Source organism: Centropristis striata, chromosome 19 (genome assembly GCF_030273125.1).
Source record: "Centropristis striata isolate RG_2023a ecotype Rhode Island chromosome 19, C.striata_1.0, whole genome shotgun sequence".
Taxonomy (NCBI): Eukaryota; Metazoa; Chordata; class Actinopteri; order Perciformes; family Serranidae; genus Centropristis; species Centropristis striata.
The window spans coordinates 9,985,303-10,129,481 of record NC_081535.1 but is presented as its reverse complement, the minus strand read 5'-3'; the positions used below and the strand labels follow the sequence as shown (position 1 = coordinate 10,129,481).

General features: G+C 39.2%; 1 protein-coding gene across 1 annotated transcript; it reads left to right on the top strand.

Annotated features, from left to right (window-relative positions):
• The first annotated feature begins 39,400 nt into the window (after positions 1-39,400).
• On the top strand, positions 39,401-137,833 carry LOC131992836 (matrix metalloproteinase-17-like). The gene is made up of 10 exons (XM_059358530.1): positions 39,401-39,834; positions 94,295-94,427; positions 95,348-95,483; positions 111,540-111,826; positions 121,492-121,668; positions 122,232-122,334; positions 124,397-124,479; positions 125,143-125,295; positions 126,392-126,649; positions 134,995-137,833. Exons 1-10 carry the CDS (start codon positions 39,697-39,699, stop codon positions 135,318-135,320), a joined length of 1,794 nt encoding a protein of 597 aa, XP_059214513.1. The 5' UTR covers positions 39,401-39,696; the 3' UTR covers positions 135,321-137,833.
• The last annotated feature ends 6,346 nt before the right edge of the window (positions 137,834-144,179 follow it).

Sequence of the window (144,179 nt, the reverse complement as noted above, 5' to 3'; positions counted from 1 at the left end):
GACACACACACAAACACTCTGATGCACATGCACACCCTGATACACTTGTATATGAAAGTGCAGCTATGGGCAGTGCTGAGCTTTATCTTCTTTTTTCTCCTTTACCTTCTTTCTATTTTACAGCCAGCTGAGTGCCTTCGAGTGCATGCTTCAATTGTTTCACTCCTCTTAGTGGAGCTCCGCAGCAGGGAGACGTCTTCCCTGGTGATGTTAAAACCACTTACCAAACTTGTGCTCTCTGTACACACCAGTGTAGAACTTGGAGAGCTATCAGTTTTAGTCCTTCACATGTGTTCTTTTCACTCTCATTAGGAACGAAGGTTTTTTTTTTTTTTATCTTATCAAACACAATACTTTTTTGGGGGGGGTTATAAGAGAATGGGGCTCTCGGCACAGACAGGTAAAAGGCCACACCACCTGTTTATCCTCTCTTTTTCGTAATTGTTTTGTCGTTTTCCTTTTGTAGTCGTTACATATTCCTGTGGCATTGTGGTCATTTTCGTGTCACTTTGCAATAGTTTTGTTGTTTCTTTTTAGACATTTTTTTCCATTTGTGGCTGTTTCCCCTCTTTGTAGTCATTTTGAATCTCTTTGTAGTAGCATGACTTTGAAGTTGTTTTGTTCCATTTGCGGTCTTTTTTTTTAATGTCTCTTTGTAGTCATCTGTGCCTTTTTGTAGTTTTTTGTGTCTCTTTGTAGTCATTTTGTGTCTCTTTGTAGTCATTTGTACCTTTTTGTAGTCATTTTGTGCCTCTTTGTAGTTTTTTTGTGCCTCTTTGTATTTTTTGTGTCTCTTTGTAGTCATTTTGTGCCTCTTTCGGATTGTTTTGCCCATTTACACAGTGTCCTTGTGTCTCTGCAGCTTTTTGCATAGCTGTGTAGTTGTTTTGTTCTATTTTTGGTCTTTTTGTGCCTCTTTGTAGACTTTTTCTGTCTCTTTGTATTTGTTTTGTGCCTGTTTGTGGTTGTTTTGCCCATTTCACACAATGATTCTCTTTGTGATCTCTGCAGCTTTTTTGCATCACTTTTTAATTGTTTTGTTCTATTTGTGGTCATTTTGTGACTCTTCCTAGTCATTTTGAGTCTCTTCGTAGTTGCTTTGTGTGTCTTTGTAGTAACCATGTACCTCTTTGTGGTTGTTTTTCCCATTTCACAGTCATTGTGGATCTAATTGTGGTCTCTTTGCAGCTTTTTGCATTGTTTTGTAGTTGTTTTGATCTAATGTGGTCTTTGTCTCTCTTTATAATTGTTTCTTTGTGGTCAGAGTATCCTTTGGGTTGGGACGTGTCAACATTTTGAGTGACATTTTGTTGGTGAAGCCCCCAACAGGCACAGGCCCCTGGGCCTGGTCTGCTTGTTTGGTAATCCATCTATACTTGTCTTCTGTTTTTTTTTCTTCCCTTTTGTCTTTCTGAGTATTTGTCTCTCTGTGGCACTTTGTCTAGCTTTGTATTTCCCTGTTGCCTCTCATCACTCTCTCTGTCTGTGTCTTCACTCTTTTGTATTCTGAAGGAACATGCAGCCAAATCCATTTAAATCTGATTTTGGATAGTCACAGTGTATTTTCTATTTTAACATTCGCAGGTAGATGTGATCTAGCTATGTATCCTATTTTGGGGGGCTTTTGTTGTCTCTTTCCATCTTCTCTGTACATTCCTATACAAGAAAGCCAATCAAACTGTGGGAGAACACAAGAGGAAGGAACACTTGGGTGTTTGCCTGACTGAGGACAGCAGTAGCAGCATCGGTACTGTTCCTGTTTTTAGCCCTCTTCTATCCTCTCCTGGAGTGTGTTGCAGTCTCTTGGCTGGCTCCCACAGACAAACAGCCCTGTTTTTCTGGACCCCACTCAGTGTAGAGCAGCCATTGTCTCCCTAAACTCCTTCATATCCATCCTCTCAGGCTCCAAACTCTGGAACATGGGCAGAGCTGTGCAAACAATGGCCCCTGAATAACCGTGACGCTGGATATGCAGGCAGCTCCACTGTAATTGGAAAAGACCTCTAATGAGTGAGGCTGAATGCCTGACCGTGGGCCACCAAGCCTGAAGCCTGGGAGTTTGCATTGTCTTCCTCCTCTGAAGGCTTTGGATGGGACCATTTTGGCATTGTCTGTGCATGTCTGCTCGCATGTGAGGATTTGCTGTGAGAATATTCATTTGGGAGAGCGGGTCATTCCCACAGTGCACATCCTATCCTTTGGTCTGGCCTGATTTGCATTCACTCTAACAGCTATACTCCTATTCACTGATCTGCTCTCTGGTCTCCTGTGCATCCTAACTACCTTTCTTGGAATGTGCATGCAAATCCTTTTTTTTTTTTTTTTTAAACCATTTTATCAAAGACTTTTTATATTCCTTTTTCTATTTCTCCCCCTCTCTCCATGAATAGACGTGGTTAAGGACAGCTTGCTGAGGTAATGCAGTTTTTTTGATAATGAGCTTCCAGTCAGCGGAACAGCCCAGTCACATCTAATATCTCCTAATAAAAGAAGAGCGGTTGCTTCCCTCTGCAGGGAGTGCTATTCAGCTCAAACTTGTTGGAGTGCTGGTTGAGGAATGCCTCTTAATTAGGGGCATTAAAACTCCACAGGGCACGCTAAGGAACCTAAGGGTGCCATGTGTTATCGACCTCTGATCCTAAATATTGTATCATCCCATAAACTAGCCCTTGGCTGCCAAACTATTAAACTGAAACATCAACCCCCTCTCTCTTCCAGTAACAGAATCTCATCCTCTTATGTTCTGGCTTCTTTCTTTCCCAGCAGAGCAGCAGCAGCAGCAGCAGCAGCAGCAGTGCCCTGCGTGCTGTGATATTACACCCCAGCATCCCCACATTCAACAAAGAGCGAGGTCGCAACCTGTCTGAGCTTCATTGTGACTGGCAGGCATGATGGCCCTGCTGGGTTTCCTCTTAATAGCAGTAACGTGCATTTGATCTGGCTTTTGACCAAACCGGCCATGTGTGCGCCTATAACAGCATAACCTCTACCACCTACGCAGGAGCAAAGCAATAACAGAGCTGTGACACTTAGCCCCTCTCTGCAGAGAGTAAGGATTTTCTGTTTTTCCTTTTTCAATCTGATGACAGCCGTATTGACCTGTTCCCCTGCTGCGCTCACTTTATATTGTTATTGTATAAATACACCCTGTTGTCTATCCTGTTGACAAATCCTCAACGCTGCCGTGTCAGTGACTGAGTGAGGTGAGCTGAAATTAGCGTCCCGCAGCAAGAGAAGGCTTTCTCTGACCAGCTGTGGTCTCTGGCAGACAGGACCACTGAGAGTTTAACAGCCGTGTCAGTGCTTAATTAGAGAGCCAGACCAAAGGAAACAGCTCATGTTCCTTGTTAAACATGCTGAAGGCCATAAGCTCACTGCGCAGACTGTCTGGGGGTCAGCGGGTCAGACTGGGATGATGAAGTTTCCCCGTACGTGCTTCCTGAGTTTGAATGAGGTAAGGGTCTAATTGTAGCATGTGTTATTATTCACTGGCTGAGAATATGTCTATATTGAACTGAGGGAGGGAATCATTAGTTGGTGTTTTGAAATCAGCATTTAGTTTGATCAGAGACCAAGGGGCAAGGCCGTGCCTTTAGGGCCCTGCACGGGACTGTTTTCTTAGTAGATGAGACGGCTGGAGGCTCTCAAAACCAAAATGGGCAAAATGATAATACATTTAGATGAAGTTCTGTGAGAAGTTGATGATGGGGAAATTAGGAATGGGCGTTTGGAAGTAACCTTCCAACTCGAATATCTATAAGGTTAAAGATCAATTAATTGATTAATCGCTATGTTTTTATACATATTCCAGTATGTATAAAAACATGCATACATGGGCAAAATAAAAGATATATATACAGCACTGTCAATCCTGTCAATCATCAAACTAACTCAAGTGAGTTCAATGTTTTATATTTTAGCCCCCGAAGAGGCATGAGGTTAGTTTTCACAGTAATCCTGCATATTTGTGTGTTTTTTTTATTATTATATTTTATTATTATTATTATTATTATTATTATTATTATTTATTATTTTATGTATTATTATTATGTATTTTATGTGTTTTGTGTTTAAATACGTTTTGGATAAAATTAAACCAATAATTCATGCTAGCAATGTTTGATACAGTAAGCTAGTTTTTCCTCAAATAATACTTGTATTTCTGCGTGTTTTATAATTGTTATTGAAACTTTCAGTTTGCAAACTGTAGCTTTATCCAAGTTAATTCTCAGCTCGTTGTTTTATTGATGTACAGCCACAGAACTGAACGATCGGCCGTGTTTCAGTTCAGTGAGTACTGATACGCAGTCATAGATAAAAAATACACAGATCGATTAAAAAATTCCATGTGATCGACCAAATTCTTAACAACCAATAATCGATCATCGATTAATTATTCCCATCCCTAATGGAAACGTTGCTAAAGTTAGAAAGACACCACAGTAACTGTAGAAAGTGTCGTTTTGTGTCAAAGTGGTGTTTTTGAAGATAATGACACTTGGGACATTTTTTCCTTTCTGTCCATTTCCCATTGATGAGAAAGTCGGACCAAAAGTGTTCTTTGGTGGATTATGTGTCAGCTGATGTACAGGAGAAGCTTGGACAAATTTAGAAAAGATAGCAAATCTGGTTTCACATGACATTTGGTCTCGTTGTTATTTTCCTTGTTTTTTGAACAGAGTTCTGCTGATACAGACACCAGCTCAGAGTGGGACAGTGCAGCCAGCGAGGGGTTCATGACCTGCTCTGTGCATGACCACCACCATCTACTGTGGGGAACACACTGACTATGGATAGATACATCATACAAGCCCTTTTCAAAATATCTGAACTGTCCCTTTAACAGTACAGTTCATGGTGAGTTCATCAACTATGGGCAATGACAGAGAAACACATGCTAACAAGCTACTAGCGTGCACATACTTTTTGCTAAACAGTGACCATGCAACACACACACACACACACACACACACACACACACACACACACACACTCGCACTTATTTCCCTCTGTGATACCACTCCTCCGCTGTAGCGCCACGGCCCACAACACAATTGTTGTGTGTAATGACCCGCTGTCCTGTTACTCTTGGCTGATCCCTTTCTACCATCCCCGGGGTGTTTTACTTTGCCAGCCTGATCGAGCCTGTGCAGTCAGTTGGATCTACCAGACGAAGCCAGACAAAGAACCATAAAAGTTTAATCTGGGATGAATTGTCATCTTGGTTCTCTTCCAAAACCAACGTTTTTATAGGCATCTTCCAGTTAGTATGGACGTTATTTAAGTCCTGGTTAATTGCTAAAGAAAGAAAGCCTTTGCAAACGCATATGTCAGATCTATCTCTCTCTATCCATCTATCTATCTACATTCATTTTCTTTTTGGATAATTGATGCCAGTGCCAGTGACATTTTGAACATTATTCCGCCCTCAAACCTGATGTTCCTAATTTGTGTTAAACTCACAGGGGACATTTGGTCTGCCAAAAAAAAACCCTTAATTATTTAATTCCTGACTCACTAATGAGTTGAATGACATTCCTCATAGGATTTACCACAGATACCCTCCAAAAAGGTTTGATGGATTGCTCTTAGCCGTATTAATTCATTTTGGATCCTTGTCCGACAGGTGGGCATTTCAGAGCGAAATTGCTGTCCAGCTGTGCAGATGACTACACACTCCAGACTCATAACCTATACACTTTTATAAATATCTCTCTTTAGCATGCAGATGATAAAGCGATTTAAAATGATTGAAGCAGTGGAATATGTTTAAACTGATAGAATACCTGCTTTTTTAATTAGATTATGAAAGTGGTCTCAATCATAGAACGATAATGTAAGACTTACAGGTTAAATTAAATCTAAAAATATGATTTGATTCAGAAGAAATAGGGAGATATGTGGAACTTTACAAAAAAAAAGCTTACAAGGGAAGATTGGAAGTGACTGTGCTGCTGTGAATAGAGTGAAAAGGTCACTTCTCCATAGGTGAGACAGGAGGAAGAACATTGCAATTCATTGCAGAGACGAGAGAGACAAGTGGCTGATAGTAGCAGAATGCTTGTGTTTATGACTGCACCACAGCCTGGAGGTTTGGGAATGCGTGCCAGCACCCGAGGTCTAAACTTGACACAAGCAGCCAGTGGAGAGAGGATGTAGTGGTAACATGAGAGGGTATAGGATGCTGACATGCTGCAGTGTACTTGAGGAATGGAAGGGGCTGAATGGAGTTCAAGAAGTCAGCTAGGAGGGAGTTCCAATACAAATGGGAGCTCAGTCAATGATTACAGCAAAAGAAAGAGCTGGCCAGTGTCCCCGGAGAGTAAGAGTCTCATTTAATCTGTAGCATAGAGAGCAAATACACAGGAACATATCAGATTGTTGCTGAAATCGGGGGCGGGATTACAGTTTGTAGAATCATAATGAGAAAATGTTTAAAGTCTTGCATAAACTATAGAACTTGATATTGAATTTTGAGCACACACAGATTCAACTGGAGATTTTATAAGACATAATTGTTTTATTGTCAAAAATCCCATGAAAGGACCAAAAGACCAACTATGTTTTTCTAAAGTAGTGTAGAAAAACATAGAATATTTACAGCCTTATCCTTTGACAGAGCAATTCAAGATATGCCCTGTCAGAGTCAGTGGACCGAAATGAAGAGAGAATAGGTTTTTAAGTTATGCGACATAATGACAGATCTTTATTCAGCTGTAAAGTTGGGGTAAGAGTATAAATAAAAAATGTCAGATTGTTCTCAGCCATGATGAACATAGAAAAACGGTATAACAAATGTAGAAAAATATAAAATAACACAGAACTACATTACAGTACTAAATGTCTTTGTATGTACTGTATACAAGACAAAATAAACAAAGCCCACGGTGTTAAGGTTTTGTTAACTTGTTTATTGAACTAAGTTCCATTCAGTAATAACTTGTTTCTCTGTAAGTTTTCATATGTCCCAAGCTCTTGAAGCTCCATAGCCGTTCCGACGATATTGAATGCACCATACCGGTGTGTGAATTGCCGTGCTGTGAATGTTATTTTTCTCTCGATACAGCAGTGGAGAGATTGAGTTATTGCTCCAAGTCATGGCTGACATCTATTTCGCTGCCCTCAGCTCCGCGTTTAGCTCCACATTCGGTCTTTCTGTTTACTTCTCTGATTGGCTTTTGTCACCCACATTTCCGACATGTTTGATTGAGTAAATATGCTCACAGTTGATCACTGTAATCAACCTGAAATTTATTGCGATCACTAATCTGGATCATATATGGCCCCAGGCCTAGTCATGAGTCATTGGGCAATGAATTCTCATGAGTGGGTTTGTACTTTTGCAGCACTGTTTGTATGTCATCATTCAAAATATGACTGATCGCAGAACTCACGACACTGTTTTAAAAATGCTGCTAACATTGTGAAGTAGAACTACTTGCTTATGCTTATGTAAAAGAACTACTTGGTTAAGGTTCGGGGAAAGGAAGTTAAGGTTAGAGTTACTTCTGTAGATAACTGGGCACGACAAGGGCATGGACAGGAACACTGGTCTCCAGGTTGGAAGCCATTGGTTGGTTTGATCCATCCACCACCATTGCCCAAAAGGGATACCTTCAAACTTTTTAGGTATAAGAACATGTTAACATTTGGAGATGCCATGACTCATATTTTTAAAGCTATTATTGGAATCAAAATACTGCCACACTTAATTTATCCGTGTGGTTGGTAGAAGTTTAGTCTTGTGTAAAGAACAATATGCTCATCAAGTCAACTGAGGTCATGTGTCAGTACATTTTGGAGTTTGATTTAGATGCCTCATTTAAGATGTTATTTCCATAAGACTGCATTTCGGCTCACTTTACCTAACTGAACCTGTGTGAAAACGATAACGGAAAGCATCCTTTATCATCACTGAGCACCAGAGATGATGAGCCGTCTCGTTAATATGGTCTGACTGCAACGGCAAGATTGGAAAGGAAGTTGATTTATTAGAAATGCAGAAATTAATACATAATGCATCCAGGATGTCTTATAAAGTCATTGGATTTTTGTCATATTCCGACAGGATACAGGAGATAATCGTTTTATAACTGATGGTTAAAGAACTCACATATTTCTCACAGTGAAACATTAATATATATTGCATTTCTTTCTTAATTTTGAACTCCTTATTATGTCTTCATCCTAAACTGTCTCCTGCTCATTACCCCTTCTGCCCTCATCTCATCTTTTCTTTTATCCTTTCTCCATAGTCCCTGCTCTCTCTGTATCTACAGGGACCTCAGGGGACCCAGATGGAACCTTAACACTCAAAAGCTGGTGTCCCCTTTGGGCTCCCTGATTTCCTCAACCGTTCCAGCCGCTGACTTCCATACTACACGATTATCTCAGTAATTTTAGTCTGTCTGCGACTTCACAAAACTAAGAGTTTTTCAAGGAGAATTTCATGGCGATCCATCCAATAGTTGTTGCGACACATCATGTTGCCTGGAACTACCCCAGATCAGTCTGCTGTGGCTGCTGGCAGGCAAGAGGGTATAATCATTTTCAATTCTAAATGGGAATGTAATCAAAAGATAATGAACGCATCACAAGTCTCTGTATGAATCAATCTGCATTTCAATCCTGTGTTCATGGCGCGCAGGTTTAACAATGCGCTGAGAGTAAAAATGGTGTTTTTGCAATTCAACTTGTTATAAGCTGGTTTGAAACGGTTGGCTTTAAGAAATGTGGCTCAATTAAAGCATTTAAATAATTGTTTCAGGATCTTAAATGAAAAGCCTAGGTTGAAGATGAATACCTTGGTTTGCATGCAGACTGATAAGTGCATCTTTGCACGATTAGCCCTTGGACTGTCCTTGCGTAAGACCAATGAATAGCCCTCTTCTACAATAGCTCTTATCTGTTCTGTGAAACAGGGCCGCGTGCGGAAGTAGGCTTCCCGAGACCCTCCCACAAGAACGGAGGGAAGGCACAAGAGCAGTCAAATCCTCTCCTCTGATCCCATTGATGTCCGAGCTTAACTCTAATTGAGGAGGTGCTCACTTGACAGAGCATGAGTCCCTCCTATATTACTCACTTAAGCAGCTCTCCTTGAGCTGGGAAAAAGATGTCCTTTACTCCCTGGTGTCCTGCAGTCAACTTTTAAAAGATCAATTGTAATTTGGGCTGAATAACCTCAACGACTTCTGATGGATTGCTCACATGGGCTCATGGGGATTAAGGGATCGATGCATTTTAGAAAATGAAATCGGCGAATGAGTGTTCTATGTTTACTGAAATATATACTCCGTTTAGCTAGATCCCCATCGAGGCAGGCATTAGTTTACAGATGAATGAGTTCACTAATAGAGCTGAGGTGTAAAGGCATGGTTGCTTCACGCGAGGCTGTGGGAGTCTGTGCTATTTGTTGAATTTTGAGTTGCTGCATGTTGACATTCATGGTGATTTGGTTAGGTTGTAACAAAGAGCAGCAGAGTGTGTGGAGCTCGCCGCTGTTTGGGATTTACTGATACTTATGGGTTTAGATTTATGATAGACTGATACCCTAGCTCAGACAGAGAGCTGCTTGTCCATGTTAATGGCCTGTGAGAAATGACAATATGACTCCAGGTAGAGTGAACACGTTGAATGTCTCTCTAAGATGTATTTCTGTACGTAATTGCATATACAAGGGTCAAAGGCATAAAAACTACAAGCAAAAACACTACATACTTTACAGCTATCCTTACCAGAAAAACAAGCGCATCTGTTGCTTGCACCAATGCTAAACACAACCTGTGTTTATCCTTCAATGGACATCTTGTGGTTATGGAATAATGATTCTCCTCTCCCAGAATTAAAAGCACAGAATGTAATATCTGCTGCAAGGGGTTGCACAATCAAAACAATAACAAAAGACAGAATTTCATGTTGTTTTTTTATAAAGCTGTGAATCACCAGAGGCCCCTCAACATGATTTTTTCCCGATACTAGAGTCACGATACAATATTATTGGGTATTTAAGCATTTTGCAATATGGTGAGTATTGTGATACAATATATTGCGATTTCTGTTCAACTGAATTTTAATGTCCACAAAATTAAATTCAATCAAGAATTGTTTTGTCAAATAAGAGAAAATTCTCAGTTCTAAATTGGGAGGCAGCCATGTGTGTAAAGAGGAGACTTGTGGGAACCCAGAGAGCCTATTTTCTTTGAGATAGCATGACATCAGAGGTCACATGACCACTTTGAAAATCACCATGAAAAAGGAAAAAAATAGCCTAACTTTGCAGCAGCATTTAGAAAATTTCCCGACATGATATCCTTTAGATTCCTTAGATCTTCTAGTTCCTATGGTACCAGCATCTCCAGTATATTCGTTAAAGTGAGCCCCCTACGGCCTCCGGAACTGCGAAACGGCGGGCCGTCAGAATGCTTAATATCGATACTTGGCAGCCATGAATCGATATATTGTTGCCGCAAAAAAATATTGCGGTACTATGCTGTAACAATTTTTTCCCCCCTACCTCTAGTTTTTAATATACGACACTGAGTCCTGCATCATTAGTTTCTTCTGAGAGAGACTACACTTTCACTAAGTGTAAAACATGCATACTTTTTAAATCATTGTTAGGATGCTTTATTTGCAATTCTACATAGTATGCAACTGTAGACAAATTCTTTACTTAGGAATGTATATTTTAAGAATCAGACTTCACGTCTCGTCTGTCAGAACTTGAGTAAGATGTTGCATCTGTTTTGACAGACTGACCATGAAAGGATGATTCTTGTTATAACTTTAGGAACGTTCAACGGACAAAAATAGATGGCATTGACTGCGACTATGTAAGATCCCTCACTCCTGTATTCCTCATTCTGCTGCATGCGAGGACTGAATCCGAGCTTGTTTGCACTAAATGTGCATTGAACGCCACCTCTCTGCTTCTACGCCTCCTTCATCAAACCACATCAAAAACTTATCATATCAATCATTATCTGTCATTTGGGATTGTGTTTTGGGCCATTAAGTCAAATATAGTGGCACTAGAGGAAAATAGGCCACTTTACCTATTAAGATTTAGGAACATGGCACCACCAATGAAGTTATATTAGGTGTGACAGTGTAATAAACACAAGCTGTCAGGCTGTGAGGCAGGTTATACACAAAACCCCACTACTGGACAAATTATTTTGAAGAGAAAAGGAAGGTCAATACTTACTTTGGTTGGTTGGTTGGTTGGTTGGTTGATTGGAGGAGCCAATCCCATCTACCTTTGGGCGAGAGGCGGGTAGACCCTGGTCAGGTCTTTTACCTGAGTTGTATGGTTGCTGTTTGCAGACCGACTTGTTAGTTGAACTTTGACCTTCTTGCCAACTCAGTTCTTTCATGTTCATTGATGGATTATTACCAAAATTGCAGGTGTGCTCACTTTTAGTTTCACACGCCATATTAAATCGGTTAGATAATCTTGTTGCCCCATTGGAGCCATTTCTAGTGATGCTGCAGCTTCCTGAGAGCTCAGCAATTATCATAACCGATAAAACTGATGGCCGGAGAAATGAAAATTCAATTCACATTGTAATAAACCATCGTTGTCATTAAACCCTTGAGACGGCGGATCAGAAAACACACTGAATAGTGTGTAGTCATAGAGGATATTTAGGTATGAGGACATGGGTGGTTTCTGTGTGATGTTTGTTCACACATATTAACTTTATGGACCGTTCTGGCCCAAATCATGTCACAGAGTCAGGATGAGTCATAAGTCGTTGGGATTTTAATTGAGGTTTTATTAGCCTTAGCTGGCTTGTCATAACGCCACGCCTGCCAAATAAATAAATGAATGAATGAAATGAAATTTTCAAAAGCCACATCAGTGTGATAACATTTGAGAACATTTTGACAACCCTCTCACACATGCTTTGAGAAACGGCACATTTGCCTGTTTGAGCGCTCCTTTGTTCTGCCAATTGAACATGAATATGTGCAGCACAGGAACACCGAATTCCCTAACATGAGTCAGTTATTACAAAGAAATGTCTTTTGCTCCGGAGGTACATCACTAGATTTAGCTTCGTTTAATGACTTCTCACCGGTAAGGGATTTTTATTGTTGCCCTCAGCTGCAAGAAAGAACTCCTGTACACAGTGTACAAAAATCAACTTAATCACAGGGACTAGATCAGTGGAATATGGAGTGACTCTGCGTGCTGCCAGCAGAGCCAGCACAAGGGAATGGGATAAAGGATGATATATTCCTCTTAGAGCCTGTCGGCGAAAGATCCTTCTGAGAGGAAAGATGCAATCATGAGCTTGCTTATTTTCAGATAAAGTCACAGTAATAGGGTACACATGCAGCCAAACGCAAAATGACACATGCTACAAATCAAGTTGCTTGTCCGCCGAACCACACTGCAACTCATCTCAGGATTAAGGGCTTAAAGGATCAGAGGTCATAAGTGTGTATGTGCAAGATAGCTGAACTGAAAATCACCTTAATATCTCAATCTACGGATTCTTTGAGCGTCCGTGGAACCCCGGTGGCTTTTTTTCTTTCTGCTTTTAGTTTCTCAGCAGATGCATCATGGAGTTGTTATTGTATCTCACATCCATTCCACCCATGGCCAGTGATGCTCGACTAGTGGTGGAGCCACCGGCCCAACACATCTATTATTCAAAGAACCATGTGTTAGCAGCTGTTTCCAGGCTCATTAGACAGAGATCATACAAAGACTGAGGATACAAGTTTTGTTGTGATCCGTCTTTCAGTCAGGCAGTGTGGATGCAACAGAACTCTTCAACGCCACCATGTAACACAGACTGAGAGGGGAGGAAATAAACAGATGTAGCCGTTTGCACAGACACTGTCTTGTTTTGTTGCATGCCAGAATAATCTTCTAATGCAAATCTCCAAATCTGAGAGGGATTGTTTGTTAAATTCCTTTGCTGTTGCAGAGACACATTTTAATTTGAAGACATCTGATGAATGGCGAACGATCAATGTGTAGCATTTGCTAATTTAATTTGATTTGGAGGGGAGCAGACACGAGGCTTCTGTTGTAAATCATTTTGTAAATTTGGGAAGAGGACTGTGATATGTCAGATAATCATTTATGTTAGATTTTGTTTGTAATGCTCTGAGCAAAAACACGTGCAGGATGTTACAAGGGGATAGGGCAAGATATTCAGATCATTTATTAATGCCATGTAAATAGAACAAACATGTTTTCAGGCTTTGGTTTGCTTAGCTGCCATTTTATCCTGGCTAACAGGATTAATTAAAATTGTAATGTGAATGATTCTTGGTGTGCACATCTTTATAGAATTGGATTTCTGATTTCCTCATCTGTGTTAAGACCAACAAATGTGTATCATAGGGGACTATGATATCATAAAGAACATCGATGACATAATCTGTAATATTTAGTATATATATTTAATATTAAGGAAAACATGATGGTTTAAATTAGAAATTAAAGGAGACGTATTATGCTCATTTCCAGGTGAGGGTTGTCTGTTAACAGAAATTCATTTTTTTTTCCATTTAACATATTGAATGGGACTTTTTGGGGATTTTTGGTGTGTGTGTGTGTGTGTGTGTGTGTGTTTGGGGGGGGGGGGGGGGGGGGGGGTCATTTTGCTTAATTTTTGAATGGGTTGGGACGGGGCAGACGAGTAACATTTAACTCAACATTCAGGTTTTTGGTGATCAATGAAGGCTTTGATTGAAAAGTTTCTGGAAATTTACTGGAAATTTTCCATTCCTTTTGCAATCCTATCTGTGACATCACAACTATAGAAATCCTAATGGCTTGTTTAAATGTACAGTAAATGAACACAGACTGTGTGTCTTTCTTCATGGATTTAGCATTTACATAGCACTTAGACCTGCTTTATAATAAAAATAATGCATTTGAACAAATGACCAAGATAACACTTCTTCATACATCTCCAGCTGGATCACAAAGACACAACAGAAGCAACCCTGACATCATCATGACCAAATGTTTCCAGGCAGTCTCCAGATCTCTGCCCATGATTACAATTGGCAGTCCAGATGGCAAATCTGCACTGCTGGTTATTACTAAGTCAGCATCCCCACGCAGTGTTTCCAGCACCTTGTTGGATCTACGCCTCCCAGAATTCTGTTGTTAAAGGAAAGGAGGTCTTTCACACTACAAGGAGGTAATTTCTCAGTCTAGTCTGCTCATTAGGAGCTCAAAAGATAGCTTTCATTTCTTGTGAGATATTTATATCTATTGCATGATGTTTCAAATGGCAGTTTTTACTCTTTTGACAAAACGGGAGTAAGTTTAGTCCTGACAGTTGTGCAGAAATAGAAAGCACATGTAGTGTGGAATTGAAACACAGTTATGGGTTCTGCTACAGTGAAACCATAATCAATTTAAGGTGCTGAGGTGGAAGCTCATGCAGAAACTAGTGCTTGGTGAAATTAACTTTTGTAACTCTCATGCACTGATAGAGGACACCCAGATAGCTCTAAATCTCTGAGGCCTGAAGCCTGAGGTGGACAGGGCATGTCCAACCTATTCCTTAAAGGGACATGTGGTTGCAGGTTTTTGTTTTAGCCGATCAAGGGAACTTGTGATTTATCTAATCAGCTGTTTGAAGCCTGAGATTTGTGATATTAGCCCATATGTTAAATGCATGTCTTGACTTAGATCAAAGATTGATGAAGGACCCTTGGGGCTAGGGTTCATCTGACCTGCAGCTGTATGTCTTTGGCACAAAGATAAAGAGAATAGTTAACTGATCACCACCTGGTGGAGAGACGGATGAGAGTCTCCAGAAGGTCATCAGATTCTGCTGTTGGGGCAACTTGACAACTCATTGACTGATGGAAATCAGTGAGGTAGGAGGTCTTTTTTTAAGGCTTGCATGGCCCAGCAGACATGTAAGGCAAGGCAAGTTTATCTGTATAGCACAATTCAACACAAGGTAATTCAAAGTGCTTTACATACACATTAAAACAGCAAGACACAATTGAAAACAGTGAAAACAGTCAATTAAAACAGGGAAATAGAAATTAAAATACAAATAAGATAAAATAAGATACAGCAGGATAAGAAAAGAGATAAAATAATAAAAAGCACAAGTCAAACATTGCGTAGTTAAAAAGTAAGAGCAGTAGAGCACAGCAGATAAGTGTTTAAGTTAAGAGTACGCTGCAGTAAACAATAGTGTTTTTTTTGTCCTGATTTAAAGGAGCTGACCGTTTGGGCAGACCTCAGATCTACAGGTAGTTTGTTCCACAGGTGAGGAGCATAATAACTGAAAGCAGCCTCACCTCGCTTAGTTCTTGTTCTTGGGACACGCAACAAGCCAGTTCCAGATGACCTAAGGGGTCTGGATGCTTCATAGAGAGGTAGCAGATCAAGCATGTAACAGAAGACAAGGAGCGTTGCAGTTTTGGTAGTCACCGAAGCAAACCCAGAGGCACCAGAAGGGTTGCAGCAAGGTCAACTGCACAACCTTGTCTGACTACTCAAGACACAAAGCATTAATGCAGCTGTATGACACTGAACAGGATTTTGTCCAAACTTGCTTTTTTTCTAACAAAAAGACAGCCCTAGTTGCATTGTGGACCGTGCCTACGAACTGGAAAAGTCTGATGGTGCTCTCATTTAAAAAGTCTCGTGGGAGGATGCTGTGGGAGTATGGGGTCGGGGCCATCGCTATCAGCCATTAGATCCTTCTATAATCAGAGAGGAAACTTTGTCTGTATTGTCAGCAGTCATGCAGGTTTTCAGTGGGTGCTGGCTCAGCGAGGATTGTCCGTTATCACTAATGTGGTTTGAGATCTTCATGGAAAGGATCTCAAGCAATCAAGTCAATTGTATGTGTGTAGTGGCTCATGGAAATGCAGAACAGGACAAAGCTAAATGAAGCACAAGGATTTATTCAAAATTATTAGAGCATTCACCACTGAGCTTCTGTTATAAAACCTGACATCATTTACTGTAATTTAATGATTTGTAGACCGAGTTCTAGGATACACATGGAGACGGACGTAGGGTTCAAGAGTCTCTGCAGCACTGAGAGATACAGCAGCTGCAGAAAAGACAGAAATGATTGAGAAACTCTCTGCGTGTGTCTTGATGCGAGTTCGTCAAGGGTTTTATTACTCATGCTCTTTGATGCCCCTCCTGTCTCCTCAGAGTTAGTGTGGTAATTAAGGGAAAAGCCCCAACCCCCCCTACTAGTCCTTTCTGGTACGCTCCGCCCTACCATTTACTTGTATCCAGCTGCTAATTAATGAAGTGCTATGAAAGGGTTACCCAATCAAATCACTGGACACATAAATCAAAGACTTTTTATTTTTCCTATGGGACGTTGGCAATATCATCAGAGCCACTATTCAGCAAAGTAGTTGGTTACTTACATGTGTTTGAATGTTCCTGGAAGGGTGCTTCAGTGGAAGAATGTTTTTATTCGCAAAGTGCTTACACGCGTGTGCATGAGCACAGTCTCTGTGGCACTTGCTCTGCTTGGTTGCGCAGAGGCTGGGCCCATTAACTAGATTCATTTGAGAGATTGGATGAACATGGAAGGATGGATGAAGGGAGAGAGGGGACAGAAACCATGATAGCAAAGGGGGAGGGGGAGGATGAGTCGGGCAAAGAAATTGACAGACAGCTGTGTGGGGCAGTAAAGAGACCCGGGAGGAAGAGAGGAACAGAGAAAGAGAAAAATAAAGAGAGATGAAGAGAAACGGCAAGAGAGGGGGACAGGCTCATGGGAGACAGAGACGAAAAGAGAGAGTGAAAACAGGTAGGCGGCAGAGGAAGATTAAAAAGTGAGACAGTAGCAAGGAAGGGGATATGGATGTGGGATCTTCTGGTGGAGCATAATGGCCCTCCTCTGCTCTCTCCTCTATTGCTCGCTGAAGGGCACATAAGTGTCTGTGGGCAAATATGTATCAGAGTCCGGGCAGCTTAGGCAATTTCATGGAGCTGAAGAAGATGATGATAATCCAGTTAAATTGAAAAATGGGAATGTCTATGGATCGTCGTTCATCCTGTAATTAATCCTTTCTTACATTCATGCAGCCAGATAGTTTATATGATTAGGATTGACTGAGGATAATACTTCCCTCAGTGATGCCCTGCCTGCTGGAACACTACTAGCTGCCTCGTGATGCACAAATGAACATTTATTTCGAGCTGTACATTCAACAAAATAGGCCCTCCGGTGTTTAATGGAACGGTTAAATGGAGTGTCACCGGGCCAGACAGGAGAGCTACTGAGGTTTCACCCTGTCTGTTTGAGTGTGTGTTCGTGTGTGTGTGTGTGTGTGTGTGTGTGTGTTTGTCTTTTTGTATCACATTTAATGGCCCATTTTGGACTCCATACCAGTTGATTGGGGAAAGTGTAACTAAGGACTAAACTGGCACTGTTGGTGTTAGAATAAGGTAAATGTAGCCTAAACAAAATATATCAAGTGTCAGTGGTAAAATGTATTTCAGTAAAACAGTAAAAGTATTCCTGATGAATGGTTCCTTTCAGAGGGTTAGAAGTATGTAAATTAGCAGTATTGGCTTTCGTCTCAAGGGTCAACACCACTCACCAATATGTGTGTTAAATATGAAGCTAGAGCCAGGAGATGCTAAGTTTGACTTGGGTGGGGAAGCTTCTGATGTGTCTTTACTGTTAGACCGAACAGTTTTCTGCCTCTAGTTGTACTTTTTGTTGTGTCTAAGCAGTCCACATAAAATGATATCGGCATATGAATGTAAAATCTAAGGTAACGGGACTAGATCATGGGGGAAAATATTGATACAGCATAGTATCGCAATATTTGGCTAGCAATATTATATCAAGTCTTGGCTGCCAGGTATCGATATTTTGCGCTCTGTTCAATATTTTCACCATTTTTGTTTTTTTTCCAGATCTGTAGCAGGCTCATTTTAGGAATAAACAGGAGATACTGGTATCATATGAAACTAAAAGATCTAAGGAATCTATATGCACCAGGATATGCTATATGCACCATCGTGTCTGGAAGTTGTCGAAATAACACTGCAAAGTTTGGCAATTTTTTGCTGTTTCACTGTGATTTTCAAAGAGGTCATGTAACCTCTGACTTCATGCCATCTCATTGAAAATAGGAGCTCTGGGTTCCCACAAGTCTCCTCTTTACATACTTTTCTGACTCCCAATTCAGAATGCGCAAAGACAATAACACTATCCATTACTTTCTTCCTTTCAAAAGACTTGGGTCCACACATTCATTGATTCATTCTCCTCAATCGCTTATTTGCACTCAGGTGGCGGGTGGCTCGAGCCGATCCCAGCTGACATTGGGTGAGAGGCTTGGTACACCTTGGACAGGTCTCTAGACTATCACAGGGCTGACACATAGAGACAGACAATCACACTCTCATTCACACCTACGGGCAATTTAGAGTCACCAATTAAACCTAAGTGCATGTTTTTGGACTGTGGGAGAAAGCCGGAGTACCGAGAGAACCCACGCTGACACGGAGAGAACATGCAAACTCCACACAGAAGAGCTGCAGGCCGGAGTTGAAGCAGCGACCCTCTTGCTATATATATATATATATATATATATATATATATATATATATGCAAGAGCCAAAATGTCTTCTGGACCCAAAACACCTACACCTTATTTATAAATGTTCATTTTTTTATTTTATTTTACCTTAATTTAACCAGGGAATATCTCATTGAGATTAAGAACCTCTTTTTCAAGGGAGCCCTGGCCAAGAGGCAGCAAACACAAAATACAGTTACATATTTACATAAGACACAGACCTTAAACGTGTTATGAGAAACAAGTGCATGTTGTGGAATTGGCCTCAATAACTCTGTTTGGATTTAAAAGTGCTCAAAGAAACTAAGTCAGTTGGTTTCCAGTCTTTCTGTCGCATATTTCATGCATAAGGTGCAGAGTAAACAAATGCCTTCATATCTGAACAGAAACAATGATTGGCGCACAGAAGAGGAAGTCTTGGCCCGTATCCACATTCAAGATATCTGGTGGCTACACTGGAAGCCCAGAAATATTGGCCACTGCCTGCAGAGGCTAAGTCATAGGACTGATAGCTGTCAGTTTCTTATTTACCATGCAGACAATCTGCTTGTCTTAGTCTTGGAAAGTTTAAATGTAAATGTAACCAACTACATTTTCAGTATAAACATGAAGCTAATGCTCCAGGTGGCTGTCATACAAAATTAACAAGATTACACTTGTAGATAAAAAAAATACAACTTTTAATATTCTCAAGTTTTTCCATTTGCACCAATATATTGAGGCAGACATTGGCTTTCCATTAATTGTGAATGCAAATTTGAAAATGAATGTTCCAGACATAGTCACAGTGGATTAAATGTACAACCTATTTTTGGTAATAATAATTGACTATGTTTACATCCTCACAATATTCATGTTTTTGCCCTTATACTGAAAAAGATAGTATTCCTACTAAGCTGTTTACAGGGCTAATGAAAAATTAATATTCCACTTATATTCCCATATGCAGCCATGCACAATCCAGTTAATGTAAGATTTATCACGTCAAATGGATATTCAAAACCCAAGTCTTTCATAATATTTTAAAGTAAATGTGTCTCCCGGCCTTGTAAACCTTTGGCTTGTTGGTTTGTGTAACCTACCATGTTTGGAAAAACAAATAAATATCTCAATGGAATATGTTGTTTACATGACCCATGTCAAATTTGGAAAATTGTCACATTGGGAATATTAGTGGTATTAGGTGTGCATGTAATAACACAGGCAGTGTTTCACAAAAATGCAGATAAACACCTGGTGCTGTTTTAGAAAATCATTATGAATTCTACCCACAAATTTGCCTAATCGCCATCCAAAGGGGGAAAATACATTTTTTTTAATCCTGTAAATGATCTGGGCAACATTAAAGCCGCTCCTCTTCAGAGGTGTTACCACTAAGCAGCTGAAGCTGATGAGCTGTGTCTCAACAGAACAGAAGCCTTTGCCTTCCTACATATAGTCTCTCTCCGCTCATTTGCGCTTCAAAGAAAGCACGGAGGACATTTTCTAGATTTATGAGGGACAACAACTTCATAGGGAGGCTGCGTAAAGATTGCCAGTGGGTTATGCTTTACTAAATCTAAGAAGTGACATTTTGAAGGTCTGACCCTTCTGAAGGGTACATTTATCTTTCTGAAAGCATCACACGCTCTTGTGGGCCACTGTGCTCTCTATCTCCAGTCAGGTTCTGTAATAATGGAAGCCTCATGAAAATGAAGCTTTTCTAAATGCTTTTAAAGTCTTTTCAACAAAGAATTGGCTATAAAATTTGAGTGACTGCTTTTTTATAGGGAGTGGCCTCAGATACCATTCTCCACACCAGACTCTTTACTTTTTACTCAGTTTGATATGTGTCAGAGTTAATCAAAAAAGCATTCGTAAAAGAAGCCATATTGGGTCAAGTTGATATGCTTTAGAAAGGCAGAATGTAACAAAATAAAAAATCACAATGCCTTGCAGAGCTAAAACATCTTGCAGTACTAAGAATTCTTTTTTGACATCTGACTTGAGGCGGAGATAATCACAAACAAAGGTAATGCAGAAATTGCTAAAAGGTTGTCAGGAGCATACTGAGCTTTATTACTGTGCGTGGAAGCACCAGAACTCTTGCTGCAGCTGGCTGTGTGTCAGACAAGAAGAGTGTTAGTCAGAGAAGATATCAAGACCCCAATGGCCACTCTGAAGCCTCATTTATGCTCCCTTTATGTACCAAAATAGATACGTCCATTTTAAACACATGCACTTTCATATATCAACTACAGAGCAGCTCAGCTCAGGGTCAAACATGGCCACGACAATGGGGGATGTCATTATAATGTACCACTTGAGGCAGCATTGTAGACACCAATGGTCTGTGAGGCTATTAAATACATCCCGACATGTGGACAGGGACTTTTTTTTTTTTTTACTACTATCTCCTTAAAAAGTTGTCCCCATCGTCGTGTCTCGCTTGAATTATTCACTACGCTGCCCCCATGATTTCCAGTGGGATTGTTCCATTTCATCTACATTTGTTTTGACCGTGCACATTTCCTACCGACAGTAGGTCCATCTGTTTCCGTATCTAGTGTTGAGCATAATTGAGCCATAACAGGGCATCTGTGCTGGGCTCTGCACCAATCAAGAGATTACAATAACGTAGTTAGGTTTTGAACCCAATGGCACATGATGGCACAACTGCGATTTGTAAGGCACTTTAGGGCATGGAGTTTGAGAGACATTAACTGGACCTTATGGTGGAAGTACAGACGACCCAAAGTCCCTCAAACCAAAGGAGAACCTGCTCTGAAATGACTAGTAAAGTGCCTGTTAGATCTACAACAATAATTCCGGAGAAGATAAGGGACAAGTCTCTGAATGCTCTCAGGCATGGGTCTCAAACTCGCGGCCCGCAGGCCAATTGCGGCCCTTGTGACGATATTTTGTGGCCCCCACCTTGATATGAAAGTTAAATGTGAGTTTTATATGAATGACACTTTACCGTGTTGTGTGTGGAAGGTCCTTTTGATTGCTTTTTTGGGTAATTTTGTGTCTTTTTTAAAAATAATTTTGTGTCTTTTTTTGGTAATTTTGTGTCTTTTTTTAATAATTTTGTGTCTTTTTTGGTAATTCTGTGTCTTTTTTGGGTCATTTTTTGTCTTTTTTTAACAATGTATATTTTTTGGTAATTCTGTGTATTTTTTGGTCATTTTGTGTCTTTTTTTAAAAGTAATTTAGTGTTTTTTCAGTCATTTTGTGTCTTTTTTTGTAATGTTGTGTCTTTTTTTGGTTATTTTATGTCTTTTTTTATTGTAATTTTGTGTCTTTTTAGGTCATTTTGTGTCTTTTTTAAGTAATTTAGTTTTTTTCTGTCATTTTGTGTTGTTTTTATGTTGTTTTTTTTGGTTAATTTGATACTGCTTCCAGCGGCCCCCAGGTCATTCGAGTTTGAGACCCCTGCTCTAAGGTAATAAAAACTTCCATAGCCACCCACAGCGACAAAATATAGCTGGATGTGGTGAATTCACAAAGCAAGGCCAAAGGATGATTTCTCTCTTGCTACAATCGAGTGAGAGAGGGTGAAGATGGGCTGGAGAATAACATTATTTATTTATCAAGCCAAATGGAATTTCAAAATGAAGAGCTGATTGGATGGCTGGTCAGTGCTCTCAGTGTAAAAATAAATATAAAAAAATCATAAAGTCTAATCAAATGAAGTTGGTTGTTTAAAGCTTAAAAACACCCGGTCACTAAGATGATGGATAAACAGCAGAAAGGCCGGGAACAGAGCCGCGTGCACTCAAGCAGCAAAGAAACGCTGCACTCTGTTTACTTGCACTCTGATGATTCCATTAATGTTAATTTAAGGGAGAAATCAAAAGAGGAAATGGAATATTTTAGAAAGCCCAGAGCAGGGCACATTTATCTGAACTGTGTTCATATGAATAAGTAATCAGGGAAAAGGTTAAGACAGGTTCTTCTTATGTGCATGGGATGAATCTCTAACACCAGACTGACAGTTTCTCAACAATCGACAATCGAATCAGTAATAAGAGCCAATGTTGTCGGTCTTGAGTGCCTTGTATCTCTAATGAGTATCCTCTTTTTTCATAAACATGCGTAATTTTTCTTATCAATAAATAATTAGGACCAAGGTTAAAACATGATTTTAATGTATTCATGGAATGGCTGCAGCAGTCCAGATCGACAGACTGAAAAATGACCTTTGTCCACCTCACTGCTGATGGACAAATCTATGAAAAATATCATGGTGTAGAATTATTTAACGTGATTTGATTAAGAAGTGAGCAGTAATATCATTTTTTAAGTAATAAAGGAGGCGACCTTAAGTACAGGGAACAAGGAATTGACACATTTTTAGACTCAATAACAGCAGGCTGTAATTACAGAATTAATGATGTCTCATTTTCAAAAGGCAAGGTTTTAGCTAGCAAATTAGAACAAAGCTGTCATGGAGAGAAAGTATCACATGCGAATAAAAAGAAGCTTTTTTTATTTGAAACAGCAAAACAATACATTGGGGAAGATGTGATGCAAGCAACTTCTGGTGCCAGATGTGATTGTTTTAATGTTTAAGTAGCAGCTGCATTCACTGTTTTTTATTATTTTTTATTTTTTATGTGCACCACATTGTGTAAAAATTGCAAAGCTATACAAATAAGAACATACATACAGCAAAGAGCCTTGACGGAAAAATGTTGCAGGTTCAGAATATGACATAAAAAACATGAATCCATTGTGTGTCTTGGTATTCTGGACTTCTTAACACCTGCTGAGGATCATTTAAATGCCACAGTCTGCATCAACATTGTACACCTTCATGGTCACTGTTCCTTTTTGCAGTATTCACCATTTCCAGTTTGCCTGAAAAGATGTCAGACCTCAACCAACACAATACCTTGATATGTTAATGGAATCACAAGCAGATTATGATACAGACTTATTTTGATGTTTTGTGGCACTTTGTGGTCATTTTCTGTCTATTTGCAGTTGTTTTGTGTAACATCGAAATTCAGTTCTTTTTTTTTTTTAATCTCACCTGCATTAGATGGGCAGTTTGGTGCAACTTCAGCAGTGATGTAGGCTGCTAGGTTGTACCAGACCGTTGTGGCGAAGAGGACAGATCTAAACTGGATTGCGATGCTTCCGTTTGCAGCCAGTCTACGTTCCCATCCTCACTTATGATCATGATACTTAAAGAATGAGATTGAGCATACAAAAATGAGCGGCCAAAATGAGTTTTCTCCAAAAGAGTAGCTGGGCTCAGCCTGAGAGATTGGGTGAGGAGCTCAGACATCTGTAGGGCGCTGCAAATAAAATCAGTGCTCCTTTACGTAGAAAGGGGCCAGTTGAGGGAGGTGGTTCGGGCATCTGATCAGGATGCCTCCTGGGCGGTTCCCGTTGGAGGTTTTCTGGGCACGACTAACTGGTAAGAGGCTACGAGATGGAGCCAGAACAGGCTGGAGGGATTATATATCTCGTCTGGCCTGGGCACGCCTCGGGGTTCCCCCAGGAAGAGCTGGAAAATGTTGCTGTGGAGACAGACGTCTAGAATATCTTGCTACGGTTGCTGTCCCTGCAACTCGGCCATGGATAAACCAATGAAAACTGGAGATTGAAGATTTTTTTATCTGCCGTTGTTTTGCCCCTTTTGTGATCAATTTCCATCTATCTTTGTTGTCATTTTGAGTCTATTTGTAGTTGTTCCCTGTCTCTTTGTGTCTCTGTGTAGCTGGTTTGTATCTCTAAAGTTATTTTGGTCTTTCTTTAGACTTTTTGTGTCTCTTTATAGTAGTTTATATTTATTTGGGGTCATTTTTAGTCTCTTCTTAGTCTTAGACATTTTGTAGGTGAAGGCCCAGGGAGGCCCATGATTCTTTGGGCTAGGACAAGATGAAAAACGAGCAGAAACTGTATACCAAACTTCAAGTATCAGAATCAGAATCAGATCAATTTTATTTGGCCCAAAGGGGCAATTCAAGTAAGCCAGAGCAGCAGTTTACATGAAAGAACAGAACAGTATAATAAATAATAGAACAATATAATAAACAAACACAATGTATATCCTACACTTACACAAGTAAATTACTGTACATGTTTTAATCTCTGCCTTGAAAATGTAGATTTTTCAAACAGCTATGGGTACCTACTCAGTGCAAGTGGTCGCTGTTCAAGCCCTAATACATGTCATATTTCACTGTCTCCTTCCTGTTCTCTTATACTATGTTATCGAAGCCAAGAGCCAAGAGGTCTTGTCATGCTAATTTGAACTTGTGATTACGACATTGTGAGTCACTGGCTGCCTATCAATTAGTTAGTAATCAGCTGATCTTCAGGTGGGAGCAGGTTTGAGCAGGTTTAATATTCATGTTACAATACTCATTTTCATGAGCATCGTTTCGGAGAATGTAGAAGAGATAAACACATGTTGTACTTCCACTGAATGTCTTTATCTGGTTAAATAATATAACATTACTGTATCTCACACCAGAAATACAAGGGCAGGAACTGAATGGAAGGTTCTGTGCTAACTAATTAATCCCTTTTTTAATAAATACCCAAGGGTACTACCTGTAAGTAATGAATTCATTCATTAAAACAGCATATTACCAATATTTTTATGCACTTACAGTCATGGTGGATTATTTCTGCATGTGTATAAGCTTTCACTACATCAAGAGGACACGTAAGAGCCTTTTCAGCCTACTTTCTTGATGCATTTTATTACATTTAATACCAGTACTGCTATCCTTCAAGGATGTCACTCCTCCATCTCTCATTGATTTGGACAAGGACACATACAGTAGCAAGGAGCTGGCAACCAATGCAGTACAGTGAGAACTTCCTGCTGTCTTTCCCCTTATCAGCATTTGCTAAACTGCCAGAGGACATGTCAAGAGTTTAACACGGCCTGCAAAACTGTCAACGCCAAACCATTTGGCATTGTAAACTCCTCCACGAAAGTAATGGGCAATGCCTTATGGGCACTCTTAAAAACAATCTCGAAAGTATCTCTACCTCATTCTTTTCCTTCTCCCTTTATTATTCCACTCTCTTTTCTCATTGTGTCACATTGTCTCCCCTCTACCTTCAAGAACAAAAATCACTTTCAGGGAGTTATTAAACTATTTAGACAGTTATTTTATATTTTGCCAAATCTGCACCTCCTGTACTCCTGCCAGGATAAGACTTAATAGAATCACAGGTCTTTTTTAACACACCACTGTGCAAACCTGTGCTTTGCAGGAAGCTGCAGGCTGGTAATTAAGCTGGATAACTAAATAGCTATTAACCTCACCGTTTTTACTGTTACTTGCTAATATTAGAGCCTTTAATTGGACTCCTTAGGGTGTTTCCATGGCCTAATTCTGTCTGTTCCATAAGCAGAGAAAAGGCAATTTGGTGTAGAGAGCCATGTAAGAAGCTACCATAATAAATTATAAGCAAGCCTTTTAGGGAACCATGTATTTAGTTTTGTTCTGATAGTAATAATAGACTTACAGGGTGGTGTTTTTCTTTCCATATAATCCGTCCTGTACCTTGAATATCATTTTAAGTGGTTACTCTTGTAGAATGTCACCTAGAGAACTTAATAACAGTTATTCTTGTTAATCTAGGTACTTGTTCTTTTCAGGGCGTCAGCATGCCTTTGGTTTTTGAATAAAGAGTAACCTTGTAGCACTTAGGCACTGCCTCACATACAGAGAGTATGCAAATGTGGTAGGATTGATCTTTTCTTTGAACTGCTCTTCTTGCTAAACACTAGTTGCTGGTGTTTTTTATTGTCGTGCAGGTGAGGAACAGCAGGCCTTCAAAGGCAAGCTGCGTATCCTGACAAATACAAATTATGGGAATCACATGGGCGATGGAAAAGCAGGATGTGATGAAAGGGGAATATTGAGAAGAAAGAGGAGGAGGGCAGGGTGACTAGACCGTTGCTTCCATGATGCATTGCTTTGCCGCATCCCCTATGGTGCAGCTGTTTGTTATCTGTCAGAGACCCAGCACCGTCGAACTGAGGGAAAGCAAGCAATGCTAACTAGCCCTCCCTGTGCTGGCACTTATTAACATTGAAGGATGGAAGCTGAATAGACCACCCAGCAAGTAAATGTTGAAGTGATACTAATAAGCATTTGGGGGAAAGTGGGAGCTGAAATTGGCTCCAAAAAATGATAATGTGTATGAAAGAATGTTGAATTTAGCAGAATTGGGAAAAGGGAATGAGGCAAATTGGGTAAACCAGCAGCAAGTAATACGCCTTACCCCCCTCGCTCATGTTTGTGAAATGTCCCAGTTTGTAAAATCAGACTCTTCACCTAAAAAATGGCTATAATGAGCCGTATTGATGTTTGTAGTAATGCGGCAACTTTTACTGTCCAAAGTTGTGATTGGTGAAAAACAAGAAGTGCAGCGACGGAGCATAAAGACCGTAGGAGTCCGCTCAGGACAGGCTGTCGGGGGATTAAATGGATCAAACAACACTAGACTTTGAACAAGGAGTGATCTATTTCATTCTGAAGAGTCAGCTTTTTCAAAACCAACATGGCTCAGGTCAAAATTTTGTTTCAAAACAAAACTTCTCATCTTTTCTCTGACATGATTTTGACATCAGAGGATTTGCTGGTGTCCTGTTTGAGTCCTATTTGAAACAAAACAGTCAAAGTGTTTTGTTTTTGTTACACGAAGCTAACCAAGTAGTTCTGTTGCCTAAATAAAACCAAGGAGTTAATAGGCCTTTTTTCAAGACTTCTAACAGTAAAAAAAGCACTGGTGTATATTCTACAATCTACAGTGTCATTTAGCAGATACTTTTATCCAAAGCCACGTACAAATCAGAGTTAATACAACACAAGCAAGGATAAAGTCAAGAAGAACAGCAAGAATGAGTGCCGTGGGTTAAGTTTGAGTCCATTGGGACGCAAGTGCAATACAATCAGTGTGATACTTATCGTAGTCATCTGTGTAGATCAAGTATGAAGTTGTTCAGTAAAGAGTTGGGTCTTCAGTCTCTTCTTAAAGATTGAAAAGGACTCAGCAGATTGGATGGAGTTTGGAAGTTGGTTCCACCACCGGGGCACTGCAGAGAAGAGTCTAGTTTGGGACGTAGAGGCCTTTAGCGGAGGAGCCAGACGTCTTTCACTGGAAGAGCGTATTGGCCGGGAAACTAATAATGGTTGAACTCCATTAAGCTGCTTTGATTTTAGGTTCCTGATATTGTGCATGCTTTCTGATTGTCACGTTCACTGGGACATTTGAATGGAAAGCAGCCATCATTAGTGTTATTAATAACATCTGTGCTTTTCCTTCTATGACAAGCCAAAATGTCTGCCATGAAAAAGACTGATAGAAGGCTCATATGTCCTGTCAACAGCATCTTCTGTCATTTACGTATGAGGACGTGTTGTGTTAAATACATAAGGAGATCAACAAGTTTTTAAAGTTCCTTAAAAGTCTTGAATTGCATGTCATTATAAGTTTCTGTAATGGAAAACCAAAGGCCAATCTCCTGAACACATTAGTCTGATGCTAGATACGAGTAGAATGACTTACGGTATGCCATTTGTTCATGTGGGGGCTGAAATCACTATCAAAGATCCTCGGGGTACAAGTGCCTCTCCGAACTACACTAGGCTCTGATTAGCAAGGGAAGATGAGAGATGCATATCTACACATTATAGATCTATAGTGCCTCCTGACTTTGCTCCTTTAAGTATCCCATTCCTGCTGCTGCTCAGCCAGACTCAAGGGAAAAGAGAGGAAGGTAAGATGGAAGATGTTAAACTTTGGCCATTCATCTTTTTTTATAGCGGCAGTGTCTGCGTGCAGCAGCCCTCTCTCAGCCAAGATGTCAGATTTCATTACACTGGGCTGCAGCTGGGCTGTAGCCACAGATTTAATCAAGCATGTAATCATACTATTGCTACTAACAACAAATGGAAATGTGTTCTGTGATCAATATGCATGTCATGAAAGCAAAATACTGTAGGTGCACACAGCATTATGACCACCCTCTCACAGGCCTCTTAAGGCTTGGCCGCTCATCTCTTCATTAAAAAAAAATGCGTACACATGCCCACAGGAGTCGTTTAGTAGTGGAAAGGCTGGCAAGAGGGGTCCACCTGTGCCTAGAGAACTAGAGTTGCACTGCATAACAAATGCTCCATTTCAAAAAAGTCTGCCCCCTCTAATGGAGGCTTAAAAGGGCAAAAACGCATAACTTTCCAGCTGAACTAAATCCCGATATCTAACTGGTCACACATAGCGCATGTTGTTGCCCTGGACTCAAGCAGCTTCTTAGCAAAGGATGAGAGGCCAACAATCTCCAATTCCAAACACAAACCTGACTGTCGCTGTGCGGGAAGTCAGGTGGAACCACCACATCCCACTTATCCCGGCTGCCGAGCAGGAGTCGGTGGACTATCTCGCTGACTCAGAGCTTGTGGGCCTTAGGTTTACCCCTTGTGCTATTTTGAAATGGAAATTAGAACGCACATTTTAGGACCTCATAAAAAATGTATCGCTCAAATTTCACCACCCCTTCAAGAATATTGTGCTCTCCAAGAGGATTCGCTATACGGTTCTTTGTTTACTCATTATGCAATCTGGAAACATCCCAAACATTTCTGTGGCTTACGCCAAAGCAGGATTTTAGTGGATGTAACGGGTGTCACATATCTCTGTTTTCCGGTCGTGTTTCCAGACCTCTTAATCGCCACCCACATCCCAGATCCATTCAGTGACTCAAATAGGCCCTGTGTTGTGCCCACTGACAGCTGCTCCGGCCATTTAAAGAAACAGCTCAGGTGCCAAGGTGATGTCAGTGCATGACAAAGAGTGACAGGAAAATGGCAAGAAGTGTAAATGTGATTTATGCAATTACATAAGTTGTTGTTAGTCTACATACAGAAATAACAGCCATTAAATTGAATATTTAATATAAACAACTGTTGCCACAGCTTCCCTGTCGATTAAAAATGACACTCTCACCTGCTGATTGGTTAGGACAAAACAAAGTACCTCCACCCTGCAGTGAAATCAAATCCCAGATATACTCTTGTTTTGGAACAAGTGTAGTCCACTTGGCTTCTCTCCATGCTGTATTTGCATTTTTTCAGCACTGTGTCTGCCATTTTTGTAGCTCCCTGTCCAAAAGCAAGCAGAGGACAGGGTTCCTACACCCACACACTTTAGTGGGTCATAAGTGATGATAAAGAGGGATTACTATTCTGTAAGTTTATACTACTGCCTGAATCTATCTTGCCTTGTTTGGAAAATCATACATAGTGTTCCCTTCGGCTCTATCTTTTCCTGCAATTCAGCATTTAAAAGAAACATAACATGCATCTAAAAGAAATCATGATGTAAATTTAGAAGATATTAAATAGAAAAAAAGAAATAAGAACCTGTTTTCTTGCATTGTTTTCAGACGGATGCAGAGTTAATTTTAGAGGTGACACGATTGCATGCAAAGTTAATGGAAGATCCTCATTAAATGCAGATTTGCACAGGATGGTGCGGATTTACACAACAATGTTTCAAATTGTACAGGGAAACAAACACATTGGTGTGAGTCCATTACGTGATATTTAACAGCAAATACTTGTATGTACGTTGGCTGTGTGGGGCGAATTAAATCTAATGGTCCTGCAGGGAAATTTGCACAAATAATGCAAAGTGAAGATTCACTTTACATTCAGTCTGAAAACCCTTAAGGGGTGACAGAAGGTCCTGTCTTTTTGCTTCCTCTGACTCTATATAATAGACGTGTGACTCACCAGAGGCCCCACGATATGATTTTAACTCGATACTTGAGTCACGATACGATATTTTTTTGCAATTTCTAGCATTTTGCGATATGGTCAGTATTGCGGTACAATATTTTGTGATTTAACTGTTTAACTGCATTCTGTGTCCACAAAATTAAATTCAATCAAGAATTGTTTTGTCCAATAAGAGGAAATTCTATTCAGTCAAACTGAACTTAACTGATATCAAACATGTATGGACGACAACAACTGCAGCATTTTCTCAAACTTTCCTCAACTTTAAGCTTCACTGCTTGAATTTTTTTTTAATGAAACATAAAAAATAGCCAACTTTGTAGCGTTATCCTGTCATGGTAGCTATAGATTCTTTAGATTTTCTAGTTTCATATGATACCAGTATCTCCAGTATATTCCTAAAAGTGATCCTGCCTCTGGGGGAAAAAAAACTAAATGGGGAAAATAATTATGGCCCGCCGGAATGCTAAATATCGATACTTGGCAGCCATGAATCAACATAATATTGCCACATACAATATTGCGATTCTATGCTGTATCTATTTTCCCCCCACCTCTACTATATAGAGGCATGTTGCCCTACATACCCAGTATTCAGTGAGGTCTGATAAGGATCTTACCAAAAGTCTTATTATCAAAATGTAAAACCCTTTTAATTACACCCTATTAATTACACTTCTCTCAGCCCAATAGTTTACCAGGCGGTGAATATAATGCTAAAAAGATGTTACACATTGTTAGGGAAGCGGTAAGAGAGTGAAGGACTGCTTGTAGTGCCACTGTGGGAAACTGGAGGAGAATTGATAATGTTTGGGTGATGAATGATAGTGCCAACACACCTGCGGATCCTGTTAAGGAGCGAGGAGAGTGCTGTTGATCTAAATCATTGATGGCCCTCACTGATGGCTCACGCTGAGGCCCTACCGATGAGACGAACGGGTTCTTAACACAGAGCACGTTTTCTATTAGAGCAGTCACTGTAACAAGGTGGGAGCAGGTGTGGGGCTCTTTTCGCTGCTTCGACTGTTGTTACACTGACACTAACAGACACCATCTTTAGACGAGGAGGGAAACGTGCTCTGGGAATTCAAGCAATGTTTCGCTTAGAGACACACCTCACATATGTCCTCTTTCCTAGTTTACTTCTTTCTGTCTACTTAATGTCTTGATGACTTCTTTGCAGTGTGACTTATGTGTCATTTAGGTTTTCAGAGAAGTATCTAAAAGAGAAGGGTCAGAAATGTGCTTTCTTGCCAAGAGTTAGATGAAAAGATTGATACTACTCTCATATCTATTGGCAGATATATCTGTCGAATTTGAAGCTGGAGCCAGGACATATTTAGCTTAGCTTAGCATAAATCCTGAAAATGAGGGGAAACAGCTTGTCAGGTTCGGTCCAAAGGTCATAAAATCCACTTACCAGCACCACTAAATCTCACTAAGTAACAATGAGACGATTTGTTAAATTCATACAAAAAATTCGTACAAAGTCTGAGTCAGGAGGAAATTGGGGTGGAGGGATGGGTCAGACAAACACCAGAGACTGCTGTTCCCCTTTTTCACATAACAAACACAAGACTTTGACCCAGGACACCGAAGTTCTTTGTGGAACCAAAAGTCAACATTGAGTTATTTTAAACTTACGTACCTAACTACAATTGAACGGAATTTAACGGAACAACATCATGTACTTTACCTGAAGTTAAGCTACAAATTTCTCTGTAAAATTCAGATTTTTAGACTCATCAGAAGACTTGTCTTATTTTTATACAGTCCTTTATTAACGAATGTTAGATTTTTCTGCATTTATTGCAGTCAGAGGCATTCATTTAAACCCAGTGACAGATGAGACTTCATAGTGATGTTTATTCATACATAGAGACTGAAGTGTAGTGGCAGCAAATTATCTGATGTCAATATCATGTCAAAGAAGAGATGAGAAGTTTTGTTTTGAAACAAAATTTTGAACTGAGCCATGTTGGTTTTGAAAAATCTGACTCCTCAGAATAAAACAGATTTTTTTTTACTATTTCCATTTCACAAAAGTTAATCATGCATTTAATGGCAACTGTTTAGTCATGAGTGTAAAAGTGCAACCATGTGCGACCATTTTTACAATGTTACGATGTAATTTTTCCATTTGTTTTGAGATCCATTGGCTAACGACCCATTCTGTCATTTAAGTGTGACGACGTGTTGGCTTTAGCTGTAGCAGAGCAGAGCTATAGGCTCACTGATGCCCTCTGCTTCCAGTCTTCATGCTAATCCAGGCTAACAGTCACCTGGCTCTGGCTTCCTGTTAACCAGACAGATATGAGAGTGGCATTAATCTTCTCATCAAACTTTTGGCAAAAAAGTTAATGAGAGCATGTTTCAAAATGTTGAACTGTTCCTTTGATTTATTTGAGCTAAATATATTCAATTTAATCATGTAGTTTCCAGAATACTTCAAATAAAGTTTCTATTTCACGAGACAAAGTGATTCAAATCTTGATTCAGGCTTCAATTTGGTCTGTCCTTTATCTCTGGAACAGGAGAACTTATTAATGAAAGTGTTTTTGTTTTAGGGTAATGAGAAAACCCAACAGGTTTGCCCCATATATAATATATGACATAAACTTTATTGATCCCACGAGGGGAAGATTTTTTTTAAATGACCCTCATATAGGACTAGATATACTCTGTTATCTGCAGGGGACAAGGATATAGATGGAGAGATAAATACCCAAACTGATAGCTTTTATGATGGTGTTAAGAATAATGACGATACTTTATTATTATGGTAATGGATGTACAGCAGCTAATGCAGTTATTGTGGGCACGCACACACACCGTTTTCACACACACTCATCAATATAACACATGTAAAACAATCTCATAGTGGAACGCAGCTCTAGAGCGGCTTTTAAAATGAGGCTCTTCTGGTAAGAGGAGTGCAGCACTCCACATACTGAAGTGGCACTTCTCTGGCCTTGCATAAATCTGGCTTTTCCATCTGAATAGAGCAGTTTTTCTGACTACACAAACAAGTACTGACTACTGTAAGTCACACAAATGCATAGCAGCTTATTGGCACAGGCAACAATAGACCTCAACTAATGGATACTGATTTACTGTCTAGTCTTTCGCTGTGTAAAAAGTCTCACTTATCTGTTAATATTGATTTAGAAGTACTTAAAACTAAAAAGAAACATTTCCAATTCAGTCATTTTTTCCAGAAATACATTTGCAGAATTGAAGACTAAGAAAAGTTTTCCACATTCAAACTTCCTTGGGCTGCTGGAAGCTGGATTTGCATTTATGAAAACTGAATTTATCTCGACCAACGGTAGACCCGTGACCTCTCCAGGGTGTTTCTCTGCATTCTGTCCAATGCATGCTGGGATGAACAGATGGATGGTTTATTTTATTTTCGTATGCCCTGTCCCCCTTCTGTAGAGGACAGGGGGAGAAAAAAACTGAATTTTAAACAACTCTCCTTGTATAAGAATAATGTGTATTTTTTTCTATGCTGCTGCACCACAGTGAATGTGCACAGAGCAGTAGGAAGTGCTGCGAACATGACAAAAATGCATAGTCTTCTGTGTGAAAAAAAAAGTTGAAAACAAGTTGACTTGGTCTCTGAGGATCAGTGTGGGAGAAGCCTTTTAATAAATCCTGTCTCCCATCCGCATAAATGAATAAACAAACAAACAAAACGTTTTTTTATGTGCTTTGAACCCGGTGGCACTCATATATGACTGACACTGGCTTTTATGCCAGCAGATCTGAGGTGAGCTGCTACTCGATTGTGGAGCCTCAAACTGGGTGAATGACATGGCTTGAAGGGAGAGATTTTTCATAACACAGTCGAGGAACTCTACCAGGGTGTATGTGCCCGGTATTGTATTGTGCTGTATTCTGAGCAGGATACTTGATGTTTACTTACGGATTCTTAGGTGAGGCTATAGACATATTTGTAAAAGTAAGTCAGACAAAATTGTAAGTCAGTTGGAGTTGTGTTATCATTACAAATAGAAATGAAGCACATTCATGGAGAAAAAAACCCCCTGTAATAAACAGTTGAGGCCACCCCATCTGTGCCTCTGACTGAATGACTTCACAGCCTCAGTAGTTTCCACACAGCTGTGTACATAGCAAGTCAACCAGAAGTCCATTCATTCCTATGTGAACCTCTGTGATTGTTAGACTCCTGCTTCTGATTTTTTTGGTAACACTTTACAATAACCATAATTTATAAATGGTAAACGGAGTTTATTAATGGTTAATTATCATTTATAAACCATAGGCCACAACATAATTTATAAATGGCAAATAGATGGTCTGTTAATGGAAATGTAAAGTTAATTTAGCTACCATTAACAAACAACTAAATTATAATTAATAATTTATGAATAGTTGCACTCATTTTAACATTTTTAACATCATATTAAGTATGTTAATGATTTTGAAATGATTCATAAGCCTTTAAGAAATTGGTTTAAAACATTTTAAAGACAAATATGTCTTACAAATATGTAATACACTTTGTAAATGGTTAATTATTGGTCTATAAACCATCTATAAACATCACTTAGTTGGTTATTGTAAAGTGTTACCTTTTTTTTTTTTGGTCCAGCGTAGATACCTTGACTACATTGAAAATCTAAAATTTTGGAGCAGACCAAATGTACTGTATTCCACATATGAATTATTAATTCCAGTTGCTTGACAATGTTCATAGTCAGTTTGTGTAATTGTATAATTAAAAATGTGGTACTAAAGCTAGTTCACAAATTGTGAATTTAAGTAGCTAGTGCAGTGCCGGTAGGAAGTATGTAGTCGCACACCATCCAGCACATAGACATTGAACATTGATATTCGCTGGAAACTATTCAAATATTATTGGAAAATCGAACTTTGTAGCACACTTTAAAACTCCGAAAGATAGATAGTTATTTATGTCTAACCCTGTTCTTTTTTTCCCCTAACCAAGCAAGTGGTTTTGTCACATAAATTTAACCAAGCAGTTTTTTTAAAACCTAAGTAGTTCTATATTACAAATGTGTACAAATATGTTTTAGGTGACCATTATTTGTCCATGTATGTTGTCATGCAAAATGTGTTTTATAAGTTTTTGTTAGAAAGTTTGTTGAAAAATCCCCTAGTTGTGCTTAGGGGAAACTAAAAATAGTTGCTACAGACTATAAGCTTATCAGTGGTAATCTTTCTTTTTAACAGCTATTAAACTGCTCCAATCACCTCCCAACATGAAGGATGTGCCAATAATGTCTCCTCTCATTTCTCAAAAGGGTGATAGCGCATTTACAGTTTGAGCCTCTAATCTTTGGAACAGTCTGCATATTTTAAAGCCAAATCTGTAATCTTAAATCTAAACCAGTTTTTACTTTTAAATCCTCATTATAAACCTTCCTTTGGGTGCACAGTTGGTACATGGGTAAAGGTCCTATTCACCACCACAGAGGAACAACTTCAGTACACTCAGGTTGGTCGTGCATGTTGGTGCTGATTCAAGCCCTTGTAGCTGCAGTGACTCCTCACGGTGGTCGGTAATGGTACTGCATGACCTTTCCTTAAAAACATGGTATTTATTTTTTAATGTATTTTACTTTTTGTTGACTGAATCTCTTTATGCTACTTTATTGTATGACTTCTTTGTTTATCATTATTATAAAAATGATAATGATTAATATAACCAAAAACACCATTTGCAGAAGGTTAATGAAATGAAACAAGCAAACAAAAATAGGGATTCTAACTTTGATAATGCTCAAAGTTTGTAAGATTATACAGCTTAAAGCAGAACACACGCACATATGCACGCGCACACACACACACACACACACACACACACACACACACAGTAGATAAGACAAAGAGATTAATGAATGCCATGTTGGTTTTAACTCCACAATGCTAACTTGACTAATGGGAATGCACATTAAGTAGAGCTGACAGTGTGAATACAAAATACATTAACTATGAATTATGTTATTAACAATTGCAAACACTGACTCTATAATTAAACTCCCACCAAGCCAAACAAAAACATTGGCATCACTCTTCTGTGATACTACATGACGTGATTTGATGCTAAATAAAGATATTTGACAATATTAATTTATCCTCAGGATTTTAACCTCAGCCGTTCAAGAGGTCTGCAGCCAACTTGGCAAAGAAAGCTACAATTAATATTAAAATGTGTTACAATGGCAGCCAACAAACTCAATTCAGTCCACGTCCACACTGGGCAATGGATTTTCCCATAATTACACAATCTGACCAAAGAAAATTAGTTAAACTTCTCTGGAAAATACTCTTAAGGTGGAGGAATTACTTCAGGTAAAATGCACAGCAAGCTGAAATGAGTAAATTGATGTTTTAACCTTCTGTTAATGCAGCACTGAATGACTGAAGCTTCTTTTTGCCAGCAGACATTCTGTGATACACAATATTCAGAAGCGATAATTATCATAATGCCGTGGCTATACGACAAGTCTAACTGGAACTGGAGGCAGTAAACTTGAAAAGTTTTAAGCCTTCAGCGCTCAGACAGCAGAACTTAATACTGCTGAGCAGAAAACATATTTTTCATGTCTTTCTTCTCTGGACCAGTGATGAACGACTGCTGTAATAGATCTGAATAAGAAATAGAACCAGTCAAGGAAGTATATATATGGTCTTTTGTGGACTTGACTTACTGATCGGCTGATTGATTATAAAATGTTCCTGGATTAGTCAGTGAATGTTGGTAATTATCAAAATTAAATATATAAATAAACTCATTAATCTTTCCTCAGAGGAAGCAAAGAGTGGGCTGACAGAGTTGTTTGGTGCAACCTAACTGCCAGTGTTTTCCTCATGGTAATGTTTTCATGAAATAATATCTGCAGTTCATACATTTTTGTGCTTTTCTGTTATGTTTGCTAAGATATGGTGAATATAGAAGTGTAATGAGGGGTACGAGAGCTTTGCAATTCAGAGAAATGTGCACTTTATTCTCTCCGAGAAGAGAGCTTCTACTTATATACAGATTTAATTGGGTGTCAATTCAGTCCTTAGTGTTTCCCGGGACTCATTCTGGGGCTCCTGGCACAAAAAAGCCACATCATGTTGCACTACTTTTCCAGACTTACCGGTGGAAAATAAGGACATAACCATTAAATATTACATGGAAAACTGTTTGATATTGAAATTGAATATTCCCAACAGTAGATCAACTGGATAAGCCTAATTTGTGTATGTGGGTGCTCGTGCTCATGCACTCATTATGCAATTTCTTTGCAGTCGAGTCATGGCACAGTGCTACAATAAAGGCGAGCTGTGAATCATTAGTGACAGTGCACTAAGGTTAAGGAGACTGCCAGTCAAAGTAGACACAGAATATTTAAGACGCTCGCATGTGGGTGCCTGCATGTGGGTGGGCACCAAGGCGTGTGCGTGCGTCTGCATTAGGATTCAAGATTTAAATAGATGATTCACCTTGATGTTGTGGAGGCAGTTAGCGGCGATTCTCAGCTGTGCCAACAATAATGTTTTACTGTTTAAAATTCCCACTGGAAAATGTTCTTTTGACATGTGCCATCCACAGGGAGGTCTGAGTGCAGTGGTGCAGGGTCGTCTACAGGTCAGCGCTGCTCGAACTAATAAGGATTTTAGAGTCTGGCTTGAGGACATTTCATGAGGGTGGATAATTGCCATATTTGGGCCTCGAACTTGGTTTCCCCTGGTTGAAGGATCTTGTCATTAAGCCACTGTGATGTTCTGTGTTTCAAATTGAGAAAATAAAATGTAATTGCATGTTGTTCAAGTGTTCCCAACTTTAGACTTGTAATTGACAGTGTGCTCCCTTTGACTTCATTTATTTTAAATGAGTATTTTATGATGTTTATTTAACCTTGGGCATGGCAATCATCCTTCCCAGTGAGTCATATTCACTGAACAAAACTGTTTGTCTCTGGGGGGAATAGAAATGGTAATCATTTTATGATAGCAATATTATTAGTCAGCAGTAGCAGCAGTTATCAACCTTTTGAAGTATCTTTTTTCCAGTATCATGTTATATAATATTACAACTGTAGCCTAACTATGTGGACCACCTTTAATTATTTTCTTTGCACTGATTTGTCTTTTTGATGATTAAAGGCCAACGAGATTAAATAAAAGGCGCCTCACGCCTCATTCAAATGCTATCACAGCTGTTTTAATAAAGTTAGTAAAAAAACTCAAAAGAAGCCTTCTGGAAATTGAAAATTGAATTTCAAAATAAAAGTGCCAACTAAAATTGGCGTGTGCGTGTGCTGACCACCTCTAAACAGCAGTCTAACCACACCTGGTTAAAATAATAATAATAATAATAATAATAATTTATTTTATTTAATAGGGCGCCTTTCAAGGCACTCAAGGTCGCCTTACAACATGGAAAAAAACAAAAAACAACAAAAAAATGATTCTCTTGTTAAATCTAATAGAACATTTTAACAGGAAAATAAATCTAATTGAATTAGACTTTGTGGCCTAATTAATGTATTCATTTAGTCTAATTATGTGGAAAGTAGTGCCTATCACAAGTGCTTATATTACAAGAAACCTAATGTATTCAATTTACAGTGATGTCGAATTATAAAAAGCAGCAAATGCCTTATTCTTACTACTGTAATCAGCAAGTATTTGGCATGAATCCAATTCACAAAACAACACTGAAAACTGTTGTTAATTATTATCCATAAACCATTTAGATATATGTTATGACTATAATAACTTTAATACATTTCATACTACAAGCACAGTCATTGCTTGGAAGCTTTATCTGATATATTCTTTAGATTTAGTGACTTAAAATCTGAAAAAAATCAATTTAAAAAAGTGGAATCATGTTTGTGTCATTTATTCCGTTTTTTTATGAATTAAAAAGTCAAGCTGTGAGAATTTTATTTTGGGAAATTTGCCCGGAAGTGTAATAGGTTATTGTGTCTGGCTTGAGGTTGATCTCTGCTGCTCGCGACACAACCGCACGCAGCTGCTTTCATTTCCCAGCGCTCGAGACGCTACGACAGAGAGGGGAGCTCGCGCTTCTTGCTCTAGGGATATTACCTGTGATGGACTTGAGATAAAACCACAATACGCAGTTTCTCTCTAATTATGACCACTTAGGTGTTAGTTACGAGTGCAGTTTTGCGGGGCATAAACTGCTCTAATGGTCTTAAGTGTTTTTTACCAGCACCGGTTTTTAATGTGTTTTATGTGTTTGCGCTCAACAGTGAGGTAGACTTATTCGGGCAAATTTTACAGGAGTGTCGGCGTGTGATTTATCCCGTGGATGCGGCTGTCGGGGTCGGTGTCTGAGCCCTGCAGGAGCAGCCTGTCATAGGGCATGATGATTTCTCTGGTTCTTCACAAGTGGATGAGGAATATTTCACCGGAGATGCTGCTGTTGGTGCAGATATTGTGGTTTTTACCTCTGACTGGAGCGGCTCCTTCTCTAACTACCGAGCAGCTGGACACAGGGGTGGTAAGTTTTCTACCCTTTCTACCCACTTATGGAGAGCTGAGGTCGGAAGTTTTTCTACCTGCTAGCACCGCTGAATGTGTTTTTTGTCTATTATTCCCCACCACAGTGTGGGGACGTGTAGTGGCAGGTTTTTTCCTCTCCTCTCCTACTTGGTGCTACTCTTGAGCGTCCAGGAAAGAGCAAGTGCTGTCTTCTCCTAATACTTGCTCTGAATTTTAACACTGCTCTGCAGTCCAATGCACGAGGCAGAGTGACGGTACACAGTGCATGAAAAATCAAAAATGTGGAGAGGAAGTTTATCCACCTGATCAGAAATTACCCCATTCCAAAGATGCATTAAAATGTGTTTGCCGAACTGCCTGTAAAAAAAAAAAAAAAAATACATGTATGTGAAGGGATCAGCCTTGGCATTTTATCGACCTCTTTTCCAGCATACAGACATGGTACATATCCTGTGCTCAGAAGACAACTGGAGCAGACTAAACCCATGAGACATTATAGGTTATTTTATCAGGGTTTCAGCTGAAGCTAAGTTCAAGCAATGCTGTGTTTAAAATAGAGGATTTCAAAATGTAGTCTGGTGGAGGAATATATGGTGGCAAAGCAAATCCATGAAATAGTCAGCACCGATTGATGAGGATGTTATTCACTTATACCCCCCAAATATTTAATCAACAGAAAGAAAGAATTTGACACTATATCTTATATGTTCATGCATTATGTTTTTGCATGAGCAATGAAGGAAGCCACACAGACTGTAATGGCTATACATCATCATCACCACGTCACACAGTGTGTACAGCATACAATCATGACTAATGTTAAGGGAGCAAGGCAGCTGCACATTCACATATGTGTGTAAATTTATATTGTGCGTATGTGTGTTTCTGTGGTTCAGACTGCCTATGCTGCACATAAAGTATTGCATTATTTCAACTTTCAACCAAAGTTGTAGTTTTTGACTTGCAAAAAGCTGATTATCTTTTTCATAATTTAATCTTCATTGAAGATGCATTGCTCTACAGTTTCACTCCTCGGGGCAACATCAGTTTTTGTTACTGCTCATCCCAACATCTGTCTCGCTTTCTCTCAGCCCTCTAACTCTTCTTTCTGTAACCCACGCTTGGGGATTAAGTTTTCTCAACAAAGACTAGAACAAGAGTACCAAAATAGATCAGTTTCTATTTCTTTACTTGTTTTTGGCTTCAAGTTTTCCCGTCCACTTTGAGGCAGTGTACCTTTCTCATTTTTGGCTCAGTACTTTAGTTGTGAGATTGTGTCATTTTTTTAATCTAGTTTAGACTGTGTGTGGGTGAGACAAAGAGAATTTCAATTTCATCAAATATTATGTAGGCTACCTGAATTTGCACATAATCTTGGAAGCTGTTCTTAAGAGATGACAGCAGACAGAGTACACCCAGTAAGTTTATATTATCCACATTTTCTGTGTGTGTGAAATAACCCAGACTCTTCGCAGAGGTGGATGCCAACAAGCCTGACATCAGGACATGGTCTGTTGCACCTTTGCTCTAAATCAATTTTTTCTTGTTTTCCGAAAGGTCAGTTTGGCCACACCTGGCAGGATTTTCATCACAACCTGTTCACAATTCTAACTTGCTGTGTAGCTTTGGCCGCAAACATTCCCAGCCTAGAAACAGGCTATTACATTAACAGAATAGCCCTGCTTGCCTTGGACTTCTTGTCTTGTTTTGTTTTCCCATTGCTACATAATTCTATACTGCTCACTCTGAGCACCACTTTCCAGCTACTAGTGATCATTTGAGATTTGTAAAGAAAAAAATAGTATGAGAACCAACTTATCATTTTCTATCAATGAAAATAATGCTTCTTTTCTTTTGTGTATTTGTAAGGTTTCTTCTATTTTCTTTCTCTTAGTCATCTCTTTCACTCTGAGGGGATTAGTACAGTATGAAAGCATCAGTACAGTACGAAAGCAGAGGGGGAAAGTCGTGGATTATCATTAACCCATTTGTGCCTGCAACTCAAATTACCTGGACTGTTCTCTGGACTTGCCTATGAGTACAAATGTGAAGACATTTTCCAAATCTGGTCTATGGCACATGGGACTAGTGTTTTTGTAGTAGGCTCCATTATTATATAGGAAAAAAAGTAGTCCAAGGCTGCACAGTGGTGCTGTGGTTAGCACTGACGCCTCACAGCAAGAGGGGTTTCAACTTCTTGCAGTTCTTCTGTGTGGAGTTTGTATTGTCTCCACGTGTCAGTGTCGGTTCTCTCCGGGTCCTCCGGCTTCCTCCCACAGTCCAAAGACATGCAGTTGATTTTATTGGTGACTCTAAATTGACCGTAGGAGTGAATAAGAGCTCTATGTCTATATGCCCTACGATAGTACCTGTCCAGGTTTTTTTTTTTTTTACCACCACCATCAAATATTTGGTGTCTATGAACTCAACAGGTTGAATATCAAATACATACACACTCATGAAGTGTAAAAAACCCAAATCATATGGAAAACATTTAGTAAACCCAACATTGGTCTTTCCCGTAATTTTCTGCTTGTTTTAAAACATCCTGACTGACTTCATGTCATCTAAACATTACAAAGTTGTACAGTTAGACATGTGGCCAAAGTGTGATTGTACTAGTGCATTCATGATATCAGATTTCCACTGTACAATTATCGTGCATGATAACACTATAGCAATCTCTACGAACTTGAAAAAAAGTGTTTGCTGTGCGTTATGTCTCTCTGGCGAACGAATTCCACTCAAAGTTTAGGGGGAGGGAGACAAGGCAAGAATGGACATTAAATGTGGCACTGTGTATATTAGCATGATATCAATATTTCATGTTTTAAATATCACAGTAATCATCATTACTGGTATATCGCAACACTCATAGTCCATACTGAATTTCAAGACTTTAGACCAATCACAATTTTGCATTTTTCCTTATCACAAACAGATTTGTGTCTTTAACTGACAGTTAAAAAATGTGTCTGCCTGTAGTCAGTCGGACCTGTGACGTACAATCTGTTGACGTCAATGTCCTCATAATAATATAATAATAATAATCAGCGACTATTCACTCTTGGCTGCACAGTTATGAAAGTATGTGAATGCACTCTAGTTGACAAAGATATTTTTTACTCTTGTATAAAGTTTTGTATGCCAATTTTTGCACAAACTTTTTATTTCCTTTTCGGAAAAATTGTGTGAACTGTGACACTGCAAAACACAGCGGTATCACCAGAATGAAATGCTTTTATAACAGTGGCTATTTTCCTCCTATTTGCCACAGCAGAAAAAAAAATACTCAAGATGGAAGCTTTCCTACATTTTATAGATAGAGCTGTATGTAACACTCAGTCCAAAGTGGCACTGCAGCCTCCATGCAGCCTGTGATGTGAGGGTCATTAGTCTTGTTGTGATGCCTGTCCCGCTTCATGTGCCAGTAAATGCAAACCAACACGGCTACTCCAGTGATGGATACAGACCAGAAAATGTCCACATTGGTTGTATGGACTTAGAGGCACAAAATATGCTTCTTTGTGGAGGTCACACAGTTGCCTTTTCTCAGATATTGAGTTTTTTCCCCTGCCTATTCCTACTGAGGAAACAACAACATTCATTTTCGCTGTCTTACTTAGACATATATATATTTGTAATCTGCTAAATGCCCCTAAGAATCTTTGGGCCAATGCATGTATCAATATGTCAGGCACACACACACTTTTGGCTTGCATGGTGACTACGATGTGTTTGTAGTTTCTTTCCAGTAGAGGAGCAGCTTTAGTTGGAGGATAATCATTTGTCTAGGTAGAATAAGACATGCATTCCCCAGCTCCACAGCATATTTCTCACTGTGTCCACACACTTTGAAAAATGGGAGCATCTTTGAGAAGTTACTTGCTGTACTCTTAAAGTCCACCCTAAAAGGCAACATACAGGAACTTTCTGTGCCTAGAAACCACAAAGACATAAAAGTGCCTTTTTAAGTTTTTCGTACTGAACTCAGCTTGACCACTTCTTATGAGTAAGCAGGCGGGATGATCTTTATACTATGTCTGCAAGTCCAACACAGGTCTTCATATTTCCAATTTTTCTTTTGGTTGCCTAAGAAATAGCTGGAATGTGGACTCTTTCTTCTGTCCTCAAGAGAAGGCACAGAAATAGGATGTCTTTGTAGACACTCCAAGGGAAGGGTGTCCTCCTTCCTGCGGTGTAGAGGCCACATGTGACTCCTTCACTCTGGAGATCAGGGGCAGTAGAGGGCAAAACTTCATAGTCTTAACTATAGACTGGACAACATGACAGCTCCCCAAAATGAATCCAAAAAAATCTGATAACCCCCTGGTCATTAATCCCAACACCTCCATGTTAGTGGATGGGGAAAAACAAAAAATAAAATAAAATGACACATTGAATACATTTTTCCCAAATATGATTTTTGTGAATTTGGGTAGTTCTCATCACACTGATGTATGTTCAAGTGTTGTAATGTTCTTTCTAATATGTTTGATTTGAATTAGTTATTTGATGCTATAAAATGGGGAGTGTAACATCATGATCATTAGCTGTGATGGCCTCCAGTTGGTAGGGCGGTTGTATGGGCGGGACCTCAATAGTGCAGCTCCAGCAGCTGATCACTTCTCCGTAGACTCCGGTTCCAAATTATGTCAACAGCACAAGATGGCAGCGCATGTACCCTGCATAGTTTGGCTTCATTTTTGTTCAGTGAGAGGAAGTTGAGACGCGTCGTCTATTCTTTACACAATCTGACAAAAGCCCTGTTAGTGCAGAAAGTTTGTGCAAAGTTTAGAAGAGGATAAACCTCATAATGGGCGATTATGTAATTTAGGCATAACATTGTTCTCAATTTAATCAGAGATCATGCTTTATTCAGTATAAAAACAGAAATTCTCATGTTTGATCACTGATGGCAGACAATTTATCTCGATGGTATAATCTAACTACAGCTCCTAGTTCATCATGAAAGACAGAGAGAAAGTATCAGTGTCGACAGCTCCGATGATGATTACTTGGCCAGTGACTGATTTCTTGTCACTGGGGTGCAGCGGGGAGCCAGATGACACACAGAGAGCATCATTCTGCGCTACTGGAAGAGCTGTAAAGCACAGATACGATCAGATGATTGTACGCTTCATTCTTTTTTCCACAGTGGATGTATGCATGTGTGTGTGTGTGTGTGTCAGTATGTGTCTCATCAGAGCTGTTATTCACTCAGGACTTGGAACACCACAAACAATCCTAACCACAAAACAATTCTTTGATCTCTATCTTTGCTCCAATCCAGTTCCATTACACTTCATTGCAGTGATGCTCCATCACTTGGCATTTAGTTGAAAGATTGTGTATGGTGTGTGTCTTCATAACAACCACACACTGAGTCCTTAAGTAACTGAACCTCACACTCAAGCACAGATCAGAGGTATTCATTTTATAGTATTGCTGCTATCCAGGTTGATATATCGCTGCATGGCATCATTTTGCAATTTCAGCACTTGAGGGAACTGAGTCATAACAACTAAAACGTAATACGCTCTGTTTTCTGCTCATCCTATTATGTTCCTCCCGAGGAATATTTTCTTCACTGAAACAGAACCGGCAAACTTCCCAAAGGAACGATTCACCCGAACATTCAGGGCTCCCCTTTCCATAGCGAGAGAGCGAGCTGAACAGATTAGAAGCTGATGAATTACCTAAATTACTGTATAGCCAGCCACCTGTGGAATTATATACATTAAAGAAGCGACCAATGATCCACAAGCCTCAAGACTGTGTCAATGCGTGTGCGCGCCTGGAAGGGCAGCCACATTTCTCACTCTCATTTTGCTGTTTAATTTCTTCAATGAGAACACCATCTGGCATCAATTCCTCTGGAGCGGCAGGCACCCCCCATTCTACCCCCGTCTCACCGCCACTCAGTCTCCCTCCCCACTAGAAATCAAAATGATGAGTTCTTTAAAAAAGGGGGGGGAAAGCAATCAACTATCAAAAACAAACAAATTGTTTTCAGGAATATGTGTGAAGATGGGGTTTTAAGGTGCAGTGTGTAATACCAGGCCACATGCTCCAAACTAATAGGGGGCAGCGTTTCACCTCCTCCCAGCCAGATTGTGTAAAGGTAGAGATGAATAATAAACCTTGCAATGTCCTCAAAAGTGTATAGTGAACTTTTCAGATTTCCATGCATGCCTAATCTCATAACAGTAAGCCTGGGCAATATGGACAAAATCATCTATCCTGATAAAGGTCATGTCATATTTCGATAATAACATTTTTTTTCATTTAACCCCTGTTTCACCAGTTTAGTTCCATTGAGATCACTGATCTTATTTTCAAGGAAGATATTGGCTATAGTTGTGGTATTAACATACATTTCAATAAATAAATTAATCCAGCTTTGGTGTGCAAAGATCAAAACATAAAGCGGCATCCAAAACACATAAATATTGCTGTAACACAGTTGCTGGTTTTCAGACATCCCAATAGAAACAATATAAATTTTAAGTCTTTTTTTTTTTAAACGATATACCACACTTGTTTTCTTCAGTTAATTGTTCATTTTAATGACTGGTACAACTAACGGTAGATTTGTTTGGACAAATATAGTGATAACAACAAAAATAGCTCATAAGAGTTTAATTTAAGAGCTGATATCTAGCAATTTTCCATGGTTTTATTGACAATGATTTTGGTTATTATCAGCTCTTAAATTAAACTCTTATGAGCTATTTTGTTGTTATCATTATATTTGTCCAAACAAATGTACCTTTAGTTGTACCAGGCATTAAAATAAACAAGAAATTGAAGAAAAAGGGTGGTCTTATAAGTTTTTCCATGACTGTATATTGTCCTATTGCCTAGCCCTATATGTAACAGTGTTGTGCTGTGACCCGATTGAGATTTTTTTCAGTCAGTCTACTTCCAGGTCCTTAGAATCTAAAGTTAGAGTCATCAGTTATATATGTAAAAAAAAACAAAAAAACAACAACAACAACAACAACAACCTAAAAAGCCAACTACTAACAGCAGGGCAAGATTATGCCAGACATGACCAAACTGCTGAAAACCACCATATCAAACTGTATATTGACGCCATTTTTCAGTATGGTTTGTGCTGTCAGTTGTTACACTACAGGTAGGCCTACATGTAATTAAATAGACAGTATTAGATGTTACTTACCAGTCATAAAACACTGCAAGTTTACCATTAAACCTCTTCTCTTTATTCTCCAAGAGGTGGAAATCCATGCCAATATTCACTATTGTTTTGCTTCTATTTATATAATTTATTTTCTTTGCTACCAAATGTGGTCTTCTTGCCGACAGCTGGTGGTTGGGGTGGTGAAAACAGTCGCTTGCCAAGAGCTTTAGCCATCTTTGTGTTTACTGTGCCACTAAGCGGGGGGCTGTACCTTTCAACTTGACTTGACAACATGATTGCGATTTCCGCAATGTGTGGTGGCATTTCTGATAAAAAAAATCTGATGCAACTGTCAATCCTTTTAGCCTGGTTAAAAATTGCATGGTTGCTGGAAAGACAATGAAGGAAGGGCTCACTAATACCCATAATATGCTCAGTAATTAGGTCATTGGTGTTCTTAAGAGAACCATAACAATGACTCAAAGATCATTCAGCGGCAAAATAAAACCCTGGTTTCAAACATGCTCTTGGAGAAATATTCACTCACTCTCTGCTGTTTGAATATCGACTCTTCAAGTGCCATTAATCCTCCGTCCTCCGCCCGACAATGGTTCAGAAACCTTTAGTGCAACACAAGATGGAAAATGTTCACTTTAATAATTCATTTTTTGTTCTGAAGGGTATAATAGGGAAATCATTTCATTTCCAAGCCCCATTTCTCTGGCCGCCAACACTACCACAACCATCATTAGCACTGTGTTTGCCTGTAATTTGTGTACATTTCTCAAGCATTAGATCCAGTTCCTTCATTGTCTCAGTCCCTTTCTTTGCATTTTACTCCTGCAATTTACGTAGGAAGCTTTCTTTCTACCAGCACCTCATGGGTGTTTCTGATTACGCCCAGAGGCCCACGGATAGAGGAGACTCAAAAAGAAAATGGGATGCATTGGCAGGGGATTGTTTTTGTGTGACAAACAAGAAAAAAGCATGTGCTAAATGAAGAGTAGGAAGATGCTTCAGCTATGAACATTAGATAGGAAAGGTTTTCAATTTGATTGATGGATATTATACCCGATTGATTGATTGATTGTTAGCAGTCGCTAAGTGGTTGCAGGAATGTTGAACCACAGCAGAAAAACACTGTGGATGCTGATTTCCATGTAAGTCTGTTATTACACTCTTAGCCTGGATCATTAGGATACTTTTAGCACCGCTGTCCCACTTCCATCAAGCTGGGCGACCTTCTATCTGTAGAAATGCATCGTGGGACTCGAATTCAGGGCGAGTAGATTATTTCAGGAACAATGTCATGTGGGAGAGGACCTGTTGGAGAGAATATATTTCTTCATGAAGACGGACAGAGAGCGAATGTTCAACTTGTAATATACAACACATTCTCAGCTTCTCAGGGAGAGGGAAGCTAGTCCGTCATTGGGCTCCTATCCAATATGTCACCTCGGCCTTGTTAAGTGTAAAAGTTCTCCAGAGACATTTCTGAGGAGACTGTCAGCATTACTGAGGAGTTTATGATTTCCTCAGAAACCAATTCAACAAGGGTCTCAAAAGCCCTGACACCTCATTGGCTGCCACTGTAGCATGGCGGTTTGGGACTGATGCGTGGCAGCTGCAGGACTTCTGCGTGAAACACTCAGACAATGACAACACATCGATTCCCAGATAAAGTTTGACAGCGTGAATTCAGATTTATGTAGGCAATCGTCATGTTGACTCATGAGTAGAATAAACTAGGATTGTAAAGCCTTGTGGGATGTTTGGCCACATACTCAACTGCAAATGTGTCGCAGTTTGAGGCATGAAGAACCATCAGCAGTCATGGGGCAAAGGGTTTTTTTTTGGCGGGGGAGCCAGATGCATACATTTTTTGTGTGATATTTGATGACATGGACGGAAATACAATATGAAGCAATCATAAGACGTGTTTCCATCAATGAATTTCTATGCAAATTTTGAAGATTCAAATTAGAAAAGATTGATGGAAACACCAAAATTCAATAAAACCTTTTAAAAAAAGCATATATAAGTTAAAACACTTGCTTGAAGTGTTTTTTGTCTTTTTTGAAAAATTGCACCAAATGGGAGATGGCAACTCTTTCTAAATATGTTCTAACCCATAGAAAAAGCTGGGTCCGCTGTCGACGTCTTCTTCTCTTCACTCATGGGTGGCCAAAGTTGTCCAATTCGCAATCTCTTTTTTGTTGTTGTTTTTTCTCTCTCATGCATTCTCTACTTCTTCGACTGTTTACTGACAAATCAGCCTACAGCAATACATTACACTACCATGTTCTGACCAAACTACGTTCATGCAGCTTTTTTAATCTCTCTAAAACAGTTGATGGAAACGTCACCAATTCACACTTTCTTTAATACAACATTTAAAATTTTTTGCTTCAAATTCGCTTAAACTTTAATGATAACAGGGCTATAGTTTACAGTTACATGTGTGAGGGATTAGGGAATAAATAACATAACGGGCCCAAGTACAAAAATTCTATAGAACAAAATTTTGCAAAAATAATTTGGCCATGATTGTTGTATGATAGCATCAATCTGACATTATTTCAATAATAATGCTACTGCTTCTCACACCAGTATCTGGTACTTAATGAAATTAATTACAAAGAATAAATAGAAAAAAAGCAATGCACAGGATTGATACAATGTCTGCTACTTAAACAAGCAGAATACCAATCTGTGTGGTTATTTAGGAGCAGCCTGGTGTCGTTTGCATGTGGTTCAATCAAAGTAAACAGTCGTGCTTAATGGCAATGCGGCACAATCGAAGGCTGCAAATTTATCACATGTATCAGTCCTGATAGCAGATGGCTGCAGGGACTTAATGAACTGAGGAAGAAGGTTGTTAAGCGGTGTAATACAGCTGAATTGCAGACTGATTTACAAAATTGTTGCTTTAGCTGCAATTAACTTTTTTTGAATGCATATCTGTGTTGAAGATTATTGAATTAAACTAGTTTAATTAGGGACCGAGCACTAACGGTGCGAGGACCCTATTGTAATTGAAGGAATTATTATTATTCATCTCCCAAATGAATCGCCTTTTTGGGGGCCTTATCATATTCAAAAACTCACCATTTTTTAAATATAACTTGATCTCACGTGAAATTTACGTTTTCTAGTATTCGCGGGAATGGGCGTGGGAAAATGACTCACTAGCGCCCCCTAAATTTCACTACCTCACACAGGTTTGTCGTAGACACACGAAATTTGGTACATACATGTATCATGGGAAGACGCACCAAAAAGTCTCAAGAAGCCATGTCCTAAAACGTACAGGAAGTCGGCCATCTTGGATTTTATATGGAATTTTCGCCATTTCCACGTTGCATACTTTAATGAACTCCTCCTACAGATTTCACCCGATTTACATAAAACTTGGTCAGTACCATCACAACGACTTTGGGATCAAAAGTTGTATAAAGCTTTACCGCCGGTCACACTGTGTGGGCGTGGCATGGCGGCAAAATATGGCGTCTCGCCATAAAACACGAGATTGTTATAACTTCTCCATTCTGTGTCTGATCTGATCCAAACTTGTCATGCTTCATCAGAGTCCAGCCCTTAACACTTCCAAAGAACAATATTTCGTAAAGCCCCGCCCCTTATGCTTTATCCACGCCCCCTTTCATAAAATTACCACGTTGCATACTTTACATAACTCCTCCCACAGATTTCACCCCATGGACTTTAAACTTGGTCAGTACCATCACAAGGGCTTTGTGATAAAAAGTCAGAAAAATCTTTACCGCCTGTCACACTATGTGGGCGTGGCATGGCGGCAAAATATGGCGTCTCGCCATAACACACGAGACTCTATAACTTGACCATACATTGTCCAATCTGTCCCAAATTTAACACACGTGATTAGGGCCCAGCCCAGAGCAGAACTATGTATCAATATTGACACACAGTCATAGCGCCCCCTGCTGGCAACAGCAAGTAACATGTTTTACACCTAGCCCGAGCAGTAGGTTTCACGTAGAGACACAAAATTTGGTACACATATGAATCATGTAGAGACGCACCAAAAAGCCTCTTGGACCCATACCTCAAATCCAACAGGAAGTCCGCCATCTTGGTTTGAATATCGCACTTGTCATCGTTTTTGTCCATTTCCAGGTCGCATACTTTAACGAACTCCTCCTACAGATTTTACCCGATTTACTTCAAACTTGGTCAGTAGCATCACAAGGCCTTTGGGATCAAAAGTTGTATAAATCTTTACCGACGGTCACACTATGTGGGCGTGGCATGGTGGCAAAATATGGCTTCTCGCCATCTAACACCAGACAGGATAACTTGACCATACATTGTCCAATCTGTCCCAAATGTCACACACATGATTAGGGTCCAGCCCGGAACACACCCACGTGTCTATATTGACACACAGTCATAGCGCCCCCTGCTGGCTACAGCAACTATCATGTTTTACACCTACTTTGAGCTGAGTAGTAGGAGACACGCGATTTTGTACGCATAGGGACTGGGCCCACAGCGCTGCGCCTGACGTGTCCTCCCGTGACGGCTCCTCCCCCGACGGCTCCACTCTGCGAGGGCCCGTTCAGTACTGCTTGCAGTCCTAGTTATTATTGTTTTTTATTTCTGTGCATTTGCTACAGGTATATTCAACCACAATTCCAAAAAAGGACTGTCTGGCAACAGAAATGGCATGGTTCTGATTGGGGTATTGCGATTTCTACCAAAATAACTGACATTGTGCTGCCTCATTTGAATGAACCATCCATCTGTTCTTGCCTCTCCTCCCACCTGTGCACTGTGCGCTCTGCTCTGGGCACCAAAATACCACACAGACGGGAAAAACTCATTTTAAGGTCAGTAATAGGGCCGCCATGAAAATAGGGTCCTATGGGTGCCAGAACCATACATGAAGATTGGTGTTCTGGTGCTGATTGAGAACTTGGCCAATGCAATTCTGTGAAATTGTGTTTCATCCGGAGCATTTTGTATGCAAACAGTAGATTGAGGGCTTGTACATCCATCTATGGTGAACTGTGAGAGGCTTGTGCATTTATGCCAACTTTCACAATGAGTGAGGTTTATGAAACATGTCTATGCAAATGCAAATGCATGGATTTTCTAAATCAGCAAATCTGTGTATGTATGTCTCTGCTTTTGTGTGTACATGGAGATTTAATCCTGTCCACACAGAATTTGGCACAAGCAAATGTCAGAGTAGGTGAGTTTACAGAAGTAATGAACCTAACAGTGCAAGCAGGAATTGCCGTTTTCCTCAGCTGCATGTGATTCTTTTTCATTCTCCCTCCCGTTGGCTCTTACTGGTTTCATGACTTGCTTTAACTGTGGGTTAGGAGCGAGCTGGCTCTTGTTCAGGCTCCCCATGTAGAAAACCCCAAATCAACTCCATGTGGAAGTCCTATTTTAACGATGGCATCCCGCCCCTTTCTAGTCGTACACCCGATCAAAGTTTTGGTTGCCAAAGCTATTCAAAGGAATGACCAGATCTTGTAATTATGGAGGTCTCTGGAACTGTGCTGCCTGCATGTTAAATTTAAAATAATCTGGAGACCCGGCAGCTAAACTGGAGGAAACCCCAAAGCAACAACATAGCTCCTCTGAAGTTTTCCTTCTGAAAATGGCAGATTTGTAATAAATACAGTATGTATGTGTGTTTGTTTGCGTGCAAGGATTTTTTTTAAAAAAGAGGCTGTTACTTCCCCACTGACATTGGCACAGAAGTGATGGGCACCACTGGCTTTTAGTTTATTTCCGATCAAAGTGAAGGACAGTTTGTGCAAAAAAAGAGGGTAAAGGAAAAGATAAACACTTTTTGAGGACACGCTTGATGTGTGCTTTGGAATTTTGAGCACTGTAGGCTCTTGAAATGAAGGCGCATTTGTCTGTATGTCGAAGTGAAATGAAGAAAGAAAGACAGACAGAGAAAACTGCACAACTGGGAGGCATTGGATGTTTGGCCAATGTCTGTGAGTAATGTGTTTATTAGAATTATGATAAAAGCTTGGATTCAATAAGCATTAAGGCATAAAAATCAGACTTTGCTACCGAGAGCACCACTTTGTCCCACAACACAATACACAGCCCCATTAATTTGGAGAGTGACTGTTACATTCAAGACTGTATCTTGAGGTGGCCATTAACTCAGCAATTATTCATTGCCTAATTAGGTATTTGCAGTGTTTTTTCCCTCTCCAGCCCATGGGAGACAAACAAAAAGAGTTATTTCTCAGTATGCCTCTCCCTAAGTGACAATTAAACTAATTACATATCCTCCACAAAAGAACAAGTTATTTAGTGATCACACTGTTTTCCAAGCACTGTAAACTTTACACAAAAAATGTTGGAATGACATCAAAGTTCAGGATCACGACAGACGGAAGTCAAAAAGAAGTTACTTGGTGCAGGTAACAAGCATCAACACATTGCATGTATGGATAAATGAATGGGCCCAGGAACAGGCCCAGAGGCTCTATAAAGCCACTTTTCCTTACATATGCTCTCGATTCGGTTTCACTCAGCACGTTAGCCCAGAAAGGATTCACGTCTTCATTACAGCTACTGCTTGAATTCTTCCTGCGTTATTTGTAGATTTATTTTAATGCAGAATAGCCACTTACAAAGCTGTTGTAATTCAGGGATAAAACATTTAATTTCCTATATAATCTTCAGAATAAAAGTCCTGAGTCATTTTGATGTTTAAAAGCTTTTGTTTTGAAGCAATAACATTGGGAAATGTTGGGTTTTCATAAGCTGTATCTCAAAATAAGTCCTATACAGCTGAAAGGGAACATGAAAAAAAAAATCAGATTTCTGAAAGTGCAAACACCGAAAGAAACTCACTTCAAACCACAGAGATTCAGTTAGAAGCTGCAAAAATACAGAGACTTTTTAAATTGCTTTTCTCTATGGTCTCCTTTGAGTTGAGTCTTGCAACATACACATGCTTGAGGGGGGGTCGTCACAGGTTGACACCATCACACCTATTCAAGACTGCCAATGGAAAAGTCCTGTATGTGTCAGGGGCCCTTTTGATGTTCACCAACAAAATGTAGATCAAAGATACATGTACCAACCAGAAAGAAACTCAAAATGATCACAGAGAAACATAAATTGACTACAATGATACCAAAAACACTACAAAGATAAGCAAAACAGCTGCCAAGAGACCAAAACAAAAAGTATGACTGTGTCTTAAAAGAGACTCAAAATGACTACAAAGATATACAAATTACCATACGACATAAAACAACCACAAAGAGACAAAGTATCACTAGTCTCGGTTGCATATGTCTCGGATTGGGAAAATAATAGATTCTTCGTTGTTATTCTATTTTGATTGATTGGTGCATCGGTGCAGAAAACTCTTCAGTCTTAATTCAAAGAGCTGCCCATGCATCCGCCGCCGGGTAAACAGCCAACCACTCTCCTCTGCCTGTACATTTATTTTAATACACCATAATGAAGTCACGTTTAACTGATATGATATAATGAATGTAATATTAATTAGGGACCGCCATTGATCTTGTTTAGTTTAATTAACTGATCCTGATAAGTGTTCTATGGCGTTTTCAAGGGCTTTATTCTTTATTATCCTTTCTGACAAAAATATCCCTCAGTGCATAGCTATTATGAATAAAGTCTGAATGATCTTATAATATAAACTATTCAGATAAATGAACACTTTATTGTTATTTCTTTTGTTGTCATTTTATATAGCCGGACCAAAGCTATTCAGTGACTCATCATCCTGCTCCTGTTTCTCACTCTGATGGGTTTCTGACTGAATTCAAATTTAAGCCAACTCCAGAACAGAGTCTACAGCCGTTTCTTTCTGGCTTAGTCTGAGCTGTCATTTTGGATTTTCTTGCAATCCAAGTGGACACATTTTGGATTTTTCAAATTGAAAAGGTGAAGAAAAAAAAGGAGCTGGATAAGAGCCAAACAGAATGCAAACTGGGTCAGAGAACGATCAAATATTTCAGCAATACAACTAACATTCATATTACAAATTTTTACCTGGAGCTGGATGAGTTGTTGATGCCAAGTAAAGAACCCTGGAGCAAGTGTCAAAGCAGCACACAGTTTTAGTTTTTGTCTATCTAAATATTCACTCTGCTGCTGTGTTTTTAAGCACAACACTGCAAAATTAACATAGAAATTCACTTCCTGGCGATATGTACCTCTGTCCACTGTCTTCTCAGTTGAATTCACTGTCTTTTCATAAGAAATGCGAGCATTTAACACAGGCTATGACTGCGTATTGATTTTATTTTTGAAGCTGACATTTATTAAAAGCTTGAAGATGCAAAACAAACCCCTCAGATCAGACAGCCTGTCTTGCTTTGACACTCACATTCATTATTATGGGCAAAGAATTGGAGCTCCACTTAGTGAGTAAATAGTACACCGTGGCCTGTGCAGCTCCGTGTTCAGAGAGAGTGCAGAGCAGAGTGTCTGCAACGAGGCAGTACAAGTGACAAGACCAACAGATTTAAGCATATGGCAGCATATGTACTGTAGGAGTATTGTATCTTGAGAGATATTTTTTAATGATTTTTATGCCTTTACAGCTAGCTCTGTGGATGTGGGATCAGTGAGCTTTACTATACAACAGTTCTTTGATCAAAATAACTAATCAAATTAAATTTGCATTCGAATGACAAGTTCACCAACAAAATGTATTTTTCATCCAATTAGACTGACTGATGTATCCAAAAACATGACTTAGGGTCATTGCAACTCCCAAGAGTCTAAGGTGTTTTTCTACTTATTTAATTTGAATGAAAGATTTGATTTTTTAATGATCTAAGATAAAGATACGAATGCTTTCATCAGAGAGTCCGGAACCTTTAAATTTTGGAGATTTTTTTAATGATAACTATGAAAAAAGTTGATTAATTTTCCCAACTAATTGCTCAATCGGCCAGTCATTTCAAAGACAACTTTATGTTCTTTGTATTCCTGTGTATTCTGGAACCTATTGTCTAAATCAAAGTAAGGTTGCTGGAGTTCATTGCAACCTCTAATGCATTTTTAATACAGGTAAAATTAGAACGAAGGTGCATTTTTACATCACTGCAAAACCAAGCTCTATTGTTTGAAGTCCTGCTGAGGTAAACTAAAACCCCGTAGCTCCACAAACTGACTCATACTTTATAGACTTCTATGTTTCTTCAGACTCCTATCTAGTGGTTTTATCAGATTTTGTCAGCATGATAAAAACATATTCATTATTTTCCAGGACTGTAGGGCTTTCTCTCTCCTTTTATCTGGCTTCCTATATCTTTGTTCCATGAACACAGGCTGAGTCTAAATCTTTATTTTATCCTCTGTGCAATTGTTAAGCAGATTTAACTAGATATGGAACTTGTGCCTAAGGTGACGATAGGAAACTGTTGTCCTACGGTATTTTCGCTACACATACAGTACATGTGTCTGTAGTTTCTTATGCATGTTTGTGGTTGTTGATTGGCAGGATGCTTGTTTGCTTGGGTTAATATGTTGTTGTCAGTGGCATACTTAAGCTCCTGATGACCCGTTTCAAAAGCTTATGGAAGCTCTCCAGGCACTTAACACATAGTGATAGATTGTAGGAAGTTCAGAGTAAGACTGAAGAACATGGTGGTAGATATGGGAGGGGAGGGGAGCATCAAAGGTGTCTTAGACACAGGACACAAACAAGTACAAAGTCAAGCCATAGAGTGTGTAGAATATGGGCATAGTCTCCATGACCTCATCCATAGGTTTCTGAAAAGCTCAAAGAAGTGTTGGCTTCCATTGCTCTGACTGTTGCCATCTTGTGTCAGTGCCTGACTCTCCTTAGTAAGGGGTTAAAGAGGTGGAGCGGGACTGAGCTGAGGTGGGCTGAATGCATCGTGAGCCACTTATAGAGGCAAACGCATGTCATTCAAGGCAGCCCATCCTTAATCATGCCTGAAAAAATGTTGGTCCTCACAGTTGTTTGAGGGGGGAAATTAGAAATAGAGACCAAAATAATTTATTGTACCAGGCTGCAAGCATATTTTTTTTTTTATGAAGTTGGGCATTCTAACATGGGTGTCAATAAGGATTGACTCCCATTTGGAGCCAGCCTCAAGAGGCCAGTCATGGAATTGCAGTTGTTTTGCACTTCAAACGGTTTGGTATGGTATGGTGGCGGTATGGTGGCGGTATGCATGTTTACAAATGTTAGTTTGTTTGTTTAGAGCCACAACACTCTTAATTCAAAATGCTGCTGGTTAAGTGCAACACCTACTGGCAAAAACTGGCATACTGGTCCCGGCCTGTGTTTGACTTAATATCAACCAGTTTGAAAATTTGGACACTGGCCAAACCCTATTTTGTACCATAATTACATTTAAAACATGGTAAGTGGAATGAAAATATTTTTCTATTACGGCTTTTGGTTTAGTTTTAAACCGCCCAAACTTTGATTGCATGTGGATAGGTACTACATAGATACAAAAAGTTCTATCTCTGTTGGTGTGCCACTTCCTGTTTTTTTTCCCATCCTGTGTGCATTACACATAAATGTGTTATTTCAGTGGTGCACTTCTAGTGCTGTCTTACCCTCTACAGACATCGTAAAAAACAACAGTTATTGAACTGGAATATTTTCCCCCGACGGCCACACTGTGTAACATGAGCTCCACTTGGATTTCTCCCCTACTACTGACTAGAATTCTCCTGGTATAGAGTTTCACACTTAGCTATGCAGCTGGACTGTGCTATGCTTGAGAAGCATCTTATTACCATACAGCATCACAGCTCTATCCACAGGAGGTGAGTTAAAAACACACACGCACACAGACCCCACCACTATCCCCTGCTGGCACCCAACGTGGAGAAAGAGATGCATCGGGAATGAAGACATAGAGGAGTAACTGATACGCTAGTTCATACACTTGTCTGTGCATACACACATGGAGAAGCTGCCTGTGTCAGTCTGGAGGTGTGGCTCAACACAACACCCCATTTCATTCCCAGGCCACAAGTACTGCTACAGTTTGAACTTTGACCTCATTTTCAGGCTACAGCTGTGTCAGATAGCAAAGCAAGCAAACTCCCTCTGCACCTCATTTTGTCCAATTAAACTTTCCATTCTTCAGCTTTGAAGTTTGACTTTGTTGTGTTCTGAACTCACTACTGCAAGTTTCAGTGTCTGACTGTGGTGGAATCAGCTGATCCACAGCACGGCTGTCGTTTCTTTGCAGCGGTTTTATTGCTATAGGTCGAGTACACCTCCTCTCAGCTCAACTTATTGGAAAAGTACATATCCAGACAGCTCGTGTCTTTCTGTAGGTGCAGCATACACACACACACACACACACACCAACATCCTACTTTTCTTCTCCTTTTTCTCAGATTACGCTTCAGTGGTGCCACAAAAACTGCCCGTCACCAAACGGTGTGTGTTTTTCACAGCTGGGAGCTGCGTGGGTTTTCAAGTAAAATGCTGAAATCCTTGTTTTTCTTTGTTTGATGACCTTCTTTTGGGGAGAAAAGCTGCAAGATAGCAGGTGATGAAGTTTTTGCATGCTTGAGGGTGACACGGCTTGCGTGTGAAAATATGAACCGACTAAAGTTTGAAGCCTTGTAGGGATGAGAAGTTTGTTTGACAGGCAAGGAGGTGTTTTGTTTTGTCAGAAGCACTTGCATGCATGAGGTATCACATAGAGAGACAGCATACACGCATACAAAATGTTTGGCTGCATTCAGAGTGACAATATCCCTCTCTGAGTGCAGCCTCAAATAAAAATAAAAAACCCTCAAGATCATGTGGCTAGACCTTTAAATCTGCTTCAAATGCTGCTAGTTCCATTAACTGGGCAAATACTTGCAAATGCAAACTCCAGGTAGATTACTGTGACAAATGCCATGTGGCGCTCTATTTGCTCTACTGTTTGCCAGGCAAACTTTGGGACTGATCAGCAAATTGTTGCTGCCATTGTGCAACACTCTCGTATTGTCAAATCCTGCCTCTGGAGAACCCTGCTTTCACACCAAACATCCAAGTCTGACGTTACACACAGCAAGGTCATTGATTGTAATGGAAAGTGAGGCTTTGCTCTTCCGAACAGTTGAGCCAGCAAATCGGTGTCAACTGGCCTAATATTCCACATGGTTTTTTGGCCAAAGTTCAACAAAATATGATAGGAGTCAGAAGTACTTATTTAAACTTTGATTCTGAATAGTTTAACTTCTATGATATGGGTTTCTGGGACTTCAGGAGGAAGATGTCATGACAACAAAAGTTATGGCATCAAATCCAAAAAAGAGAAAACTAGAAGTTAGCTTTGTGTACCTCTGAATTCCCAGAGTTCTATGAGTCTTTTTTTTTGTTGGGACTTCAGAAAGTTCATAGAGACACCAGGTTAGAAGTGTATTATTGTTTGCACTGTTTGCATTCTAATGCAGCCCATAGCATCCTGGTTGTTTTGCAGAATGGCATTGTTTGAAAGGTCCCATATTGTAAAAACAGGTTATTTTTTTTATTAAAAAGCAAGTGTAGGTGCTATACTACTGAGTTGTGAAGACTTCTGAGAGGTTGTGCTGTTACAATGAAAGAGAAAATTGCAGCCAAAGTGCCATTCTAGTCATTCCTCTGCTTCAATGATGGTGCAGAGACGCTGAGAATGCAGATGCTGGTTGGAATAATATATCCCCTTTAAGTTTATAATCCTCTCACACCTACATCTTTAACATTGTGTGTGAAACTAGTGTAAACCACTCGCTCTGCATCTTGGCAGCGAGTAGTACAAACTGAACTTCCTGGTAAGTATTTCACATAACCGAAATTTGGTCGTCAATACCAATACCAGTAAAATTTGACGATTCGTGAAACACAGTTTGATACCTCTGATGGTCAGGACCTCTAGTTACATCCATTTTTTATTTTATTATTTATTTGATCTCCTTTTTACACCTGGTGCAGAGCATAAAGAAAGGTGCAATGATGACTCGGCTGTCCGCTACCTTCTTGCTCTCGCTACCAATATTCACTATTCTGTTTCAACAAAGTTAGGTCGAAAATATATGCATACAGGCTGAAATTCAACTTTTTTGCTCTGTTGGGAATAAAAGGAAACTTGGTTTCCCTGGTCTCCCATTATGCTATAGCACTCAGAGCTCACGTTACCCGACAGACTTTAAGCAGCAGATGAGCAGAAAGGAGCTCCATAGACTGCAGCATGGAGGGACACTGGGCATCCCTGGTTCCTTGCTGTACCTGTCCTACTGTTGACATTTACAGTGGTTTTGTGATATCCCTACTTTCTGCTCTGTATTTTAACTTCTCAACAGTACCCACAGCAATGTGCTTACACCAACAGAGTCGTATCTATTTTGTATGAATTTTTTATAGGTTTTCAGGGGAAAGAAAACTCAGCCAGGGAAGAGGTGTGGATAGTGTGTGTCTTTGTGTTTAAGACCAGTTGCCACCAGTTCTCACTGTGTGTTGTCATGTTCTGGCCCCATAGCTAAACCCCGGGGCCTATAAATTACATACAAGATCCATAAATACACTCGTATATATTCCTGTAGCTGGTTTGAACCTGGGCGCCGACAGAGATACCATCTCTCATAACTTCACACAAATGCAATGCGAGCCAATAAACCTATAAATAAAACTAAATAGAAAAGAAACACATCTGTCTTCATTCACTGGATTTATTTTGACTGTCACACATAAAACTTTTGTGCATACTGAAATCCACTCGCAAATCCACTCTCTCAGGCAAACATTTAAAAGTTTGCTTATAAAAGATTGCTTATGTGACAGCTGATCTGCACGCAATCAAGCACGTGTGTCTCCTTGTATTTGTATGCATATCAGTTTGTGTGTGTGACTTTGCATATTTCTTCTTTATTGTGGCATATGGGATGAATGCCACAGTGGGGACGCTGGGCAGGCGTTATTCAATCCTTGTGTTTGTGGGCTTTGGCTGGGTGCCATGCCACATTACCGCCCACAGAGAGAGGAACTTCAAAGAAGGTTTGGGGGCTTTTTCCCCGAGTGGAGCCACTGAATCTTCTGCCTGTTAAAATAAACTCCAGTTACAGGGGCATGTCCTAATTGGCTCCAAAAGCCATCAGTTTGTTTATCTTTAAACCTAGGCTGACTTATTTTTACTGCGTGCACTCTGTGTGAATCCCCCTCGGAGCTAGCATAAAATATGCCATTTGGTGGATAATTTTATCCAATGTTCCTCAGAAGTCCACAGCACTGACAGCTGCGGAAAGACTGACACCTTTGTAGTGTTAGTGCTGTGCTCTCCACCAAGCATGGTTCAAAAAGCCACATTTATATAAAGTACTTTAATTTCTACCTAATGTTGCATTACAACAAACAGATTCTTTAATCCTGCAATGTAATGTTAGATAAAAAATGTAACCTTTCCAACATGTTAACAGCACTCTTTAGCTTAAGATGAACTCACAGGAATGTAGACCAACTGCTACTTGGTCTTCAAAACAAACACAGATGTAAAAATGTCAAGCAGGGCAATGAGGAACATGCAGCCACATCCTTTTTGGAAGCAGCAGGATTCATGGAAAAGTTGTTTTAGAATTGTATTGTGCAATTAAATGTTTATTGTAAAAGAGGAAGTCCAGACGTCAGGTTTTCCTATATAAACAAGCTAAACTTAAACCGTGCCTCATGGAAACATGTTATGACTCCCCTGCAGTGGTTGGGACTTTATTGCTGTTATTAAAGTGTTGTTTCAGTACACATTTGGTAGACATTTACACTTGGAATCAACACATTTGATACATGGTGTTCCACAAGCTGGATTGGTAATGTTTATAGGATTTAAATTAATAGAAAGTTTTTCTTGTTCTTTTTAATGACTAAAACTAAAAGTGTTGCACATTCTGGCTCCAAATGCATTTTTTTTATTCAGATAACGCCCTTAGGCCTTCTTCAAGATCAACAATCATAGTAAGACCCAGGCACTGATTATATAAGCCAGACCCTTCTTACATTATCTGATGGTGATTGGAAAATCACCATAAGGATGAGGGGGAAACAGCTAAATTTGCCTTCAGCAAATCAGAACTTTAAACAAATGGTGACATGACAATGTTTATAGTATTGCCAAGATTTAAAGCCTGTCTGAGCTTTTCATTCGCTTCTGGCTCTTTTTTTTTCTCAGTCTATTTTTTCTGACAACTTTGAATTGTTCTTGCTAACATCCTCCACACCTTTGTACACTGAACAACTTAAGCTGCATTGACAATCTCATAAAGAAGGGGAAAAGCACCCTTGTTCTTCTTTCCCCTTCCATCGACATCAGAAACATCAATAGAAGATGGTTATAAACTTCTACAGCTGGTTACTGGGGCAGCTGAGGTTCACGCGGTAGATCGAAGTGTCTTAGAGCAAGATGCTGAGCCCCAAATTGTTCCCTAAGAGTAGGGTAGCGTCTTTCATGGTTTTTAATGGAGCCAAATTATGCACAGAGTTCTCTTCCTCTCCCAAAAAAAACGGTTGTTGTAAACCAGTAAGAACGCTGAATAAAGCAGTTAAATGTTAAAAATCAATGCTGTTTGGCTCTACAACAGAGAGGCTACTGGCCAAGCTGCCTCTCGTGTTTGCTCAGCTTGTTGCTCTGATAACTTAAGACCTAAATGTCCGATGAATAAAATCTTCCATCCGTCTCAAATATATAGTTGTAATGTAATGTAATGTAATATAGTTAAAACGATCAATTATTGATATTGATAACATTTTGCTTAGAAGTAAGGCTGGGCGATATGGACCAAAAGTCAAATCCCGATATATTTGGGCTGAATATCGATATACTGTATATATCCTGATGTTTTTATCGCAAAGTGAGAGCAAATGTTCAGTCAAAGTTAAAGCCAAATATGACATGTCACAAGTAGTTTTATTGAAACCATTTATTTAAGTGAACAAAAATACTGTATAACAACAGGAATACCTTTTTAAAAAAATCAAAGCCCCATAAAGTGCACATTTAAATAAAAAAAATCTCAAATACAAATAGCCTATGACATAAAATAGGCCAATCTTTTTCTGAAATAAATATATTTATATGAGAAAAGAATAAGGAACATTAAGAACTAAATATGACAAACCCTAGTAAAGGCAGCATTTATATATAAAGAAAAAACTTTTTTTAAACTATATCGATATATGTGATATTGTCTAATTGAATATCCCGTTTTAAAATATATCAATATATTTTTTATATCGATATATCGCCCAGCCCTACTTAGAACTGGCTAAAAAACAAAATACAGAACCTGAAGCTAGTCATTTTTAGTTATTTTTCTGCAAAAATGTCACATTTTATAAAGTTAAAACCTTTTTAACCACTAGGTCACCCTGCCCTGTGCGCACAGCTCGAGAGTCATTATGCGCGTTAAATTAGATGGGTGTCTCTGTCAGTTACCTCCAGCGCTGCTGCCTTTACCTCCATCACCAGCTCTCCATCAGTGCCTCCCTCTGTCCCTCTTCCACTGCTCCATTTTTAACAGGATTGAACAAAAGGCAGCCTCCATTAACCAGGCATGTCTAGGGCACTTAGTGTCGAAGATCTGGGAGAGAGAGAGAGAGAGGTACCAATTTTAAATCTCTCCACTCCTCTTTCTCTATCCATCTCTCTCTCTCTTTTCTCTCCGTCAGTCAGAAGACAGGGGTTGTGTCTCAACTCTCCGTAGAACCAGCTGTCTCTAAGCCAGGGATTAAATGATTCACTTACCAGCCGTATTTTTAATCCTCGCTGTCACACTCTCACTCCCAGACGCGCATATACTCACACTTTGTTGCTTTTACGTGGGGCCACTAAATTGAATTATATTTGAATTATATCTGAGAGTTAGATATGTGTAATTAAACATTGACATTCGGCTGTGAGTGGAAACCGGGTGTTAAAGCAAGCACATCCAGCAGAACGTATCCTTACAACAAGTCAGCCATGTGTTCCATTATAAGCACATTAGATGGAAGCACTTGTCTAATGAGGTGATTGAGTGCTTCAGCAGGCTGGGGTGTGTGCCATCTGCTTGCAGAATAGTGGCTTTGAATCCAACTGTTGATAATTCTTACATGTCACTCCACTACTGTCAGTCCACTGCATGTACAGTACTGTAGTGCTGAAGTGATTCTGATTATTGATTGATCATTTAGCTAATTCATCAAGAAAATAAATCAAGCATTTGCTTTTTTTTGAGCTTCTCCAACATCACTTTAAGTTTCATATCTTAATGTTTTTGACTCTGGGACATTTTACTGAGTAAAAATAATGCAGACTTGCCCATATGCAATAAAGACAATATAATTAAATGGAAACAACATCATCATCATGCCCTCCTTACTGAATATTTCCTTGGTAAAGAGGAAGATTATCATCCAGATACTGACTCGCGGTTATTTTGGTGCCAACCTTGGCTCCCCACATTTTAGCGCTCCTGCTTATTCAACGTTTCTTTCTGTTTTGGATTTAACTCTATGCCATGTGCTTTTTACTTATTCAATATGAGCTTGAGACCGTGCCAGCTTGCTCTTGTTTTTCTCTGTTGTCCCAAGGATATTATATGACTAAACCCAGCATTTGGTGAAGAGGAATATAAGACAGAAAGGAAGAAGAAAAAGAACGCCGGTTCTCTTCGCTGCTGGAGGAAATACAGATTTCATGTGGTCTTTGTGGCGTCCTGTTCAAATGCCACATAAAGCAGCGGCCAGCTCTGCTGCACCGCAGGACTTCTCCCGCTTCTTCCTGTAAACTACTGATTGTTCTGTATGTCAAGTCTGGTAATGTTTGCTGATGACACAACCCCACCGGCCTTGCAGATGTGAGGTGACCCACTTGGCAAGTTTTGTGGTGTTCTGTTAGAAACTTAAACACTTCATCTGAAGGCTGCCTTCTGTCATATTTCCCTATAAATCAAACACACAGCTGTGAATGTGGTTGACTCATTTCCAGCTCTCTGACATGGGAGGAAACAAAGCCACTATCATCAGTCTTGCTGTGTCTCAGTTCAGATACTTCGATGTAGGACACTATCTACTTTCTTGCTTGAACTTTGAGGCATTGTTGTTTCAAACACTTACCAGAAATGACAGTCACAACATTTGACCGCGTCTAACTTCTTTTTAATGGCAAATTGCATTGGGATGGAGCATTTCTGTCAACATTTGACAGCAATTGTCGCCCGCCAAAATGTCTGCCAGCTTGTTGGCACTCTTGGCAATTGTATTAAAACTCAATAACAATTAATGTGATTTTACTTCTATATCCTTGTGTGTGTTCACCATAGTAACTACAACAGCTGCAGCTTTCTCGGCTGCCATTTCCACCATTTTTTTGTCGTCCCCTCCACTTCGGCTACATTGCCAAGATGGTGACTATTGGGGATGAGAAGTTTCCAAAGTCCAACACTCAACTTTATGCCTGGGGATGGGGCAAGGGGGTGACTGCCTGCCCTTCATGTCCAAAAAATAAAATTGCAACCAAAGTGCCTTCTTGGATGTCTATGGTAGATAAAAAGAGCCCTCTATGGTACCCTTCTCATTGAGAAAACGTGTCAAAGTGCCCACTAGGATCCCCTTAAAGCGAGAAAACATGATGAAGTGCTACATAGGTTGTCCTATGTGCTAGGAAATGCTCTGTCTGGTTGGCTGTTGCCCTCAGACAGCTTGAGTCTATAACTGAGTACACCATCTGCATACTTATAGGGCACTGCCTTTCGCCATATGCGTTCAAAATAGCAAGTGTATGGAGGGACATAAATTGAAACACAGTATGTGGCTTCTCCACCTCTGTGGAAATCCTCCTGCGCACCATAAGTGTGTGTCATAACCTGCACTTGCACCAAGGACAAACAGCATGTACTGCTGTACACAAGGCAAAGAGGCTAAGCAACCACCAACTGCTCTTAACTGAGAATCTGCACCAGGGCAGAGCCAAGAAATAAGAAAGAAAGTGCTCGGCTGACCCTTTCCACCCAGGAAACCATCTGTTTCTGAAGCCCCCCTCAGGAAAATGATACTGTTCTATCTCAGCCAGCCATATTTACCACATCAACAGCTTCTTATCCAATGTGGGCTCTTAGCTCAGCACGCCAACCAAGATTAAATGAAGTCATATCGAGTGAAACAATGTTATGTAAAGATTAGATTCTATTAATTACAACTCCTAGAGTAGAAGGGAGCACACAGAAGTGATATTTAAACCAAATCGTAGATGATATCTAGTCTCATATCACTACATCAATAATTAACATACAGTATGGCCCAGGGTAAGCAAAGTCTTTATTCAGTCGGGTAGTTGCTGGTCTGGTCGTAATGTGGCCCGCACCCCCCCCCCACACAAAGATAATTACATCTCTCCTCCATTTTCCATTTTATTTACTGGAAGGCACAGACGGTGCAGATTCCTGCTGCAGTGTTAGTGATTATTTGCTCTCTGGTGTCCACTTGTAAAGCGACATAAGAGCTTATATGTATCATCTCTGATGTCTACAATTTATTAGATAATGACTGCAATATATCAGATTCAGTGTGGGAGCACTGTGGCTACTTGAAGCACATCAGCGGTTGTTTGTGTGCATGTTCTACTTACAATCAGCTTTCTCTGTACATGCACCCCAGTGTAATGGGGTTCTGCATACTCTCTTTTTGCGTTCCAGCAAACACATTGTCAGGGATTCTGTATTTTAATTCCAGAAGTAATCGGTTGATAGTGTTTGCCTACATGGGGGTGTTGTTTTATTTATTTTATATTTTTCTAGGGGGCTGTGTGATATGTAATTTCATGGTTATGGTCTATATTTTTACGGTTTGATGATCATGCACATTTTTACAGTTAAGAACAGTGGTGTCTACATTTACATACACAGTAAGAAAACTGTGAAAAATAATAAAAACGTGATACCCCACTAAGCAAAACTATGAACTTCCTGTTAACATTTTATGTAAGTGCTGAGTAATTTGTAAATAGCTTCAATAAACGCAGTGGTAAGGCTAAAGAATAGTAGTAAATGTAGATGGCAACAAACTTTGGCACTGAATTTGTCAGAAAGAGCCAAAAAAGTAGACCATTGTCCCTGCAAAAGCATGTAAAAAATAAATACAACTTGCTTCATTAGAGATAGTGATCATGTCATCTAAAGTTTGGATATGGAAGTTTAAGCAGCAGCATTAGAGCTCCAGATAAGCACAAACCATTTTTTAAAAATCCCCTCTCGCTGTTAATGCTGCATCAGCTGGAAACTACACAAAGAAATGAAGTGATGAATAAAGAAATGGTTTCATTTAAAAATTTTATGTGCAAGTCTCGTAGCCAAGATGAGGAGAGGAGAAGGTCAACACAGTAGAAATGGATAAGGGATGGTGTGCATTGGGAGAGGTTTGCATTGATGGGTGTGAACTCCAGTTGCCCCCTGGATTGAATTCATTGCATTACACTACAACTATACTACAAAGTGCTGAAAAAGTTATGAGGAACTTGAAATGATTGTGAGATGCGTACCAAGCTACGAAGCCTTAGAGCGGAATCCAGCTTGCCCACTTGTTTTTCACTTTGCATGCCCTTTTTAAAATGAGTTTATTATTTTTATATTATACTGAAAGGAGATGAGGTTGTGGATGAAATGTACAACATGATTCACACTTGCTGAAGTGTAGTGTAGACTTGAGGAATTATTGATTTTTTTCTCACTTATGAACAAATTGAAAATAAGATAATGTTGATCAATGTTGTTTAAACACTTGCCGTAGGGAGATTAGGGATGGATTTGATTAGAGTTTATTAATATCAATCACATTATCAATAATTCTTAATGGTCCGTTTCTTAAACGATTCCCTTACTGATTCCTGATTAATTTTCTGTGTGGAAAAAAGGAGACACAGGACACAGATTTTCTGCATCAACACAACTGTTTTATAATATAAAAGAGTTTGAACACAGAATATATGAAATTAAGAGAACATTTGTTTTAATTTTGGTTTTCTTAGGGTGCTTTCACAACCTCTTAGTCTGTTTGGTTCGTCCGAATCAGAGTGAAAGTGATACTTTTTCTTACACAGTGCAGAAATGTAAGCAGACCAAATAAATATTGTGTATATGAAGGTGGAGGGCTCGAAATATACTCAAAGTTTTATTTCTTATTGGTTTGAAAGTTGGTGCCGGAACATGTAAACATGGAAATAAACAAAGCAACGTGGAGCCTCCTAACCCTAACCATCTCCTGTATGTGTTCTTCGGCCCAGATGTCAATCAAACATTAGATTTTTTCTTTTTTTTTCTTTTTTTAGTCAGTCCTCTCCCAGTCATGTTGCATCTGTCCCACTGTGTAGATCTCACTTGATGCCCGTGCAGGTAGCCCACAATCTGCTGCGTTTTGGTTCATTTCTTGTAATTGGGTTGGATTACGTTCACAGTGCAATCGAACTGCACTAGGGTTCGTTTGGAACAGACTGAGTGGTCTCGGACTGGTTGTTTTGGTGGTAAGATTGGAGCTTTAACAAGTGACCACACGGACCGTAACAAGGATTTAACTGCACCAGAGTTTGATGAACGAACTATATTTTGGGTTGGGAAAGCGCCCCTAGTCAAAGAAAAGAATCTGCTCAACCTGTCTTTGAGGTGCTAATATTATTACAACGTAGGTTATTTACCCTTGATAAAAGATATGCAGCTTATTTGGGAAGCAGTGGCACTCTTGTGTGAAATGCCAGAACTTGCCATTCCTGGAATTTAATTCCATGTTGTGTAGAAAGAAGTTTCAGCATATTGCTGTGTGTTTCCAGCTGTAATTCAAATTATTTTACAGTTATTTAGAAGCTGTTGTCACCTGTCTTCGTGAAATGTAGAGACATTCTTAGGACCTTTTCTTCCTCTCTGCCTTAAGTCCAACATGTTGCTCCAGCATTAGACTTGGGCTGTATCTATTTTTTCATACCGTCATTCCTTCCTGACCTTTCTTCGGGGTATGTGCTATATAACGTTATTTGTGTTTGTGTGTAAATAAATAAATCCTTAATTCAACAAGTATTATGTAAAAATATGCTGCTCGCTACATGTTGCTCCTGCCCCACTGTCTGTCTCTGCTGTGTCCCGGTAGCCAGCTAATCAGCTGTCTGCTGAACAGCACAGCAGCAGTTCTCTTGTTCTTCAGAGGCCATGCATTACATTTGCAAAATAAAATGACAAAAAAAAATGCCCCAAAACAGCTTGGTCCATGTTGACTGATTGACCCTTATCATCTCGACCTAAACCCTAAATACTCCCAAACAAGGACAGAGACATTTTTCTTTTAATAGTCCTGTAAGTTGCCTTGTTTCTCAGCTCAGCTGCCCCTTCCACCTATAGAGGCTGACCTCTGGTGGCAGGTGCTGTGTACTGCAAATAAAAAAAATGCAACATCTCTCTGTCAGCTTAATAGGCCCTTTTCACTATGACGTCAGAAGCAGTTTATCTAACGCCTCTAGCTCTGGTAGCTGGCTAGCTAACGCCTCTAGCTCCGGTAGCTGGCTAGCTGACGCGGCTGGCTGCAGTAGCTGGCTAGCAACGCTGTTAGTATCAGTATTTATCAAGCTATCATGCAGTTCTGAAATAGGTGAGTGACTGTACATTCATGAATAAAGTAACTGCTTAACACAAAGTGTTAAGTTAAGTTTACACCGGCAGGCAGCAATGTATCTGTTGCTAAAGTTGCTGCTAGCTAGGCTACTTTCCTGTCAAAGGCAGTTAAAATGATAAATTTAAAATTAACAATAACTTTAGCAAGTTACCAACTATTCCAAAGACATAAACATTATTAGTCTCAAATCGACTAATTTAATTTAAATATACCTTTCGAAAGTTCTTAAAGTGATGGTTAAAAAGTACCGCTTTCCACTGGTAAGTCTCCGGTTATGGGGGTAAACCGGAAATAAAGATAAACTGTTTCGAGCCAGAACGGAAGTTGTCTGACATCACGTGATAAGGGCCTATACATAGACTGAAAGAGCAATTCTGTATTTTTGACAGTATTGAAAATCCTACCATCAGGATTTCAAAATAACCCAGTATACCCTGATACCACCCAAGCCTGTCTAGTACCATAGATGCACCGTTTGATGTCTTTGCCATCGCCGAGGAAGATAATCCAAATGCCATCAAATATCTCAGTCTTTGAAACTCCTAATTTGAAAATTGTTCAGCTCTGCATGATGCTCCTTCATGAACTGTGAATCTTATTGGACCTCAGCTGAATTTAATCTTACAATAAAAAGTCAAAAATGTATGAGGTCCAGTCAGTATTAAAACTTCATGTGCTTTGAAAAGTGTGATCATTATCATGCACATTATGAATGGATTTAATATTTATGTGAAAATGAAGATGTTGAAATCAGGCTGGATTTTCAATCCTTTTCTGAATAGCTGCCTGACACCGCAGTCCATTACCCATAATTCCTCCATTGTGTTTGTCCCTTTCAGAGCCAGAAGTGCTTTGCCCTCAATCTGTGGCCCACAGGCTGTGTCACTTCTTTGTATCTCTTCTCCCCCTTCTACTCCACATCAAACTATTTCTTATTTTATTTTATCTACTGTACAGAGCTCTGCCGACACCACGTTCCTGCATATCAAATTCCTCACCATGCTGACTGACTTTTTTCTCAAACACTTTTGAAAAAGGTCTCCCTTTGATAAGCAACTTCAGTTATTTAAACTACAATCTAAGATGTGGAAGTCAGCATGCCTTTTCAAGATCTGCATGTACTTAGCATAATTATATAAAGTGTATTAACCCGAATGCCTGTGCTGTTTTGTAACAGCTATTCGCTACACTGGGTATATGCACAAAATTCAGTGTCCACATATTTTGAATTCCACGCAGGTTTTTGTGTGACACTTTCTTGAAAAACTAAAGTAAGAAGATTTTGAGGAAAAGTTTGGTGAAAGAGAAACAGTCTGTGCTCTTGTCAAATACAAATGCGTCATTTTTTTAAAATAGACTTAAACAAAAGGGCATTGTACATCTGGCTGTTCTAACGGACAGAAGTGGAAGAGTAAAAAACATTAGTGCAACTTTCTGAGAAAGTTTTTCAGATATTGTTTAAGAAGAGTCTTAAATGTTCCATTTTGGAGATACGTTTTTTTTAAAGCTTCTGAAAGTGCAGATTCACTCTATTGTCATCAGCCACCAAAGTGTGCTTTCAAAAGTGTTTCTTATTCTATTTTAATCTACCATCAGTCATGCACCTTTCTAAAAGGCTTCTGTGAGGCATCAAGAGGGAGCAGAAGAATGATGGAAATGTGCAAAAAGACAGACAGTGGTTTAGGCAGGCATTAACACCTTTTTGTTGCCTCCTTCAATTTTGTGTAATGTGTCTCCAAGGCAGCACTCATGTCACCATTTCAGAAAGCAGACAGTAACAATTCTCTCCAATGAGATTTCCATGTTGATGGGTGACATGGATTGACAGAGTGCAGTGCACAAAAAAAGTGTCCCACGCTTTCAAAAATGTTTAAAATTAAAAAGTTTTGACAGAATTAAAGCAGAACTTTTTCTCCGATGGAACTCGCATGTCAATGAAATGTGTACAGATGGCTTCAAAAAGTTTCGCCCACAGCTCAGAAACATTTCTGTGGATATTATGCAAATAAGTTCTGTGTGAACACCACCTATAGCTATTCAACAAATGACACTTTATCAAATACGGCACTCCACTGTGAGGTGTACTGTGTATGATCAAGCTGACCAAGGTATTTGTTTTTTTACGACTAGGAAGGTGGAAACCAGCTCTTACCAGACTATATATATATATATATATATATCATATCTATGGAATTGTGTCTGTTTGTGTCTTGTTTTTCATTGTACACAGCAATACTCGCTACCTTCTGCTCCTTTGATACCTGACAACAGCCATCATTGTATCTGCAACAGTATTGATTTCTGCAAAAAAGGAGCTTTGGCTTAAGTCTTTTTCACATAAATACAAGTTCTATTGTTGATCACTCTTCGCACAAACTGTTAACAAGAAGGCCACTCTAAGCTCACAGACCTCCGCCAAGGCCGTGCCCTATCTCTCAATAGTAACAGTGGTAAAATTGGGATCTGCTCCAAAATGTATTGGATTCTTCTTTAGCACATGCCTCACCCTTCCACCAATTATTATGAAAATTGTGACAGTATTTATTTCATTTTTTTCAGTTTACTTTTTCATAATCCTCTAAACAAACCGAACCAGAAGCATAACCTCCTTGGCGGTGGTAAATCTGTGCAAAAAATAGAAAGAATCAATACTTAATTTGAACCAGCGCAATTAAATCTGACTTTTTACTGTGGAAGCAGTTGTGAATGTGACCTGCAGCAACTTAATGGACAAACAAGTCTGAAAATCTACAGCCATTCCAGCAGTGCTGTCAGTTCAGTTAGATACTCACATCAGCATGCTAACATGTCCATAATGATAGCATGTTGATGTTTAGCAGGCATTATGTTAAGTGTTAGTTCAGCGCATCAGCATGCTAAATCTTTATTTTTAGCACAAATAAAAAAAAAATAGCTGAGGCAGCTGGGAAAGTTTTGCAGGTATTTCATGGTAAACCAAAGGCTTAAATTAAAGTTTGACCAGATATGAGCAATAGATGAAAGGTCAGGTAATCAAAGTTATTACAGTTCACTCTCTGGGGACCATGAATCCGCCCAAATTCCACAGCAACCCATCTGGTAGTTTTTAATATATCACTGCATAAGTGAAAAGTTAGACCAACTGGTGGCGCTAGAGGAAAAGCCATTAGACTAAATCTTCTAGGGATCTTGAATATCTAGTAAATGGCTGTCTTCAAACTTCAATGCTTCTACCATTGCCATGGTAATCGATGTCCAAATCAGTATTTGAGTGCTGCATTTGAAAAATTTAGCTCCTCCTGTCCATGTACAAGGATAGAGAAGTCTCAATAGTTGAAAAAAATGTGACAGAAAGGACAAGAGGACTTTTTCAAAGGCAGGTCGAAAACCTGATCTTGGTTCTCCTAGGTGGTGCAGATAAAATGTGGGCTTGCCAGGGGGTTCTGGCTGCAACATGGTTTTGTTCCGTCCACAGTACAGCTTCCTTCCACACTGGGACCATTTTAGAAGCATTTTGCCTGCCTGATTTTGTTGACCTGCATATTTTGTTAATATGCTCATTTTTACTTGATAATTGGGCTTCTACCACAAGTACGTAAGTAGACTATAGTAGTTATATGGTTTCTGTTTTAATTGTATTTATTTGTAGCTGTGCTTTAGTTGTTAAAAATACATTCTCACATTCAATCTCATACATCCTCATAATTTGAGTGGTCTGGATGAGCTTCAGTGGTCACATACCCTCTGCCGAAGCTTAGTCTTTGTGGGTAATTCTCACTAAAACCGGAAGCCTCCAAAATGGGTTTGGTAAAACTCTACTAGCACATTTCATGGCAATCCATGCAATAGTTGTTGAGATATTTCTCTATCTGAAGCCTAAAAGTCAGCCTCATGGTGGCACCAGAGGAAAAGTGTAATGATCACCAACATCAGAGGAATGTATCCTCTTGGGACAATGACTGACTGAGAGACATTGTCATCCCTAAAGCCATGCCACTAGCATGGCTAGAAACTGAAGAAACTGACTCATAAGAGGAAAGATTGAGTCTTTTTTTCCTCTCTTCACTCTTCTCCCGTCTCCCAATCCTGCTGAAACATTGGCAGTACAGTTGGGGAGCCTTTTGTAGTCTCCTGGAGTCTTTTCTATGAAGCAGATAAAACTGCATTGCCAAAATTCCCATTGGGTCCTGACCAAGGCAGAGAGCTCATCCATCTTGCTCGCCATCTGTCCTGACCTCATGTATGTTCCTCAAGACAATGGGTGGAAGGAAGGGGTTTAATCTTCTAACTCTTCATTTAACTTTCACACCTTTCCCCCGTCCATCTCTCCGTTTACTCCCTCTGAGTCTTAAGACGTGTGGAGCCTCAGGACAGTTACTGGAAGACGACAGAATGTTTGGAAAGCATAAGAAGTGAAATTGAAAGTGATTAAAATAAAGGGAAATGCTGAATGTAAATACCAGTTACATTTGCAGTAATTGATTTTTAGGTCCCTTGGAGGCAGAAAACTTCCACAGCAAGCTGAACACACAAACACAATATCACCAATTTAGAAAGCTGTAGTGTAAGTGTTGGCAATCACATTCATATCACACATCCAGCAGACACAGAGTGACATTCACATTAAATTTGGGTTATGTTTCTGACCACATGATGAATATAAACAAAGTATTCACTCCTTCTGCTCAACATTCTCCTTTCTCTGATTTTGTCTCCACCAACTTCTTCGAAAATATATTTTCGCACTTTGGTTTTAGCGCACCATGATTGGCAGTTAGTTGCTGCAGCCATTGAACTTAATCATTAGTCATCAACCCAATGTTGACATAGATTGATAATTTAAGCTTTACATTTTGGTTGTTGAACAGAAAACTGATCAATAATTGCAGCCAAATAAAAATCACTTCCCGAGAGCCTCAATAATGTCCGTCCAGCAGTTCAAAGATGTGAACAGTCTGTGCAGTAAGGTCCCTCCAACCATCCTCAGTTATTCTCTTTGTACAGCGTCTCTATCCTCTAAAGCACACATACCATTAGATGGAGAGAGAAATGATGCTTCTCTCTCCAAGTTTCCATTCAACTTGTCCTTCTTACCCTCTCTGACATCATACTTGCAAGTGTGAATGTCACGCAGAGGCGCATACTGTAGGAACATTTCGGATTAAGCGTGACCTGGGGGTCAACATATGCTGTTAGTGAAGTGCGCACACAGCACTACTGTTTCAGTCTCCCACTCAACACACTGTATCACACACTGTAACCAGCTACATCCATAAGACATCTGGGTCTAATATATCCATTTATAGCTTAGGCATCCATTTGTTAAAGATACTAATACTTGAAAATGCACACTGAGATGATCAGAACAGAAAAAAACAAGAATGTTTGTACAATAGAATGAAAAAAGATCATTATGGTAGATAAAGGGAAGTATTTTAATGAATAAAAACACTGTCTGTGCAACTGCTGTTCACATCGACACGAGGGCCTTTGTGAGTTGTTGACCTTTACTTTTCCAGACTAAGCAATGAATTAAAACGACCTCCACTCTGAGCAGAGGGATGGGAGTGAGAGAGAAATGGAGAGGAGGGAGTTTAAGTTCAAGTTTAGGCAATTTATTATCATCTGCATAACAATTAAAACAGCACATTTCAAGCCAGTGAAAATCCTGTGCCTTCAATAGTGTCAAGGACAACATACAAGTGATACAAGGTGTTCTGCACAAAACCAGGGACAAATTGAAACATGTGATATTAAATTGGTACATATGGTGCAATGAAATGTGACATGGTGAGAGTAGTGAGTTTGGCAAAATTTGAACTGTGCCAGATGTATTCCATATGCCTAATTAACTCATAGGATCAAATTATAACCTGTAAGTATTATATATATAAAGTCATGGAAAACATTATCAGACCACCCTTGTTTTCTCCTTGCTTTCTTGTTCATTTAATGCCTGGTACAACTAAAGGTACATTTGTTTGGAGAAATATAATGATAACAACAAAAATAGCTCATAAGAGTTTAATATAAGATCTGATATCTAGACATTAGATTTTTGCTTATTATCAACCAGGCATTAAAATGAACAAGAAATTGAAGAAAACAATGGTCTAATAATTTTCTCCATGACTGTATATATGTGTTTTGGTAAAATATTATCTGATTTATGAGATCATGTACAAGGTGCTGGGTGGATTTGGTTCAGAAAAGACCAGAGATATTTAAACTTCCTCGCTTGGGGCAGAAAGTCACTGCCAACCCAGAGGGGGCAATCTACCATTTTCCTAACCAGGTACAGACGAAATGAACTTAGTGGTCTGGAAGCTCTCCGTTCTATTTTGATTCCCAAAGGCTGGGATCAACTGGTGCAGAACAAAATGCCTCTGGATAGACCTAGAACCAAATTAGAGCAACAACATTTAACCCCCCAACCATCCAGAGCAGGGATGGGCAACCTAAATGCTGGAGGGGGCCACAGTTTTTCATGGACACTACCACAGGGCCACATATAGGACCGTGCACTTAACCAGATATGATGAAACTTTTAAATAAGTATTTTTACAGTGCAGTAACTTAACATATCTCATGCTCAAATGCATGTATAACAGTATAAAGAGGAATACAAAAGGTTTGAAGCAAATAAAAAATAACCACTTACTCTGATTTCTTTTCTTTTTTTTAGTGCAAGCAGACCAACATTAATTGCAAGAAGCAATTTTGTGCATTTTTACACTGCACTTTTAAGATTTCATGCTCAAATGCATGTAGTTGTACTGAGGGCCACTTCAAGTGAGGGTGCGAGCCGTATGCGGCCCCCGGGCCTCCAGTTGCCCATCCTTGATCCAGAGCAATGCTGTGTATGATATTGTGCTGAGTGACGTGAGCAAATTGGTCCAGTAGGTGTCTCCAGGACCACATTTTGCCATGATCACACACACACACACACACACACATAGACTCACAAGGTGAAATCAATACCAGCTACACGCTGTCACAGCTGGTAAGAATCCAGTTACCAGGATCTTGTCCTGTGCCCTTGACTGACTGTGTGTAGAAAATTCCTGGCAACCCATCCAACAATTGTGAGATTAAGACATTTCAATAAAGACCACAAATAGAAAATCATTTTTCAATCGACCATCGTGACCAGATGTCTCCTACTCTCATGCAGCTCATTCAACATTCAAACCAACCACTGTGGCCAGCGTTTTCTGCATTTTGTTCATCACAAGCAACAAGAAGAAAACTAAACTCTGCCATTTTTGTTTATAGATGTCTCCTACTAAAAATGACTGGCTGTGTTTGTATAGGTGTCCTTTCTCCATTGGATACTTTGTAAATGGTGGTGTAATTTATTAATGTCTCCCTTGTCATCCACCTTCTTTGTCTTCTCATAAAACTGTTGTGGGCAAAAATTCAGAAATATGTCACTTTACCAAATCTAAATAAAGCTCAAAATGGCATTTCAGTGCACATTTATGATAATGAGGAATGCTACCCACCTCAAACTGCTGCTAATTATGCTGTACGTGTTGCATTTTTGATGACAAATTCTTTTATCAAGCCTTTTTTTCTAAATTTCAGACAAGCGAAGGTAAATTTTGAAGTGGACATTTCGACAGCACATGCAATTTACAATGAGCATCTGCGACTTTGGATTTGCAGACAGTGATGATCTTGTTTCTCATTTTGTCAGCACTAAAAAAAGCATTATCTCTACACCACTGAGACATTCAAGTCCTTCACTTCAGCCTGTAAGCATCCTTGTTGTAGATCAGACCAGTCATCTGCTGGGTTTTAAACCACAGATGTGGACGTGGTCTCATTGGCGAAGGGTCTAGTTTGTCTTTCTTTGAATGGAGAGTTTGGCTTTCACATCCCCGTTTGTTGACAACAGGTGGAAATGCATCACAAAAAACAGATGATACCGAGGCTCGGTTTAGTTCTCACTTTCTACCTCCTGGTAATGTGGCAGCAATTTCTTTTGGTGTGATCAAACATGTTGCTAAGGCTGTGCAACCATCCCCGTATATCACCTCCAATTTCTCTCTCCTGTTTTTGCTTATCCATTTTCTCTCACCTCCTCTGTTTGCACAGGTGAGAGTAAATCCTTCATTTCTTCAGGAAATGCTGTTTGCTTGAGAAGTCTGCCGTTGGTTTCAGTTTTTATGAGCTCCTCAGTCAAACACACAAGCTGTCATTGCTTGCCTGTTATATCATCCCAGCGTAATGCTTTAAGTAAACGATTTCTCAGAATAAGCCGATGATATAAAATGGAAAGCTGCTCCAACTGCTTTGGAGAATGATAGCATCGCTGCAGCTATTGCATACACTCCCTGGGTGTTATGGAGAGAAACGCTTTGGAGAAATCTCCTCGCCTGAGAGCAGAGATTTTGGGTTGATTGATGTGACACAGAAGGGGAAGGAATCTTTATAGACTTTTTGGTGCAGAAGGAGATGTTTTTTGAGCACAACAATCAATCTTTCGTGTGTCAGACTGTGGGTATTTGTTTGGATATACACATATCTTTTGTGTGCACTTTTTGAATATTACCATATCACATACAGTATTCAGCTCTTGGCCTGTATTTATTGAACTGATATACGGGATTTTGAACCCAAGTGAAAGATTAAAAGTATTCATCACATTTCTTTTTAAAAAGAAAACAACTTAAAGAGACCTCCAGAAGTGATTTGTATGCTATAATTGGCAGTAGTTGCGTAGACAGTGGTGAGCACGCACCTGGTGTAACAAGATTTGGAATGACTGCAATCAAAGTATTCATAACGATGAACCAATATAAAGCAATATGTATAATTGAGAACAGTGTAGTTATAACCTACCAGTCACAGCTGTTGTTTTCTTGCAAACTTCTGGCTCTAAATGCACTTCATCCAAATGACAACAATAAAGCTTCACTTTTTTGTCTTCACTTATCACCGTGGTTGCAGATTCACCCTTTTGGTCTTTTTTCTTTTTTATCTTAAAATTTTCCTTCAGTTTTGGTCCGATTAGGTTTTCTTTCTTTTTTTTTCACACTTTGGAAGATGCTGCAGATGTTTTATCAGTCTGTGGTGGTAGTGTGTTGTTTTATGCTGCAGTCTGCTGGGGAGGCAGCATCACACACAGAGATGCAAGGCGGTTGGACAGACTGGTCTAAAGAGCTGGTTCTGTGGTTGGAGCAATGTTGGACACACTGGAGGAGGTGGTGGAGAGATGACCTGTCAACATGTTCCAGGCCATCCTGAAATACCCAGATCATCCGCCACACAAAACTTTTATGGACCAAAAAAACAGCAGTGGACGGCTCCTCTCTCTGTTGCAGGACGGAGAGATACAAAAGACCCTTCGCTCCTACAGACATCAGACTGTCTAGTTCTTCCAGAGATTCTACCAGACTAACTGAATTTCCCCTAAAAAATAATACATAAATAAAGCAATTTTGATTGGATCTGGCCAGTTTTTTGTCCTTTCATCTCATCCCCAACCACCCTGCCTTCAGTCTTAGAGCCCGTTGGTTATCGGTCTGATCAGGATTTAGCTTATGGGGTCAACTGCCAATGTTTTAGGGGTTCCAGTGTGGCCTAGTGGATTCTTCCCTTCAAAGTACTGGTAATTTTGTTACAGTCAGATTAACAACTTTGGACTCAAGAATGGAGTTGGAGTGAAGAGAAGAACCGTGCGAATTGATTGTTTCAGAGAAACCAATTTATTATGGATATAAGAATACATATACTTTTTTAAAGACAAAAGACAAAAAAAGCAATTCAAAAAGCTAAATTGTTGCCAGTCAATAGACAATGGGTTCCTAGATAGCATTTTGGTTGGATGACGCCAGCCTTCATACAACCAAATCTAGCTCACACTTATGGAAGAATTATCCTATCTTTATTCAATAGCGTAGATTTTCAGTTTGAGAGCATGATTTTATTCCTTTTCAGTGACACAGCTCCTTCTCATGCTCAGATTTATTTTCCCCATACTCACACTTTGTGCTCGCACTCAGATTTCTGCTGCTTTGATTGTGATTGTGAAATGTGTGCTTGAATTCAAAAATCACATGCTTGTGCTCACATTTCTTCTCCATGGACACAAACATTTCGCTCACATTCAAATACATCCTGTGCGTGCTCAGATCTAAAGTCTGCGTGCTCAAATCTAATCACGAGAAGGAGCTGTGTCACTGAAAAGGAATAAAATCATGCTCTCAAAATGTACACTCTTGACTAAAGATAGGATAATTCTTCCATACAAACTTGGTTGGTCAATCCTACCCACACTAGAAATATAATCCAGGAGTTTTGATACCAAAATGTTTTCCCGTTGCCTACATATTCTTCATTCATATGCGTCTACTTTTAGACATTACCCTGCTGTTGTTTTCATGCTATCCCACCACTTGACAGTTGATGGCGGTAATGCACAAACCAACATAGAAGTGCACAAATATCAGCAGCGAGGAAGAAGGATGACTGCAAGAAAACACTAATGTTAACAAACCAATATTTACAATACTTCGCCCTTGTGAATGTTTAATGAGGCAGGAAACACTTGTTTGACCTCAAGGATGTCAAAAATATAAACATAGCAGGCGTCCCGGTGGCTCACACTGGTAGAACGTTACCATTAAGGCCGAGTCCTTGCTGCGGCGGAGCCGGGTTCGAATCCGGCCTGTGCTCCCTTTGCCGCTTGTCACCCCCTTTGTCTGTCACTTTCAATAAAAGCATGAAAAAAACAAAAAAATAATCTTTAAAAAAAAAAAAAAATATATATATATATATATATATATATATATATTTTTTTTTAACATTGCTTGAAAACTTCACAGGGCACTTTAAATTGCATGGGAAAGTATTGGTATTTCACACACACACAAAAAAGAATCTCTGAAATGGTGTGAGGAGTTTTAAAAGAAGAAAATGAAATGGAGGTAAAGTAGTTTAGATTTCTATCTGATTGGCTGTTCTGTGAGAAAATGTGATTAATCACTTGTTCACTTGAGAGCGGTTCTGAAAGGTTACTCCTACACGTTGCTGTAAGGAATGAGTCGTTCAATACGTTTCCAAGAGATGGAAACAGTTTCTGGATCTTCAAGTCTTTTCCGTCGAGTGCTGCTGGAGAGGAACTCCTTACTGTGTGCTTTGTATTAGCACTTCACTGATTCATAACCTTTTCAACAGACAGGAAAGTAAAGGTCTGCCTTCGTCCCCGCGGCATTAAAGAACAATGTAAACACTGAGGCGACCACTGCTACTTCATCAGACTTTGACAGACAGTGAGGTCGTGGGGTTAAACGTCTCCCGGAGACTCATTTCTTGTCAATAAGGCCGAGGTTGAAGGGACTCAACAGCTGTTCAGTGGAGAAAAAACAGAGGAAGGTTTTGTCAGTGGCAAGCAGGGAGGATGAAACAGATTGAGCTGTATAAGGAGGCTCAAAGGGATGGCAAGGTGAACTTTGACCTTTTTGGGGAAGAGAGGTCATCCCATCTGACAGGATGTGCTGCTTGATTTTGGAATGACTTTAATCGGAAACAGGAGGATGAGGGAATGTAGTTATATAAAGAATGCTCTGCTCTGTTCAAGGGCCATTTATAGGCAGTTTTTAACGACTTCTCTTCCTTATGTGTCTTTATGTCGCGCAATCTTTTCACTCTTATTTCCATCACAACAGGCCCATATGTATGAAACATTGCTCAAACAGCCAAGGAAAAAGGCTGTGAGTCCATGGAGAGAAGCAGAAGAAGAAAGAAAAGATAAAAGTGATAAAAAAGAATATAGGAAGTGAACGAAGATATGGAGATATAAAACACAACAAGTACTGTAGACATTTACCTGCTGTAGTCGTCACTGTATAACAGGATTACAGTGGCCAGGGCTCACACATTTCAGAGTAAACTAATTTTTATTTCACAGATAATTTAGTATGAAATAGAACAAACAAAACCTCGGATGATTTAATACCCACTTTAATACCATTGACAATTTGTTTGAGTGTGAGACAGACTGAGAATGTGTGCATGAGTATGTGAGAACTATTAAATTACAACAGGACTAAACTGAGAATATTGTATAAATTGATTTTCAACTCCTATTATAAAGAAGTGTGGATGAAATGAACTTCAAACTGGGTTTGTTGTTTGCTGGAGCGGCGTGCTTTTGGAGCTTTATCAAAGACTTTACAATTGTGTTATACACTCTGGTGGTTCACTTGTTGCTTCACATTTTCTAGGATGCTTAAACGGCTGAGACCCGGACTGACAAGTCCATTAGTTCCAGTAATGTTTAAAGTAGAGAACTTAAGTGGCAATATTCTCTAATGCAGTGGTTCCTAACCTTTTTGGCTTTCTACTTTTAAGTAAAACAACGACTAAAAGCCCCCTGTCACAGGTTGCATAGTGTATCGTGAGCTTCTACTCAGATTGTGATCAGGCTGTTCTCACTCACTGTTAGTAATTATACTTACAGGAAGAAATGTCCATAGATAACTTACATTATTCTGAGTCCGGAGGCACAGTTTTTCACAAACTATAAAGGTAATTTGGTGCTAGGTGGCGACCTCTAGTGTTCATAGCATATATGACGGGAGGGAATGAAGTGAGGAAGTAAGGTTACACAATATAAAGACTGAGAAAAGTCCCTTTTTAAGAAGGGCCGGACGGGCGATGGTGGTTGATTCCAACAAACATTGGACTTTGAACCAGGAGACCAGGATTTGTACACCCTGTACAACCCAAAGTAAATGTTGTTATTCTAAATTAACCTGTCAATTAATTCCATACAAATATATGTCACCTACATACAAAAGTAGTTATTTTAACTCAAGCGAGATTATCCAGTAATTCAGAATGAAAGCAAACATCAGTGGCATTTTTCCACTTAGTTCTTACTGAACCTTGATAATCATATAATGACGGCTCATTTAAAAAAGCAACAACCTTTCAGCCCAAAAAAGCAACAAGATCTCCTAACCTAAATGACAGAATAGGCCGTTTGTCAATGACGGAAGTCAAGTAGTTACGAAAGTCACTTGAGCCACGGAAGTAACGTAAAAAACATAACTTACGTAAAGAAGACAAGCCCTGTTCTGGGTGAAAGTCCGCCATTTGTTCAACCGTAATCTTACCTTACCATAACTTTCCAAAACTGATGATTCACATCCACTTTGCGCGTTTCAAGCAGCCAGGGTTCTTTTACAACTTTCTTTTGTCATTCTTTACACAACTGTTTGTGGCACTTTTAATGAGCATGTACAACCAAGTGAAATGTTTTCCAAGAGACACCGTCTGAAATTGTTTGCTGTTCTCCCTGTAAATGATATCAGCTCTCCTCCCTCTCCATGACAACTGTCTGACTTTGTTGGACAACACATTGTAAGAATACTGCTTTTCTACCATAACCCAGCCCTTCGTGAGTGTAGGTGATGTTTTTGAATAATTGCTTATTCATCATATCGAAAAACAGGTATGACAAATAAGCAATTACTTACCCTAACAGGCTAAGGCTCTTGTATATGTATATATTGCTGTGTACCTCCCTGAATTGCTGTAGCGGGGTGTTGTACGCCCAGCTTGTGAAAAGCCGTGTTTAATTAACAGTGTGCCATCTTAGTAAAGCAGTGTACAGTACGCAGAGTGATGGGGAAATATAATGATGTTATATAACCACTATCATTATCAGCGAACACTTTGCTGTATTTTTTCCCATTCCGGATATGTGTCCTGTTGCATAAGAGTCTAATCTGAGCACTAAGTGGTTGGACGAATTGCACATGTTGGCACATAAATGACGATAAATTAGCAAGGAGACATAAAGGAACAGCTATAGTGACACCAGGGGAAAAATATTGTTTACAAGTCCTTATTAAAATGTTATATTGCAATAATTTTCTTTTTTAAATATAAAATGTTTGTCTGATACATTGATGATTCTGTGTGTATCTATGTATTTCACATTCTCCCATCTTTATCCTGCTGTTGCAGAAGTTCCTCCGTACGGCTTCATTTCTAAATTAAAACAACTGTGGGAGATCAAAGTGTCTCATTAAGAGGCAGATACAAATCCCACAAAAAGCAGCAATATGTCAGACAACCACACTTTCAGCGCACAGTGCGCAGGGAATGCAAAGTGAGTATCAGCCAAATTCTTTTCCTGCAAATAAACAACCTCAAGCATAATTCTGTTTTGTTTTTTTCAATAAAGGCCCGTTAATGATATGCTAATTGTGATCTCAAGTCAACCAATTTTTGCATACCTCTTACTGTGCATAGATAAATAGATAGATAGATAGATAGATAGATAGATAGATAGATAGATAGATAGATAGATAGATAGATAGATAGATAGATATCATGCCACATCACACTCATCCCCGCCTCATCTGTCTGACACTCGCTCACCATCTTTGTTCCTTTCTAATATCTACTCTCCCTTTTGTCCATCTAGCTCCTTGACCTGTGAGAGATAGGGTGGACCAGCTGACAAGATCCTCTTTATGTTTCCGTCTGTCAGCTGCTCTCTTCAATCTCCTTCCTTTCTCTTTCCCTCATGCCACCGTTTTATAGGAGACTGATTCAAATCATGTTCACTGACCAACCTCATGTCGAGATGTGCTGGAGTCACACTGTGTCGGATAGGGAGTGAAATACAAAGATGGAGCATCTTTGTCTCTGCAATTCTACTTTTTATCGTATGTGAGTAATAGGACCCAGTCAGTGTCAGGAAGAGACAAAACCAGTGAAAAATTAAATAGATAATAAAATGACATGAACGTGTCAGTTTTGTCGGCTAAAACCAAACAAAGAGGAAAGATTGTTCTCCATCCACTTGATTTCTAAGTATGATTCTGTATAGTGAAGGAGGTTTCCTCTTCTCTGGCCTCTGGGGGCCAGGGCTGATATATCCGGGGCTCCGGTGTATCCAGCGGATATCTGGATAATGACTATCCAGGCCAACACTTCCTCTTCTGCATGCCGGTCATTGTTTACAGTCCAATTATAATTATGCAGAGTTCACACTATACAACTTTAGCCCCGTTATTCCAATCACCGACCAAACTTGCAGATTAGAGGCAAATTGGTGCTCGCTCCCAAAGCGAGCGCTGCTATGTGTAAACTGTTGAAAGACGAGAAGTGAGAGTCTCACCTGTACCACGTTGATACATTCTAGATATTAAACATGCTAAATATTTAGACCTGTTTGGGAGTTTAGCTTTGTATGTGTGTGTGTGTTTGAAAGGACAAAATGAGGTGGAATATGGACTATTGAATGCATCGTTATGTTATAACTTGGATATATATCTATTAGTAGTGTTGAAGATTCCCATGGAAACACCAAAATTCAATAAAACTTTGATAAAATGCTCGTTTAAGTTTTTTTTTTTCTTTTTTCGAAGAAATAGTTTTTCCAAAAATGTTCTATAATTTAAACATTTCACCGACATTACTGATCAGCTGTTTCTGCTCGGTCAAGCTGACAGCTGACATGGCCAAAGTTGTCTGATTAACAACCTCCTTTTTGTCTCTTGTGCAATCTCTACTTCTATTTTTTTTTTTTTTTACTGACAGCTTAACCTACAGCAATACATTACACTACCATCTTCTGACAATAGTATGTTTACGCAGCTTTATTTATTCTCTCTAAACCCCTTGATGGAAATATCCCCAATCAAATTTTTCTTTAATGCAGCATTTTAAAGATTGACTTTAATAGAAACACTTCTTCTTCTTCTTCTTCTTCTTCTTCTTCTTCTTCTTCTTCTTCTTCTTCTTCTTCTTCTTCTTCTTCTTCTTCTTCTTCTTCTTCTTCTTCTTCTTCTTCTTCTTCTTCTCCTTCTTCTTCTTCTTCTTCTTCTTCTTCTTCTTCTTCTTATTGATGACAAAGCATGTATACGACAATCACTGTACAGGAAGAACATTTTTGATTTTTTGTACAACATCCACCCATGACACAACACAAACAACTGCCCGAAACTACAAACAGAAACCACTGCTTCCAACACCAATTTATGGTTCGATTGCCTGATTCTGCATTCATAGGCAGAATCTGTTTATAAAAATGCTAAGAATTGCAGTTTCTGCAATTTTCTCTATGATGACCCCTTCTATCTGCTCCTGTCAAAGAATCCATTCATCACTTGATTAAAAAATCCTGTTAAGTTGATTGGTCCCTCCATGCTACCCAAGACTCTTTTCATTCCCTGTTAATCCAGTCTATATATTCCGCAGTACGTGCACAATGAATTACCAAGCTTTAACATTATTGTCAATACTCCCTATCCTGCTAAGACTTTCATCATTAAACTCTTAAATAGACCCAAATGACTTTTTGTGTTTATCAAACTTCAGAATGAACTATAAAATCACCTTCTTATAAATTGAAATGCTCTCTCGATTTTCAATTATTCCTCTTTAATGATTTCCACATTGGGCTTTTTCACTTTAAGATATGGTTAGACTGCATTTTATTATAAACCCTTAAACCCTCAAACATGACTTTTTATTTCAAATTCTCTCCCTTTGTTGGCTTCAAAAGTGGCTGTTAAAAAGTTGTGTGTTTTTGTCCTCGGCATAAAACAGTAGTTGCGGTCAGCTTGAATTAGGAAACATGGTTTTACACTGGAAAAAAGTAGCAAAGTACCCACAGGAACTTATAAAACCAGTCTGGCAACAGACTCTATACCAACAACACCCCCGCTTTATCGATTCAAGTCTCTGTAAAAGTTGGTATTAAAACAAACAGCATGCAATGCAGCTACCTGTCACACACCGACCCGCTGAAAGACCATACATCCATTTTTAGGAGAGTCAGATGGAATAAGGCCAATAGAAACCATGGGGTGCCCCTTCATGTGTGCTTTTTCTTCGCTTTTTCTTCCTTTTCGGTCGATGTTATTCATGCTGCTCATGCATGATTCACGTTTACACACTCCCTCTCTCTCTCTCTCGTGGTGTGTGAAATCATAGTCAGTGGTTTGGTTTGATGTTTACAAGGCGTTACAACAGAAGGCTCCCTTGAGGATGAGCAGATCTTAAGACTCAGGAAGCCCTGCTCATCAGAGGTCTCCTTCCATCTCCCTCAGTGTCTTTTACCACCTTGCCTTTCTACTGTTCTCCCCCCCACGTCTTCTCACCTTTTTCCTCTGTTCCTCTGTCTCCTCTGAGTGCGGTGTTTTGTGGGGTTAAGTTCTGACTCTGTTTTGCTACCACACACACATACATGCTGACACAAAAACTCACTGTACAGTCACCTTTCTGAGCAGCAGGCAGTCCTGACAGTTAGATAGATGACTGAGTTTGGGATTGTTGACAGCGTCGAACAACGACCTTGCTCTGTGTCCACAAACACACACCACAATGACATTCTGCTTTCTAATAAACAACCCTGTCCACAGACAGAACAGTGCTGCTGGCCGATTGTGTAAAACTCCTGATTATGTTCAATGACAAAGTTTTTTAACATTCAGTGGCAGCCTTTTTAGTCTCTACCTCCACGCTCTTACTTACCTGTTTTGTTAAATCAAGGTCGCACTGCTTCATGCATTGGACGCTGGCACTATGTGTAAATTTTGCACTACAGAAATGTTAAATATAAAGATAACTTCTAGTGGTCTGCTGAGACATTCATGGTTCACAGAGGATGAACTCTTTATTGGTTAAAATAAACTCTTGACCTTGCATCCAACACATTCATGGTCATAACATGGACAATGATTTTTATTGCAATGTCTCAGCTACTATTTGATGGATTGATATCAAATGTGGCATGCGCATTCATTCGGCATGAATTGTAATAACTTTGGTTATTCTCCTTACAGCTTAAAATTTCAGTTTGTTGATTTCTATGATTTATTAAACAAAACTAGTGACATTTCCATTAGACATTTCTCAGCTGTATTTTTTGTTTAGTGCTAATAAACAAAGGTTAGCATGCTAATGTGCTAAGCTAAAAGGGTGAACACAGTAAACATTACTTGCTAAATATCAGCAACATGTCAGTACTGTCGTCATTAGCACGTTAGCACGCTGGCATTAGCATTTAGCTCAAAGCACCTCCAAGCATAGCAGGTACCAAAGTATGTAAAGTCAGTTAGCAATTAACAACTTCAGATGCATAATGATGCATATATTTTATATATATATAAAAGGAGACAATATTACATAGAGATAGCTAAATGTATTTCCCTAAAATTTTCTTTTTATTTTCTTTTGTTTGTTTCTTTTTCTTTTGCTTAATTTAGCGAAAAAATCTATGGGTGGATGGCTGTCATTCTCCATAGGCTATGTTCATTCATTAATTGACCATTTCCTGTTTTATTTTGATATCTCTCATTTCAGATATCTTCACCTGCTGTCTGTTTCTTTCCCGCCTGTTTGATACTTTCGTCTTTTCACTATATTTTACAATGAGATTCATTATTGGTGAACTTGGTGCATTTCATCACCAACCTTAATTTAAAACACTCAGCAACCAATCCACAAATTTAAAGCATTTGCAGATGAAAAGCCAAGTCAATAATCATGGTCAATGATGAATAAGCATGACTGATCAACGTACTTGCCAACCTCCAGGCATCAGAGCCTAAATGATGCTGATTAATCGCCCTGAGTTCACTTAAGAACTTAAAACTGGCCAAGTGTAAAGACAGCCTTAAATTTAGCATCCTGCTGAATGAGTGTCTGGAGAATATTTCCAATCAGAAAAGTTCTTGTTTTTCAGTGAAATATGTCTGCATATAAACTTGCTGAATTATGTATGGCGATTTAGATAATTTAGTTAATGGCTTTGACAGCAACAATAACTTGAACTTTAATGTAGATTTTTCAGCTATCTGTAATGACATTAATGCCACCTAAGCAGAATAAAGCTCCTCATCCTTGCAGCCAAAGACAGCAGGTATCTGTTCCATCTGCCGTCTCTAACCGGAGCGATGTTGTGCACTGTCGAGCCGTAGTTACACATGGTGGATCTGCTGGTTACATTTTGTTCAACCAGCATCAGACTGTTGTGAAATTACTGCAGACCTCCCCTGTGCTTATGTGCAGAATTGTGATTCTTCTGCACATTAACAGGCGTGTTTGAGACTGATACGGTTGACACAGCTCCATAGAAACTGTCAATCATTGTGGGTACAACTCCCTTAGGACTGTCCTTTGTGATCCCGACTCCTGCCTAAGCGCCCTAAAGAAAGTCAGACCATGAAATGACCACAACTGCTAATACTACCACACTTGACTGCGACTGTGGCAAAATAAAAAAGACCCTGTGTTGTCTTCTTGTATGCCCAGAGAAGCAACTTACCATTGACTTGTGAAGTAAAGAGATTAAAATTCTCATTGTAGAAAAAGTACTTTAAGTTTCTGATGGACATGTGTAAGATAATACTGCATTATTATTGTGTTTGAAACACCACACAGTCGGTGGTAATCATCTTGTCTCTATGTTTAAGATAATTTCATCTTTTTCTCTTTTTTTTGATGAAATACCACACAGTGGGTGGTACCCACCTTTTTTATTTTCACCTTCCAGCAGCAACTGAGCTCGTTTCAGGTTTAAATATCCTCGACCATAAGGATCATATTGTTTATCCTGCTGTCAGTAAACATAATTTCCAAGTTTCAGATTTGTCAGCTGTTTATTCTCAACAGAGGTGGAAAAAGTATTCAGAGCCTTTACTTAAGTAAAAATACTAATACCACACTGTGAAATTACTTCACTACAAGTAAAAGTCCTGCATTCAAAACTTACTGAAGTAAAAGTACAAAAGTATCAGGATCAAAATGTACTTAAAGTATCAAAATTAAAAGTCTTCTTAATGCAGAATGGACCCACTTAGATTGTTTTACATATTTCAAATATATTGTTGGATAAATAGTATGATGCATTTATGTAAGCAGCATTTAATTTATCACGACAGGGCTAATTTTAACTACTTTATATACTGTTATGAGGTTTAATAAAAAAAATAAAAAAACAAGTCGAATCACTTTAAATGTATTTTTTATGTTAAATCTCAACCTGAAAAGTAATGTAAAGCTGGCAGCGAAATGTAGTGGAGTAGAAGTATAAAGAAATAAAACAAAATTGTACTTAAGTACAGTACCTCAACATAACTATGCGCATGCTGTCGTGCATACATGTCCAGTTATATAATTTAAATAGGTTGTTAGTCATAAATGTGTTTTTCTCTGTGTGAAAATAGATGTGGGGCGAGAGAGTGTGTGAAACGTGCCAGTTGCGTTGTTGGCAGCCTTTTTAGTTTCACCTGTCCCTCATTATCTTTCCCTCCCTAGTGTATTTAGTCTGTGTGTTTCCTTTGCTCAGTGCCAGTTTGTCTTTGTACCCTGTGTCAAGCATTTCAACAATTTTTCTTTTGTTTAGTGTTCCTGTTTTTTAATCTCTGTTAAAGTTTTCCTGACCTCCTGTCTGCCTTCTCCCTGTAGGATTTGCCTGCTTTTACCTCTGACTAACAGTGCACTGAACCTTCTTTTAAGTATAGACTGATTTTTTTTTTTTTTTTAAACAAGCTTCTCTTTTTAGTTTTGCTTGTGGTTTCTCCAGTCGGCAGTTTTTGTACAAAGTGATAATGTGTCACGGACAATTATCCCTTCATTTACCTCCGCTATTTTCTCATGTAGTCTTCTTGAGAACACAAGAAACTCTTGAGCCAGTTGTTTACGTGTTTGCAGAATCAGCTGTTCTTTAGTTTTGTTCTACAACTCGGACAAGACACTTAAAGAAACTTTCATGCCGACCGCAGCAGAGCAAGCGAAACACGACAGCTTACCACTGTACAAAGAAGAGATTTGATTGTTGAGAAAAAAGAGCTTGCTACAGTGGCAGCAGGCTTTGGCACGGCATGTTTTCTGAAAACATCATTTGAGGTACAAGAATATGGAAATACTGGAGTGTCAGACAAAATTTTGTGCCATCGCTTCCTGTGTCTGCGTGTCTTAATAATGCATGATTAAAGAAGACCGGAGTCTCAGCCAGACTCGTGCTGCAGTTAATCACAAATTGAGAGAGAATAAACTCACGCGGGGCGGCTTGGTTCTTTCATCATATAGAGGCCTTTTCTGTCTCTGCATGAGAGAGAGATGTTTTCCTCTCTCCTCACACCACCTTTCTCTTTTTTTCTTTTTCCTTTTTGAATCCAGTGTAATCAAATGTGGCCTTTGGAGGCATTCATTTTAATACTGAAATTTTTTTTCCCCCAAGAAATCGGAGCATCAGCAGCACCTTACCTGACACTCTACGTGGTCTCCACATGCTTCTGATTGCTGCAGTACATATTGTTCCATTACGTAGGCATACAGTGATAATATATGCCTGTCTAAGAGCCTATTACATATATAAATGCATATCTACAACGACAACACTCAAACTGTATTCCTTTTTGAAAGGCTGTGTTATATTTAATTGAATTTCTACTTACTTTAACTGATTATTCTCCCATTCAGCGTGTCCTTAATGTTCTAATGCATTCCTTATGTAAAGTACCTTGAATTGCCTTTGTGTTTAAGAGGTACAACGCACATTGCCTTGCCTTTTTTGCAGCTTTAAAACCAACAAAGATGGCTCTTTGGATTGATACTTTCATAGCGGTTTTAAACACCAACGTGTGTGCAGAAAATGCTCCATTTCAGTCAAAAGGTCCACTAAGACATACAAGCCTAGTGTGGGTGTATATATATATATATATTTTTTTTTTTCATTTGTGTGAAGCACATAGTCAGTTTTCAATCTATACAGACCCTAGGCGATAAAACATCCATGTTTTTTCTGGTCCACATACGGTTCTTTTTTATTTATCAGTTGCAGGGAGCTGAAGTAAAATCATCCTTCTACTAAAGGGGTTTGGTTCAAGTGTCTGGTCAAGCTGGTCTTTGAGCACGATATTGAATGTGTAGCAGCTGTGGGGGAGTAATTCTGTAGCAGACCCCGAGCTGCGACTGCCCTGCTGATAGGAAGAGACCTGCATAGGAATTTTCCAACATCGATCAATATTGCCTGATATCACCTTTTTTTTTTCTTTACATCCTGCCAAAATGTTCAGTATTCTGGCAAATCCATATGAAAGTCACTGAAAAGTGGGCCGGGTGGCTTTTGAACCTTAAAGTGCTTTGATAGAACCTCAAGCTCAGCATAACCCGCTCCAGAAGCCCAAAGCCTTTGACCCAGATCACACATATATTACACTTCAGCTGGATCAGGCAAAAACAGCTCTGTGTTTATATCTTTTTTTCCTAATTTTCTTATTCATTTCTCATCTTTCTAACCTTTTAAACAACTAGTTGTGTGTAATTTGTCTCAATCATAAACCTGCCCTTGTCCACTTTTTATATCTAAGCAAGGTTCCAAACACCTGGCATTGGATTAGATACTAAAAGCACTTCACGACATAGACAGTTACTTCGGTTTTATTAGTAAATGAAAACAGGCTTGTCTACTTGACATTTATCAGAGCATTAAAACAAAAGCTAGTGTGTATGAACACAGTGAGTAGTTATTTTGCAGACAGATATATCATCCAGTACTCATATGAGTTTACAGTAAACAAGAACTTTACTCTGGTAACAAAGTTAATGGTCTAAGTTGTTATTCAGACACATTCTTTGCCCTCTACTCCCTGTCAAGAATTATTTTTCTTTTCTCGTCATCTTGGATAATTCTCATACTCTGAACTTTCCCTCGTTCTGTTGAGCAAAGCCATGGATGAGGAGGCAAATATCAACTGTCAACAGGCAGCTAAAGTCAATTATTACGTTAATGGAACTTTCCAAGTGTTGTCAATGGAAAGCAGTTGCCTTGCTATCGATCCGCATCACTCAATTGTGATGAGTGCTGATCAAAAAGCCATTAGAAAGCTGATGTGTCAGGCTGGCGATCAGATTATGGAGGGGTGGTGCTGAGAGGGATGGAGGCCAGCGAGACTGCATTCATAATAATTGACTTGACATGAAAATTTAATTGGGTGACGGGGAGAAAACTGATGAATAGGGCCTTTTTTAAAGAAGACATTTCAACATGTCACAGAGGGATCATTAATTAATTAAAATAATGATCTACTGGGACATTTAAATAGAACAGAGCCACCATTAATATTATAAGTAACATCTGTGCCTTTTCTATTATGATAAGTCAAAATATCTGCTCTGAAAAACACCCACAGAGTTCACAAACAGACTGCGAGTTTCTTCCTCAGTGTTTATTTCACAACATTAAATATTCAGTTCACACAAAATACAGAAAATCAATTTGTGAAATTGTGCGTTTTCATTTTACCTTCATACTTGAACAACTGATTAAGTGATCTAATCCAATCTTTGTATTTGTCTCAGCAGTGTGTGATGATTTTGACTGATGTTAATATGTGTATGTGAGTAATTGGAAAGCATAGTGTAAATCATATACAGTATTGGATAACCTTGTAGACATACTTAGAATGGCAGGTGTTTCCTATAATGTTAATTATTGCTGTGCTCTATTTAAGTGTCCCAGTAAGCCGGTTAGCCAACATGTGCAATACCAGATGGAAGTAGAACACCTAAATATAATGCAGCCATTATAGGACTTCACTGGTTCAGTACTATCCTTACCCCTGGGGTATGTTACCCATTGTTAACCAGGAGCTATACAATTAACACTGAACTACTATTAGCTCTGGGTAAAATGTCTAATATGACTAATTCTAGAATTACATTATTCACTTAGCCCCATTGTATACTGGCAAATTTTGACCCTGTGTTTAGTTATTTTTCAGAGGCACAAAGTTGGGGCTCCAAAGCAGCTTTCACACTGGCACAATCTAGGGCTGGGCAATATATCGTTTTAAAAAATATATCAATATATTTTTAAATGTGATATGGAATTAAACCATATTGCATATGTCCATATAGTTCAAAATTTTCTTTCTTTATATATAAATGCTGCCCTTACTAGGGTTTGTCATATTGAGTTATTTATTTTTTAATTTTTTTTAAAAGGTACTCCTGTCGTTATACAGTATTTATGTTCACTTAAATAAACGGTTTCAATAAAACTACTTGTGACATGTCATATTTGGTTTGACTTTGACTAAACATTTGCTCTCACTTTGCGATAAAAATATCGGGATATATATCGTATATCTATATTCAGCCTAAATATATTGGGATATGACTTTTGGTCCATATCACCCAGCCCTAGCACAATCTCAGTAAAATCCAAATTCAGCTTAACTCCATCTTTAGCCAAGGGCTTCTTAGCCCTGCTCCAGACAAGGGCTAGCCTGGAGTTTGTGGGGTCATCACCTGAAAATTGACTAAAAACATGACTAAACGGTAACATCAGTATTGTGTTCCAATAGACATTTAGCCCAAGACAAAGGAAGTGCAGTTCCTATTGAAGTTCTTATGAACCTGGTTAAGGTGAAACAGGACTAACAATATTCACATCTGCAGAAAGCACAACTGTGTTTAAACTTTTCTTTCTATGACAAAAAAAAAGTTTAATGGTTCATTTTGTGCTCAGAAGTTATGCGGTTTAAGATTGAATGTTACTTAATGTTAATATATGCATAGACACACAGTATCCACAGACAGTAAACATGAACAGGTGTCTGAGCTTCTCAGCAGCTTTAGGATACTTGGAGTCCTTGAAATGCCTAGAATGACTCTTGAACTCTGTGTCTTCTGTTTCCCTTCCAGGACTGGCTGAGTAAGTTTGGCTACCTCCCTCCCCCAGACCCAGTGACTGGTCAGCTCCAGACCAAGGAGGCCCTGACCAAGGCCATCAAAGCCATGCAGAAGTACGGAGGACTAAAGGAGACCGGAGTCTTAGGTATGTTGCTGTGTGCGACTGTGGTTAAAGCACACTTTGGATCAACGTATTGTATTTAATGTAAACCTGTACCTGGGAAAGAAAACATAAACCACACAATATAAAGCAACCAAGCAACACAAAACACGGCTTTAGAAACTGCCACGGAGTTGAGTCAATCATTCTGACACGACAACAATTGAACATTAGAAAGGTATTTCAGCTCTTTTGTACTGGATTGCATGGGATTGCACAGTACACGCCTTGAGACACCTTGTAAATATAAATCATACATCTCTGCGCACACACACACACACACACACATATATACAGTAGGATGACAGTACCGCATGCTATGTGATTGATAGTGGTATGAGTAAAACAGTATATTGATTTGTGTACCTTCTGCTGTGCTCTTGTACACATTATTTTGCACCCATACAGTACACATGTCAGCCTCACTCACACACACAACTACACACACAATACAGTTACCCATCTCCATTTCACATAAACAACTGAAGAGGATAAAAGCATGTCTTACTATATGTGAATGGTTGTAAGACAGTGGTGAGTGTGTGTGAGCAAGAATAATTTATGGACAGCAGGGTGTGAGAGAGAGTGGGCATGTTAGAGGGTATCATACAGAGCATGAATGATTTATTATCTCATAACCTCCCATACATGCACATATGTATGCAGTTGTGCACATACAGCTACTGAATCAGTCATTTGTAAACAGATGTTTAACCGCAGTGGTGGATGTGTTCCACTGTGTTTACGTTGAATATAATCTGTATTCAAGCGTGAAGTAACTTAGCATTCCAGCTGTCATAAACTAAAGTAATAAAGTTCTATTTATGGTGTTATATTAATATTAGGTTTAATTAATGTTCCTCCATTAGTCTGTATCATAATTACCTCTCTCCTCTCCCCTTTAGACCAAGCCACACTGGGTCTAATGAAAACACCCAGATGTTCCCTGCCAGATGTTGCCGAGGCGGAGGTGACAATGGGCCGCAGGAAACGAGGCTTGAACCCTCAGAACAAATGGAGTAAGAGGCATCTATCCTGGAGGTAGGGATGAAAGAAATGTCTACTAGACACAATTTACACCTTTAAAAAAAAATTCTGCATTTACATCTGCTGAATGCTGAAGGGTGCTTCATGGAGATCATATCATTGAGTCAATTCATCCTGCCAGGCCGGAGGGAACAAAGGACTAAAATTTAGGATACAATTCACTTTAAGTATGTTATTGTACGAATAAATCCTACAATGTTTCAGTGTTTGTGTGTCAGTGTAGTTCAATCCGTGTCAAATGAGACCAAAGCCTAACGCAATACTGTTCAGTCCAACCCAGTACATCACATTAGTGCAATACATGGAGCTAGAAGTCATAAACCATCACATTTTCACTATATTCTCCTCCATCTGTGCACCCTTTGCTAGATTAGATTAGGTGACTCTTCCTCAAGGCGGAAATCATTTCGTTTCTGGATCAATTTTGGCTTGGAGGAAAAGCATGAAATGCATGGAATGGTTTACGCACACAGACAATAATTGCATCCATGTAGTTCCACTCTGACACAAGATGATACGTATGATTCTCAAAGATAAAAAGGCTTTGTCACAGAGTCATTCCACAGTTTATTCCGTCCGTGATAAAATAATATGGTTACGTTAAGTGCAGCTGGACCATCTGTCAGGGATACAGCTTAGTGTTAGACAGCAGAGGAAGAGGCAGTGAAACATATGGTTGGCCTGTGCTGATTCACACACGCTATCAGGGGTGATTCAACAAGGAGATGATCTAAGCTGGTGTGTTGCCAGTGTGTATGTGTCTACACATGCGGCAAAGGACAACAACCTCACACGTTGTACAAACACACATGCAGAAAAACACACAATACAAATAAACCCACACTGTCCACTTCCATATGAGGTTGGATTCCACATATTCTCTCTTTCTTTCTGCTGTGAGAGGTGTTGCAAAGGGTCATTGCTTCTCAGTCAGTCAGCTCTCAGACACAAGTCCTCACAGTCTCACCACAACTTTTGATAAAATCTCCCCACTGCTGTCTTTGCCCCTTCATAGGCAGTGACCTCTCTCAGATTTCAGCCAACAGTATCGTTTCTGATGAGAGGAGTCAGTCTTAAACTAACTTGTTTTACAGCATGACTGAGCAATTATCTGATTACCGATTCAAACCATACATTATTGGCATTTAGTTTAGAGCAACACTGGGTACAGCAACAAGTTTAGCACAGCTTCACAAGCCGCTAGCGTGGCTGTAGACTCGTCTTGTTGACAACCAAGTGACATTTAACGTGTGATTTGCAGTGCATTTTATCACAAATGTCTGCACGCAGTGACCATTGATTAGTTGCCCAACACCACAGCTGTTTTAGCTTTATTTTGAATATTGATTGCTCAGGCAGTATTGGATGTAAATTTTGGCCTTACAAAGTCTGTAATCAGCATGAAATTAAAATCTGCTAAATATACTGATTACACCACAGGAGAGACAGCTGCAGAATGTATAAAATTAAGTCTCGCTATTAAGATATTTTGTTAAACACATAAAATATAACCTAAAATAATAGGGAACCAAGAGTGAAGTAGATTGTGTGATATATGCATGGCATGACCCATGGTGGATTATGGTTTTGAGGCCTTGTCTGGCCCTATCAACGTTTTTGACAGGAGGACAGGCTGCATCATGCTGTAGTGAAAAAGACTTGAAACTAGTGACTGAGACCATAAACATGTTGTTTACTGAGGTAAACAAATCAAAGCAGAAGTAAACTTTTGCACAATTGGACTTCTTTCTGCAACCAGTGGAGTCGCCCCCTGCTGAGCATTAGAAAGAACGTCTTTTAAGGTGTTTCCTCAGTGGCTTTGCTTTTTAGACCAAGAAATTGCCTCACCAACATTTTATCTTGCTGTACAAAACATAGACGGACTGTACTGTAATCTTTTTCCTCCTGTTTCCTCTCATTAAATGCTGGACTTGAGCCCATTTTCACAAGCATAAGTGTTTAAAATTGCTTTAGTTTAGATGAGGAGCAGGGTGTTTACTGTTGACAGGTCAGCACAACATCTCAGCTCAGTGGGGTGTTGCTTTGCCAGGAGCTGCAGTGTGAACCTGACAGCAGGAACATGCTGAAACAGACAGGTTGGCTGTTGAAAAATCTTGTCTATGCTTTCAGAATATGTGATGCTGAGATATTGTTTTTTTTTGAAGAAAGTAAATTTGGTTTGCAAGTGTATACAGAGTGCAGAAAAGACTTGTGAGAGCAAAGCAAAGATAGCAGTAATCTGTTTGGTGGAAGGGTACTGCTTAAACAAGTATTTATGTGTCTGAGGGAAGTGTTTATTTCAGCCATTGCAGCCCAAGTTAAGGAGAGTGAGCACACAGGCCATATGGGCCAAAGCAACCTGCAGAGGAATGATGACCTGAAGAGGCTAATAGATCTTGAGGAAGAACAGCAAAATGAAGCGAGATGTGGAGGGAAAGCAGGACATCAGGACACTAGAGGATTGAAGAAACAGGTCGATAAGCAGGAGCGATGGGAAGGCTGTAGGAGCACGAGGGAGTGAGGGGGCTGCGGTAGTTACTGCAAAAGCAGGACAGGATAAAGGAAAGAATAAATAACAGCTCGGACTGAGAGAAGATGGTGAAGATGATGAGGCAGCAGGATGAAGATGAGTTGTATAATGTTGAGTTGAGCTTCTTTCTAAGAGAAACAAACTAAAAAAGCATGCATCTCTCTGATTCACTGGACTCAGCAGTGCATTCTTCACTGGTGAAGGCTAGCCTGTTCTTAAGCGTCCCCCTTTTATAACTCTGGTCAGGTGTTTAGGAGGTTGTGTGTGTGAGCATGCATACACCTATAAATGTGTATGTTGTCTCCATTGACTGTATTAAAATAATGGACATAGTCATTGTGACTATTGTAGACTGTAGACATTTGGGTTTTTTTTATAACCAGTGTATAGGTAGAACAAATCAGGAGCCAGAGATACACTAAGAGTTATCAACTAACACTAGTGCTGACTAGCTAGCTTGGTTAGCCACAGGCATCCATCATTCATTCATTATCCTTAACCACTTAACCACACTCAAGTCGCAGGGGGCTGAAGCCAATCCCAGCTGACATTGGGCAAGAGGCTTGGTACACCCAGGACAGGTCACCAGATTATCACAGGGCTGACACATAGAGACAGACATTCACACTCTCATTCACACCTACGGGCAATTTAGAGTCACCAATTAAACCTAAGCTGCATGTTTTTGGACTGTGGGAGTCAAAACGGCAACCTTCTTGCTGTGAGGCAGGAGTGCTAACCACTACACCATTTCATTTTTCATTTATCCTTTATTTATTTTCTCGAGGAATCATTGAGGGCAACCCCTCATTTGAAATGATGTCGAGAGTACAGAAGACCTACACCAGCGTGTAGCCATTCTCAAAACACTGAACTTGACATTTTTGAGTGACCAAATGTAACTTTTATGAAGTGAAAACACGCCAGTGTGGCATGGCTGCAACTTGTCAATGACAAGGTAGCTCTGTCCTAAAGCATGCATTGCTTTATTGTCTATTTTACTCTAAATGGGACCATAATTTACTCAATGAACATCATGCTGTATTGAAAAGACTTGAAATTGATTGAGAACACCTAGTAATTAGGAAAATCCAAGTAAGAAGGTCACTTTCCTATTGACCTATATTCCTATATTCATGCAGATTTAAGCCGCCTCCTCTTTGGCCTCACTTTACAGACCTGAAGGTTGCCTCTTGGTGATAGCAGCCGTTGTGAAATTGCACTTGTTTCCCGCTCCACATTGCTTTGCAGCAGCAGAAGCTACAGATCTGACTGCAGGAGGGGTGAGTTCAGAGGGATGAATCACTTGTCACCGGGGGCAGGATAGCTATGGCTTATTGATAACAAATTACCTGGTGACTTTGTCCCTGTGGCATTGCCTTGTTGAACTAATCCCCGACATCCACCCGTTGGAGGCTTTCAGCCAGAGATACAGACATTTCTTTGGGGTCAGGATGTGATTGCATGGGGGCTCTCAAAGGGTCTCAGCTGACCTGGAAAACCAAGTGGCAGCAATCCAGCATCACACTGCACTGAAACTGCTGTACGGAGTCAACATCTGCTTCAGGGGGAACCAGCATCCACACTGCTGCGAAGACCTGCTGTTTTATGACTGGAACATTTTCCTTTTTCTCATCAGTGGCTCTCTTTTACTCTTCACTTCTCTCCTTCCCACTACTGCCAACCTACTACTGCCCATCATACGATGCCTTAAGCTTGGCCCCTCTCGTCTCTGAAAAAATACGGCAGGCTGTCTTTTCAGTTGAGTAAAGCCGCCCCTCTACTCGTAGCTCTCACATTTGTGTGCAAAGAAGCCAAGTTTTACTGAAAATCGAGATGTACAGTACAGACCTTGTATTTTTCTTTTTACCCTGGAGCCCTTGCCAAGAAACAGATGGTAAATTTATAGCGCTTTTATTATAAACACTTGTGGATTTTTTTGTTCATTTCACATTTAGTCACATTTTGAGAGGTTGCCATATGGTGGGCTCTATCAACGGAGCAACATCGTAAATTACTGATATTCTATACAGAATCGCAGCCCCGGGAGTGTTTGGTGAAGTTTATTGAAAGCATTTTTTTTTACCAAGGTCTGTCATTTAATATGGAAAATGTTTGGTTCCTTGCTTTCATCTTTGTTGTATAAATATTGCTGATTCATAACTTATTCATGACACTCAAACACTCAGAAACATCCACTGTACACTCACACAGGGTCGGACATATTTGGCCTTTTACTGTATCCTGTGCCTTTATTCAACTCCAAGGTCCCTGTCTTGTGGACACCACGCAGACAACATTGATTCATACAGCAGATGAAATTCTGAGGTACTGGATGTGCTGAATTACTTATACGCCAGTTAAACGTTAGTTGAGAGGGAAAACACCAACCTTGACTAATGATAGGTATTCACTTAGGACTGTATAGGTGTTGGTTGAATAGTAATGTTGACCTTAGGTTGTCAGTCAGAACACACAGGAGGCTCAGATACGGTTAAGTCTTCTTTACTGAATTAATCTTAACACAGCAGCACATTATTTGGCTTGTAGGTGTCGAGTTGAAGGCTGCATGGTGTATAACAAGATACAAGAAAATCAATTAACACGGTTCAGAAATGTTTCTATTTTCTTTCCCTAAAAGCTTAACCAATATCACATTTATGATACTCTCTTATTATTATTTACAACTGCTTGCAGACACAATGCTAGAAAAGAAAAGAATATTATACAAAACCTTAAATATAGAATGAAGACTCTACTTTACAATAACACCAGCTCCAAAGATATAGGCACAAAGTCACCTATTAATTTTTCTTCTGTACATTCTATAAAGTAAAGACAACTTGTTTACGTCTAGATGATATGTTGCCGAAAATGCAGCCATTTGACTAAAATGTAGAGTGGTTTGCAGTAAAAGAAAACTGAATTATAAAAAACAATGGATTTTATAATATAGTGGAAAATATTCTCTTTCTTGTAATGCCATCAACTCTTATTTTGAAAGTCCTTGTGCTATATGATTGACTATATGTTGTTTTTGGATGGAATAGCTCAGTGCTTTGAAAGCCCGGTTGGATATAGAGTCGGGTTTGTTGTGTTTACAGAGTTAGGATTTTTTTTTTTGTATTTAGAAATGTTGGAATTTAATGAACAAAATATTGATATTATATTAATATATTAATATAAAATTGTTTCTGCGCTGAAATTTGTGGTATGGAGTTTAGAAAAAGTGTCTTGAATGGTAAACGATTGTTAGCTATAAAAACAAAAAAACTGTGATCCAGTTCCAAAAACGACGACCAACTAAAATATACTGACTGCTCTTTTCATTTGCAATGCCATCAAACTTCCTTTCTCCCTTCACATTTACATACAAGAATGCCAATTTTGTCTAAATCAGCTAAACTTACATTGGCATAAGCACGCTACAGGGCGAGTAAATAAGCATCGGACTCAATAAAATCAGCCAATATGCCATGAAATGCTCAATAAATGTCCTGTTCAGTCAGAAATAACTAGTTTTACTTGCGGTTCGTAGGACGCACACACAACTCGCATTACTTGGATGCAGTGAAGTGCACTTTGAGCCCTGCTCTTTCGACGTGCCTCCTGCTACGCCAGATTATTACTGACTGCACAGCTCCATCCACTCAGTAGCACAGCTATTCAATTTGCCACAAGAGGGCACTTGGACAGCAGTCAAAAAGCCTTTCTACAGTTTCTACAGGTGTATTGAAGCAATATCCCAATATACTGTACACCAGCAACATATTGTGATTGCACTGTTGAGATAATATTCTGTAATGGGCTTTGTAAAGGCAATTCTAATTTCCCTCCTCATTACATATTTATAACATAGTTTGGCTAAAGACTTGCAAGAATGGTTTCATAGACTTTCATCAGATAATAAAACTTTGTATAAGCACACAGTGACTCTAAAATAAGCTGTGGAAAAGAACTCCCTACAGCCATTTTATTTACATGAAATCTAGAAGGTTTATAAGGTTAACTTGCAGTAATATAGTTACACTTGCTCATATTCATGTCATTACATCCGTTATCTTGACTGTTGGGAAATTCATCTCTCTCTATTGGTTTGCAGAAATGCAGCCTAGTGAAAGCTTATATTGCACTGTGGATAAATACTATAATATATCTGAATGCAGGGCTTTATTTGCCATTCTTCCTGCCCCTCCTTGAGCTGTTGCTTCAGCATCATGGCTTTTTGTTGTGAGGGGTAGTAATGGGTTGTGTTATGGTGGACAGACATTCATTTGCCTAAATAATGCATTACACATTAAATGCATTGCAAAACACTATCCTCCTCCTATTGATTAAAGGTAAAAAGATTTGTCTCCAAAACCTGTGTTCACATCCATTTAATAGCTTTCCTTTCCTCGCGATTTGATAAATTGAAGACTTCCTTTTTAGACGAGGGAAAGTGAGAGAGACTAACAAATCCAATTTCTCGGAAACAAGCATACCCTGGTTTAAAACAAGTCAATTGGTTGATTACTCTCAAATGAAAAAAAGCATCATATTATGCACATTCTGATAACCTCTGTTATTTGCAAAACACTGATTTCAATTTAAAAAAAAAGACATATATTGTTATATTTACAGTCATGGAAAAAATTATTAGACCACTATTGTTTTCTCCTTTATGCCTGGTACAACTAAAGGTACATTTGTTTGGACAAATATAATGATAGTAACAAAAATAGCTGATAAAAGTTTAATATAAGAGCTGATATCTAGCCATTTTCCATGGTTTTCTTCATAATGATTTTGGTTATTATCAAGAAAACCATGGAAAATGTCTAGATATCAGCTCTTAAATTAAACTCTTATCAGCTATTTTTGTTGTTTTCATTATATCTGTCCACTTTAGTTGTACCAGGCATTAAAATGAACAAGCAATTGAAAAAAAAGGGTGGTCTAATATTTTTTGTATTTTATGTGTATTAAGTCCAAGATCAATGTTACTACCATGTTGTTTTTTTCTCATTATATTTGACATCTTTTCTACATTTTATACATTCCATCACTCCTTCAATATAACAGCATACAACTCTTGTACAACTAGAATGGCAGTCGGGGAATGCAGACCTCCACCAGGTCAAAAGCCAAGTTAACAAAAGTGAATAATAATTTGTGAAACTGCCCTGTGATTTCCATCCACTGCAAAGTCGAATGTGTTCTTCCTCAGCCCTTACCACCAAGTTTCATTAAATTGGCATCCATAGTTTTTCCATAATCCTGCTGACAAACAGTAAAACAAAGCAAACAAAATGAACCAAACCAGAAGCATAAACTCCTTTGTGCAGGAAACAATTCAACTGTTCCATTGGTTAGGACAATAATAAACCAGGAAGCAGGATTACAAATATAAATTTCAGTTTTCATGCCTCCACCAGAGGCATTTTATTTCCGGGTTGTCCGTCTATCTGTCCCTCCCATTCTCGATAAAAGTGATATCTCAAAATTGGCACAAACATACTAAGACTTGGACTCAAAGAAGAACTGATTTAGGTTTGGCAGTTAACAAAACACATTTTTAACCATAACTTTTATATATTATATCCAAAAAGTCTAAGGTGAACCGCAATGTGACATCATAATGTTCTGCAAAAACACTTATCTGTCCAATTTTTCAATGCAATAACTCAGGAACAGAAGGGAAGATTGTGACCATATTTCACATTTGGTCTGATACTGAATGGGTGATACTAATCTTGCACGTCCATGTTGAAGCTTTGCTGATTGTATGGATCTGCTGTGCTGCCCAGGCTGAAAATATGTGTGTCGCATCCAAGATTTAGAATTTGTAGCTCTACTATCCTGGCTATAACTCTGTGTTCTATCCTCTATTCCTCTGGGAGTCCACCACAGGCTCATTGGTTTTGTTCATATTGAGCTTCAGGTGATTGTTATTACACAATGTAGCAGAGCTCTCTATCATTCCTCAGTCCTCTCTGGTAAAAAAAAATAGTCTGAAAATGAAGACAGCATGTTCCTCACTGGAAATTATTCCCTTTAACCATACATGTCAATATAGTTATAACTTCAATTTCACCAAAAAGTACACATAATACCTTTTATTATTCCTGTCAAAATCGTATATGAGTCTGGACTGCAAGGATATAAACTACAACTTGACTGTTTGAGGCGGTTATTATAGTTTTGACAGTCAAGGGCGTAATTAATAGTCAAGTTTACATTTAATTTGATTTTAATAATGCATAAATAAGTGTCAAATCATCAGGAATACTGTGACATTGACTTGCATATTTCATTTTTTTTCTTGCTCACTCTCATCCCACCTCCGTCGCCATCAACCTGTAACAATGCCCCTTTCTCTTTCTCCCTCATGCTATTTCCTCCTCTTCCATCCTCTGTTTGTCAGTTAAGCACCATAGCGAAAGATTCACAGTCTGTCTAGGACTGCCTGCTCAGTAGTGTCAGGGTGTGCTTTGATGTAAGCAGTTCTTTATGGAGGTATTATATTTGATTGATGTGGAAACGTCTGACAGTACACTCTGTTCTCAGATATTTATTTGTGAGTCAATGATGCACACTCAGAAGCTCTGCTGCTGCTGCTGCTAAACAGCCCTCAGCCACTGAGCCAGTGATGACTCCTGCTTTATGCCGCAGCCAAAAACTCTTACATCTGCACTTTTTTTGCTCCAAACTCTGCTGGCTCGTGTGCTTATCACTCTCTAACTGCTCATCAGTCAAGGTCATGAAATTTGTAAAAAAAACAACAAAAAAAAAAAAAACATTCACGACGTGATCACACAGCCATCAGCTTTGATCAGCCACAAGTTCATTCTTCCAGAGCTGAGCTCAGTAAACCATGCAATGATGTGACCTGACCACAACTTTTGACTTCTGATCAGTCAGGATTTTTGTTTGGACTTGTTCCCTACTAAGATTTAGAGCCCGGTCTGTACTTTTTCCATAATCCTGCAGAAAAACAGACAAACAAACATCAAAACAAGACCACCTCCATTAAGAGAATTATCGCACAATAAGAGCTCAAGAAAACAACTGGATTGTACGTAAGATTTGTCCAATTAAAACATAGTCTTCTTAAATTTCTTCGCTTAAAATGCAAAAATATAATACGGGAAAAAGCAATGCAATGCAAAAACAATACCCCAAAAGGAATTAAACTCACTGGACAAAGTGTTGGGGGAAAAGAATAATCTGGCCTTGGCTCGATTTCCTGCTTAATCTTTATGGTGCTCTGTACACAATGGTTTCCCTGTTGTCTTCAGTTGGACGAGGTACCATAATTAGGAGCTTAATGTGGGTTTTTTTCCACAGGAAGGCTGCTTGGCTCAAACCTTAGTCCTCAATCTCTCCCCATAAACAAAACCAAAATTTCCTCCCCAAATAATTCTCTTCCTGTTTGTTCCCAGTGCCATGCTCCCTTACACCTGAGAGGCACAGAAGACTGCCAGAAGACTTGACTAATTGGAGGCAACTAAATCTTTAACTTGAACTTGGCGGTTAAAGCAGACTTTTTATTGTTAAACTATCTGATGTTAATGCATCTATATTCTTTCCTTCAGATTTGTGGCAGTATCACAAGTTGACAACAGTAAAAAATTGTCATATTTTATTTGTTCATTCAGTCATAATCCATAATCGCTGGGGTCTGGAGCCAATTCCAGCTGACATTGGGCGAGAGGACAGGACCTGGACAGGTCGCCAGACTATAACAGAGCAGACACATAGAGACAGACAAACATCCACACTCTCTTTCACTACAACGGGCAATTTGAGAGTCTTCAATTAAACCTTAGCTGCATGTCTTTGGACTGTGAGAGGAAGCCAGAGGAGCCGGAGAGAACCCATGCTGACCTCAGGAAAACATGCAAATTCCACACCGATGACATGCAATCCAGATCTGAACCTTGGACCCTCTCACTGTGAGGCAAAAGTTGTCATATTTTAGTCATTAAACATTTAATTTAATTGTCAGGTAAAATGCCACATTATGGTTTATACAACAAGATGAATTTAGGCTACAAAACCACCGATCTAGGTTTAGGGCAGAAAACGCCCTGGTAAGGAGTAAATTACAGTTTAAAAGGTAAATAAATGTACAAAAAAATGTGAGGCATGGAAGTTCAGCCATGTTTGGATCACATCGTTTACTTTTGTTTTCACATGGGACACATTAAAATGGGACACGTCTGACGTCTATTCAAGCCATCCACCAACTGTCGTTATTTTGGACTAGAGGGCAAACTTTTTAATAAACATGACATCGTAGTAGAGTTGCCTGCTTAACTAAAACACAGCTAATCAATAAAGCTGATAAAATCAAGGTGTAAGATTGACAAACTGACAAGATCCCAGTCATGCTACGTGTAGTTAACCACATTTAAAGGCCACACCACTGGGATGTGACACCTGGTTCAATTTCTATGCATCTATAGTCTCCTTATGTAAACACAAGAAGTTCCCCAGGGCTCCTCAGTTCATCTGAGATGCAGGGCAGGAATGTTCTGACCTTGGTCGCCCTACCTGCAATTACATTCACACACTCACAAACACTCACACATAATGAATGCACATACATACCTACACAGTGACAAATCTAGGCACTCGGCCCCTCCATCTTTCTCTCTCATCAACATTCACCCAAACACTCACACACACAAATGCACGACATACACAGTTGCCCACCCTCGTTCGTCTGAATTAGGACTAATAAGCAGGTGAATTGTCTGTGGAGGGTGAGCCATTTGCAGTGACCTTGGCTAACTGTGGTTTGCACTGAGGGTTAGACTCTCAGGCAGTGTTGATAAGTGGACTGTGTGGGCACATTTATGTGAACAAATCAATGCAAAAAAACCAAAACATACTTACTGCACAACACAGTTCTCCCCACACAATAGATGATTAGATTTTGAATTTACTTCCTGCACAAATTTTCATCTTAATGAGGTAAAACTCTTTTTCAAGCTACTACCACCTTATTGCTTCAAGCTTATACCACCCATGTGTTTTGTGACAACATGTTGACATAGACATATTTGCTAATTAATGCATTAATTAGGTGCACTAATGAACTCATTTGCATCGCTGGGTGTGTTAAAGACAGTGTGGTAACAGCAGAACAACAGGCAGCTCAAGTGTTGACTGCATTGAAGAGCAGGAGAAAATATCAGCTAATGTAGGCTGAAGCTATGGAGAGAGGTCACTGTTTACTTTTTAGAATAAAAGCCTTATAATAGCCATCTCCATTACTCTTTTTATACATTCATATGCTGAATAATAAGAGTCTTCATAGAACTACTTATCAATGCACCTATGTATGAGTGTTCTGTATAGAAAGTGAGAACCAGACAGTGGTGCTATGGAGTATAGTCTTATAAACCTGAAATAACTATAAATACAACACTGACCATTCCCTCTACTGCACACATTATTATGCCATTGAGATATAATCTATTATTTAAATTAATGTAAATTTCCATATTTAGAATTTTATACTTATGGGTACGTTGCCATATAGCAACTATGCAATAATGGAAATGGTATTTTCCATTTTTTATGCAATGCAACATGAAATTCATACAATATCACACAAGTTTCTTCAATGCATCCATCCATGTATCTTTTAATCCATCATCTATTGATAAGATGCCTTTTCAAAGCGGTTTGATGAAGGAGGAGAAGAAGCGGAGAAGTGGCGTTCAATGCAGTTTTAATGCTCACAACTTCAGATTCAGTTCTCACAAGCAGCAGAGGGAATTACAGAAAACAGGACAGGGAGCTCTTATATTATTATTATTATATGTTTTGATAGTAGAGACATAAAGTCTGTTCCCAAAATACACAAATTCCTAAGTACAGAATTTTTCCACAATTGCATAATATGCAGAATTACAAATGAAGCATCCTAACATCTATCCATCAGTCCATTAATTTATCAATCCTTCTATCTTTTTGTCATCCATTTATCATATGTCCATCCACACATTCATCTATATATCCATCTATCCATTAATCTGTGTATTTCTACAAAGATTTTCGGGCATTAGTAATAAAGGAATCCACTGGCTCCACTGACTTTATAATTCTATTGACAGTGTAGCTGTTAGACATCCCACCTAATTTATTGAATAAAAAGACAGTAATTTAATTGACGCAAGAGTAATATTATAAAAACTGGTCATAATTTTCCAGCTATTCTCTAATGCTGCAGATATTTGAACATTGGAAGAAGCCTTTGTAGATTGGGGTCTCTTCTTTAGGTGACTCAAGGTGATCAACATGGTGAAAAAGACTTGAGGGCATTTAAATGTCATGTGACCACATCTTAGTACATCATTGGTAAAACAGTGCCCCACTTTCTATGGAAAGGGCATTCAGTGTTTCAGGTTGTTTTTTTAAATATCAGGAAGTTTCAAGGAAAGGGTATGACATATGGAAACATCATGCAGAAGATATTATCAAGTTTTAGCACGGTTGACTATGTATATCTAACAGGTGCAGATAAAATTAGCTTTCATTTGGAGTCTTGTTTCTGTCCACCTGTCCAATAGTGACTGGCCTTTTAGCTTTAATTTGTTCTTCACCAACACCTGAAGGGAATATCTGTCTCTTTAGCTGCTAAAGGTTCCCCTGTGTGTCATTTGTTTTGTTTTTTACAGTTGTCTGAAAATGAGGTTGATGAGAGTGACCCAAAAATGTAAAGTTGTAGGCTAGAAACCCAAAACAATTCACTGAAATATGCTGAAATGCTCTCTGGAGCTGACTCACAGTCCATTGTTAATATGAAAGTATTGATTGTAGCCCCTTAAGTAGCCATTAAGGTTAATCTTAAATTCAAGAATAGAAATGTGGTTGTTCTACTGATAAAGTACAGTTTTTTATAACAGAAAAAGGAGAACGAGGAAGCTTCTATAAAGCAAAATGTATTTCAACACTCAATAGGGCTTGGATCTTAGAAAATCAATCATTATGCTGTACACACACATCATACAGCCTCACAAGGTGAAATGTGAGAATGACAATTGACTTGAAAGGAGACACCAGAGAGAAAATTGGTTGAGAGGTTGGTGAATAACTTTCTCTTTGTATACATGAGTATAAGTTTGTTTATATGTGTAACGAGATGCACTACTGAACAAAGTGGATAAAATGTAAGCAATGATGAATGATAGCAAAACTAAAACAAAGATGAAACGAGACAGAACTTGGTTACTGGTACAACTGTGCCTTGAGACATGATTTAAAGGATTAAAGAGATCTTTCTGGTGTGAGCTCCTCTGGCAGGTGTTCACAAGTTTGACTTTGAGAGTAAAGGTCTGGTCACCTTTGTTGGAACAGCTGCTGCTGGGCTCATGTGGGGATGAAAGGACTGAAATGTAGCTGGTAGCGAAAGTTGTTTCAACTCAGAAGTTAGAAGTAAAATACACTTTGATATCTTTGCTGTAAAAAAACATTGCGAGGTCATCACGATAAAGGAGGTGGACAAACCTCTGAAGAGGTACAACAAGCACAAGGTAGCTGTAGCCAAAAGTGCATGTGGGGATTCAGATATAGTCTATACTTTTTAAATCCTTTGAAAAACATGACTTTATAATCATAAATGCAAAGGAAATGCATTTATCGCTAGGGGGCCTGAGTCCATCGGACCAAAGCTTAGCCTTTACATGGTGTGAATGGCCTTTAAAAGTCACTGCAGCGACAGGACCCAGTCATATTGTAATTCTCTCAAGATTTCATTACTCATTTGGCATATTAGTCGGGATATGAATACACCCCTGCTTGTCCTGATTATACATTTTTGTCTTACTAAGCCTCTGTTGTACAGTACATTTCTTCTATGTTTCTTGTGAACCCCAACCTTAAAGTTCAAGCTGCAGCATATGATAGGTTTCCTTTATTTATTAATCTGGTCTGAGAGTTTTGTCACATTGAGTGTTTTGCTTTTTTTCATACATTTAAAGTGAAGTTCAGCTTCAGGTAACTAGGTAAGGGCTGGCCTTGGACATGCAGTCATGGAAAAAAATTATTAGACCACCCATGTTTCCTTCAATTGATTGTTCATTTTAATGCCTGGTACAACTAAAGGTACATTTGTTTGGACAAATATAATAATTACTACAAAAATTACTCATACAAGTTTAATTTTAGAGCTGATATCTCGCCATTTTCCATGGTTTCCTTGATAATGATTTTGTTTATTATCAAGAAAACCATGGAAAACGGCTAGATATCAGCTCTTAAATTAAACTCATATGAGCTATTTTGTTGTTATCAATATATTTGCATTACAATAAACAAGAAATTGAAGAAAACAATGATCTAATAATTTTTTCCATGACTGTATTAGGTGTTTTGTCAGAGGGAAGGCTTGTCCACTTATGAGGGCATGTTGACAAAAGTGGTTAAATCAGTTTGTGGCATGCTACAACTCACTGTCCACAGAAAGAGTAACCTTCAAAGCCACTGAGAATGCTGGGGTCTAATAGTTTCATGACTGGTCCATGTCTGTGATGTCATCTGCATAACCATAAAAATCTGGAGAAGTGTTAAAACCCACATCTGTGACTGTACAAGGTCTGTGTCTGTGTTCCTTTGGCAACAAATTCATGTTTGTAATGTAATGGAAAATCCAGAGTGCCTGTCTTGGCTTTGACACAAATGTTCTAAACTGTGTTTTAACTGACATGCATGACACTAACCAGGATGTACTTTATTTTAACTAACCACATTGGACTTCTTTTCTCTCCAAAGTCAAGAAAATGTTATTTTTTGAATAACTGAAAGGACAATGTATTCAAGTTAAGAGCTGCGTTGGTGAGTTGGTGTTCTTGGCAAATTGTTGTAATCAATGGAAAGAGTTACCTTTATTGGCAGGGGATGAAAAACAGGCAATTTTTCACCCTGTCCTTTTTTAAGACAGTACTACTAGGGGCAATTAATTCTCAACAAACAACTCCAGTACCATTAACATTGGTATGTTTTCTAAGACATTAAACAGAGTGCAATCATTTGCTGATCTTTTGTAACATATGTTCAATTGAAAACAGTACAAAAACAGTATAATTATCTAGTTATTGTAAATATACATTGATGTATTCTGTTTTTATTTGTGTTTTACACAGTATTACACTTTGTTAGTATCTGGCCTATTTTGCTAGTTTGGCTGAAAATGGCAGTTCAAAGATCGAGTGTGAGAATTCAAGATGGTTTTCAAGGATTTATTACTTTTTTTTCCTAGTAAAGGATTCACAATTTAAGTAAAAGCGGGGTCAAGATAGGTATTACTTTGAATGCTTGGTGTATACAAAGAATGTAATTCATGAATTTTTCTCAGGTATAAAATAGTGTATATTGAGAATTTGCTGAAAACTGCCACAGGGCTTTCTTGGGAAGTAAACACAACACTCCTGAGAGTTAAAATGTGGCACCTAATAATCCCTACAGCACACCTTGCCTTTATTTCTTCTCTCATATAGCATATCTGTCTTCTTCCTTTCTGTTCTCAGAGTGAGGACGTTCCCCAAGGACTCTGCCATACTGGGCAGGGACACAGTTAGAGCCCTGATGTACTACGCCTTGAAGGTCTGGAGTGACATTGCCCCACTTAACTTCCACGAGGTGGCCGGCAGTGATGCAGACATTCAGATCGACTTCACTAAGGCCGACCACAATGATGGATATCCCTTCGATGGGCCAGGGGGCACTGTGGCACATGCATTTTTCCCCGGAGAGAGGTTCACAGCTGGGGATACACACTTTGATGACGATGAGGCCTGGACCTTCAGATCTCCAGGTGAGGAACATTGCTTGGAGGTGTCAACAGTTGTACCCTTGTGCTTGAATATGCATTCAGACACATGATATGCACCAGATTTGGAGTGATATTCTAGGAAGCATATAACCAAAGCATTTCTTCATGACTGCCAGAGTACTATAAAGTGAGGAGATTGAAACAGTCAGTGTCGAGGAAACGGAGAGAAAATGAAAAAGCGCCTTGAACTTCCATGCTCACCAAGACTTCCATATCCAAAAACTAGAACGCTGACTGCATTTCGGAGCCAAGCTGTGCTCCTACCCTTTGTTCATGCTCCAGATTCTATAATTAATATTTAATTTGTCGGAGAGATGAATTTAACATATAATGGCTTCAGACACACGACTCAGAGTAGTGACTAAAGCAGAAGTGGTTGTTATCACAAGCTTATTAGGAGGCATAAAAGGAGTCCTTTCATTTCCTCCAAGTGCTATAAACAAACAATCTACTCTAATACGCCTCTGATAGCCATGAATTCTTGTTTTTAGCAATTAAAAAAAGGGATTTGAAGTTTACTGTTTACTTATATTGATCCCACTTGATTGTCAATTATGCCATTGGGTTTTCAAAAGATTGCAGTGGGTTGAATTTCTTTACAGATGATTGGGTAAGGGGGAAAAAAGAAAAAAAGACCATATTTTTAGTGATCAGGGGTTTTGCTGTTTGCCCCGGTTTCCAGTCTTTTTGCCAAGCTAAATTAGCCTGCTTCTGCTCATAATTTGGTACGGATTATTTTTTCATTTTTCATGGTATTCCATGAGTGGTATTCGCTCTACCAGTGAGCCATCGATGTGGTATCGATGTTCGCATCTAGCTCTTCGCAAGAAAGCTAATGAAGGTATTTTCCTAAAATAACAAACTTTTCCTCTATATGCAGGATCTGATTACTTCTTCCTCCACTGGTGAGGTTTTTCAGTTAGTAATAGCTCTTGCAGATCAGGCACTGATTACCTCCGCCGAGGAAGTTATGTTTTTCGGCTTGATTTGTTGTTGTTTGTCAGCAGGATTAAGAAAAAAACCTGGCCCTATTTTTATCATGGTGGAAGTCTAAAGGGTGCAGCAGGGCCAAGAAAGAACCCATTTCATTCAGAACCAAATCCAAATCACGGGGCAGACAGCCAAATTATTTTCTACTTCTGTTAACATTGTGAGATAGGGCATTTGTGCTGCATTAATGTGGTGTTACTACAATCAGAAAATGAGTTCCCAACTGGGAAAATCCATGTGAACTCCCTAGTTCCTTCAGTTTCCAAGAAACATTATGTTACATTGTTACATTACATTACATTACATTACATGTCATTTAGCTGACGCTTTTGTCCAAAGCAACTTACAATAAGTGCATTCAACCTGATGGTACTAGACTTAGACCACAGGAATCAAGTAAGTACATAACTTTAAGAGCCAACTGTCATTGATACAGGAGTGCTATATGTTAAAGAAGAAAAGAAGAAGAGAAAAAAGAAGAACATTTTTTTATATATATAATATATATATATATATATATATATATATATATAGAGAGAGAGAGAGAGAGAGAGATATGTTATATATATATATATATATATATATATATATATATGTTATATATAGATAGATATGTTCATTGATACAGGAGTGCTATATGTTAAAGAAGAAAAGAAGAAGAGAAAAAAGAAGAGCATTTTTTTAAATATATAATATATATATATATAGATATAGATATAGATATAGATAGATAGATAGATAGATAGATAGATAGATATGTTAGGTGACCATGACTTAACCGAGGTATTGTTGGAAGAGATAGGTCTTGCCTGCGGCAGAAGATGTCCAGGCTGTCTGAGGTCCTGATGTCGGTAGGGAGCTCGTTCCACCATTTGGGAGCCAAGACAGAAAAGTCTGGAGGAGGTTTTGAGGCGAGTTGACCCACGCAGGGTGGGGGTTGCCAGCTGTTTGGCTGATGCAGATCAGAGAGGACGAGCAGGGGTGTAGAGTTTGACAAGGTCCTGGATGTAAGTAGGACCTGAACCATTAGCAGCGGAGTCCGCCAGAGCTAGAGTCTTGAAGCGTATCCGCGTAGCCAGTGGAGGGAGCGGAGGATGTTAAAGTGTGTAATACCGTCATGGTCACTCGATTTTAGATTGATAAGACACAATTCTTCATTGCACATACTCCTCTCATGATTGTGACAAAAAACCTCAGGCTGAGAAATAAGCTCCTTGGGGGGTTACAGGCTCACTATGCTGTGTTACTCCCCAGAGATGGAGCTTAGTGTTTGTGGCGGGGGGTTTAGATGCCACTAACTGTACCAGCTGCTGAGTCTATGACCCAGCAAGGACCATTCCTATTCTTTTGCTTTTGCCCTGCTAAAGCTGTGAACCATATGTTCCAGCAGCTCAATCTGCTCCAATTAGACATCGCAGCAGTGGCAGAACATGATGACACGTTGCTGTCGCAGTTCACAGAATCATTTGCATAGATAGGGGTTTAGTTAATGGGAGCAGGGCAGGGAAGGAGGGAGAGGTCGGAGGTGGGTTCTTGTCTCGACCCCAATCTCTCTCTTCTAATTCAAAATGTTCAACATACTGACAACTGATTATTTGAACAGAGGAACTAAACAGAAAATTACCTGTGTGTAGAATTATGTCTCCAGTCATGAATGGATTTGTCAGATGGAAGGCAGCCATAGTGTTTAAAACACAGCCTTCACCGGGAGCGAGAGTGAAAAGATGCTGCCGGTGAATCATCTTACCTTGTTAGATGTTCTTGCTTTCAAGGTTACTTCTTTCACTCATGCGATGAAGGGCAAAAATGTACGTCAAATAAAACACATCAGACTTTTACATTTGTAAATCAGGGATCTGCCTCTTTCTCCTCAGCTCTACTTTGTAAAAGCACTTAAGCCCTCTCTTTCTTATGGCCAATCGATGCCAATAAAAACAGCCCTGCCACTGTAAACTGCTGCCTGTGATTTGGTAACATTCGTTTAGAACAGAATTAGGGTTTATGTGATTTGAGATCTAGATAGCATACTGGAGAGACAACATTATTTGTACACTATAAAAACAAGATATTGATCCCCGCCTTGAATGCCTTTAGCAATTTGAGACCTATCTCTAGGCCAAAATCCTCACTAATTACACAATTTCATATCCTCTCTTTTATTTCTGATGCACTAGAGAGGATAATAGCTACCTTATTAACTCTGAAGCACTGCAGTACTGTGTGTGTGTTATACAGCACTGAAAATGCACTTTTAGTAATAAATAACCTTCTGCATGCAGCATCAATGACTCTGAAGTTGTGGCACTACTTAATTTTGAGTTCAGCCTATATGGTTTTTATTATAGCATACTTCTATTTAGCCTGTTTCTATTTTTTTAAAACCTGCATTAACTATTTGGGGGTAATGCAGAACTAAACACAAGATTTACATATGACATTATGAAAACTGACAGGCTATCCTCATGAACGTAAAATTATGATCTCCTAAGAAAAGTAATGCATTGGAAAAGTAATGCATTGGAATTCATAGGTATACCACAAACTTTTGTTCAGTGAGGAAGCAACATAAAGTTAAAAGCATTGTCTTTCAACCAAGAGATCAGTGTTTGTGTCCTGTTTTTTTGTTTTTTTAGCTTAACACTGTTCTTTTCCCTTGACCTTTAAAAATTGCTTTTGGTGCCTTACCTCAAGGAAGTGGGTTTGTTACCTAAAACTAACCATTTTTTAGCATTAACAACGTGTTTAAAGCAGCGATTGTGACATAGAGAACAGCAACGGTCATCATGTGCCAACAATGTGTTGGGGTCACATGTTGAAAACAGCCCTTATCACTTCACATTTCATTCACTTTCACTCATGACATCACAACCTTTTAATATCATCAAATAACTTGAACTAAAAAATGTACAAATAACTAAAAATGTACACTTTAACATACATCAGCGTGATAAGTAATTACCAAAAAATGGTAACCACTTTGTTAAAAATGTATTTGACTTGTACTTAGGCCCATGTCAAATCTACTAATATTATCAACCCTACTGCAACCAGCCACCAGGGAGCGATCAAGCTGTTTTGGCTTCACTTTTTGGGAAGCTGTCACACGTCCATCTATATATACAGCTTCTGCATTCAGCACTTTTGTTAGACCTCAAGGACACACTAAATATGTTTTTGTTAGAAACAATTATGTCAATTATAAGCATAATTTAAATGTAAGAAACAAACAACAGGGGCCTTTGATATTGAAGTGTTGATGGTAGCAGCTTTGAGGAGATGATTTAACACATTGCAATAGTGTTATACTGAGCCATGAAGAACATTGATCGATACAAAATACTAAGCTGTCCTATAAAAATCCTTATTTTGTCTTTAGTTTATGTGTTGGCTTAAGCTTCTTTCTTAATGAGACCATACTGTACCTTCCAGGCATGATTCCAGAGTGTGCTGGTCAGGAAAAGCAACAGGTTGCATCCTTTCTTCTTCCTCGGCATTTACCCATTGATGGTTTTGAGCCAGATGCGCCTGCATGTTGATTATTGCTCATTGTTGCAAACTGAAATTGTATTAATTAAATTTGGACCATTGATGTGACGGTCCCACATCTCCTCTTTTGTATAGCAGCCATCCGGTCTGTTCCGTAGCTTAAAGGATCGTTTTTCTAGAGCTGCCAGCTTGCCTAATTTAACTCAATAAATATTCACAAAAAGAGTCGATGCAGACTTCCATTCTTCTCAATTAATTTTTGACACGACAGAATAGCTCTTTGTATCCACTTTGCCTTGGGGAGGCAGATATCACAGACAACTCAAGTGTCTCCAAAACAAATGCAAACTAGCTAAAAAAGGGAATTTATGGGGGACCTATTTTTGCTTTTCCTTATTATCTGTCATATATGTAATGTTACGGTTTCAAAGTTTATATTGAAGGTGGCCAAAGTGTCAAATAATGCATTAAATGTATAAATCCCTGTGAGCAAAAACCTCAAGTTTCTAACTGTTCTGAACACTCTATTTCCAAATGTTTTTCTACTCTCAACTGATTAATTAAATATCTACAAAGTCATCATTATGCTCTATAAACCATAGAATAGCCATCATAAGGAGATTTAGGTCAATTTCCTTACAAAAAACAAGCTAGGCCAATTTCACTGTCAATGGCACACAATGATGTTCCTTCACAGAAGAAGCCAAACTACTTGTGTAATTATTGTCAGGTGTGATCGTGGTTAAATTGAAAGAGTCTAAGCACATAGTTGTGTGATTCTTTTGAATGTACAAGGCCGATCCTGCTCTTCAAGTGATTGGTAACATCACAGTTTTATCATTGAGGTCATACCACCAATTGGTATAAATTCAAAGCCTCTTAAAGCACATGATGCTCTTTGGCTAAGGTGAGGATGGAGCTAACGAGTGAGATCATAAAGGCCCTTTTTGATGCAGGCGGAAGTGACAGCTGCATAGCCAAGGACTTTCGATGCAGTCCAAGCACTGTGTAGTACACTTTAGAACACCATGGTCAATTGGTGGCAATCCAATTCACACTAGAGCCAAAAGGGGAGAGGTAGAAAAAAGAAAGACAGACTGACAAATGAAGCATCTCAAAATTCTCGGTCTTAAGGACCGAAGAAAGACCTCATGAGAATTGCATGACGAGACCAACACCACAATGATTAATGGTGCAACAGTGTCTTCAAGAACTGTGCGTCGGAAACTGGGAGAACAAGGACTTGTTGGCAGAATAGCAGCAAAGAAACCATTACTGAAAGAGAAAAATAGAGTGAAAGGCCTGAAATCTGCAAAAGAACACAATAAATGAGCAAAGGAAGATTGGTATAATGTGATGAGTCCAAGTTTGGCAACAAGCGAAGAGTGTATGTTCGATGGAGAGAGAGGGAGGAATATAAAAATGTCTCTTGCCAACAGTTAAACACGGAGGGGATAGTAATATGGTGTGGGGTGCCAGTTCAGCCTCAGGAACAGGTGACGTAGTGAAAATTGATGGCATCATGGATAAGAAAGTATACCACAACCTTCTGGTGAGGTATGGAGTCCCATCTGGGGGTCTTCTTATTGGGCCTGGATTTATTTTCCAAGAAGACAATGACCCTAAACATTCTTCTAATCATTGTTGGAACTACAGTAGAAGGAAAGGGAAGGACAGAAGGAACATTGAAAATGATGGACTGGCCCCACTGTTTTTGGTTTAAAAGCCATTATTGGTGATTTTTCACAGCAAGGTTAGATGCTGAAGACCAGAAAAGAAATGCTGACCAATCAGAGCAGGCTGGGCTTTTTTGGGGGGACAGGCAGAGGGTGAATAGAGGTGCAGCAGCCATGAGCAGTATGAGAAAAATACCATTTAACATCAAAGCATGTCAGAATAGTAGAAACCCAAAATACAATTATAAACCTGAAATTAAACATAATAGGTCAGTCTGCAATTATCTGCCAGTATTGAGAAGCTATCTTTCTACCATAAAATGTCACTCAGCATATATTTTGCTCAACATTCTCTGATTTCCAAATTTATAGTACCAAAAGTCCTTTAAATATGAATGAGAGTTCAAGGATCTGACTTCAATTTTCGTTTCACTGCGTGGAGCCGAGGAGCTCAATAAACTTTGATAAATATTTCAAATTTCAGAGGTCTAATTTTCATTTCTCTTGAAACCTTTTTCACAGATTTTCAACGGTTCAAGTTGGTCCCTCCTCAGGAATTTTAATTAATCATGATCAGCTTCCCATTTGAGTTTCAGTGAGTAAGGGTTAGAGTCTGAGCTGTACTGGAGCATGGAATACAATTAAGCTTTCACTGTACTATCCAATAATTTAGTATAATATATATAGGTAACGGCATCTTCATCTTCTGAGAGTAAAACAAAGTGGAGGAAGGAAATAAGTGGGTCAACTTTGGCTGCAGATATCACCTGAATTGATTTTTTTTTTGTATTTCAGTCTCTCAAAAAAACAATAACACAGCAATTCTTCTGCTTGAACAATTCTTTCATTAAAATTGAGACCCCTTAATGTTTATCCTTGACCATTTGCACTATGTTAAACTCTGAGAATCAATGTTCATCTCTAGTTTAAAGATTTCTAAAATGTCAGTTGAAGCTGCCATCGCTCAGCTTGTGTCATTGTGAAATGGGGAATGCACAATACTTAACTTTGCCATGACTTTGCACACAACTTTACTCAAATGTAGCTTTCTTTCATCTTATAAATGATGAAATCCGACACAACAAATGAAGAGAATGTGTTGCTTCATCCCTTCACTTTTACTGTGTTTTTTACTTGCTTTAAGCATTAAAAAACTATTACATGTCCTGAGGGAAATATTGATTCTAACGTCATAATGGCACCTGGGAATGCAAGGTCACGATACTACAAGGATGCACATCAAATGGAAAGGATAGCCCTCGGCTAGTTGTGCTCCTGCTTCTTTCTATCTACCGTATGGTACATCGCCCTTATTAAACTTTTAACTAAATGCTGCAGGCTATGTTTGTAGCATTCTGGATACATCAGGGTTTATGTGAGGTAGAGTTACCCCTGAGTAAATGTCTTAACTGTGCGTCAAAATAATGAGATTTTTTAATCTTATGTTACCCTGAAAACAGTTGGATATGTGTTACTGATCATGCAGTAATGTCATTCTGCAGCTCTCTACACTCTCTCTCTTTCCTGCTCTCTGTCTTTCTCACACGGATGTCTAACTCAATGAGTCTCGTTCATCCACCCAAATCTCTCCGCTCTGACTTTGTCCGCAGGCATTAGGATTTTTTTCTGTCAACCTCAGATGGACTGTAAATACGATGACATGGTAGCTACTTTGTTCTGAATCCCCGTTCTCTCCCCCTCGATCCCTCCTTTTATCCACCTTCCCTCTGTGCGCCATGTGCTCCTGTAGATTAGAGTTGGCATTTGGCTCCAGAATATCCCAGGTGTTATAAGCACAAGTGCATGTCTCCAATTGTCCTTTGTCTTTTGACAGAGCGCAGCACTGAGATGTTCCCGAGTCGAGGCCAACACAAGGTTAACAGAAGACTTCAGACTTCACCCGAGCCACCGAGGAACTCTAAGCTAGCTTGGCTCGACACGCTAGCACTCACATTTTTGCAAATCTAAATCTCTAAACCCCAGGTTTTGTCTTGCTTAGCAGAGCCAGACAAGGAGTTTTTCGAAGCTTTGCCTTTTCTTTTTTAGTTGAACATCGAGGGAAATGTGCTTTAATAGCCTGCAGCCTCTTTAGGTGTCTTTCCGCACTCAGGTTTTGATTGGCAGCCCAGGGGCTCAGGCAGTATTACCATAGTTATCTCACTACACCACATGCCTAACAGCACTCACAGCCACCAGAGCTGTCTGTCACGCCTCTTAACTTGCAACCTATGGAGTTCACTCATAAAAGGGATAAACATGCAAACAGGGGTTGTATTGGTTCTACAAAAGTCACAAACTTTTAAGCAGCAAGGTGATCTCTGTAAAAGCTGAAGCTGAGACAGTAGCTTTTAAACTAAAATTGATGATTTATAAAAGCTACTTATACTGTTTCATGTTTTGTGAACACTATATTATTGTCTCATTATGATTCATTTAAGAATAATGACATCTCTTGTTTTTCTGACTTTTTTTTCAACTTGACAGCAAAAGAAAGAGGAGCTGTGTCTAAGATTTAGAGTGTGCATTTTTCTTGTTAAGTAATTTACTACTACGCTGGACAGCAACGATTGTAGAAAAGAGAAATGTGCAGTGTGCAGCATTCTGTGGCTGCTTCTTTGATTGAATAGACTGGTCACCTGAATACAGTGACTCCAGTTAAAAAAAGATGAAGGTGCAAATTCAAAATTCTAGGATGTTCGTCTTACTGTTTTATTTCAGCTCCAGGTTGAAATATACATGTTTACAAATGCGAACAGCACAAACCTTCATTTCAGTTTTATTTTTCAAACAAATCAACTAATGCCACATTTAGATTTACCTATCGCTGAACAGGAAAACACAAAAACAACACTTATCATAATGGAACTAGAATGACACTCAGAGCGTGCAAACCGCTGCCAAAGCTGGTGGTGCATTCACATGCCCCTCAGATGGTCCCATTTCTCAACTTTGAAGACCATTTTCCGGTTTCTGTGTGTAAATGAGCGTTCTGTTGTAACATGGAAACAAAATGGATACTACAAAAAAGTTGTGTTGTGTTTCATTGCTCGGAGAGTGAATTTTCCCAACCGGGAAGCATTTTTTCGGCAACACATAAACGCAACATAAAGGCCCTTTCCTGCAATATTAAAGGTAAATAAAAACAAAGAATTTGGGGACCAGCTCCCCGATCCAGTCCAAATTTTGGCCCATGCTACATCCTTCCACCAAGTTTTATTAAAATCTGGTCTAAAGTTTATCTCTAATCCTGTTGGCAGACTGTCAAACTACCAAGCTTAAATGTTGCCTCATTGTGGTGGTAATAATAAAAATAATAAAAGGCAGCTAATCACTTTTAAGGAAGTTAACTTAAGTTTTGCAGGTATGGAGTCCGGCACATCTAAAAAAAGAAATTGTAAAAAGCCTGATGATGATTTCAGACTCTCTCTCTCTCTCTCTCTCTCTCTCTCTCTCTCTCTCTCTCTCTCTCTCTCCCTCTCTCTCCGTCTCCTTCAGACTCTCACGGGATGGATCTGTTCGCGGTTGCAGTCCATGAGTTCGGTCACGCCATCGGCCTGGTCCACACCTCAGCCATGGAGTCCATCATGAGACCGTACTACCAGGGTCCTGTAGGAGACCCTCTGAAATACGACTTACCCTATGAAGACAAGGTCCGCGTCTGGCAGCTCTACGGTAAGAGGGAACATTCATCCGTTTTTGTGTTTGTGTGTGTGTGTGTGTGTGTGTGTGTGTGTGTGAGAGAGAGTGTGTGTGCGTGTGCGGGACTGAGAGAGGAAGAGCAATTGCTCTGTGGAGCAAGGTTATTGATTAATGAAAACACGGATTGAGTTAATTGGGCCTCTTTATGGCATATGACCTTATCCCACCATTGACTGATATAGAGAGTAGCAGTATGCGGGGGAGAGACTAATGATCATGAAGATGAAAATGAAGTGCAGGAAAGAATGCTGAAGGCCAGGACTGTGAAGGAGGGAGATGATTTAAATTCTAAAAAAGAGCACAGACACTAAGACAAAGCATTCCCTGCTGGATGTTTCATGTTCTTTAGTGATGCAATAAATGCAGAATTCAAAAGAGTAGGGAACTGAGCCAAAAAATCAAAATCGACAAAATGTCTATTAGTCTTTTGATTCATTGATTACTTTGTTTACACAGCCCCCTGTTAAATCAATTATCTTGACTTCTGAGTGTTTTTTAAATATTTTTTTTAATCTTTACGCACATATTCTCCATAGGCGTCAGAGACTCAGTGTCCCACACCAACCGACCAGGCAACCCCTCTCAGACGGCTGAACCTCCTGTCCTGCTGGACCTTCCTGAAAACAGATCTACTCTCATGTAAGTAGAAGATCAAGTGTCCTTCAAGTACAACACAAATAACTCAAGTATTGTAGTTCTCAAACATCTAGAGGGATAATAGTAATAGTCAAAATTGTCAGAAATAGTTGATGGATCAGAAATATGATTAGTGAATATGTGCAAGTGATCACCACAGGGGTCATCCTTCGTGGGAAATTTAAAGGTTGCCTATTGTAAAAAGTTAAAAGTAAAAAGTATCCATGTCTACTTTATTATAAGTAGGACTAGGTGCTATGTAAATACTGTGAAAGTATCAAAACTCTCTACAAATAAAGGCACAGCCCATATTCAGAAACTGCACCTTTAAACAAGCTGTCAGGACTGCAATCTTGTGATGTCACAACTATTATAGATGGTGCAGTTACAGTGCTACTACAGCCATTCCCCAGCTGCAATGACAGTGCAGAGATTGCTGCTGTAGAGACACCAAAGTCTGTTTTAGCACCTGTTTTTAAGTCCTTCCCTTCAATAAGATGTAAGCATCTGGAAACACTGACCAATCAGAGTAGACTGGACTTTTTGAAGGGAAGGGCTTAAAAAACAGGTGCTGAAACAGAGCAGTAAATACAGATATATTCAGATAGACAATATGAGAAATAATTATATTGTTAATAATATACTGAGTTTTTTTTGTATATTTAAGCCTGCAAACATGTTCTAGTAGAATCCCCAAATATATTTTTAAAAATGGCAATAAGGATAATATGTCCCCTTTAAAATATGGTCGAGTTGACAACTTGACATGAAGTTGAGTCTTTAAGAAAGATAATGGGGATTTCAAAATGATTTGGAAACATCATCTGGGGACCATTAATGCCAATGCAAACATTTCATCACACATTGTGTAGTAGTTGTAAAGATATCTCACTCTGGGCCAAAGGCTTGAGCAGACCAACAGACCCGCCCCCAATGCACAGCAGTACAGCATGTCAGTCAGACTACACAGCACATGAACCATAAGTGAATGTTTAGTGATCTTCTGGATTCGGTTCAGGAGTTTGAAAAAAAATTTGAAATGATTCCTCACATCAGGAGTCCGAACATCATGCTACAGTATCTCTACTCCCCACTAGGAAATGTCTTATTACTGTTATCTTTATATTGCTGGGACTGTGGCTTGTGTATTTCTGAAACCATCATAATGCACATAAACTAGCAGGGCAAAAACACAATAAGCAAAACAGTATGTTTATGCACTGAACAACAACATCCTCATATTTTTTGTCAATACCATAGCACTAAGCTTACGGATTTTGATATGTTAATTATGATCCAGCATGAGCTGAGGCTGGTTGCTTTGCAAGTGAGTTACCTGCTTTCTGAATCAATAGGGTCAAGAGAGGGCAGCTTGCTGTGATGAGTGATCAAACTGTGTACCAAACAACAACAACACCTAGTGTTTGCCAACTTCCATGTATACACATACAAAGACTAAGCAGCATATAAAAGCCTCTTTCCCACTTCCACTGCCTTCATTACTCATTTTTCACCACCACCACCTTCTGGTCATGATGCGAAGAAAAGTTGGGTTATGCCCGACAAGGGTCACAAAAGCTGACCACTAAGCAGCGGTGTCGTGTTAATGGAGCTCTGAATGGAGACCTTTGTTGGTAATGTGAAGGCTTGCGGCCTCCCACTCACAGTGGCAGCCCTGTGGTGCTAATGCCTCTATCATTGACAGGCCGGCCACGTCAGTGCTTTAAATCACTTATTAGCCCAGAGGATAAATGCACTGGGCGACCTCACCATGTCAGCGTGATAGCATTTCACCTAATATTTAGCCTATTTAATTGAAGGAAACACATGCACATGAATGCACACATTAAGGCTCTCTCAGTAGGTGGGTGCATTTACCGCTGGGGGTTTTTTGTATGCAAATTGCTCTGACCTGTTTTGTGAACAGTCTACCTGACAATAAGTGAGGTTATTTTATGCTTTATGTAATAAGGTAGGTATGTATATAGCGTCAAACACAATGTCTTTCTTATTATTTTGGACATAAAACTTTTCTTTCCTACTTCCTCCAACTTTCCTCTCTCAGGCTGGCACGAGATGCCCCAGACAGATGCACCAGTCACTTTGATGCCGTGGCCCAAATACGAGGAGAAGCCTTCTTTTTTAAAGGTATTCCAGCCTAAAAGAAGAAAAAGTGGACAAGAGATACTGACGGACAAACAGATAAATAGTGACAGACAGTATAGGAGGAGAGCGGAAAAAGAAGTGGAGAAGAGATAAAGTGGAAGAGTAAGGGACAGAGGCTGGGCAGAGTTGTGGCTCCAGCGATCAATAAAAAGCCAAGCCATGTGTGGCTCCCCGGGCTCGTATCACAGGCTCGCACACCGTCACATATTCTGCAGTCTAAACAAAATGCTCCTTCAGGGCCCAAGCTGTTTTTGCTGTACACTTGTTATCTGCCGAGTTTGAAATTGATCGTTTTAGCTTATTGGCCAGTGTGATAAGGTTTTTAATTAGCCAAAGCATTTTAAATATAGTCTTATTGAAAATATTTTCTTAAAACATAACAGTACATGATTTATATTGGCTAACGTTTCCCTTCTTGCTAATTAGAAACAGCTCTCTTAAGCACAGACCCATCTGTCATATTTCCCTGTTCTCTAATTCACATGCAGATAAAAGTAGCAAACAAACAAATTATGAAATGATAACCAGTAGGAATCTCTAATATAATGAGTGTGTGCTCACTAAACATGGCACCATTTTCTTGTAATACACTTCAACAAGATATTGTGAACAAGTTCCATGGTCTAACCTGCTTCTCTGTCGTAGGGAAGTACTTCTGGCGACTCACTCGGGAGAAGCACCTGGTGTCTCTTCGTCCAGCTCAGATCAACCGCTTCTGGAGGGGCCTCCCTCCTAACCTGGACAGTGTGGATGCTGTGTATGAGAGGCCTGGAGACCACAAAATAGTCTTTTTCAAAGGTGAATATCTCTGATTTCACAAGTATTTGTCTATGTAGATTTTACCATATTAGCACTTTGGTGAATCCCATTTGTCGATATTTTTTTTACCATGAGTCTACAATTACAAACATGCCGGGGAGACTAAAGGTTGTAATAGTAAAGTTATTTTGTATGTATCTTGTAACACTTACAGTGGTAATACATTTCAATAGATTTTCTGACTGGCAATCTAAACTGATTTATGAATACAAAATGTAGTCAAGATAATAAGCCAATGAATCACTGCAAACAGAGACACTGATGAAGTACAGTCATGGAAAAAATATTAGACCACCCTTGTTTTCTTCAATTTCTTGTTGATTTTAATGCCTGGTACAACTAAAGGTACATTTGTTTCGTATCTAGGCATTTTCCATGGTTATTCAATAAAACCATGGAAATTGTCTAGATATCAGCTCTTAAATTAAATTCTCATTGAGCTACTTTTTGTTGTAGTCATTATTTGTTATTGTTATTATTTGTAAACAAATGTACCTTGAGTTGTACCAGGCATTTAAATGAACAAGAAATGGAAGAAAACCAGGGTGGTCTAATCATTTTTTCCATGACTTTATAAAAGAGGCGAGAGAGTGAATGGACAGATAATGCAGCTTTGCCACACATCTTATTCAACTGATGTTGCTTTAAAATAATGACTCTGAAGCAAGAATGTCAGCTACCAGCTAATGCAAAAATGGGCCCAGCGTGGTGGAGCTGAGGCGGCCAAATGAAGCCCGGTTGCTAAACCTGTGACCTGTGATGGCAGCCACCTGTCATTCAGGGCAGCCATGCATTTAATAATGCATAACTTTAAGCCTCAATATTATTTCAAAGAGGTGAGTTGTATAAAAATTCAGCACTGTACGATTGTTATGAACAGGCAAATTAGCTATCTTGCTCCGCTACAGATTCCATCGCTGCTTCATGGGCTCAGCACCACCGAAGACAATTGTAATCAATTTAAAGAAATACGAACAAGCAGGAGCATTTTTTCCCTTATCCCAGAATGACAATGTGTGCTTTTCTCTAGACTATTTCATGCTTTAATTGTGACCTCTGTGTCCACCCTCTTCAGGTCTAAAGTACTGGGTGTTTAAAGACAATAACGTAGAAGAGGGCTACCCTCGTCCAATCAGTGACTTTGGCCTGCCTTTGGAAGGAGTGGATGCAGCGTTTGTTTGGCTGCACAACGACAAAACCTACTTCTTCAAAGACAACCACTACTGGCGCTACGATGACCACCTGAGGCGTATGGACCTGGGCTACCCTAAAGACAGCACGCTCTGGAAGGGGCTGCCGCCTCAACTGGACGACGCCATGAGGTGGTCTGATGGTGAGTAATCTTAAAAATTTACTCTGAACAGAGAGTTTTAATAAGCATTTTTATGCTCTCTATCTACATGGTTAATTTTAAATATTTAAACATTACCACAAACTTTTATTCCCCCATCAGTTGGAATCCACTCAAATAGGGAACATAGGTTTGTACAATCTTATGTGGCTCTAAAGGGAACTGTAAAAAGTTACCTCACTCTGGAAACTTGGATTTGGCGACACATATTTCATATGAAAAATAAGCTTTACAAAACTGTAGGTGTGGAAATTGGCAGAAGTGGTTGTTATTTAGGCCTGCAGCACCTCCACTTCTGAAGGCTACAAACTTTATCTGAGCATATTAATATTCATATCCATATTAATACCTATAGCGAAAATCTGATGATCATTTTTACTATTCTCAACAAAAAAGCTACTATATACACTGACTGCACACACACACACATACACACACAAAATCTCATATTGGATACACCCTCTTGGCAAATATGATGTGTACATACACAGTAACAAATAACTGGTGAGCCATAAAAAGTGAGCTGTGGTTACAGAAAATATGCGGTCGTACTTTTGCCTTTAGGGAACAAGTTTCCAGACAACAAACTTTTTAGATTACATACAGTGAGTCGGTCTACCAGAACAAGGTTGTAAAACTGGCATCTCAGCTTGCCAACAACAGCCTTGACCTTTACACTGCAAACACAGTGGAGAGCTGTGTTGGGTGTTATGAATCCACAAGCCAGTCTCCCATTATTAATCCATGCTGCCACTGTGAGCTCAGTGGAGTCGGTCAAATTCATGGGACACAAGCTGTTTGAAAAAACTTGGATGACAAGATCACTAATCTGAGTAAGAACAGAGAATCTTCCTGCTGCATTAACCTCAGGGCAATCAATGTCTCGCAGTCAATCCTGATCTGGTCCTACAGATGCATCGACTGATGGGACTCCTGCTTTATCCTGCTCCAAGATAAAGCAAAAGTTTCTCATTTGAACAGTTAAGCAGTTAGTCTGCTTGTAGTAGTCCGCTCTAAAAAGACCTGAATGGCACCAGAGCAAAAATAAAGCCCATGAAAGAAAGTGCCGATTTTACCCCTTTTGGGCAGCCTTGCATTTTACAGACTGCCCTCTGGCCTGTAGCTTCAGTCCATCAGTCCTCACACTAGCTGCCTCAGCATCAGTTACCTCCCTGCAGCCATCCACCTCCACAGCCAGACCTGTCAACTATGTAAATATGCAAAAGGTGACTAATTTGAGCTATCTGAGCTAATAATAAATCTGTATTTTATGTCTAGTTTAGTTTAGTTTTATCCCTCTTGGCAGGTTGAGTCTGCAATATGTTTGCTCCTATTTTTGCACTCCTTGTGTCAGACTTGAATTGTATAACCATCCCATGAGTAAATGTCAAATTCACTTGCACACTCAATGTAGCGTGAATTGTCATTTACCATTGCATAGAAATGTATTTTCCTGATTTAAAGCTGCCTAAAACAATATTTATATATGAGCAGTGGCTTAACTTGTAATGTGAAAGGTGTCAAACCCACAGAGAATATCATCAAACACTGCAGCTCCCATCAGCTCCATGGAGCGTTTAAGCATCTTTCGGGTCATTGTTTCGATTTTAACGGCCCACAACTTTGCTGTTTGATTGACACTCACAGCTCTAATCAAGCACCATCAACCACGACAGTACCAGATGGCAGACAAATCCAGTTAACAACTAGCTGGTGAATATAGAGGAGCATTTAGCTGCTTAAGATGTAGGTGTTTCTCTCAGGACTCTGTGGGATGTAGGGGTGTGCTCAAAAAATCAATATAGCATTAAATGGTGATGTACTGACGCTTGCTACTGTATCGATACAGAAGCAAAATGCTGTGGCAGCAGTTTTGAAAAAGAAATATCAACTATGGTGCAGTGCACAATAAAGCCAATAGGTGGCAGCAAAGGCCAATCCACACAGAAAAGGCAATTTTACATTTTAAAGAATATTTTATTTATTACTCTGGGATTAGAAACCAAATATTTAATTTTACTTTTAAAATAAAAATTTTAGTGTTTTAAGTTGTGAGATCACTGCTAAACAGAATGATAAAGAACAGCTGCTGTAGTAAATTGTCATTAGGGCATGGTCATTATTCAATATCAGCATGTATTGGCTTTCATATATTTGCTTCTGTTTCGTGATCATGTGGTTGTAGGCAATGGCAGTTATTAATATCAATCAGTTATCTTTTAACAGGGAAGCCGTGCTTCCAGTTTGGCCTTGAACTTCGGCTCATAGAAATAATAGTATAAAATTGATCCATTTTGACAATCAGCTATCAGTCTGTAAGGGATTAATATTTTGGAGGTCCGAGTGTAGACAGCAGATGTCCAAATAACAGATATCCAGGCCAAGACTTCTTTCTATGTGCGCCAGTCATTGTTTAGCAATTTGAGATTCAAGAATAGAATTGGAGTTGTGAGACGACGACTATTTCACAGTAGCCAGTTTATGGCGGATATAACAATGCATGTTCCAAGGTTGCATTTCAGCCAATGTGTTCCATGTCTTTTGCTGTCTACATGGACTGTTTACCTGCATTCAACCAAAACCTGCTCAAACGTGATTGGTGAATACTACTCTAACTACAGACGGAAACCAATACGCTTCCTTTGCACCGTTGCCTATATATTCTGCATTCATATACTGATATCTGTTCATAGATATTATTATGTTGGAGTCTGTTTGCTTGAGCATCATGATTTCTCTGGCATCTTTTTTGAATGTGCTGGCTGTGACTGAAATGCACATGAGAAGAAGCTGAGGTGTAAATGTAAAAAAAAAACGTTTTATTCACAGTTGGTGCAGATAACACAAGAAAGGTGCATTCACAGAAATCATTCACAAAAGTGTAGATATTATTAGAGTATTTATATGCACACGACAGTAGTAGTAGTTTGATGTTTTAGTAGTTTTAGTTGAGCACTTTTCTCTTCTTTATGCTGCCCTCAGCTTCTATATGCTGCCCTCAGCTTTGGCATGCCGTCCTTTTGTAGCTACTCTGGGAATAACAGGTGTTTTATCAGGCTCTTAAGTTGTCTCTGCTTATCTCCACTCTCAGCCTGAACTGTTTGTTAGACTTAAATGTGTGAGCGGCATCCTCACTCAGACTGCAGCCTGCGGTATTTGACTTGATTGTGGCTCTCAGTGAACGCAGCCAAGACTTCTTTCTCTCTGAGAGCGTCCTACTCATCTGTGGTCCTGCTAGAGAAATGTTTCACTGTGGCAGCATGGGCATTGCCTTCTGTTCATATATAATTAAACTGCTTCCAGAATATGAATGGGAGATTTCTGAATCACATCAGGAAAGAAGTGTCGGTGGCAGATGGACGACACGAGTATTGTTCTCTGGTAACTGCCGCAAATTGGCTCTTGGCTTTTATGACATATGGTGTCATAACCACTGACCCAGCAAGTTTTTGTATCGTAAAGTTCGACACTGATCAAAACATAAATCATCCAATTATGAGCTTTTAAAGGGAGGCATTACAAGCAAAAACATCATTTTTTCATGCACTGGTCACGTTTGAGGTTTTCAGATATTTTTCTCCCATAACATACCGTCTTTCAGAATGGTGGAAAGAAAACATACAAAACAAACATTTAGCTACATATTTTACTATATTTGATCCATCCTGTAGATTTCTCATAAATTCACTAAACGTTAGCCTTCTATTGCAGCATTTAGTACCATGAATGTAGTCTAAACCTCGTCATCATATAGGCATCATTAGCACATCCTGCACAATAGTATGTGTTTTAGATGTTCTGTATTGTATTTGCTATGAATTAGGTTCAGTATTTTGTCCTCAAATAGTCAGTCTTTAGGCTGTATGTAATCGTAAAAGGCCATTTTCTCAAAATGGGTTTTTTTCTCATACGAGCCATGAATCTCAATTTCAGCTCCACTTACAAACACCAAACTTACCAGTTTTATTTCTAACTACATTCTGACGCTTTTCACTGAGCGGTTTGTCTATATATCATGCATTCCCTGATTTATTCAACATTTTGTTACTAAAAATATGACAATGACAGTTTTTAGAGATATCCCAATTTCCTTCTGTAAACAACTTTGTATCCAATATATCAACAAAATAAAATAATAACTGTAAATGTTGATTTATCCAATGTTCAGATTTCTGTGCTGGAAATATATGCAATTAGCTCATATTTAATGAGTTCACACCTCATTTCAAAATCTAAACATACAATTTCAGAAAACTTGTAATGCAAAAAAAAAACATTGTCTTAATGTAAATAACAAACTGTTGAAGTTTCATGTCGATATCTTTAAGTTAAAAAAATCAACCAATTCACCGTCTCCCCTTAAACAATCAGTAGCTCGACTCATAAGTGTTTCAAAGCAGTTACATAGCATCAAGAATATTAATGTTATTAGGGTTTCGTGAGACACTACGGGACCTACTGGAAGCAATTATTTGCGGTAATGTTACTGCATGTCTTATCTGTGTCACTCACACAGAGTAGATCAGCAGGATATTAATATCAGGTCTCACGGCAATGACGCATGTTTCATCTGCCTCTGTTGCATGTTTCTAATTAACAAACTGAGGTGGTTGGATGAAAAACAGTTTCATCTAGTATATGAAACAGGCATAGAATAGAATATTCCTCAATGTTAATATAATGATAATAGCAGAATTCACTTATATTTAGGTTATGTCTTTTATAATTCCCTCCATAATGTCCATATAAAGAAAGGTGATTTAAATTAACAACTGATACGCCAATTAAATGCATTAGCTCAAATGCATATTGAGTGTATATTATTCAATTAGTGTGTGTGATGATGCGTGTGTGTTCCTCCCTTCTATCTCTCCCTTTAAAACCTTCTGCTAACCTCCCTCCCTCTCTCTTTACTCCTCTTCGTTCTCTGGCTGGCTTTATAGGACGGGGGGGGGGGGGTAATGTGAGCATTACTGGAGCATGTCACGCCTGAATCTGCCATGTCAGTAATCTTTACAGACTATGTGCATCTGGGCCTGTAAAACACTCTTGCTCTTTTACCTCCTATATAAAATGTCTATAGTGCCTTCTATAAAACACATGAATATGACATGATAGTAAAAAATGTTAATGTGCAGCTGGCCGTGTGTAATTATGTGTGGCAGTAGCATGACAATACCCATTATGAGGAGTGATTATAAGTGTGTGCTGAAAAATTAATTGCAATAATAATAAAAATTATCAGAATGTACCATATATATAAATATATATATACACACACACACACACACACACACACACACGTGTGTTAGAAATATGCACAATGTTTGTCTGCAGCCTATTTGTCTCAATGTTTTTCTCCCAGTTAGAAGTTGAAACACAAATTAATTAAACTCACTGAGAATTAGACTCCTTTGGCTAAATGGGTTGAGATTGAGAGCCTGATTTGTAACTTGATTTAATCACTGTGCAGTAGGAGGATGTGCAGGATAATAGTATCAGACTTAATGAGTCACAAAATATGAAGTTAATCAATAAGGCAGCTGTTATACTGTCAATGAAAGTCATGAATTATATTAACAGTAATGGACACTAAGGCAATTTCACACCAAGGACGTCATTTTCCATTGCTTAAAGAATGAAATGAAAGCCATTGCGCTTTATTAAATTACATATGTTCTGTATAAAACCGTAGGTTAACCCTATCAGTTCCAGTAGAATGCCAACAGCTTAAATTGGACGTGCACATGAAGTGATTGGTGTTGATGTAGCTGTTAATCAGCATGTTATAGCTCTGGGCTATCATGTCAGGCCAAGTTTTTATATATATATATATATATATATATAGCACATTTCATACAACAGTTGCAGAGTTAATGTGCTTGCAGAAAATATTACCTCAACCAACTTTTCTGAACTGTTTATTTTTTGAAAATCAACCATTTAAGTGGCACATTTGTAGCCATGAGAAAGTGTTTACCTCGGTGTGGGGTTTCCCCTAACATTTCTCCTGTTACCATTACTTATTTAGGAAGATATTGTACAGCCCTAGGTCTTTGTGACAAGTTTTCAAGTGATGTTACCAACTTCTCCTGAGTGTTGTACATTTTCAATAGCCTAGTGTCACACTCAGTTTCCCTGTGTAATATGTCTTATTTAAGTGTATTATAGAGCTTAAGTGTAAAGGATCAATCACTCATTTCGATGTTACTCTCTGAGGAAACGAATAAGAAATAAGAAATACTATTTTTGTCCAATCTTAACTTTGGTTTGAAAGATAGGTAAAATTATATTACAGAAGCTATTCCTAATCTAATGGTAGTGGCTTCCCTCCTGTTAATTCCATTCTTCAATCAGTATTTGTCCTGCCATACCTTTATCTTTGATTAGAATGCACCGGTAGGGTACTCAACATGGACAAAACATGATATCAACAGCTCTCTATTGGATAATCTGAGGCACAAATCGTGTCAGTGGAGAAGAGGAAACACCATATTTTTGGAAAGTTTTCTTCTTTCTCTTCTTCTCAATTATCAGCCCAGGACAGACAGTTGAATAAATAAAAATGTCAATCATTATATTTTGGTGTTCATGTTGTTCCCATTTTTATTGTCTTTGCCGAACCATAACAACAGTGCTGCTGCCATGTTTGGCAGTTATTTTGAATGTAGCACAGAGAGCCTTTGCCATCTTAAGAATATTCAGATTCAAACTTTATAAATCCAGTTCTGTAATAGCTAAATATATATTCTAAGATATGATAGCATTTCTTCCTGAATGCAGTTAAGAAATATGTTTCCCTTGTACCAAAAACCCTAAATGTCATCCTAAACTGAGACAAGCTAGGATAACTTTCTGTAATGAGGCCCCCCGGCCATTAAGAGCAAAATGGGCCATCATGCTTGGTTGTTACTGCCCTTTGCATTTTGTTATAGCATATAAAGCAACATGTGCACACTTGGTTGTTTCCAGTGTCCTTAATAAGAGACGGGGATGTAAGGAGTTTGCTAAAGTTCACTAGTTATACCAAGGTTATGGTAATAAGAGACTTAGAGAGGCACATACATAGAAAAATGACAACACAAAAACAGTTTTTGGCCTGAGATTGAAAGGGCTAAAGGGAGATTTAAGAGCTAATGTATAAGTTCCATTTTAGGAAGGAATAATATCAGAGATATTATCATATATTCTAATAATTCTGTCTAAGAAAATGACTCTGAAATTATAAAATCGACTTGGTCCTGGCATTTCCTTTGACTAGACAAGGGCCTTAGATCTGGAGTCCGTCCCCCCGGTGCTGGATAAAGGTTGCCCGCTGTTCCTAAGCAATTACAATAGGTCAGATGCTGAGGACATATGCCTTCCCATGGGGATTAATAGTGTTTACTTTAACTTGCATTGTTTTGGCAGTCTTTACCCAGTAAATCCCCTTCAAGGAATGCCTCTACCAGTTGGCTGCACAGATTAGGCTTTGATAAAGCACTTGTAGATGTTCAAAATTGGCACAAAAACAACTAATTAGCAGCAGGTACTCCGTCCTTATTTCAGGCTATTCTCAATGGGAGCAAGCAACATCACCTCTCTCCCCTGTAGCAACTCCCAGCTGAATGTGTGGAAGCTCTTTTTCCTGTCAGGTGTTTAGAGGTCTGTGTTGTGTCTGTGCTTTTGCCAGTTTCAGAGGTCCTCGTCCAAGCTCTTTGATGAGTATGTGTGTGTGTGTGTGTGTGTATGGAAACAGGCCAAAAGCAGAAGAGGGGACAGTCCTAACAAAAACCCCAATTGTACAGAAAGACACATAAAAATGCATGTATGTATATATAGAAGCAAATCCACACATACATGCACCTTTGGGCCAGGGAACTGGAGCCACATGAAAGCATTTATCTGCCTTTAGGCTGCTTCCACAAGCCTAGGATAAAGAGAGAACAGTGAAATAGAGGGATGACGAGAGAAACATGAAGAAGATGTGGTGACAAGTCATGACGAGTGAGAACAGCGTTAAGAAAAGAGAGACCATGAGAAATCACAGGTGGATAAGAAATATGCTGATAGGAGGAGAGAAATGTTGTGATGAGAAAAATGCTGGAGGGGAAAACAAAAATAAGTTATACAAAGCAGCAAAAGAGCATCAATATTGTAAGTGAAACATGGTTCTTTCTCAAGAATCCTGCTAATGTATTTGTTTGCTGTTTCTAAAACTTAATTTGCACTTTCATCTTCCTCAAGGGCAAAGACAAAGTTAGCATTTTATTCTCTCCTATCTTGTTATATTCCTGTATTACAAAACATACACTAACACCAACCCTCGGCCCTCTCTCTCTCCGAAGGCTCGTCCTATTTCTTCAAGGGGAAGGAGTACTGGCGAGTGCCGAGCAGTGACATGGAAGTGGAGGCAGGATACCCCCGCCTCATCGCTAAAGACTGGCTGCTGTGCACCGAGATGCAGTCGGACTCTCCGGACACAGAGCTCAAAAGCACGGAGACGAGAGTCAACGTGCACCATCACCCAGACCACGCAGAGAACGGATACGAGGTGTGTTCCTGCACCTCTGACAGCGCCTCGCCTTTAGGCGCCCGCCCCTCCCCGTCTCCCCTGTGGCTGCTGCCACCTCTCTGGACGCTCTCGCTGGCCCTCCGCTCTGAACTGCTATGATGCCAAAGCATGGGACAAAGTTCTCAAGCTGGGTGCAAACAAACAGACTCTTTGGTGGAGGGCCAGTGGACAAATACAGTCCAAATACAAACTGGAACATTTTGTTCATATAAATATCAATTGGTATGTTTTTGCTATTATTTTGCTGTTATTTATTTCACATGTCATTTAATGGTCATCTAAAGCGCCTTGCAGTATGAGTAGTACATACCGTTATCATTTATCATACTAGGGTATATCTAGTCGGCATCAGTCCACTGACAATGACAATGCTAGTACTGTGCTTAACAAATTGAGTTACACAGAACCATAAGTTCTATCTCTTAGTTTCTTCTTGAATGGCTAAACCGTCTCATCTTTGCAAAGAAGCTAACTGAGTGGGGTCAGAAATATGTTCACATGAAATACAACACCCATCATAATTACTTTTTTGTGTTTACAGAGTTTCCAGCAATAATGAATGGCATCCTGGGATGTGGGCATGTCAGTGGGTAAATGATATTCAGGGATGTAGATTTTCTACAGTTGAATGGTATCCTGAGATAATAATAGGTATTCAGGTGAGTAGATTTGAAGATTTTTACCTTAAAGGAATAGTTCGACATTTTGGGAAACTAAATATGCCAAGGCAGACCAAGAAAATACTCTGGCCTCTTTGTATTCCTTTATATCAATCCCAATTGTTTTGGGTGGCGCTAAGCCTAATGCAGCGATGGTGCCCCTGTAAAACAGATAGCTCAGATAGCAGAAGGGGAGGAGAATGCCTTCTCAAATAGAAGGTCAGTGACAGGATTAATCCAACAGTCCACATCCAGTGAGGCAGACGAAATGAAAAGATCAATACCACACAAGTCTGTCCTAACTACTTAGCTTAGCTTAACTTAGTTTAGCATAGATACTTAAAATAATGAAACAGCAAACCTGGCTCTGTCCATGGTAACAAAAACTGAAATGTAAAAATGCACCTTTGTAGTTTTACAGGCAGTTATGAGCTTCATTCAGAGCCAGGTTGGCAGTTTGTTACTGTTTTCAATCATTATGCTAAGCTAAGATACCCAATATAGCCATTATTTAACCAGGTAAATAATCTCTTTTTCAAGAGAGACCTGGCCAAGAAGGCGGCATGAAATAAAATAAGTACAACATTAAACAAAGTTATTACAAACAGAAAATACAAATACAGCCATCACAACAACACTGTAACCTTATATCTCTCATACAGATATGAGAATGGTATCAATCAGTGGTAAACTGCTCTGCTCTTGCTATGCTGTTGTTTTCTGAAGGGCAGAGCAGTCGCGGCCAACAAGGCAAACCCTTGGCATGGAGCACTGCTTAAAATTGTCACATTGTCTACTATTTCAACTTTGATCTTGGTTGCCACTGCCCTTAAAAGCACATACTTTTACATTTAGTCTAGTATCCTTTTTCCTGATGTATACCTGCGCTGCACTGCCTCAGCAAGTGTTCTGAGCCCTACCTCGCGGTGAGCATAGTGCAAACTCCTGACTATCTGAAGACAACTCTCTGCAAAAAAGCGTACTTCCCTTAATGTCGAACTATTGCTTTACAATGTGCCTGGCGAGTAGAACTTCCTGCCAGGCTGCTTACTGCCTGCCAGCTCTCTACACCGACATGTATAACTGTAGGTCGGTCACAGTAAGGTTTTGGCCGTGGCTGAGGTTTGGACCCACCAATCCTTCCAGAGAGAGACAGTATTTCAACCTGACAGGAAGCTGCCTACAAGACTCAAACCCAGCGTAAAGAATGGCACCTGGGACATAGATACTGCAGTTAGACAGGTGAATGACACCGCGGCATGTATCTAGGAAGACAGGTGAAGAGTACCCTGAAATGTAGTGGAGACAGATAGTTAGCTTTACAGATGAATGGCCCCATGGGATGTTGACAGGGAGACAAATGAATGGCATGCTGGGATGTCGACAGGTAGATGAATGGCATCCAGGGCTGTAAACAGGAAGACAGGTGGATACATGAAGAAAGGGCACACAGTGCTGTGGGAAGTAGGACAAATGAAGACTTCCTGTAAGACCGAAAGTTAAGTTCCTCAGTGTAGCTTAACGACATTATCCTCCGCTTAAATCCCTGACCTGTACTCCCACTCTGTTTGAGGAACTGCTGCTCATGTATCTCATCATTTTCAACTCCAGGACGGAAGCATTCTCTGCCACTACCAGAGGCAGTATTGGTTTTGTTGTATTTTTGGTACTAAATATGGACAGATTGTAATTCCATGTTGTTTTGATCAGATTATAGTTCACAGAGAGTTTTTTCTTCTTCACCGCTGGGCGACTTCCTCCATCGATCCAATTCCTTCTGGTGACATCATGAAGCAGACCTCACAAGATAGCAACCGGATTTATTCTTGCTGATATATTTACCTACAATTTAAATATAGACACAGATATATTTCAGTTGAGATGTTCCAAGCAGGCTCTGTATATTTCAAGGTGTGTTTTCTAATGTAAAATATTTTTGTAGAAAAATAAACGAATATGAATGACACTAATTTGTATGGAGACGGATTATTTAGAGTACTCAGTGTTGCGGGTGTGTGGGCGTGAGTGTGTAATTATTTAGCGTCATTGAAAAGAAGCCCGGCCTTGAAGACAGATGAAGGTAACATGGCAGCTTGCAGACACCAGCTGGGAGCTGCTCTCCATCTCTCTGATGTTCTTGAGCATGTTTTCTCTTGTAATGGTCACTGCTGCTCGTCAGGAATGCAAACCACGTCACGTCAATCACACCACACACTCGCTCTCAGTGGCTTTTTGGACAGATTTGCTGGCAGCGGATTATATAGTATGTCCACACTTTTTCAAGTAAGGGAAGTACATCATATCACCTGATTCCAAAAATATTCTGCTGCTCCGATTCCGCTTCATTGGATCAAAGTGAGCTGTCGTGGAGTAAACAACTAAGATAAGTGCTTGAGGAAGCTGTGTTCAACAAGAAACACATGTCAGTGTCAAGACTTTAAAAACTAGAGTAATTAAGTCACCAAAGAGGCTACAGATGACCCTTAAGCACTATCAAACTTTATTCTGTTTTCAGTCAAAATAAGTTTTAGAAGCATTACCTATAATTTCTATTGCAAGGAGCCTCCTGCTTGATTGTTTATTATTCTGTTAACAATTCTGTTTTTTATTCTGCAGCCTGAGATTACATGTACAATTGCTATTGTGTTTTGTTGTATTCCTATTGTGCTTTTTCAATATATATATATATATATATATATTTTTTTTTTTAAATCGTGGTAATTTATTTTCATGTGAACTTAAAATGGATCCATTGTTATTCCCCCTGCGTCTCCCTTTTGTCACGCCTTGCAGACCGGGGTGTGACACCACTAAGAGCAGCAATTTTTCTTCCCTCCTCTTGACACACTCGAGTGGTGTTAATTAACTGGTGTGGCTCGGCCACCACCAGGAGAGCACCTGCTCCCTGGGGGCAAAGGCGGAACGACGGGTCACTTTTCAGCAGTTTGTCCAACTGATCATCCTCAAGATGCTACTACACCAAACCCAGTCAGTAGATATAAAACAGTTTGTAGGTATTTAATCATATTATTTGATTAACAAAGAGGAATAGGCATGGTATCAGATGTATTTTTAGAGCTGTTAAGTCATGCTTTTTCAATTTTTATCAGCAGTTCCACATTCAATGAATATGATTAATACATCACAACCTGACTTGGTGTTGATTGGCACTGCTGTCTAACAGCTCTGAGATTTTCCAGCCAGACAGGTTTGCATTATTAAAATGAAGACTTCTGTCTCCTGGGGCCCTGAACTGTGACTGTTTTGTGTTTTAGTGCCGACAGCAAAATCTTAAAGGGACAGCTCACCCCAAATTCATAAACACACATTTTTTTTGTGGATTTTGAATCATTCCTCATAAGTTGTCTATCTGGGATCTGTCTGCCAAGAGACCACAATCGTCAGACTGATTTGTTCTTGTAGAAACGTTTCCTCTTTTTGCGGTTTTGTAATTAGATCAAGGATCTACTGAAATTATTGTATTTCCTCCAGATGTTAGCCGTAGCAGACCAAGCAGACCACTGCCTGTTTGTCTTGAGTTTATTTTTAATTTTTCCATTTTTTTATTATATTTTTTCTGCCAAAGCCTTAACCTCATCATCAGAGTTGTATCAGTTTGAGGCTTCTACCCAGATGTTTCCATGTATAACATGATGATTAAGGACATTTTCATCAATATCTTATGAAATCCTGATATATTATTTGTATATTTTATGTGTGTGTATTCATTAAAAAAACACCCCAAGCCAAGTGGCATGTAGTTCCATCATATTTGACAGAAAGAAGACATATCTACTGCCAAAATCTCCAACAATCAGCCAACAACAGAAAAATCTGGATTGATAAATGTATTTTAGATTTTGTGGTGAACTGTCTCTTTAACTGATTACATTACACACACATAAAATATATAAAGAATGTATTAGGCTTTTTACTTTTATCCTCATAGGATAAGATACTGATGAAAAATGAGCAGTAATCATCATGTGATACAATGAACATCTGTGTGGAATCCTCAAACTGATACAGCTCCAATGATGAGGTTTGGGTTTTGGCAGACAATATAGAACATTTAAAAAAGACAGACAGATGTAAAAACACTTGGTCTGCTATGGCTAACATCTGGGGGAAACATAATAACTGTAATAAATTATTTTTCTGAAGACAAAACCGCAAACTGACAAACTTACCAGTAGCACAATAAGATGAAATAGCATGACAGAACCCTTTGCAGAATAACTGACCTGTGCAGTCCTTTATTAAACAGTGTTTATATGTAATTGTGTGTGTCCACACACTGGAGTACCACTGTTCCCACGGTCCCTGCACTGTGGAGAAGTGATCCTGTCAAGAGCCCAGCTCTGAGTTGAAGCATGGCAGCGAGGTTGAGGGGAGGGTCCGCAGACGGAGCCGGTTCAAGCTTGCATGGCGAGAGAATCATTTGGCAGACTTGTCAGCCGGGGCTCTGGCAGCCCTCTGCCGACACATTCCTCAAAAGGTCATATTGAATTTAACTGTTGCCCACACAAGCCGGGGTATTCAGCAGGAAGGAAGGCTGCACCCTATCATTTCTACTTAGTCCAGAGCCGAAGCATCGCCTTCAATCTTGACATCTGGTGTGACTAAGTGACAGAGTTGGACACAGGAAGGTTCACATTGATGGAGTATATATGTACCAGTGCTGCAAAAATAGACAAGCATTGTAGCTACATGTCATGTGGGTACTCATAGCACAAATAAAAAATGTATGTACTATATGTGTATAAGCTAGACTGTCAAAATATACACAGAAAAAAGAGATGTGTCAAAAAACAACACACATGGTTGTGTTGATATCATTTTGACACATGTGTAGAATTTTGCACACAATGTGTTATTTTTCTTTTCTTTTTTCCCGATGCCTCTGGATAGATTGACACAATACATGTGTCATCTGATTGGGGGAGAATAGTTTGTGTTTGATAACAAAAAAACTTGATAAAAATGTATATGATAGTACATGAAATAGCCTTAAAAATAAAAAATAATATTTATACATTAAATGAATATATAGGCCTGTGAATATATCAAGTTTAAAAGTTTAATTTTTTCGTCCACCAATGGATTCGGACGTGGTTAACACATTAAGTAATGAGTTAAAATGAAACAATTTGTGTGTTAAAATGGCTCACACATTTATTGTGTTAAATTTGACACAACATGTGTAGTCCCTAAGCACACTCACTACATGTGTTAAAATTCTGCACAACATGTGTCATTTTTGCAGTGTACAGTATATAATGATTAACTTCCATTTGTTGAACACATTTCCTACACCTATTGTCAGTAGGTTCATCATTATTCTACTACAGTTACACTGAGGAGACCAGAGAGGATTCCAGATGTTGATGTTGTTATGACACACTGGCAAAGTGAGCAACAGAATTTATAAAAAGCTAAATACAGGGCAGTTGATGAGAGCAGAGACTCTCCTGTTCTCGCTGGACTGTCAGTCTGGCCTTTCTTCGGTGAATAGACTGACACGTTTTATCAGGTGAGGACTGTGAAATGCCCCAGAGGCTCTTAATCCGGTTGAGATAAAACACCAGCACATGACTTTCTGAAGCCTACTGTTCTCATTTATTATCCAACTGGTAACGAGTCGAACGTGACTCATTAATCTGTTCAAAACAAACAAGGTGTGCTGCTTTGCATGTAAAACAATTCAGAGGTGTTTAAGCATGTAGATACTAGTTGTTTAAGTTTCATAATAATTGGCAGATCTTAAAGAGAGTGCTACTGCATATGTGAAAAAAACTTCATAAGGAGCTGTACAAAATCTGATTAATTGCCTTAAGTGATGTCATATGAGTCTGTGTCGGTTGGAGCTTAAATCTATGTGTGCCCAACAGCTGTCATTCATGATGTTACACTCCTGTTTTACAGCATCAAAAAAAATTTTGATGACAAACTTTAAACAAAAATGAACACTTTAAAATACACCAATGTGATAAGAATCACCTAAAATGACAGAAATCATCACATTTCCTTGGATTTAAAAAAAAAAAAAATGTAGGTCCCATCCGCTAAGGTGAACTGAATATGACGTATACTGCAGCCAGCCACCAGGGGGCGACTGAGATGTTTTGAGTCGTCAGGCTGATTTTTGACAAGGAAGAACTAAAAAAAGATATTTCTGCTTCTGGTGCATCCATTTTCAATGTCTATATGTCAGTGTCAATGTTACAGGAGTCTGATTAAAAATTAGGAGGTCTCTTTTAAGTTCTTTTTTGAGAGCCCTTAAAATGAGTGCTCAAAATGAACTACCATGGTGTTTGTAAGAATATTTAACATCCTCCTATCCTATAAAATACTGCTGACCAATGACCACAACCCTAACTCAATAACAATGGTGCTAGATCGCTTCATCATCAAGTAGCAGGATCCTGACAAATCAATGAACAGAGTCTTCTGTTACCTTTTATAGTCAATGATAATAGACTGCTGCTGGAAAGATCCTGAAATACATTGAAAGGAACTTTGGTAAGATAACTATTATACAGTCTGTGTTTAACACAAGCTGAAGCAATGTTCACAACATCGCTGTTTACCCCACTTGTGAATTTTAGTTGCTAACAAGTGGCTCAGTGAGACTACAGGTTGTCTGGGACAGTAAACATCACTTACGTCAAGTTTCGTTAGCATAGCCTCATTAGCTTTTAACTTCAAGCTAATGCATTTACCTTTCAAAAATAATAAAAGCGGTGTTCATTTGTGAAGATAATCTTTTGGAACAAAACCTGCAGCCTAAGTGTCATGAACTTTTGTTTGTCACAAAGCTTCTTCTTTTTTTTTTAGCATTCAATGTTGGGTGATCAGCAATTCTGAAAGCATGTATCATGGTGTTCCTTCACTCATACTATAAAATGTTACTGGCCTGTAATGTAGAACTACTGTCAATCAACACTGATTGACATTAAACAACTTGTGTGGGCGTCAAGCTACTTGATGCTTTAGAAAAGCTTTATATCCACTCTATGAATACCAAAGTCTCCCCTGAGTCCAAGGCTCCCTCAGTTGTAATAGAGTGTATTGAATTTCCCTCAGCTTCTCAGTTTAATTATCTGGCATGACCTATTGGCGGGGATCACACGCTTGAGCATAGCAATGCAGTATGCAGACAAAACTATTATGCTGATCAAGTCTTAAAAGTTCATTTCAGTGCGGAGATGGGTTTGAAAACGCAGTGACCTTCATGGCAAGGATTTGTAGCTATCCATCTACATGAAAACGTTGGCCACCGTCCAGACGTGCAACTTTTTCACCAAGTGGGTAGTACAAGGCTTGATGTTAGGCCGAACAGATGAGCAGGGCACAGTGCCACATCACTTCATATGAGCTAAATGGAAAGGAGTGGTCTTGGAGGAGGCAGCTGCCCTCTCGTCTTAGGTCAAGGAGATAAAGTTCCTCATACTAAACGTGATTGAAAATGCTCAAGACATGTCACTCAAAGTGGTTTACAATGAAGAGAAATAAGACAATATGGCAGAAGAATAAAATAGGCACATTATTGATTTTTTAATTTTTGTATTGTTCGCCACCAAATTAAAAGTAAATAGACATTTTTCTAATATGACAGTATTTAGCCACATAAAAACATCTTACTTGCTTGATATCAGACAGAATCATCAAGTAATTACAATCAAATCACCTCACCTTGTGGGGACCATGTCCACATATGACCCAGACAGAGGATACGTCCCCATAATGTCTCTATGTGATAATGTCCCCACAAAGTACACACACACACACACACACACACAATGGAACCTTTTTTAAATGTATTCCAGATATGGAATAAATAAAATAAAAACTGCAACATGTGATACATTTATGATGAGTGAGATAAGGAGGCAAACATGATGACTTTACTTTGTATGCTTAAGTAAGCTTAGGTGTTTTCCATATGCATAGTTGTCCTTGAGTGATCATTAGTATGGTTAAACATGACTAAAATGCATAACAGTGTGTCCGGATAAAACAGGTCATTTTGACCTTGCATGGACATGATTAGTTGTGATACTTGTGTGTGTGTGTGTGTGTGTGTGTGTGTGTGTGTGTGTGTGTGTGTGTGTGTGTGTGTTTGTGTTTGAGTAATATTTATGGATACGTGTGTGTTAGTGTGCGTGAATGTCAGTCTAATCATTGATACAGAGAACGTGGGTAATATGGTATACATTGTTGTTGTTCAATTTAAAGGTTCAATATTGTAAAAAATAAAAATAAAAAAGAAGAGTAACCCTCAAATAATAATTTACAT

Excerpts from the sequence above, each read along its gene's own strand:
- LOC131992836 (XM_059358530.1), top strand. The coding sequence starts at position 39,697 with ATGATGATTTCTCTGGTTCTTCACAAGTGGATGAGGAATATTTCACCG. Across the intron at positions 39,835-94,294 it reads AGCAGCTGGACACAGGGGTG|GACTGGCTGAGTAAGTTTGG; the intron begins GTAAGTTTTCTA and ends TTTCCCTTCCAG. Across the intron at positions 94,428-95,347 it reads AAAGGAGACCGGAGTCTTAG|ACCAAGCCACACTGGGTCTA; the intron begins GTATGTTGCTGT and ends TCTCCCCTTTAG.